This window comes from Glycine max, chromosome 13 (assembly GCF_000004515.6).
Source record: "Glycine max cultivar Williams 82 chromosome 13, Glycine_max_v4.0, whole genome shotgun sequence".
Taxonomy (NCBI): Eukaryota; Viridiplantae; Streptophyta; class Magnoliopsida; order Fabales; family Fabaceae; genus Glycine; species Glycine max.
This window is the reverse complement of record NC_038249.2, coordinates 27735157-27841321: the sequence shown is the minus strand read 5'-3', so window position 1 is coordinate 27841321 and position 106165 is coordinate 27735157. Positions and strand designations below refer to the sequence as shown.

The window sequence follows — 106165 nt, the reverse complement described above, 5'->3', positions numbered from 1 at the left end:
TAATTTTAACTTTCTTAAGCTAATATCCAAAATAACTTAAATTCCTATCTTTTTGGATCAAACAGAACATTAAAAGAGAAGAAATGAGATAATTATTATGTAATTTAAGTGAAGAAATCAAGTATGCATAATAATTATCATGTATCATGCAATAGACTTTTGGATATGTTCTGTAAAGCCTCCGAGCTTAGGGTGAATATCCAGAAATCTAAGTTCGTCACCTCGAAGAATATGGGTAAGAAAGTTGCCTAACTTTGCCAATATTCTTGGTTTTACTAATTCAACAAATATTAGCCAATATTTGGGTTTCCCTCTGTTGTTGTCTGGGTGGGTGAAGAAAGCTGATTTTACCTTTTTAATAGACCGGAGAAATTCAAGATTAGCAGGATGGAAAGCGAGACTTCTTAATAGGGCAAGTAGAGCCACTCTAGCCAAGTTTGCGTTGAACTTAATCCCGATTTACACTATGTAGAACATTTGGTTACCACAAGAGATTTGTGATTCTATTGACAAAGCAACCCATGGCTTCATGGGAAACCCTCATCTAATTGGGTGAACTGGCAAACTGTTAGACAATCTAAGAAGGATGGAGCTTTAGGGGTCCGAACAACAAGGGAGGCCAATGCATGTGGCCATGTTGGGAAAGCATACTTGGGCTTTGATGAGTGAGGCAGATCATTTGTGGGGGACCTTATTTTTGTTGATAGAGATTACTATAATGCATCGTATTCTTGGAACTCGATTATAAAAGCCTCCAAGGAACTTGTGGAGGGGTTTCGTTTCGTGTTGGCAAGGGGGACACGTCTATTTGGTTTGATGGATGGTCCGTGAATGGCCACTTGTGCAACAGAGTTGATTACGTGCACATTCAAGATGTCTGCATGACTCTTAGAGATATTCATGCGGAAGTGACATGGCACTGGAACATGATTGCTACTTCTATTTCCATGGATTTGAATAATGAGATATGCAGTATTTTCATTAATGATGCTTTGCCTGATACAATGATTTGGGACCCCTCTCAGAGTGGTACTTATTATGCCATCCATGGGAACCTAGATGTTGGCTCTCCAATTACCAGAACACATCAAACACTTCCTATGGGTAATCACAAAAGTCTACCTACTAATGCTTTTCGTCTTCATACACACATTTCTACTGATTCTCTTTGCTGCAGGTGTGGTTTGCATGAAGAAAATATCCTTCATCTCTTGAGAGATCCTCCACTTGGATGTGTCGCAACAACACACTGACATGGATTGCTCTCATTGGATGCGGCGTTTGGCAACATCCAAATTTAGGTGTGTTCTTCTCCATTGCTTGTTGGTACATTTGGAAAGATCAAAATGAGGAAATCTTTGATGGTTGGGTTCGCAACTCAACTTCAGTCGTTGTTTTGAAGGAGTTCCCAACCAACAAATCTTCCCCTACCATTAGACACGTTGGGTGGTTAGCTCCCCTTCATGGCTTCGTTAAAATCATTTGAGACTCTAATTCTATGTGGTTGCATGGTTTTTCGGGTTTCTGTGGTGTCTCCACTAGCACGCATGCATAACTACAGGGGATATTTCATGGCATTCAACTGGCTTGGAATCATGGTTACAAGAAAGTAGTGTGTGAATCAGACTCTCTTGCAGCTCTCCACATGATATTCAAAGGGGTTAATTCCTTCCATTCTTATGCACCAGTGCTGATCAAGATTCGATAGTTGATGAGTGCACCATGCCAATCATACTCTAAGGGAGGGCAATAGTGTGGCTGATCATTTGTTTGAAAGAAATAATATTCTTTCAATTGTTTAGAATTTAAATTTTATATCATTATTTTTGAAATAATTATTATAAAAATTAATAAATTTATAGTATAAAATAATTGAAATTATTTATTCCATTTTTTATTAGCCACTGCTTTTTTACGATAGTCCCTACTTTTCAAGACAGAAAACCAAAGAAAAACCGAAAGAAACATACAAACAACAAAGCCACGCAACCTACCTACAAGTGTCGCTCTACACAAGTCAGCAGCTATGCCTCTTCAAAGAAAGTACACTCTCACCAACACAAGATCACAAGATCCTTTTAACTCGTTTTCCACTTCACATATCGGATAGCTTTTTATTTTTATTTTTGTATCACACAGTTTTAAACCATTTCTTATATATAACTTTTAAAATAATTATTATAAAAGTAAATAAATAAATAAACTTATAGTACGTTTAATTACATGTTTCAAATATAGTGCACATTTACATTATTACATGCCTTTCTTGATTTTTTAAGTCAAATTTTGAATTTTCACATAAATTATAATATGTATTTGGACACACATGCATTATATAAATTAAAAAATAAAATCACATAAAATATATTGATGGATTATGATACTTGAAGATCACTCATCATTCTTCTTCTTTTTATTATTATTATTATATATTATATAAAAGATAATATTCTAATTAAAAAAATACTATATATTGTATAAATTAATATATTACCGCATAATATATATTTATTTTGTTACTATATTTACATATATATGCTATATAAATTAATTTATTCTCTATTTATTCTATTTGAATTTCTTTTTTTTCTTATATAATGAATCTAGAGTTTTTAATTAATTTGCCAATTATTTTTTTTAGAGAGAACGCTCTTATCTTATTTGATCGATCGTAATCCAACTCCTTGTCATAACATGAACTACACTAGAGTAATAAAATATGACAAATTAGAAGATAACATTATCATATCCTATTTGCCCCAACAAACAATGAATTATAACATGATAAAATAATTATCCTATCGTATAATTATTCTATGGTATCGCCTTTTTTGACCACCTAACAAGCTCTAAGTGTCAAATAAGTGTCACGCGTGTCCAAAAATAATTCTTGTATATTAATTTATATACATATAATATTGTATAACCTGAAGTGAATTTGTGTGTGCCAAGTAAACTTCTACGTCTAAGTGCATGTTTAACACATTGTTCCATGCACCTCGAGCAATTCACTAAAGGAAGCCTTTGGTGTCTTTTGGATTGAACAAACGTTGAGCATGTTAACAAATTTCAAAACATAGCTTAAATAAACACATCGATATATGATATATTTATAATTACATTCAACATGAAAACTATAAATTTCTTTTGTCATGTTCACCACTTGGGAAAGTGAAAAACTACCTAGAAAAATATAAAACGAAGAACACAACAAATCCACAAACACACACACATATAGCATGTTTGGTTCTACATCTTTGCCTTTTTGACACGCTTTATTTTGTAGCTTCTGTGCATTAGTCATATTTGACGTGATTTCATCACAAAATATATGTATTTAAAGCTAAATCAAACACACATGTAATATTGCTTTGGAATTGACATGAATCTATTATCATCTTATACTAAATCAAACATGCATGTAATTTTTTGCCCCGAGTAAAAATTTGATAAGTCATAATTTTTACATTTTTAAATAGAATTGGTGTGATTTTTAATTTCACAATGAGTTTTAAACATGTATTTATTTACCATACATAATAATTTTATAATTACACAAGACACAAGTTACACACATCATATAACGATTTACCCTTATATTTTAATCATAACAATACTCCTTATTCCAAGAAAATATAAACCCTAAAATTCTTTTTATAAAAAAATTCGTTTGTTTATCTTTTGTCATTTTATTTTTGACATAAATAAGTTTGCAGTTGTTGAAGTGAATAAAAAAGGGGAATAGAAACTGAGAAAAGAGACTAACGAGTTTACCTGCGATACAGATACGGTCCCATCCCTGTCTTTCCCTTTTCTTTTTCTCACATTTCATTTCTCTCTCTTCTCACTTTCTCTCTCTTTCGCACGCTTCAATCTCTCAGTTCGATCTCTCTTCTACGCGACAATCTCTTCAAATTCGCAACAACGCACAATGGTTCATAAGGGAAGCCCTAGCGCGTCGCTTTGTCACTCTGCGCCGTCTCCCCGATGATCATGGAGCTCTCGGATTCCACCGGCGGTGACCGAAACCTCAACGCGCCGCCGCCACTGCCGCCGCCGCACAACAACCACAACCAAGACGCGCGTTCCGGCCTCGGAATCGACCTAAACGAGATCCCGTCGCCTTCATCTTCGTTTCCAGAAACCCTACCGGGCTCCGTCACCGTCGACGTCGTCCGCTCATATCACGACAACCCGGCGCCGCCTCCGGGAGGTCCCGCCGCCCTCCCCCGCAGTGGCTCCTCTCCCTGCGCCGCATGCGCCAAGCCCTCCCCCGCCGCCGGCAGCCACCACCAACTCGTCGTGTGCGACGGCTGCGAGCGCGGCTTCCACCTCGCCTGCGCCGGAATTCGCGGCGGAGGCCGGCAGGCAGCGAGCCTCGACGAATGGGTCTGCGGCGAGTGCGTCGCCGCCGGAGTGAAGAGCAAGCGGTGGCCGTTGGGCGTTAAGCAGCTTCTCGATATCAATGCTCCGCCGCCGAGCGACGCCGAAGGCGACGGAGGCGACGATGAAGTGCAGGTTTCGAGGTACGGAAAACTTCACTTTCACATTCAAGCTCTCATTTTGTTATCTACCTTATGTATATGTATAACCTTGTGTTTTCAGTTTGCTGTGTTTTAGTGTGTAATGTGAAGTTAAACCCTTTAAGGAGGTTTTTCAGTGAGGATGTTGGGAATGAGTGGTATGGCTTGTTGGTTTGAAAGAATGAAGAGGTTTTAACTGTGGCGGGATCAATGTGGGTGCTTTAGTGTCTGCTTGTTGTGCTGAGAATGTGTTTTTCTTCTTTGGTTCATTTTGTGTTTTTATTAGGTTTTTGAATTTTGGAGAGTATGCTAGGTTAGTATGGTTTTTGATTTCTTTATGGAAATGGTGGGGCTTTTGTGAGAAGAGTGTAGTCAAGTTTTGAGAAACTGAGGTAGTTAGCTGGTTGGATATGGTAGCTGGAAGAATATATGTGAGTTTGAGGCCGAAAGTAGTTACTTCAAAAATCACTTTTTTCTTTGATTATCTAGTGGGATAAGGTGTTGTTGTTGTTGTCTTTGGTTATTCATGTATCCTAACGGATTCCTTTTTTGTAGTCGACCTCAGGTAACTCTTTTCTGTTTTTAGTTTTTTGTGAAAAGTAGTGATGTGCTTTATCTATAGTATCAAAGAAACAAACACCCACGTCGCGTGGGGAGAATACGCGGCCTAGGGGAGAATCGAACTGCTCATGTTGTCATCACGCGCGGCTTTGCGACTAGGGCCGGTGCTACTTGAGCCATATATAGTTTTTGTTATAATTGCATAGTTGTTGCTGCATTCAATTTTCCGTTCCAAAAATGATTTGATCCTATTTCAGGAACCTTGTCATTAAAACACAACCAAACAAATTTTCAAGCTCTCTCCCCTCTTGAAGACAGGAAATATCAATGCTGTTAAAATTGCAATCTAGATCACAGGATTGCACGGTCTTATGATCTTGCTGCCCTGTCCCGTTCTGTACCATGGTGTTACAATCCTGCTGCCCTGTCCCGTTCTGAACCATGGCCAAAATTGCCAATAGATGAGATCATAGTGAAGTCATGAGATCGTGCAAGTTCTGCAAACCTGAAATTGGATATTTTTGTGGTTCTGGTTCACATGAACCTGGATTTTTAACCAATTTGTGTCCCCTAAATTGTGACTTTGCTTCCTGAAACAGACCTCATCTCTCATTCATTTCTGTTTATAGGTTTTTGAATTTTAGAAAATATGTTAGGTCAATATAGTTTTTTTAAATTTTTTTTGAAAATGCTAACTTTTATGAAGAGTTTAATGAAGTTTTGGGAAACATAGGTAGTTGGCTGGTAGGAGATGGTAAAATGATAGAATATGTAAGTGCGAGCAGTTACTTCCAAAATCACTTTTTTCTTTGATTATCTATGTATCCAAATGATTCCTTTTTCGTTGTCAACCTCCAGTAATTGTTTTTAGTTTTTGTAAGTAGCAATGCTCATTATTTTTATTATAAAAAAGAAGCTAGCAGCTTCATAGCACAGGGAAAGCTGGCCTAGAGGAGAATCGAACCCCTTACATTGTGATCAGAAAACATGCAAATGATGCAATGGCATTGCAATTTGGGCTGGTGCCAGTTGAGCTATAAGCTTGTTTGGCTTATATAGTTTTCAACTTTTTTGTTTTAATTGAATAGTTGCCACTGGATTTTCAACTTTCCATTTACAAAAGTAGTTTGATCCCATTTCAGGAACATTTTCATTAAAAGAATGCCAAACAATTTTTTAAGCCTCCTGCTTTATGAAGACAGGAAATACATTGCTGTACTGCACTTATATATATATATATTTATATATTTGCACCTTTGGTGTGATGTTTGTAGGACAAAATGGTACAAATTTAATCGGAAAGGAATTTCCTATGGTACTATTGTTCTTTTGTTAATCGGAAAAGACTTACTGTGAATACTAAATAGGAATTAAAGTAACATTTTGGGGACATTTAGTGGACTTTCAATTAAAGTTAGCATGGGTGACTCTGTAATGGAAATGGAATTATAATTCATAATTTTAATTTTAATTCCAATTCTACTATAGTTGAAATTGATTTAAAATAATAAATTCTGTAATAGTCAATTGTGCGCAATTGGGCCGCCATAGTGGTGTCGTGTCTCAGTGCAGTCCCGTGCCGCATCTGAGGCCCAAAGGAGAGTAGTTCAGTGTTGCAGTTGTTGTGTGAATTATAGCTGTTTTCGCGTGGAATTGCTGCCAGCTCAGCAGCTATTCTTTCCATGTACACACCCCCCCCTTTCTAGCCCCTCAAACGATGTCGTTTGGTGCTGATTAAGAGGGTCAATAAAATCCCCCTTTCGAAGGCTAAATAGCATACTGCTCTCACTTGTGTCATCTGACCTAGAGCTCATTATCCGTGGAACTCTGGCACACTGATCTGTGGTTTCTTCTCTGTTCACATCCTGTTCTATGTTCTATTTTAATTTTTTAGTATGTCTATGTCTTGTTTTCTTTTTCTTTCATTGTTGTGTTCGGATGGGTAACCTTATGTTGCTCTTTCTTGTTGTAATTCCTTTCTTTCTTCTTTTATATTCCTTTCCTGTTATTATATATGGCAGTGTTTAGGATGTTGGCTAAGAATTAGGGTTTGTGCAGCGTATTTTGTAATTCCATGGAGTTTTAATATGGAAGTATCATTTTCAGTTAGGGTTTCCAAACTTTAAAATTAGAATTAATCGGTCGGATTGCAATTCCAATTCCAATTCCAAATATAGACGATAAATAGGCATTTAGTGTTTTGCTAAATATGGGCAATTTTTTACTGAGGTTTGCTTTCACATGGAAAGTCTAAACACCTGTGCACATACAGTTTTCCCAAAACACTGCTAGTTCTTTACAGTACCCTAGGCTTCTATGGGATTCAAATTGTGAAGCAGTTTTCAGTAGTAGCCATTGTGGCCACAATAGCAGCATTAGCATGATATAGGCTTCACCTTAAACATTATTTAGGTTCCTATTGTTTACAAAGCTATAACAAGTATGTATGTCTAATGCTGTTGTCATGGAATTGTTTATATCCCGGCCATGGCCACTGTTGTTGAAGCGCAACATTTATTTTCTTCTAAGAAGGCAAGAAGCTATTTATGTAAATAGTGAATCATAAATACTATTTCGCTTGTAATGCTGTATCGCTGGTAGTTGATGTCCACATTAGCATATATGCATTGCCATCACATGTTTTTACTTGTATTACCCTACCTGTCTTTCTTGGTCAAATTAACAAATATTTTTTTGATTGAGGGCATGCAAAGTGGCTTCCCGTTATTCCTATTTCAAATTTCAAATTATATAAGCAAGGTGTTTAGAAATAAACTTCATATCATTCTCCTTTTTTCTGTTCCCACATAATAGATTATAAATCTGGTATAATTTTAGAATAACTTTATAAAGCACAACTGAACTCAGCATAAATGACATGTTATTAATAGGGTCTGTCATATGCTGATGTTTATTTAAACACTGAATTACTGATATGTTTTGGGTAGCTTGCCTGCTAATTGATGAATTTTGGTGTACTTTGTTGTAATCTTCATTTCCACTTATGTCTTGATCTATTCATGCTATAATTTATGCTTCCTGAATCCCCAGCTGTTTTAGGTAGTTACTTTTTATGTTTATTTTGGTCTTAGAAAGCACGCTCTGGGTGATAATTCTTTTGCTGCCAATCCATTTGGTGCCCTAGTGACGAATTCAAACTTCAACAATGGGAATGCTAATGGCTTCGAAAAGGCATCTGAAGTTGTGACACATGCTGTTAGAGTCGGTTTTGAGGATATATTGAACCATACTCAGTCAATTACTAGAAGCTTTGAGGAGGTACATATCAATTTCCCTCTTGTAATTCATAGTAGTATTAATAATATAGCTATTAAAATACCATTCGAGTCCAAATGAGATAATTTTGCAGGCTCTTAGAGATTTTGTATCTGAACGGCGTGGTGTACTAGAGGAAGGTTGGCGAGTGGAATTTAGACAATCAGTGAGCAACTCTGAACTGTATGCAGTTTACTGTGCACCAGATGGAAAGATATTTGATTCTGTGTATGAAGTGGCTTGTTATTTGGGGCTAACGTCTGGCTACAACTCTATTGAATCTGAACTAAGGAGTGAGAGGTCTCTCCCTTCTTTAGGTGGGCCTCCATCCAGAAAAAGAAAGTCAACAAGGACTACAGTAGCCAACGGTTCTATGGAAAATCGGGGAACCTCGACGAATAGTAATTGTAAGGATCCTCCTTGTGATGGTTTAAATGTGGAATGTGCTAGTGCTAGGGGAAATATCCCAAAACCCTCTGAAATTGGAAGAAAAGAGGATTGCCACTCCTGCTCTCAACAATCTGCTGTAAGTGCATCTAATTCATATAATCAAATTTCCTCGTTTTATTTGTGAAGCTGGTTTCATTCTATTATTTTTTTCCCATACTAATACAGAATTTAGGGATTATTATAGTGAACCTAAAATTAGCTATTTCAGCCTGATTTTTTGTGTTTTATATTTCAGGATGGACTTCCTCTACAGTTCAAGGACTTCTTTGTTCTTTCTTTGGGGAAAGTTGATGGGAGACCTTCATATTATGATGTTAATCTTATCTATCCTGTAGGTTATAAATCTTGTTGGCATGACAAGATCACTGGCTCTCTTTTTACATGTGAAGTTTTGGAAGGTGGTGATTCTGGACCTATATTTAGGATCCGAAGGTGTTCCTGTTCTGAATTTCCTGTTCCAGTTGGGTCAACCATACTCTCAATGTCAAAACTTTGTCAAGTTGTGAGTCAAACCAATGAAGGTGAGAGAAAAACTAATGCTAATATGGATTTAGATTATGATGAAGGTCTCCAAATGATGCTTTTAGACTCTTGTTTGCCAACGGAAAATGATATCCTAAGTTGCTTCCCAAGCTGCTCGATTGAGTCACGTGATATGTCAGATGTATTACACCCTATTACTAGTTCAGTTCAAGATAATGCTAGCAATTCATTAGCTGATAACTTGGGGTTTAATGGCCTTGGCGAAATTTTGGTGGAAGAGCGGTCGTCATTCTCTGCGTGGAGAGTTATTTCTCAAAAGCTAGTTAATGCTTGCAAGGATATCTTAAAACTGAAAGGAACTCTCAAGTTCTATTGTAACCATGTTGATAAGTGGGATTTAAGGAATGGAAAAAGTGATACATACTGTACTTCGTTGGATAAATTTTGTGGTTCTCTTGGTTCAGTTGGCATCCCAGATGTAATTTATTCAGACAATGATCTGGAAGGTATCTACGTGGCATTGGGAAAATGGTTGGAGCAGGATAGATTTGGATTAGATGTTGAATTTGTGCAAGAAGTATTGGAACAGCTTCCTAGTGTCCAAGACTCTTTGCAGTATGAACTTTTAAATAATAGAAATAATAGCTCGTCATTGCCAACAGTTGAAAATGGTTTCTTAGTGGTTGAATGGAGAGATGGATCAAAATATCAGGAAGAAGCAGTTCAAGCTTTATATGGAAGGTCCAAGAAGGTGACTGAAAAAAGTATTAAGGAAAGTTGTCATCCACCACTTGGGAAGCCATTATGCTCTAGGGCTCCTGGTGAGCTCATTGGTGACATTTTTCAGGTATTTATGTTATCTGCCAATGGTGGATCTGATATTTTTACGTTAACCTTTTACATTCGATGGCATTATTATTTATATGCTATGATATAGTCTTACATTTTTCTGCTTTTATCTTCCAGGCTTGGGAGCTTTTAAAGCGATTTCATGAAATTCTGGACCTGAAAGAACCATTGACATTAGATGAACTTGAGAAAGAACTCATTAACCCCTGGTTTGATGGATCAAATTTTCTTGAGAAATCTGAGAGGGACATGGATGAAAGTCAAGTTTTTATTTCCCTAGGAGCTGATGGTAATGGTAGACCATTATTATCCCCAAGATGTGAAGTTGATCCATCAGTTTCCATAGAAAGTTCTCATGCATTTATTCATGTGGAAACAGAAGCAATGAAAGAGACAGCTCAAGTTAAGCTTGCCTCTTTCACATATGCCAGATGCTTCGGTGTAGCTTTGACCAAGGCTCATAAATCGTTGCTAAGAGTTCTAATAGGTGAATTGCTGTCAAAGGTGGCTGCCCTGGTAGATCCAAATTCTGAACCTGGAGAATCACGAACAAGACGGGGAAGAAGGAAAGATATGGATAGTGCAGTTCCTGCTAAACGAACCAAGCTCAATATGCTTCCTATTAATGAATTGACTTGGCCAGAATTAGCTCGTAGGTATATGTTGGCTTTTTTGTCAATGGATGGTAACCTTGAGTCTGCAGAAATTACTGCTCGCGAGAGTGCTAAAGTATTTCGTTGCTTACGTGGTGATGGTGGTTTGCTGTGTGGTTCTCTTACTGGTGTGGCTGGGATGGAAGCAGATGCACAGGTGAGCATAGCTTCTTAATACAATTATCATTGAGTTTTATCATCACCTTGCCTAATGTGATTAGATACTCAATACTCATTTGCTTCACAATGCTAGTACATGGGACCTTGATAGGCCGTTCAAAAAAAAAACATGGGACCTTGATATAAATTTATTTGGCATTTAGGCTCAATTCTAAGATACAGGTTTTTATGGTTTCCAAACAAGAGATTAGATTGTAAGAAAGTCACTTTAGGTTTAATAATTTCTAGAAGGCTAAACGATAGGTGGGGTATTGCCAACCCAGGCAAGTCTTTTTCCTCTGAACTTGTTGATACTTTGGGATGGGGTCTAATGATCACTTTTGATTTTTATATGGATAACTAGGACATTTTCATTTATTTATACGGCTTATGGAAACAGGGCACAACTTGTGAGCAGAATTGAATTTGACAATTATTATTTATGGGCTAAGAACTTGAATTTCGATTCAACAGGTTATGAACTCAAACTTTAATTTGTTTAAACTAGTTGATTGAAAATTTATTGATTTAAAGGGAGGATGGACTAAGAAATGGCGATAACTGAGGAAAACAATGGGATTTTGAATAAGAACCAGGAAGAATTATGATGCTTACTGTGGAGAATGCCTATAGCATACTAAATTGCTAAGCAAATTAAGGACATTCATATATATATATATATTAAAGACTAAAACTCTTCTTTATCATTTTAGTGGACATACTTTAATTATAGGCTTGGATTCCCCATGATAATAGTTCTTTGAATCATGCTTAGTCTAAGTACTTCACATTAGACTTGCTGTTCCTTTGTGATTTAGCAAAAATGGTAGTTAAATGCTTGTCAGAATGTTGTACTGGCTAAGTTCTGCTTTTCTTTTTCCTATAATGTTGACAAGTTAGCCTAACCAAGCCTTTCTGGTTTAGTACTTGCTGTTCATTTGGATATGGCATAGTTTTATTCCTTTAGTCAGCTTTGTCATGACACGAGTGGAGTGCTTGTTTTATCTGGCAATTCAGTTTCCTTTTTAAAGTATTTTTTTGTATGGCATTCCATGTGTTTAGATTTTATATTTTGCTGCTGGTCAAACTTTTCTGGACTACAATTTAGGTTGTCAAACTGAAAGGAATGATAGAAGTATCAATGACAAGCTTTTTTGTTTGGCTCTCAGCTGCTTGCAGAGGCTACAAAGACAATTTTTGGTTCTTTAAGCAGAGAAAATGACATACTAACCATGGAAGAAGAAGAGTCTAATGCAAAGGGTGCTCCTGAAATTTTTTTGGCAAATGATGGTAATGTTCCTGAATGGGCACAGATGCTAGAACCTGTCAGAAAGCTACCAACAAATGTAGGCACCCGAATCAGAAAGTGTGTTTATGAGGCTCTGGAAAAGAATCCACCAGAATGGGCAAGGGAAATACTGGAGCATTCAATCAGTAAGGAAGTGTACAAGGGCAATGCTTCTGGACCAACAAAGGTGCTTCTCAGTGGCATTTCTCCTTTTGTGTGTGTGTGTGTGTGTGTGTGTTTTTAGGGGGTGCATGTGATATACATGGAAGTGGCCAAACCAAAACTAAGGTAGAACCACTATTTAGTTGCATTGATAAAACTGTTGACAGTTTCTTGACCATTAGATCAGATATCTGACCAAAAACCTTGTGATAGAATTCAGTGTATATCGTGGGGTTCATGTTACCTATTACAGAGAGTTTCTTCATCAATGTATAATAACTGAACTAATGGCTTCATATTATTCTCTATGTTACAATGTGGTAGTTCATCTGGTTAAAATAAAGTGTTCTTAATTTTTGTTGTTGTTAAGAAAACATGATCCTGAATTGAATATTATTCTTGTTTATAAACAGAAAGCAGTTCTTTCAGTGTTGGTTAAAGTTGGTGGTGAAGGATTGCAATCGAATCCCAATAAAAGCCAGAAAAAGAAAATTGTTATATCAATTTCTGACATTATCATGAAACAATGTCGCATTGTATTACGTCGTGCCGCTGCTGCAGATGATTCAAAGGTTTTTTGCAATTTGTTGGGAAGAAAATTAATAAATTCTTCAGATAATGATGATGAGGGGCTTCTTGGATCTCCAGCCATGGTAGCCCGTCCTCTTGACTTCCGCACTATTGACCTAAGATTAGCTACTGGAGCTTATGGTGGATCTCATGAAGCTTTTCTGGAGGATGTCCGCGAGGTCTGTCTTCCAAAACTTCAAATTGCTTGACCAGTCTTCTATGTTGTTTTCTCTTTAGATTACTACTCCCTTTTAGGCTCACCTTTCTCTGCTTTTATGGTATTGTTTCTCTTTATAAAGATTATTGTGAATGCTTCTTTTATGCTTGCTTCTGAACTATTTTAGTCTTTGGCTCTAGAAACATCATGATTGGTTTCCTCATGTTCGACTTCACATACTGGTCTCTAATGTGTTTTCTATTAGATGCCAAGTCATTCTTATTTTTGACTTGTGGAGGGCACTAATTTGTAGATTTGATGTTACAGCTGTGGAACAATGTCCGTGTTGCTTTTGGGGATCAACCTGATTTAGTTGAGCTGGCTGAAAAACTGACCCAAAACTTTGAATCATTATATAATGAGGAGGTTGGTAGCTTGTTTGTGTCTACGTCAATACACATAATCTTGTGATTTCAGTAGTTAATTGAACTTTTAAAATTTCTTCCTTTGTTACAGGTTGTCACCTATGTCCAAAGATTTGTGGAATATGCTAAACTGGAATGCTTAAGTGCAGAAATGAGAAAGGAAGTTGGTGATTTTATTGAGTCAACAAATGAGATTCCGAAGGCCCCTTGGGATGAGGGAGTATGTAAAGTATGTGGCATTGATAGGGATGATGATAGTGTTCTACTATGTGATACTTGTGATGCTGAGTATCATACATATTGCTTGAATCCTCCACTTGCGAGGATCCCTGAGGGAAACTGGTACTGTCCTTCTTGTGTTGTTGGTAAACATGCAACTCAAAATGTTACAGAACGTACACAGGTTATTGGCAAACGGCAAAGTAAAAAATTCCAGGGAGAAGTCAATTCTCTTTACTTAGAATCTCTAGCTCATTTATCTGCTGCAATTGAAGAAAAAGAATACTGGGAGTACAGTGTGGGCGAGGTTTGTTTATGCACACCTACTTATGTTACCTTTTCATTTTCTTAACATAGCTAATCCATACAAGCCTTCTTGGTAGAATGGAATTATTGTCTTATTTTTTACACTTTATATTTGTTGTATCATTCTGGAAAATGTTTTTGTCAGTAATTGGATAATGCTGGTATGTGCTTCCCATTTGCTGTCATCTGAATGAATTTTAATGGGATTATATCCTGTATAAATGATATATTGTCCTGACACTTATAATTTTGCTAAATTTTCATTCGTTACTTGGTTTCCTTGGTATAGCCAATTTTCTAATTTTCTTGTATGTATAAAAGGTAACATCAAAATATTGCTTTTACTGATGCAAAGGCTCATTTTTTTGGTTTTGAGCATGATGTTACGATGCTGGAATTTACTACTATTATTACTAAGCATAAAATGCTCTGTATGGTGCATCTTGTGTTATGATTGATAACTTATTTCTGAAACTGTTTTCTGTGTTTGTATTTGCTTACATTTTTTTAAAATCATTGCAGAGAACTTTCCTTCTCAAGTTTTTATGCGATGAGTTGCTTAATTCTTCCCTGATACACCAGCACCTTGAGCAATGTGCAGAGTTGTCTGCAGAGTTACATCAGAAATTGCGTGCACACTCTGCAGAGTGGAAAAGTCTGAAAACTAGAGAGGATATTTTATCCACAAAAGCTGCCAAAATTGATACTTTCTCACTAAATACTGCTGGAGAAGTTGGTCTTAAGGAAGGGTTTGCTTCTTTGTTATCAAATACTGGTAAATGTCTGGTCCAGCCACATACTGCAGTTGACAATCCTAGTAATTTTGGGGTATTTGTTGATAGTCTGCCTTCAGAAGAGGTTACCAAAGATAAGTATAGGTTTGATAGTGTTGATAAAAGCATATCTGTGACAAATTCAGATTCTGATAGCCAAAATATGAATTCCATAGATGTAGAGGGGCAATTTAGAAATGTCTCTGGCGCTGTGGAGTCTCAATGTACAGACAAATCCCCCAAGTCTTTTCCATTGCCAAATCATATGCCTCAAGAAACAAATGGTGCTGGTGGAGCATCTCTTGTTCAGGGTAAAAACCAGAAATGTGAGGGAAAGGACATACCTACTCCTGTGTCTTACCAGCAAGGAATGCCTGTTGATGTTCCTCAGATTTCTGTGAATGAGTCCGAACCCTACCACCTTGAGCTCATTGCCATCAAACGTGATATTTCGCTATTGCAGGACTCCATAACTAGTGTAGCATCACAGCTGCTGAAGCTCTCTGTTCGCCGGGAATGTTTGGGTATTGATTCCATTGGTCGATTGTACTGGGCTTCGGCTTTGCCCGGAGGACGTTCACGTATAGTTGTTGATGCAAGTGCTGCTTTGCTGCATGGAAGAGGAATGACATTTAGCAGAGACTATGTGGAGAAGTTTTCTGTTCTGCAGCATTGTGCACTATCTGACAAGGATTCCTCTTTAATGTCTCAGCCTAGTAATCCTTTGGGCAATAGTTCTCCGTGGATTGCTTATGAAACTGATGTTGAAATTGAAGAGCTCTTAGGTTGGCTGGATGATAGTGACCCTAAAGAAAGAGAACTGAAAGATTCCATTATGCTGGGGCCAAAATCAAGATTCCAACAGTTTATTAATGCACAGACTGAAGATCGGGCCAAGGACCAAGGAAATGTTTCTATGCCAAGAAACAGAGAGAAAACAGTATCTAATTCTCTTGTTACCAAGGCAACTTCCTTGCTGGAAAAGAAATTTGGTCCCTTTGTTGAGTGGGATAATAGTGAAGTGTTAAAGAAGCAAAATAGAAAGACCAGAACAACTAATGATGAAAAGTTGTATAGGTGTGAGTGCCTAGAACCCATATTGCCTTCTAGGAAACACTGCACACATTGTCACAAAACTGTTGCGAGTGACATTGAATTTGATGGGCACAATGATGGCAAGTGTAATGCAGGTCTTCTGGCCATAGAGAAGAATAAGGATAAAAATGGATCTTCTAAAGGAAGAGGGAACTTAAAATGTGATACCTTACATGAAAAATTCAGAGCTGATGCGGAAACAGCTTTGACCTCGGTTAGTGGATCTTCTAAGCTTAGCTCAAGATTGATTAAATTTTCAAATGAAGAATCCACATGCCCATTTAATTTTGAAGATATATGTTCCAAGTTTGTGACAAATGATTCTAACAAGGAACTTGTCAGCGAAATAGGTCTTATTGGTTCAGATGGTATCCCATCCTTTGTTCCTTCTGTATCTCCTTTTGTTAGTGAATATACACTCTCAGCTCAAAAGGATGAAAGCATTGTTGGTGGTGTGTCCATAGTGTCAGAAAGCCGGGTTTCTCAGGGAAACACTGATGGAGCTGGCACATGCCTTGACCATAAATCTGGCATTTCTACTGGAAAATTGGCTGCAAATGAAAGCAATAAATCCAACAAATCATCCTTGAGAGAACAAAGAGATGGAAAATTCTCTTTTTGTAGTCCTGCTTCAGTTATGGGAGCCGATGGGTGCTGTGTGGTTCCTTCGCCTTCATTGAGACCACTAGTTGGAAAAGCTTCTCACATTTTGAGGCAGCTGAAGATAAATCTACTTGACATGGATGCTGCACTCCTGGCAATTGCTCTTAGACCATCAAAGGCTGTGCCAGACAGAAGACAGGCTTGGCGTACATTTGTAAAATCTGCAAAGACTATATATGAGGTTTGTCTTATTTCTGTGGGTCTAGCACATACAATTCTCCATTAACAGGCATTGGCAACTCCACATGTTTCTCATTCCTTTAGTTTCAGCACTGCAACTCACCTTATTGAGTAGTTTTTTGTTTTGATTCTCGTTAGGAAACAATTTGATGACTTTTTTATGCCACTTTGCCCTTAAACTCCAATATCAGTGAAAAACAGCAGTTTTATGTTTGCACATGAATTTTTTGACCAATAATTATACCATATTTGTAGTTCAAGCAGCTTAGTAATGAATGTGAACTTGTGTTTGTTAATTGATGTTCCTTCCATTTTTCAGATGATTCAGGCAACATTTACACTGGAGGATATGATTAAGACAGAGTACTTGAGGAATGACTGGTGGTACTGGTCATCATTCTCAGCAGCTGCCAAATCTTCTACTTTGCCTTCCCTTGCCCTTCGCATATACTCCCTTGATTTAGCCATTATATATGAGAAGATGCCCAATTCAAGCTTTACTGACAGCTCTGAACCTTCTGTCATAGCGGAACCAAAACCACTGATGAATGTGGACACAGAAAAATCCAAAGCAAGCCGGAAGTCAACCAGGAAAAGGAAGGAATCAGATAGTTGATCTCATACTTATACTCTTGGCTCAGAAAATCTGATAGCTGATTGGTTTTATGTGGTGTGATGTGATCATCCACTGGTATGATTGGGCCATGGGGCAGCCACAGCTGGTGTCTCTTGCATGCTTGTACATATAGGTAAAACTGACCTGCTAACTCAGATGCTGGTTTTTGGCTAAGCAGAATTTGTAGGATTATCTGCTTTCAGTGGGGGGCTCCAGTATGAGGGAAATTGTGAGGATGCGTCCAATTTTGAAATGATTTCTGCTGCAGCTGTCCAGTTGGCTGCTCCATAGCAGAGAAGTACATTTTTCATTTTTCTAGCAGAGTCTGATCCATAAATGTATACAAATGGAATTATTGTAAAGAAGGAATAGGAAAAAAGTAGTAAAAAAAGGAAAGGATGGGAAAGAAGTAAGAAAATGTTAAGTCGAGCAGTTGTAGGCAATATTTCATTCTTTATACTTTTTCTCTGACCCCAGAAAAGTCCTGCACACGCATGCCCTTGATTTTGTTCTTGGGCATCTGCAGATGTGTTAGAATGCAGGGGAATTATTGGAATCAAAGCTTTTTTCCATCTGCTTTGTGCTGCTTGCGTAGTGCGTGTTCTGTTTGATTTGTTTATTTGCATAATTCCCATAATTCTCTAGTCATGTTTGTGGGGGGTTTAACTTAGACACTAATAGCTAGCCCCCTCCTCAGTTTTAGCATCTCAATGAGGATTAAGTTACTGTAAGTAAGGGTGGTTCCATCGTTATAGCACTGCCACGAGGCCTGTCTTATTGTATCTTAATGTAGTTTCTGATTTGTGACATTAGTTCATGTGCATTGCACGTGTCGAGTTAGCCCTTGCATAAGTGTTTGCTGCGTCCATTATACTAAAGTGTAAATGCAGATTAGGTAACTTACTAGGGTGTGTTTGGGAGGTAGGTTGAATGATATCTGTAAGCTTTCTCATTGCTTGCTTGATGATGATCTTTAGGTCCGAATATCTCTGTTATTGGTGTTAGATTATATCTGTTATGCAACAGAAATATCTGACATAGTATGATCGTTGGAATGCTTGTTAATAATGAGATTTTTGTGTAATTAACTAGCATGGCTTATATTGAGTTTCTTGCAATTTTGTGCTGGAATCTTCCGACAAATTCTTAGTGAGAATTTAAGTTTATCCATATATCTTATAGTTGATATTGCAATGTCTCTGGTTTCAACCGATAGATTTGACTCTAGCAAATAGTATTGGATGAGTCTTATTTTTTTTTGAAGAAAAAGCATAACTCTACTTTTTTGTCTGCGCTTTTAACAAGTTATAAACAATGTTGATGTATATTATAGTAAATATTTCACATTGGACTACCGTGATTAGGGTGTGAAAAATAATATTAGCTGAAAAGCACTATTCGAAATGGATTAAAAGAAGACAATGGGATTGGGGAGTTACCTCCGATTTTATTTTGGTTTAGCTGTCATAAATGGTTTTTCCAAAATTGGATTCAGTAGGAAAAAAAGAGAACTCATCAAATTTTGTAAAGTACTAATTAGCCATGTTTTAATACTCGAACAAGAAATATACTTACTGTAATTCTGACAGTACAACCATTAACCAACACAAATGACCAAATTATTAGACTTTATTTATTAAACCTTGGCTTAAGGACACTCCAACTGCTAGGGGTCCAAGCCAGCCAAATCGGGCTTTCACTTTTTCCTCCTCTCGCCCACATGATACATCTAATTAAACAATATTATTACCTTTTCTTAATTAAGCATCTAAATTTCAAAAGCACTGCTGCATTATCATTTACCCAACATAATACATATTAGTCCACCAACCCAATGCCTCTCCTTCCTCATGGTTTTGATTCTCAGTTTCAGATGCCACAAACACATCCAAGTAACTCCTCCCATCATCACTCCCATCCTCCTGTTCAGACTGAACCCTTTCGACCGGGCCCATGCATCCACCATAGTTGTCAGCTGGAAAGTATGAATCAACACTGTCAACAACCACCTGTGGACTACCCTCATCCACCACCGCACTTCCAACACTCCCACTACTCAGGTGGTCCTCCACTCTTGTGCTGAAAATCGGAGCCATATCTTCATCTACTGGAAGTGGATCGACTTTCTTGTCACATAATGTTTCCTCAGGCACCTCTTTAGCTTGAACTTGAAGCTTCTCATTTAAGGATACCACCTGCGGAATAGTCAACATGTCATATAAGATATTCAATCAAAAAGTCCACTTGTTAATTAGTTTCTGGCCTATCTTGCATACTCCTTTTTTCTTTTTTAAAAGTTCAGTCTCTTTCTCAAAAGGAAGTCTTAAAGCATATTTTGAGAAATCTACAAAGGTATATTCGCATAGCTACTTTGAAAGTGACCTCTTTGCAAACGAGGTGGGGTTCAGAACAGATGCTACTCCTGGTAGTTTGTGATTATTATAATGTCGAATCTCATGTGTAGGACCCTTTCAGGATAGCTACCAATCATCTTCCAAGCGTCGTGTCGACTTGTTTCCCTATGCTATGCTATGATGGAGTTCTGATTGTGAAGGCACTAATTCTAATCCTATACACCCCCAACTGTTGACAGACAATTTATATTCTATTCTATTTTATTCACCCATTACACACATCTATGCATAACTCTATCCGTAGTATCACTAGAAATATTAATAACACATTCTTTCAAATACTTTTTTTTATTATTATTATCGGTTAAAATTTATTAAAAATTATAATTTTTTTAGGTTCCATTCTGTATATAATGAGTTTCTTATTTTGTAATTATTTTTAATATAACTAATAATAAAATATGTGTTAAAAATAATCTATTTAAGATTATGTTGCTAACACTCTTTTATGTCATTCACCGATACTCAAATTGCATATATGAGTAGCCAAATCTACATAGAGAAATCTTAAAATTACCGTTGCATAGATGCAATACAATGATTTAACTTTTTCAACGGTACACATGTTTAAATGTACCTCAGATTTGAGTTTCTCATTCTCCTTCATAATTGAATCGTAGGATGAAAGTAGGGTGTCGTATGAAGACTTGAGAACATCATAATCCCTTTCAAGTTGCTTGGTCTTCCATCGAGCCCTGCGGTTCTGAAACCACACAGCCACCTGCCTGGGCTGCAATCCCAGCTTCTTAGCCAACTGGGTCTTCCTCTCAGGCTCCAATTTGTTCTCTTCCTCGAAGTTCTTCTCCAACAGATGGACCTAACCATCAACCACATAAAGAGTGTCACAGCACATGGAAATGTTGATGGCAAGCTATCACACACTTTTCTCATATCTTAATCTTTGGATGCAACAATATATATTAATCTAAAAAACAAAGTAAAGTAAAAGCATTATACAATATATAGTAATCCGTAAATTAATAACAACACCAAGTATTCAAATCAAGCAAAGTTGTCTTGATTTACTACTAATAGTAAGAAATGGTTTCAGATTCAATCTCTTCATAGCTACAAAATAGGTTTTCTCTTTAAAGCCAACCACCTTTTTTCTTTCCACATATTATATTAAGTTTAAAAGCCAAAGTCAAAGCAATTCATTCAAATTTCAAGCTATTCATGGCAACAACTTCTTATATTCAAATTGGTGATGAGTCTGACAACAACAACAAATAGCAATTCATTCAAATTTGAAGCTACTGGCCAACCTGTTCGGAACTGAGGCGGTGCTTCTTCTTCTCCGGCGACTGCTTGTCATAATACTCCTCATCATACAGTTCGTCCGGTGAGGTGAAGAAAGGTCGCCTCTTTGAGGCTTCCTCCATGCTCATCATCGATCTCCCTGCTTTCATTTCAATCCCAAAAACAAAACCCCATCAATTTACACTCTTTTGTGTATCAAGACCACCATCCATGCCAAAACATAATAATACATACAAAAATTTAATAAAACAAGAAATTTTTAATTCTTTATCTGTCACAACCCAAATCTGATACACCATCAAGTTGCTTCCTTTATCAAAAACCCAAATCGAATCATGCCTTTTATTTCGTTTGCTTTATTGTTCCAAACTTCCCAGCTGCCAAACAGATTTCATTTTTAGAAGCACAAAACTCAGATGCAGTGTTTTTTTTTTTACTGTTCTCTAATCAGAATTAGAATTTTACCTTTTATAATACGCGGAATAATGGTTTATGTTAATGGTCAACATAAATTAATATCAGGAGAACAACACCAAAAGCACTTTAAGAAACCAAACCATAAGAACAACAAATACTCCACACCATATTTAATTTCAAATTTTCAATCCAAAAAAAGGGTAAGTAAGAGAAAACTTGATAACATCAAATCAAGATAAAGAGCAAGAGAATGACCTCGAAAAGCAAGTTCAGTGTTGCCGAGGAAGAGCATGTTGTTCCCGCGAGAAGCAGAGGCATCAAAGAAAATCCGTCCAGACTCCATGGCACTCCGGTCAATCACCGCTGCCAGAGACACTTTCCGGCGAGAGAAAGAGACACCTTAGTACTTAAAAGGTGTCTTTGCTCTTGTATGTGTGTGTTTGTTCTGTGTGTTTTACTCTGTTTTTCGAAACTAGTGTTGAGAATTTCAGAAGGGTTGTTGTTATGAAGTGTTTTGTTTGTGTGTGAATTAGTAACTATTAGAAGATCATAAGCTTATGACGGAAGAAGCTTGTGGTCCAAAGCAACCTCGCCGGAGTCTCCAACGGGCATATGCAAGATCCCATCATACACCGCCAGATCCTACCCACTACCAAAGTTTATACTTTGAGGCCCTCAGTTTCGGGACGAAGGAGGAGCACCGCCGCGACCACCTTCGTCGGAATCTCCGGAGCAAGATTTTCCGGCGAGCTTTTGTTGTGTGTGTGTGTCGTCAACGAACACTCTGTGTGTCTTTGTGAGTGTTTTCTGCGACTAAAATTGTACGAACGATGGTCACTGCCTTTTATAGAACTTTCTTGGTAGTTAATTGACTTAAATGTCCTTTTATAATATATTACTACTATTTTGGTCCTGCTACGAGCATGAACTGGATATTAACCTCGTTCGCAGTATTGTGGTGGAGATTGAACATGAGATTTTCAAATAAATAGATCGTTCTCATAACTTGTTGTGAGCACATGATATCTAACCATTAAGTTAACTCGTTAGGTTGAATGGCTAATATATACACATGTAAAAGTAAAAAGTCTTCTATTATATTTTCTTATAACAAATCATTGTAAATGATAAGTGTGTTATAAAATGAAACCGGGGTTAATTCCATTTAATAACTAAATCACATAATCAGTTTGTTTTGCTGATGTTGGCTGAGTTACTAATCCACTATCATGAATATAGATCCTTAAATCGGTAGTTGATATTCAATTCTTAGAAATCATGTAATGAACATTGTCACAAGTAACAAGTAAATATGGTAATGTATGAGAAATACTGAATGTAATATACAACTGATTTCTGAGCTGCATTATAAGGTGACGAAGAATCACTTAACACTATTTTTTTTAAGTCGAAAATGATATACATGTTCAAAGAATATAACTATTTAATAAATAATTGTGTTATACTTTGTTGGTTTCCAATACCGTATGTCTTTTTAAGAAGAATTACAGTTCAATTTCGCAATGAAGACTGAAGTTCAACTTTACGTATGTGATCTATTTTCCCAACTTGAATGCCATCTTTATCGCTCCATGTGGAAATCATGGTTCTAGACAAATTTAACAGGCCATCTTTGGATGATAGATCATAGGCAATGTTTAAGATCCCAATAGCATCATCATCACTTGGAAGCTGAAAAAGGCATAATACAAGTAACTTGCTTTTGTCATGTCACAAAAGTTTTCATGAACAGAAACATGTCATTACACTTCTTTGTTGTCTTTAAGAATTTCTATCTTGGTGAATTACTTTGTTTCTTTAAATATCATTATGACATCATATGCCATTATCTTTATTTCTCTCTTGCTTTTTAACTTTTCATATATACTAGTACATATTTTAAAAATATATCCGAAAACCAAAACCAAGACAACAATATCTTGGGAGTTTAAATCAATAAAAATCATTTTTTTAAGACTTTTAAAGTATAATTAAAAAATTAATAAAATTATTATACATTTAATTAATTTATGATTTAATGATAATATAAAATATTTTATAATGTATAAATTAGTTATTTATATATCAATATTGATCCGACCGAAATTAAACTTAAATTCTAATTTTAAGTCTTATGTATGAAAAATATAATAAATGATTGAAACTTGGAAGTATAGACTAATATTAAAAGTAATTAAGTCAGGATCTCGATATAAATTAATTATTCATACCTATAATACGGTGAAATAAATATAGTCAAATCTTCCCAAATATACTTTAAGAAAACATTTCCCTTTTTAAACAAGAAAACTCTTCTCTCCCTTTATGTATTTGGTTTTCATTGGTTATGTGGATGTCTATAAAAACATAGTTTCTCAATTTTAGCCGTACTAAGAAATGCATCTCTCATACACTCAGATAAAAACACATGCTACTTCTAGTTTTCTACATTTATAAAATTGCAATATGTGTGGCTTGGTTTAGCAAGTCGAATCAAAATAGTTGGCCACATGCTTCTGTTTGTTGTTAAAATTCCGAAATTCCCCTCTGCTCTCAACAGAGCCAACATCTCCAACGCATCATAAACAGTGTCTACAATTAAACTATACATGGAAGATCCGAGTAGAAACTTAAAAGGCAAGTGGTTGCAATTTGAATCCACATGGTGGGGCTTCTTCAAGATGTCAAAATAGATGGCCATTTTGAGAGAGAGAGAATGACCAAAGCTTATGTATATATTAATGTCTTGCACAGGTAGATTTAACTACTGTTGTACTCCTTAGATGATGCAGTCACATAAATTTGCTGGGGAACCTTTCGAAAACACCACCCTAATCCATTGAACCCATCAACCTCTGACTTCTTATTAATTTAGTAATCCGGTTAACTGAAAATAAGAAGAAAAATAATTTCTAGAAAGTTAATATATTATGAGTTTGTTATCGTAAACATACTTATTTTTTTTAATATTAATACATTAACAATCTGTAATTAAAAATTGTCTTAAAATATATTATTATATAGCTTGACAACATACTTATTAAGTATGGGTATGTTAGTAAATATTTGAGGGATTTGTTAACATACACTTTATATATATATATATATATATATATATATATATATATATATATATATATATATATATATATTATAAATATATCATGTGTGAATAAATGAAAAGGAAAGAATGGCTAGCTAGATAGAATTCCATGCATGATAGCAACTTAACTAAAAAATGGGCATGTCCATTTGGATAAGGTGGCATCACACATCCTTATTATGTACAAGGCAAGCATAACAGATGGGGTGTATGCGACGTATGCACTCAAAGTGTCGTTATTACAAAAGATCCATATAGTAACGCAGACACAAAAATCATTAACTTTATTCTATTTGACATATTGTGGCTAAGAGAAATTAAACTATATTAAAATTGGTCTGTGCATGGTTTTAAACTACAATATATATTTATATTATCCGCATTAACAATTTTATGGTTATATTATAAATTTAGTTTCTATATTTGATTTTCTTTTTCTATTTTAGTTTTTATATAAAAATATATATTTTAAGATTTACATGAATTTTTTTACTGATCAATTCCCATTGTGTATTAAAGCTACAATAGTGTTAGATTTTTTTTCCATATAGGAAAAAAAAACTGACATGTTAAGTGTAGGGATTAAAATATAATTTTTTTATGCAAAAACAAAAAAGAAGGGTAATTTTTTTTTATAGAGACTAAAACAAAAAAAAATATTATTAACTATAGGAACCAATTAAATCTTATATTGTTATAATTTTGGTAAACGGTAGAACAAGTGCATAAACATTTTTCATGTAAAGACTAAAATGGGAGTTTTTTTTTTTTAGTATAAAAGACTAAAATGAAAAATGGTGTTAGGTGCAGGGATCAAATTTTTAATTGTGCGATAGATTTTTTTTGTTCGATAGAATATAATGTATATAATAACAAGACAAGTCTAATGACTAATATCTATTTTCTTCCATTAATATGATTTTTTTTTTGTAGAATATATACATTTTTCGTTTGTGATATAATGCTTACATGGAAAATAAAGTGGAAAGAAACACTACCAAAAACCTTCAAATTCAAACCAAAAAACTTGTCAAATGTTGGAGTTGCCTTAGTTAATACTAGTATAAGTTTTATCTAACAAAAATTAAACTATTAGCACAAGCATTAATAATACAATGCATTATCATAAAATTAGATGTACTCATACTACTAAAAAAACATAATTTTAACATTGGTTATTAAAGACTTTTAACGTCGATTATTAAACGATATTATCAATAACATTAATTTTTCAAAATCGATGTTATTATAAAAATATAACATCGATTATTTAAATAACCAATGTTATGTTATATAATAAGAATTATAAAAAAAAGTTATACATTAACAACACTTTGCAATTTACACTAGACTGTTAAAAAAAATAAATGTCTCACCAACAAAATTGACATAAAATGGACAACTTAGAATCTCTTTTTTCACTCTGAAAATTATAATGGATGTCTACTGCATCAGGTACTAGGAAAAAATCACAGTCCAAATTGACAACACTCTACAATTTACACATATTTCTAAAAAAAAATGTCTCACCAACAAAATTGATATAAAATTGATAACTCAGAATCTCTTTTTCACGTTATAAATTATAATGGACGTATAATGTATCAGTTACTATGGAAAAATCACAGTCCAAATTGACAACACTCTGCAATTTGCACACATCTTTAAAAAAAATGTCTCACCAACAAAACTAACATAAAATGGACAACTTAGAATCTTTTTTTCATTCAAAAAATTATAATGGGCGTCTGCTGCATCAGGTACAAGGGAAACATCAACATTGGATTCTAGAGAAGCCTTTAACAGGAGCACAATTCTAACCTCCTTATGATATTCCAATACATATCAATGGGGCAAAATGCTTATACAACTATAAATAACACCTTTCAGCTAACCAACGATCAATTGGTGGATGAAATATACTACCGACAATCATTCATAGATGCAGGTCAATAATATTTTTTTCAATCTCTACAATTGAAAAATGATGATGATGTTTACACAATGTTAATGTGCAATGAACAATACTCGTGTGTTGGCCCTATAAAATTATTATGTACCATCAATAGAACACCAGATGGTATACTCAACCTGCTTCAATCCACTATTACTCTTACTCATGATGTATATTACAACGAAAAGTGGAACATACCATGCCAAGGTGAGTTTTTAGATTACTCCTTCACTGGAACAAATCCAATAAGATTTGACATTCCTTCATGATGTAGCATGGACAAACTCAAGGATATAATCAAGCAAGTTGCACCTCTAGGGGGTTCCCCCTTATAAAATTTATGAATCACAGATGGTTAGACGATTGTTTTTTCAACAACTAGGCCATGTGAGGTATTCAAAAAAAATTAATCGAATATGAAATAATAGAGTTGAAAAAAGACGAAGACATGCTAAAGGTGTTAGTAGAATTCAAATACGATTCTGCCCAATAGAAATTTAGTATTTTTAATAAACCAGTAACCAAAATGGAACAAGACATGTCTCTTACACAACATTTTTCAAACTATCATTAGTTTCGTCATATTTGCGTTACAATTGTATTTTTCAGTATGTTTCGTTATTCTCGTTTATCATCTCAGTCATCGTACTGTTTAATTTTATATCTATTATATAACAAAGATGTATCAATTATTTGTTCAGAATGTTTTTTAATTTATTTTAATACTACTAACTAATTTTCTCATTTTTTAGTTAACGAACACAACAAAACAAAATCGTCAACGACACATAAATTTAGTTAAAAAAATACTTATGTCGTAACTAAAAAATTATATTATAATTTTCTCCAATTTTATTAATTTCCTTTATCTATATATATTTCTTAAAAAAATATTTAAAAAAAAAACAAAAACCATGTTTGGGGGACTCAAATTCTCAACACCAAATTGCAATTTTTTTTAAGATCATAGTGTAAATTCGGGTCTCTCAACTTGAATTTATATTGTGAATAATAGGGGAGTGATATATTTTGGTAATTTTTTTTTATATGAGGAAAAAATTTTCGACGTTCAAATTCTGGCAATAGTGACACACTGTGCACGCGTATTTCCCATATTATTCTAATCTAATCGCACTATTTCTCAACATTACTTCTATATCCCAGGTAAAAATTTTAAATAATCTTTTTATATTGACTACAGTAATTAAGAAGGTTTGATTTTTTTAATATACTAATATGAAACATTTATCAATTTTATTAGAAAATTTGACCGATTATTTTTTATAATTATTTTTTCTTCTATAAAATTTGAATTTAAGATCTTACTTATAAAAAAAAAGTCTAATAATACTCTAATCAATGATAGATGAGTCAATTGTTTAATTATAAGAGTCTTTATTATTAGGTACTCTTATTATGTCTATTATATATATATTTTTTAGAATATTACTAACTTAGATAAATTCTCAGCTCGACTAAGATTTGAGTGTGAGGGCTGGGTTGGGCTCAGTTATTTTACAATTAATTAAAACAAATGAAAAAAGACGATTTGGTGTAAACAGTTCTGTAGAATATGACTTCTTTTAGTTTTCTAAATTGTTAAATTATAAATACGATTTAATTTGATTATATATATACGTTAAAAATATCATTAATACGTCTACATTAATTCAAACAAGACAGGAAAATGAAAAAAAAAGACTTTATCTAAAATGTCATTTGTATAAAGTTAGTAGTTATCTAATCTAATTCATTTCCAATATATTAGAGGCCAGCAACATAACGGGAAAGCACATGGTGATGGGACTCAACTCAAGCTTTCTTTTTGTAGTGGGATTAAAAAGACACGAAAGAGAAAAAAAATATACAAAACATTTCTATGGAAAACATGGTTGTATAGTAGTCGTGCGTTTTTTTAAATTGTAGAATTTTGTCATAATAATACTACTAATGACTATTAATATCATCAACTAAGAAAAGTTTCACACATAAAAAGTTATCATGAAACTTTTATAAATAAAATGAGAAAACATTTTTTCATTATTAATGTAATTAAGCATAAAATATTTGAGTCAACTAATATGAAAGCTATGCAATTTTATAAAATAGCTAACAAACAACCTTGCGCCCAATATAATAAGTCCGAGGATGACGCATTTTTTTAAAAAATAGATACGAGTTTTTCTTTAGCATTTAAAAAGATTATGTTAATAAAATACTTAATTTTACATTATACATTAAGCAAGCGGGTTTGACGTATTCTATACAAAATTACGACGTCAAAATTATCTTACACATGCATGCCCATTTGGTGAAGTTTAATTTTCTCAGAAAAAATAAAGGCCACAAATCCATTATACGATAAATGATGTCTCTGTCTTCCTTAACAGTGACTATACTTTTTATAGCAAAAGTAAGGATTGTGTAAGACTACACCATTAAATTAATAAGGCTTCATGAACCTGTTATATTAGTGGCCTGAGAGTGTGTCAACCTATGGATTAAAACATAAGGTTATATTGTATTCATATACAGATGATAATTTATTTAGTTAAAGAATTTATATTTGATTTTTTTTATATGTAAAATTCTTTTGTTGGACTAACAACAATCATACATCACAATTGAGATTAGTCTTTGATACTATAAGTGAGATGATAATTGTGCACTCTAATCCAAGGAAAAAAAAAATAGTGGTGTGACATATATTAATTTTGAAGGTTCCTATGTTAGGAAATAGCAGCATGCGCAAGAAGTAATTATGGAAGATATGGCATAATTAAATAAATTTAACCAGATTACTTTGTAATTTCGTTTTAGATGTTCATTTGCTAATTGGAGTTATGATGTTGCGCCCACTGGCAAAAACTTACTAGTGCAAGACAAAGCACATGACTAGATACTACCATAACTATATAAAAAAAGAAATAAAATTGTGTGGCGTTGTAAATATATAGTTTGGCTCAAGAATATTTGATCAATTTTGAATAAAAAATTTCCAGGTGTTGGCCAGTTGTCCATCCATTGGTTCTTTTATACGGGAATTTCTATCTTGACCCAATTGAAAAAAAGCCAAATAAAATTAAATGAAATAAACAAAGTCCACTCGTCCTATATATTAAGATATAATGGGTTATTTGCTTTATCCTTAGACAACAAAACTCGCGAGAATCTTTCTTGGAGAGATGGTATAACCAAGTTACTCGAATTTCAACAATATATTTTACCATATTCTCATATTCTAAGCATCTTATGAATGGAATCAAGGGAACACCTCATCACTTACTTTCTTACGCTTCATGCCATTTAGCTCCCACCTGCCTGAAACATGTGACGATTAATGTATAAGTTCAAAGAATATTTTTGTTGATCTGCAAACAAGATGGACCCAAGACCACGAGATGTGGGGTAAAACATTAGATGAAAGATCATAAATATTATATTTTAGTCTTTGAGGTTATAAGTATGCCCATGTTTAATTTAGATATAATATTTTCTACAGTTAAAATTAAAACAGAATCAGATAGTACATATTGGGGCTATATGTATATTTTAAAAAATCAATTGAGGAAGGCACAACTAAGTTAATTAAATTCGATCTCATAGGTTGACAGTTAACCTCAAATGTGAAGCGATGACACAAGCATTAATATTTAGGTTAAAAGTCTACTTTTCTTAAGCATTTAAATATACTTGTACGTATAGAATTAATTTATTAAGTTTTCTCAAATTAAAAATGGGGCAATCGTTACCTACCCTAGTCCCTGCTTATCAACCAATTAAAACCCAGGATATTAACCTATCAACAGTTAAATTTCAATGTATGTAGTGCCTGCTTATGTTCAATATATATATGAAACGGAGTTATACGTGGTGTAACGACAAATCACATTCTCGAAAACCAAAACGTTTTGTTGTAGTTGGAACAATTTAGCATATGTTTGGGTTAAGGTTAAAGAAACATGCTTTCCTATAAGGATAAGAATAGTATTTGTATCTTTTGAGAATGGAGGTTTAATTACTAGATCTTTTAATTTATTTTGTAAGTATAATTTGATTATTTTATTTTTAAAAGGTTTAATTTGATCTCTTAATTTATTTATTAATTGACACAAGATAATTTTGATTTGATAAGTGACTTTGAGTTCGAGTTCTACATATACAATTATATTAAATATTTAAAAATAAATTTTATTATTAATGCAGGTCATACATAACTTGAATAAAACTGTTTCTAATAAAAAATACACATAATTTTTATAAAAAAATATATTAAAATCAATATAATAAATAAATAGCCAGGCCATAAAAAAGAAGCATAATATTTCTCAAGCATACTCTAGCACTACGCAAAAAAAGGTAAAATAACTAAATGCTAGTGCCAATGAATATTTCTTGGAAGAATAAATCCTAGGGCGAAAGTTTCTGTCCGATAGTATTGAAAGTTCAATCACTCACAACTCATTTTCATTAAGGACACTTGGCTTATCAATAGGCTTTGCCCCTCCTCTGGTTATTCTAGACTCTATCCATACATACTTTTCATGTTAGAGCCATTGAGCATTGAGGTTTGGTCCTTCAATTTTAAAGATTCCACGATCTCTAGTGCATGGCTTCCTATTTGATCTTGGATAACAATTTAAATTCCTTTTCATTCAAATCGACTTTCTTTTTCGTAGAAGGGGAATATTGTGTCAACAGAGTATGGAAGTTTGATCAAGATCTTTTCTATGGCTGGATATTCGTATTTCAGGGTGAACATGGAGCCGCATCATCATATTATTTAAATATATAAGTAATACTTTTACCTACATCTACAATCAAATTTCACACAATAATAACGATAAAAAGAAATTTCACACAATAGAGAGGTTTAGATAATTTATTCCTTCTTGTAATATACATTAGGCCAAAGCCATTTCAGGTTCTCAATGGATGGTTAAAAGGAAAGGGTTTTCAAGAGGAAGTGGTGAATTGTTGGAAGGTGACAAATATCCATGGTAGGGCAGCCTATGTCATGAAGGAAAAGTTGAAGAAATTAAAATCTTGCCTTTAAGTTATGGAATAAGGAAACCTATGGTAACCTTCAAAAATTAGCCAAGGAGATTCTTGTTAAAATCAATGATCTCGACTTGAAAGATGAAGAGGGAATTCTATCTTTGAGGGATTTAAGGGAGAAAGATTACTTCAAAGTGAGGTTTGGAAGCTATCTGCAAAATGAGAATCCTTGATGGCACAAAAATCAAGAAGCAAATGGATAAAGAAAGGGGATGGGAACACTAGATTTTTCTAATCGATTATTTATAGAAGAAGGAAGAGAAATAACATTAAAGGGTTGCATATTGGAGGTTCTTGGGTGGAGGACCTGAAAAGAGTAAAGGAAGAAATCAAATTGTTTTTTTGAGCAAAGATTCAAGGAAGATGCTTGGGTGAGACCCAAACTAGATGGTGTTTCCTTCAAGGAGCTAGGTGAGGAAGACAATGCTTTGTTGGTACCTAAATTAAAGGAAAAGGAAATAAAAGAAGCCATATGGAATTCTGATGGAGACAAGTGCCCAGGGTCCGATGGACTTAACTTCAACTTTATCAAGCATTTATGGAAGATACTTAAAGGGGACTTCATCAACCTCATGAATGAGTTTCACACAAATGGAGTTCTACTAAGAGGAGGTCATGCTTCTTTCATCACTCATATGCCTAAGAAGGACATCCCACTTGGCCTTGGTGGCTTACAACCTATGTCCCTTATTGGATGTATTTTGAAAGTCATTTCAAAAGTTCTATCCAATAGAGTGAGAAAAGTCTTACCTAAGGTTATAGATGTCAGACAATGTGCCTTCTTGAGTGAGAGATACATGTTTGATGGTGTCCTTATATCCAATGAGGTGGTAGAAGAAGTTAGGAGGTGTAGGAAGGAATGTGCAATCCTTAAGGTGGGCTTTAAGAAGGCGTATGACATTGTATCCTAGGAATTTCTGTTTTATATGATGAAGAGGCTAGGATTTTGTTGATAGTGGATTCAATGGATTAAAGGTTGCTTGGAATCAAAATGTGTGTCAATTCTAGTGAATGGAAGCCTAATGAAGAATTTGGTATGACTAAGGGATTGAGACAAGGTGATCCTATGACACCCTTCTCACTTCTCATGGTTGTTGAGGGCTTATCTGGACTCATGAGATAGGCTGTAGAGAAGAAGTTGTTCTCGGGGTTCAAGGTGTGGTGTGACAAGGTGGAGGTGGACATGCTACAGTTTGCTGATGATACCATTTTTTTTTTCAGAAGATAAGTCTACAAAATATCTTATGTATCAAAAGCATGCTGAGGGGTATTGAGTTGGCATCTAGTCTGAAAGTCAATTTCCACAAGAGTAGTTTAGCAGGGATTGGAATGAAGGAGAATGTGGTGGATAGGTATGATGCATTGTTGAATTGCAAAATAATGAGCATTCCATTTATTTATCTGGGAATCCAGTGGGAGCCAATCCGAGAAGGAAAGCAACATGGGCATCGATGTTACAAAGGATGCAAAAGAAATTGAGCTTGTGGAAGTACAAAAATGTCTTGAGGTGAGTGAGTTTGTCTTATTAATTTGGTTCTATCGGCTCTTTCCGTTGTTCTATCACTCTTTCTTGAAGTTGCCCAAGTGTGTGCTCAAGAAAATGGTAAGGTTGCAGAATGATTTTTTGCGGGGAGGGGATTTGGAAAGGAAAAAGATATTGTGGGTTAAATGGGACAAAGTGTGCTTGCCTAAGAGTATGGGGGGCTAGGGGTTAAAAACTTAGATTATTTTAATAAAGCCCTAGTAGCCAAGTGGAGGTGGAAGTGGCTTGTTAACCCGAGTGAACTATGGTCTAGAGTGTTGTGGGGGGGGGGGGAGGATGAGGTAAGAGGTAGGTGGGAGGGGTCAAAACAATCATGGTTATAGAGAGATCTGGTTTTAGGGGATAGGGAGGGGACAATGTGGTTGAACAATACCTTGGGGTGGAAGGTAGGAGAGGCAAATGATATTAGCTTATGGAAGGACGACTTGTTGGGTGAATTTATTCTTGCGGATAAATTCCCAAGAGTCTTCACCAACTCCGAACATTAATAATGTGTTATAAGAGAGATGGGGTGTTGGGAAGAGGGAGTTTGGAGGTGGGACTTTAATTGGAGAAGGATATGGTTTGCTTGGGAAGAGGAAGTAGTGAAGGAGTTTTTGGGGCTAATGTCAGAGGCAAGGGTTAAACAACACGAATTATGCTAGAGTCTGGAAAGGGTGCCAATTTGGACACAATTCTATGAACAATGCTTACCTATGTATCTTGCAGAACCATACAGTGTTGGAGGAGGATGACGAAGCAACTAGAATATGGCACATTCCGGTACCATCAAATGTGTAGCTGTTTGTCTGGCGGCTACTACTGGATAAACTCCCAACCAAAGCAAACCTTAACAGATGCAATATTCTTGCATCAGAGGAGGAGTTAAAATGTCTTTTATGCAAAGAACAAACTAAGATTGCATCACACTTATTCTTCTGCTGTAAGTTTTCAGGAGAGATATGGAATAGATGTTACAGGTGGCTGGACTTAGTGATGGCTCAACACAACAATCCAAAGCAACACTTTCAGCAACACTACGCGGGGTCATTCTCAAAAGCTGTCTCCAACAAAGCAATGTCAATATGGTGCACAATCACATGGCGGATTTGGCAACATAGGAACAAAATGGTTTTTACCAAAGAGGAGCTGGACCTGGAAAAGCTATGGAACATTATTATTACAAGGTCGTGGGTGTGGCTATCATCTAAGGTGCAAGATTTTGGTTACTCCTGGTAATCTTGGTTTAATAGACCATGAGAATGCTTGCATGGAGTGGGTTAAATGAGGGAGAATTATGATGGGGGATGTTTGGTTCTGTATCGACATGGTCTGCAGCCAATAAGGTCATCCAAGTGTGGCCATTAGTGGATAGATGACCATTAAAACGATGCATGGTAGTCAGGGTGGGAAGTAATGAATGCGCATGGATTGGTGAATTGGTGGGGTTTGGGCAGGAAAAAATGTAGCAGTGGGAGTTATTAGGGTCGGGAAAAGGAGTATTAACTGCAATATTTGTGTGGTTGGTGGCTAGACCAGAGGTGGGGATTGGTAGCAAGAAAATGAGGTATCTGAAGGAGATTCATGTATTACACATGATTTTTGGTAAGAGAGAGTTATGCTATAATCATGTTCATTCTAGACATTAGTAAATTGTAACCTTCCTATTGGGTTAGTGGAGGAAACTATTACTCACTGTTAATAGATGAAATGAAAGGGGAGTAGTCGGTAAAAAAAAGGCTATGCTATGCTACTTTACAATAAATACTATACAAGTAAAAGACCAAATCAAAATATCCCACGTTCTCTCTTTCTATTTTTTAATTCCTTCAACCCTAAGCTGAGGGTCTAAATACAATGGTATTGGATATTAGAGCTTTATGATGTATAATATCTTTGTCCTAGTTTTTCTCTCTCTTTCTTTTAGCTTTAGAAAAAAGTTGAATGGAGGATGAGGAGGAATTGCTGAAACTTAAAAAAAAATCAAGGGTATGATGTTGAAGAGGAGTGAGAAATGAAAAAGCAAATAACGGAAGCAAAGAGGGGAAGAGTGGCACCTAGGAAGGAACAATGCTTTAGGATATGTTTTTTATGAAGTGTGGGCAACTGTTATTCAATGTATGGTTGATAAATTGTGATCATGATGAAAAAATTATAGTGCTGCACCTTTGTGTGCTTTTATCTAGGGAATGCGACGCATGCAGGATACGCAATTGTCACATAGAAATATATATTATTAATATTCCAATTTCAATGTGCTACTAACTCTTCCCATCACCACTCACTCTATGGTTGAGAGGACCAACCACTTTGTAACTTAGTGCAGTTTGTGGTAACAAATGATCACACGATAAACATTAGAAGTAATTTAGTGTAACTGAATATTGTTGCTGGTAGCTGGAAAGTAATAGGCATAGAGGAGAATTTTATTACTCAAAAGCCAATTTCCTTTTATCACAAAATTAAAACAAAAGGGTTTTGTTCCTTTCTTTATTTGCGCCTAAAGTGGGACACTATCCTTATTGTTGCAATTAAGATTATATGAACAGGAGCGAAGCATGGTTTAGGACCGTTGACAAAACTATCAGAAAAAGTGAATATTTTATTTATAATATAAATTATCAATTTTCATATTATTCTTTTTATTTATAAAATAATTTATCAAAATTTTATAATCAAGACCACTTTTTATTTTTTTAATTAAATTAACAATAAATTCATATATATATATATATATATATATATATATATATATATATATATATATATATAATCATGGATAGCATGAATAATGAAGTCGCGTAATATTTCACGATTTCATCAATTCAGCAAGTATCTCGTCCTTTAAATGAACTTTAAACTTTAAATAAAAAAGCATTTAAAGTAAACTATATTAAAAATATATATAACATGTTTTAAATAATAAAACATTAAAATAAAATAATAACATATAAAATAAAATCATAAAAACTATTAATAAGTAAGTCAACTTAATATTATTTATTATATATTTAAATATATTTTTTAATCTTTTTATTTAAAATAAAAATAAAATCATAAACAATTATAAATTAAAAAAAAACAGGTTCAAAGTCGTAAACCTTTAAAAAATTAAAAAAAAAAGAGATTTTATGAATTTAAAATTGTAAAATAAAAAAAATTGTAAATTTACTAAAGTCATAAATAATTTTACGACTTCAATTAAAAAAAATAAAAAATTTACAACTTTAAAGTTGTAAAAAAATATTTGAAGTGAAGTTCTAAATAATTTTAGAACTTTAGTTAAAAAGAATAAAAAGTCGTAATAGGTATTACGACTTCAAAGTTAGAAGTTATAACACTAATCTTTTGATAAAATTTACCATTTACTTTTAATTCTAAAAATAAATCAATAGTGTCAATACCAAAATGTTAAGTAAATCTTAAAAATCTTTTTCGCACCTGTTAAGGTTTTTTTTTTTTTGTTGTTGAATCACATGTTGAGCTTCTATACTTTAATCACTTATTTCGTTAAATTTTTATACTAATAGTAAATTTATTAATTATCAATGAGTAAATGAAGGTGGCTCTAAGGTGGTTTATCTTATCACATCCTTGAATATGGAGAGCAGCGTCCCATAGCCATGATGAAGAGCCAAAAGTTTTTCTTTTTCGAAAAAAGTTTGTAGCTTTGATGAAACAAATCACTTAATATGCCCCACTCCCAAAATAAAAACAAATGAATCTTTAGAACAGGAAAAAGAAAAACAAGTACATATTATCTTATCTATGATTATGACATACTAGTTTACTAGTTGAAAAAAGAAAATTGTTTGGATATTTATTCATAATATTATTTTATTTTCCGTCAAATTTATCAAATTATAGTTAATTTTTTTATTTTTAATTTTAACATCATACCATTTTATTTTATTTTTGCAACAATTGTGCTGCAGAGTTGTCAAATCATTGTTATTTTTTTGGGGCTGGGGGACAGTACTCTCAGATAGAACTCGTTCCATTCATGTTTAGACATAATTGCTTCTCGCACCCCATTTTTTTTCTACCTGTATCTTCAAATGTTTGAAAATTTCAATATTACTCTACTTTCATTTTAGAATAGTTATTCCAAAAGTGTATAGATATTCCAAAATAGCTATTTCAGAATATGATTTTCATGTTCTAAAACAGATATTTTGGAATAAATTTTTACAAAAAGAACCTTCTTAATTATGTAACAATTAAATTAGAATTGGTGTCTATGCATTAGATGGGGAACTTACAAGCTCCATTCCAAAAATTGATTGAGTAAGAAACATATGTGTAGTTAAGTTTCTACTTTGATTCTGGTCCTATTCCAATACCAGTTAGGACATCAGATTTAATATTCTCCAATTCTGACTAGTAGGGCAACCTATTGCTTAGGTAAATTCCTAGCATTGCCCCTACACAGTTCAAGGCCACATGTTAATTGTAAATTTGTAATTCTGAATACCAAAAGCTAACACATGTATAAATATAAGCAAACACTGATAATTACGTAATTGAAATTATATAAGCAATCACAAAATAGCAATTATCATTGTTAATTTTGGACATACAACTTTGCACTTGTAAAAAGTTGACTTGACTATTACATTTGACTTGCTACACTAAGGTACATTTCTCTATGCCTGTCAGACCCAATCACAACTATATTATTTTAGAAAATGCTACTCATAATGAACAAATCAAATGAACCATTTCTTACTAGTCATAGGAATTGTTAGATGAGATGTTTTGAAGGAATAGGAAAAATGATGATATTTACTAATTGACTTGTTGTCAACACCCAATACTAATCAATTATCTAAAAGAATGAGGGGTAGAAACACTGCCTTTGTATGTAGACAATGCCAGGATAATGTAGCCATTGTCGATGCTTTGATCTTGGCAAGCAAACCAAAAATCACCCTAATAGCAGTAAAGCTCTCACTTCCTAGTTGTTTAGATGAACAATCAAGTAGATAGTGATCTGGCATGTCAATTGAAGCCTAGAACATTGATCCAGCTATTCCCAACTTCCTTGACCAACCCTTTTGTCCTCATGATGCTTCTCAGTTCATCAACCCAATCCCACCTGTCAGTGGCTGCATAAAAATTCGATACAAGCACAATATTGCTAGCTTTATAGGGCTCCAACTGTAAGACATGCTTTGCAGCCAGTTCACCTCTTTCGACATCCTGATTAAGGCTGCAAGCATTCAACAATGCTACCCATACTCCTGTAGTAGGCCCAGTACCCTGCTCAACCATAGTGTGATATGTAGACCTTACCTCTTCTATATTACCCGCTCGACCTAAAATATCTATGTAGAAAACATAGTGCTCCGAATCTGGTTGAAGACCATACTTCTCCCTCAACAATTTGAAACAATTTTTCCCTTCCTCCATCAGTCCAGAGTGACCACAGGCTAATAAAACAGACAAAAAAGTCACAGAATTTGGTAACACCTTACTTCCATCCTCCTTAATCTCCTGAAACATCTCAACAGCTTCACCTCCTTGCCCATTTCTTCCATACACATCAATCATACAAGTCCAAGAAATCACATCCTTCTCAGAAATTCCATCAAACACCGACAAAGCATGCGAAATCCTCCCACATTTTGCATACATATTATAACATATTTGATTTTCAATTTCTCATAGGCTTTCATACTACTGCACTTCACACGGTGACACTTCAGTTAACATTATTGTTGGTCAAAACTCTATGTAGATAGTCCTTTTTGAGATCTTGAAAACTAGTTGTGTCTACTTCTAGGATTAATGATTGACTCCACAAATCAACACAAGACTTTTCAACGTCTATTGTTCTCATTCACACGCTTTCGGGGAAACTTTCCAAAAAATCACTCATCCCATAACTACTTCAAGCAAAACATACTTAACTACGAAGTTCTTAAGTCATGGATTATCGAAAAATAAATACATTTTGTTTGTATAGATAGTACCAATTAATTCCTTTGAGTCATCCTCAATTATATAATCTCATACATGCAATTCGATCGAAGTGTTACACATATTCAATAAGGCATTGCACAACCGAGTCTCAAAAAGTAAAACCCCAACGAACCACAACACAATGAATTTGCTTCCCTGCCCACAAATCCAAATTCTCATAGCAACCCACCAGAGCACTCGTGAGTGCAACAACATTGGGCCTCACCAAGCCCATAACTCTAACAGCCTCATCATAACTCCTATTCCTAACACACCGAAAAACCATTGAGTTATACATCATATCATTCTTCCAACCCTTCAAACTATAAAACACTTTCAAAGCATCATCAATACACCCAACACTAGAGTAAAAATCAACAAGAGTAGTGCTAAAAAACAACCAAGTCATGCCCCATACGCACCACCAAACCATGAACCTGCCTCCCAAGCTCCAAGGCCTTCAAAGAAGCACCAGACTTCAACGCGGAACAGGAAGTGAACTCACTAAGCTCCACATTCTCCCTCCCCATTTCTCTTAGAACCCCCTACAGCCTCAGCATGACGACCACACCTTGAAAAACATGAAACCAGGGCAATCCAAGCAACATCTCTGTGAAGCATTTCATGAAACACCTTTGTTGCTTCATCCAAAGACCCACATTTTGAGAACATATCCAGCAGCGCGGTTTTTGCCACGGTTCCTGAATCAACGCCGGTTTTTTAGCATTTGGGCGTGAACTTGCGTCCCGAGTTCAGAGATATGCAAGAGAGAAGAAGCGCACAAGTCGGAGGTGAAGGTGCAGGCGTCGACGGCTAAATGCGCGCGCGACGGAGAGAGTGGAAGAGGGTCAATGCGGAGACAGGGTCACCTCGGCGAACGTACGAGGAGATGAGAGAGTTCGTTTGGGAAATGTTGAAGGGAAGTGAATGTGAGAGGGTGAAGAGCTCGCCGTCGTGAAAGTGTGGTTGAGAACATCAATGATGTAGGGAACATGGTTGAGGTTCGGTGTCTTGCTCGTTTTCTGTTTCAGCTTCGCTGTTACTAAATTTAAAAAAAGTTTAGGAACTAAAAATTTAGTTAATCAAATTAGGAAACCGAATTACGTCTAAACAAACCTTGAGAAGATGCAAGTGTTGTTCGAGTTGAAGAGGCATATGTGAAAGCATGAAGGGCTTTTTCCACATTAAATAAGGCTACCTGACCCAATTTTTCCTCAATCAGAGAAACAATAGCAATCTCGCAATATTTCCAACTTCCTCACCAATCAAAGATCTGATTTCAGGAAGGATACAAAATTCTGCCACCTTGAACCTAAGAATTCAACTCTACTATATACTTTTAACATAAGACCTTCAATATCTCAATCAAATATAACAGCCTCAACTGAAAGTTGACACATTATCCTCCATTACCAAACTTCAAAATCTCATATAAACAGATGTCAAACCATGTCTATATATTAAAAGTATTGGAAAATATTGGAACTCTATTACCAATGAGAAATCTTCAACTATATTATGGTTACAGAAATAGCCTGAGAATAAACAAAATTGAAAAGGGACAAATAGATTTTTCTTACGGTACTTCCTCCTTCATACTCACTCCAAGGAGGCTTCCCTGTGAACATTTCAATGATGGTACAACCCAATTAAACTCCATATATCAATAGCAAAAGCAAGATCACGGCTGTTATCCGTTTGCATCACAACCTACAGAAGCTGTATGAGAATTTAAGTCATTAAGTGTTAGTAAGGAATGTACGAGACGTTACAGGGTAATGTAGAGTAAGAATATACATCTGAAGCCATGGACTTCCCCTCAAAGAAAGATTAGCTTCAAACCCAGTTAGCTGTGCAATGAAATTGAGAAAGAATGCATGAAGCACGTGATTATTATGCAAGATAGTTATTCAGAAACAACTGAATATGCTTTAAGGGTTGATAAAATTGCTGATCTCAATCAAGAGAAAGGATTGAAAGCAAAGTTTTAGCTTTTTAACTTAAGGCCTGTGTTTCTAATGCCAATTTCTTGGGAATTTTTTAGCAATAAATGGATAGTCATATTAACAAGTAGAAATACAAAGATTTAATTGAATAAGGGAACCAATCTCTGCATGACAATTGACAAAAGGACTGAGAGTAGAAAATATAAATCAAAGAGAGGGGGATACTTGGAACTCACATGCTTAGCCATCCCAAAATCAGTTAGCTTAACAACTCCAGAGTCAACAAGCAAGTTAGCCCCTTTGATGTCACGATATGCATACAAGAAAAAAATAATAAATAAACATGTGACCAAAAGGTCCAAATATAAAATGAATTAAAAATACTAGAAAACAATCATTTTTCTAACAAAAACAAAGTAGTTACATATGTATCATTCTAAACGCTAGGGTTTTGAGTTCAAGTTAGTGTGAAACACTTCAAGCTTGTGAATGAACCTATGAATTGTTTTTTTGCTATGTAAAATGTAAATAAGCCAACCCTGAGAGAATATGGCGAGTGAAATTCCGAATGACAGATTCTGTTGCGGCACCACAATGATTACGGACATAGTTATTAATTGAGGCGGGGTGAACATATTCCAGATAAATACAAAACCGGTCCTCAACCTGCAAACAAATAGCCCAAAGATGTTAGAACTTAGAAGGTTTTAAGGCTGTTACAGAATAATGATGATCAAATTACTCACTGTGAGTATGACTCTTTGAGAGCTTTGTGGAAAGAAATTAAATGAATATAAAGCTATTACATTAAAAAAATGGTCTCGAACAAGGAAGAATTCTCTTGAATAGCATGAAATGTAAAAGAAAATAGTACAGACAACTGTTCTTGTCACGAAATTTTTTTAGTATGATTGCTGCGTGGATGAACAATTACAAGAATTTGGTACATTGTTTGATTCCTGCATAATAAGCATTTAATATAATATAGACTATGAAAATGTGGGAGACCATCTAAAATTCAATGAATTTCGAGCCTATTACTAGTTTAGTGGCATTTGAAGACGCTACAAGCCATAGAATCATTCTCATAGCTCAAACATGGACTTTCGAAATTAAAACCACAAATTCACAATGGTTCTGTGTAGGTGCCATAATTATCCTCCCTGTAATCGTTCACAATCAACAGAGCAGATACCCTTTTGAAAAAGGAAGCAAATTTAGCTTACCAATAGAGCAACTAACTACAGACACTTCAATGGTAATTTGAGGAACAAAAAACCACAGGTAGCCGGAATCTGGAATCTGAACTGCAAACTGCACAGTTCTCTTCGATGTCATCTCTGGTGCTATGCGAGCTAATACTCGATGTAGTGTATGGGGTCAAGCACAAGTTCTCCTACACATTGTATGTTATGAAGTGAGCTATATCCACTGGGTTCATTATCAGTTTTTGTAGGTATATATTGGGAAATCTTACGTATAAATAAATTATTTTCCAGTGGAAAAGGTACAACATGCCACCTCCTCTTTTAGTAACAACTCAAGTATTAATTCAGTAGCACGATGATATTTATGATATAAGAAAATTGTGTTAGAGATTTCCAGATTTCATGTAATTATAATTGCCACGTGCAAATAAAATAAAATTAGGAATATTGGAGAAAATCCAATAGTGTAACGATGGTAGGTAGTTATCGTGCATGAAAAGAAACCAAGGTCTGAAATTGAAGGTCCTCGTGCATTTCTAGTAGTTCTGACTAATGCTCTCTGCATTTTTGCCTTTATGCCTTTTCCTCTTTAAACCTTGATCACATGGTAGCCATGTTCATTGTCATTATTTTATATCTTTATGTTCATGAATAAAAATGTGTTAATAACGTAAAAATAAAATGAAAATATACTATCATTCAATCAGAGAGTAACAATGTATAAAAATTTCTCTAAAAAAACAATGTATGAAAATTAAACTATATTTAGAATTGTTGTTACCGCTGAATGCTGATGTATTTCGGCTATGGATTTTTTCTGATCACTTCACCAAAGAGCCAATATATCATTTCCTATATAATGGTGTCAATTCTCACTTTTTAGGATCTAACTATAATCATGTAGATTTTGGTAGACTGAATATTAGATCCATCCCTGCCAAGATGAAAACTGAAATTAGTGGTGAAGGAGGGAGTTGGAAGAAGAGTTCAACTTGGAGAGAAATATGTGCCCAAGTCACAATTTCAAGCCAACATGTGTTCTTTCATTTTGACTGCCACCGTAAAGATAGGAGAAACAATGACTTCATTAAACTTGTACGGCGTGTTACCGAATTCTGTCTGAAAGTAAAGAGCAGAATTCTACACCCAATTTTTGGACTGCATGAATAAAAACAAAAAGAGAGAAAGAAAAATTAAGAAATAGTGATAGATGTAAGAAATAAAGTGATAAGAAATAAAGAAAAAAGTTGAATGAAAGAAAAGATAATGTATATTATATTTTTTATAAGTAAATGATAGTTGACAATAAATATATGTAAATATTTAGATTTATTAATTATAAATAAAGTGAAAATTTTCTGAAAGAGAATGGTAAGAAAATAATTTAAAAGTTTAATGATTATACAAGTAAAATAATTATTCCTTTGGAAAGATTCTAGAAATTTGAAATGGTACAGTGCAAAATTTCATAAATCATTGATATGATATTTAAAATATTTATTGTAAAATCATCAAATTTATTATAAATGATAATTGCATGTAATCTTTTTCTCTCTCTTTAATTCTATATCAAATCCAAAATTGGGAGAAGAAAATAAGATATATATTGAACATCTTGGTTTTTTCGTATATATAATCAATGCTATTTCATTTCACCCATTTTATAATCAAGCCAAACACAATAACCTCAAGAATTAAAAAGTTAGAAGATTAAACATGCAAGCGGTCTTTTTAAATTTTCCACGCAACGGTTTTGGCCTAACAACTCTAGCTAAAAGTAGGAAATTAAATCTCTCTTTTAAATAAAGTGGAGAAAACCTTTCATAGTTAAATCTTTTTCGCATTGACAACTAGTTAACGATTAAACTTTGTTATTGTTGTTTAAATAACCTCGACTTGATTTCAATAGATATAAGTCAATTCACAACACATTAAATTTATAGAAAAAAATCTGAATTTTATCACCGTAAAATACTCTTAAAGAAATTTAAGTCCTACACAAAAAATTTGTCTTGTGACTCATTGTTGTATTTTATATCCTAACCCTTTGAACAACATAATGAACTATACCTTCTGTTCTATTAAGAAACGTATACACATTGAGATAGGTTCCAAGTTGAATTTTGCTTGCATCGGTCACATGACCAGGTATGAAACCAAATAATGAATGAACTGAAATCCAAAGAGAGTACTGTTTACTATTAATTTCAAACAATGAAAGAGAACCCTTTTCATGTCGCATATCTGGTTCATATATATGTATAGACTTATGGAGCCCAAGTTAGGTGGCAGAACTAATTTGTTGAGTAGGCTGCTTCTATGTACCTTGATAATAATTGACAAATTGTAAACCAAACTTATTAATAATTTTTGTTCTGTGCATCACCCTATCTGTCAAGAACTCCTAATCGATCGAAACAATAGATTCACGCCTCCACTTTACACCCACGATATAATGTACCCTTCTAGAATCTAGACACATGCATGGCCCATTTACTTCACGTTACATCTCTTCTACACCTTAAGTTCTTGTTAATATTATTATATGGATTATAGCGAACGGAAAACTAACACATTGCTTCCTGAATCTCCCTCTACAATCAATGAAAGCAACTACCAAAACAAAGAGAGTCAAAATCCAGGATAATTGCAACTCCCACACCACATAGCCTACAGTTTATGGCACTTGATTGATCAAACACTTTCGAAAACATTAATTAAGTGTCTTCTTGATTTGGAAAATAGCTATTTGTTTCTCTAACTTTTTGGTGCATTACTATTTGTACAATGTCTTTTATTGGGTTCTCTTGTGCTCAATTTAAGTATTTCTTTCTTTCTATATATATATACATGTATAAAAGGCTGAACCAGTCAATTTGATGGTATACTCCAGATAGAATTAAACTTGTCACTTGTCAGAAAGGGAGCATTTGAAAGGTGAGAAATTTTTGGATTTTTAGGAATCATTAGTTGAAAAATTTAAGTTTTTATGTTTGATATGTGTTTAAAAAAAAATTGGAAAAGGATCTCTTGGTAATATTTTTTAATCAGTTCTTCACAAAAAATTTTACACGGAAGAGGTGAAAATCTTACTTTTCTAAGTTTAGTTTTTATTTTATTACACTAAGGACATCATGTTATTTTTTTATTAAACTATATATAATGTAGTAAATGATTAAAATAATTGATAAAAATATGCACAACTTTTTGATTCTTAGGAAATTTATCTAAAGTGATCAACTAAACAAATTTTTTATTCGTTTCCAAGAAACATGGTTTCCCAAATTAATAATTCCTCGGCATGAAAAAATTTATCCCATACCAAGCACCCCCTAAAGAGAGTAAGATTAGTTAATAAGAAGAAAATTAAGTGTTAATATTTCAATACATTGATATTTTTTTATATATATGTTAGAACAAAACTTGAAGAGCTTGAAGCCTCTAGTTTAGTTTTTATTTGATAATTTTACAATGCCTAACATGTTTTGATAAATGGGATATTTGTATTGAATATTTTAGACTAGGCATGTGTGTTAATGGATTGACAACTACACTAATTTATCCCAAGTAATAAAGTTAAAACGAAAGTCTGAATGTCAAATTCACAAAGATTTTATTTGTATTTAGATAGATAAATATTTTATTAATAAAAAAGTTTAAAATTTTGGCTTGAAAGGTCATAAGAAAAACAATAATTTAAATGGGCATAAAATTAAATAAAACAAGAAAAGAAATTGAACAAGAATTTAAATTCATTAATTAAAGACAGAAAAATTAAGGAATTCAATAATATTATTGAAGTAAATTCAAAAGATGAGAATGTTGAGAACTTAGCCTACTAGAGCTACTATTTGATGTAATGTTAATTATTTTTCTCTATTTATAATTATTCAAATTTACACATGCATCTATTAGTATACTCTAACTTTGGTCTACCGCATCCCTGTGTAGAGCTAAAATAATAAATTGGATTAAGAATAGAGACTTATAACAAGTTAAACAAATATCAATCTATCCTTAGTAATGACTTTATTTAGATACCATTTTCAGTTATATTAGAAAATAACATTTCTAATGTTACCCCTAAAACTTACCATACAAATAGGTCATCAAGCCACAAACAATAATAAAAATCACCCGTCCAAGCTTCAACTTAATAAGCTCTTATCCCAATCATCTGTAGCAGCATCCAAAGCTATATGATTTATAAAACCATTGCTTCTCCTATGCTGGCATTGCATCGCACTTTAGTAAGAATGGCCACGTTCTTTGCAGTAATCAGAGGCTCGGAGACTAACTTCTGCTCCATTAATTTTACTTCACTTTCATTGGTGAACTTTCTCTAAGGTAAGTGCTAGCTAGATTTCATGGCTCTGATGTTTATAAATCCTTCTTCATTCACCTAACTCTTACACACACTGATTTACTTACGCACTTCAATTCGAAGGCAATTTGTATGATCATCCACATCCTCTTTCAAAGATTGCGTACAACACTGAAATATAGCAGAGATCAACCAAAGACTAAAGAAAAGCTATGCTGATCAATTCAGTCAGTTGGTTTTACCTCCCCTCTCATTTTCATGTCTGTTTACAATTTGAATTGCAAGTATTTTCCTATTAATTTATGTGTTAATTAAGGAGACAAAGCTTGGATTGCTAAACAAGCGAAAGAGTAGCTAGTTATTCAATCAATGTGTTTTTGGATGAGTATTTACAAACTTATTTTTGATAATTTTAATTTTATAAAACTAATTTTGGTTTAAAATATTACATTAATTTAAAGTGAAGGTGATTTACGTTAGTAATCTTTTATATAAAAATATATATAACCTAGGATAAAATTCTTGACCTAACACAAATTATATATATATATATATATATATATATATATATATATATATATATATATTACTTTTAGTTAACGGTGTTGTTAATTAGGAGCAAATATAATTTTATTTCCTCATAATCATATATTCATATGTATTGTTTTGTCCTCATGCGTGATTCTGAAGACCAAAAAAAAAGACCTCCACTGTTTTTCCAAGCATATGCCTCTTGAAAATGATGAGTACGAGAGTAACTATCTCTAAAAGGGAAAGGAATCCATGCATATGAAGAGTAGAAGTCTCAAGGGAATGTCTTCGTCCATATAAAATTCTTTTTTCTCCACATGTACTGATGTACATGCCTTAACTAACAAATAATATGCCTAAAGATATTAAACCAATACAGAGAGACAATATGTTGTGAATAGTCCGCAAACTAAGCCTATTGCAAAATACTAAATTCGTGTTTAGATAAAAAAAAAAATTGTAAGCATTTATATGGATAAATTAATCTTCATATTCCTAAACTATTTGACAGATTTTGATTAAGTTCTTAACATTTTTTTCAATTGGATTCCTGTACTTATATTTATTTATTAATTAGATCCCAACAAATAACAAATACAAGTTTAGAGACTGGATTAAAAAAAATAACTCAACGATCTATTTAACAATTTACTAAATTTTAAATTAGGTCCCTCAACTTTTATTTTTTTAATTGGATTCCTAAGCTTTTATTTTCTTCAATTGGATCCTCTCATATAATTGTTGTCATGAAAAATTAATTACAAACAACTAATTAGAGTGCATATAGTGGATTGGTGCCTCTAGAGACTAATGTAAGTATAAATGAGTCAATTGCAAATAATTTTTGTAGAGTTTCAACCTCTATAGATTGATTCAACTCATATATTCTTTCATAAGCCTCTCATAATTGTTTGGCTTAAGAGAAGGTTGAAACTAAAAAAAAAAATCAGAATTAACTCAATTGTATTTATAACACATTCTAGAAGCACCAATCCACTTTTTACATATCTAATTAGGGTGTTTGCAGTTACTTTTTTTATAACGCCAATTAGACAAAAAGACTTAATTGAAAAAAAATAAAAGTTCAAGGACGCAATTAAAAGAATTCATGAATCTAATTAAGAATTTCATAAAAATATGGAGACTCGTGGATGAATTCAACCTAAAAATTATCAGTGATCTAATTGAAAGTTGTCAAGTCCTAGGGAAAGAAGTATTCTCACCTCCACAACTTTGTAGGTTCTAAACTCAATATTCTCAACCTGTAAAGACTTGAAATTTTTTAATTAAATCTTTGAACTATTTTTTATTTTTAAATAATTCTTAACTTTTTTTTCAATTAGATCCTTAAACTTGTATTTGATATTTAATTAGGTCTTAGCAAGGAACTAATTAAAAATAACGGGACCTAATTAGAAAATAAATACAAGTTCATAGACTCAAATAAAAGAAAAATATAATTAAAAAACTTGATTAAAATTATTAAATAATATAAAGACTTACAAATTAATTTAACCTATTTATAACTACCGGTTGAAATAGGCCTGATTAGGTTAAATTTTGGTAGGCCTAAGTATGCTCGTAATTAATACTTAATAACATATGGCCAGAGGCTGGTCTATTCATATGCTGTAAACATCTTTTAAAGGCAACATAACCTATTTAAAAGCTTGACATAACTTACAAGTATGTTTGAAGGCTTATATTGAGATAATTTAATACCAAAAAAATAGATATGAAAGTATGTATATTAGATTTTATAAGAATTTAATTTAATTTATTTTTATGATATAAACATATTTTTAAGTTTTATGATAACTTACTTAAAAATGTATTTTGCAATGACACCTTTAAATAAGACATAAATTTATCTTTCAATAAACTTATAAGCTTAACTTTTTATGTGAGTTAATATGTTTAACATTTTTAAAAAATAAATATATAATTTTAATATATTTTAACAAATTTAATATAATAATATAATGATATAATAATAATAATAATACTAGTCACAAATATTTATTTATTTCCATTTAATAAGTTAGTCTATTAAGCAAAAAGTTTTTTTGAATGGACTAAAACATATAATTTTTAACTAATTATATAGGTTTTAATAAAAAAATTTACCTTATTTGTTTACTAAAAAAGTCTGGCATGCCTTGTGTGTCTGAAGGGTTAGGTTATGGGTCTTTGTCGAATGGTTTGACATATTTTTCTTATAAGATGATAAAAAAAAGTAAAATGAATTAAATTTTTTTATAAGTTAAAATCAACTTAACTTATGTATTTTAACTTTTAGAGAAATTAGATGAAAGAATTTTGTATATAAAATTTATGTCCATAAGTTGATTTTAAATGAGACGAAATTCAATGTATTTTTATAAATATTTGTGAAGAAATTTACCAAAACAAGGCATTGATTGTTTTTATTAAAAAAAGTAAGAATCTATAAAAAGTAATTTATGTTTTAGAAATTTTATAGAAAGTAGAATTTATTTTTTATAAAAGAAAAACTTTTATTTTCAAAGATATTTATAATACTGTTTTTTTTTTTCAGAAACTACTAGAACAGTGTCTCAAAAATTAAGTATTTAAATATTTGATATTTTTCAGCTTAAAAAATACAATAAAAAAATAAGAGTGATTTTTTTTGTCAAGAAAAAAGTTAACTTTTTATGAAAAGAAAAAAGTTTAAATACGTGGGCTCTAAAACGAGAGTCACATGACTATTCCATCTTCATTTAATGTATGAAATAATTTAAGGGTCCACTTTTCTACTTTGAGTCATTTAACACTTTGGAATAATTTGCAGTATGTGTTCGTTTTAGAGGCATAATTACAGTATCCAAAATTTGCATTTCACAAATGAAGTACTTATAGTTATTGGCTTTCAATTACATGTTATATATTTAACATGAAAGATATTAGTTGTTCATTGTTTTAGTTGGGACTCTGAACCTTAAATATTTTGTTTGGTAAAAAAATCCTTAAATAGTGTCGGTGTTTAACTCATTTTAATTGTTTTCTTATTCTTTATAAATTTATTTTAAAGAAATAATTATAACCCGAGAATTAATTAGCGACATTTCAAATTTATATCCAAACTCGTCGACATCAATCTCAGTCTCAGTAAATATATCTGAATTCTTTGTGGTACTTTGGTTTTTTCTTTTAATAGGGTACGTAATGATAGCTGTGTATATATCACATGTGATAAAAATGATTTGAATAAAGTTCATTTATAATTTTACTATAATCAACTACTTCATTAATATATATATATATATATATATATATATATATTTGTCTAAATCACCATCACCGTGTATAAAATATGCGAGAGAACTTAACCAAATAGGCACTATCATTATCGTTACGTGACGCACCTCAACATCCCTTGACCTACCATGGCCACTTCCTGCCTACCGTCAAGCACATTGCTAGTCACAAATTCATATTTTGCTTTCTCTTTATAAGTAAAGTTCAATTAGAATCTACTCATTAGAAAATATAAGCATGTAAAAGTAACAATATATCATAATGTTGTTGTGTCTTTGTATCTAAATTGATGAATTTGTTCTCTTTATTTTTTTTAAAAAAAATTATAATTATAGTCTCCTTATTTTAAAATAAAAACATTTAGTTATTATATTTAAAAAATTATCTATTTTAGCCAAATTTTTTGGCTTATATTTTTTCTTTTATTTTGGTCAATTAAACCTTAAACTTAGCATATTCATATAAGGTATCATAAAAATTATTTAATTAATTACAATGTAAGAAGTAAAATAAATAAACATAGAAAAAAAATTAAAGATTGGACCCAAAATGCAAATTTTTAAAAATATGAGACTAAAATTACATATTTCTTAAAATATAAGGATCAAATGTCTCTATTTTAAAGTAGGAGGATTAAAATTATGGATATAAAAATAAGATAATAAAATAATAAAATATCTTTAAATGTTTATGTATAAAAATGCATACCATTAAATTCTTCAATATTATTATATATCATAAATAATCTTAACTTCTCTTTATTTTTAATTTTATTTCTAATTAATTATATCTACAGATTTTTTAAAAATGCAGTGAGAGAACTTGCGTCCTATTATTATTTAAAAAAATATATATTTTATATTCAATATTATAAAAGTTATAAATTATATATGGATATTTATACATTAATTAGAGTACATTCAAAATATTATGTTTTATGTAACCAAAAAAATATTCTGTTTAAAAAATAATGTATCATAAATATTCTTAAATTCTCTTTACTTTTTTTTATTTTTTTCATTTAATTAATTATATTTTAATCTATTTTTTAATGTAGCTAAATTTAAAAGAAAACATTCAATGCATTATGAATATTCATTATTGAGTTAAAACATATGTAAAGTTCAGGAGTGTTATAAACATATTTTTAACACAATTTTTATCATTAGTTAAAATTTATCAAAAATTAAAAAAACACGAATGAAACTCATATAGTAAGATTTATGAATTTTCCATGTATAATAATATGTTTCATCAAAGGAAAAAAAAATAAAAATGTGTTAAAAATATGTTGTTAGTGTTTCTATGATGTTATTAGTGTAAAACATTTTTATACATATATCCAACCTATCACAACATCGTATTAATTCAAAAAATTGATATAATAAAATGATCAATTGTCATTGAATGTGCATTAAAAAAATTATATTAACAATACATATAAATTAAATTCTTCATTACTCTATTGGTTTCATTTTAGTAAAAAAAATTATTCAAAATTAATTGTCATTTTACAAAATCATTGAAGTATTAATTTTTTTATAGAGTACACTTAGTGGAGTAGCAAATGAGAAAATAAAATTTAATTAATAAAAGAAATAAAAGATATACAGGAAATCACATAATATATTTTATAAAATTTAAAATATTAATTGTATTTATTAATACTTGTGTTAAAGCTGAATCAGAAGGAATATTGTATATCATAAATACTCTTAACTTGTCTTTATTTTTTCATTAATTATATCTTTAATATTTTTTTAAAATGTAACTAATTAAATTTAAAATCTTACTAACCGGTATACTTCAATGCATTGGATAACATTTTCATCATTCCTGATTAGGATGCACTGAGTTCAATTCATGACTATAATGAAAGCTGAAGACCTTTGACAAGAAAATAGATTTGACCAGAAGAGAACAATATTCATTCTATTTTTTTAATTAATAATAACACCATTTTCCCAAAATTATAAAAAGAAACGCCTAGTATATAAATGTAGCTGTCTCTGGTCCTGCTTCCAACCTCATGCATTCTGTTCTTCTCTCTCTTTCTCTACCTTTCTGTGAATTTCTGTTGCATTAATTTTCTCTACAGAAAGAGAAAAAAAAAGAGCTTCCACAATGGTGAGCGCTGCAATTGCTCGTAACGTCGTCGGCGTAATAGGTTCTCTCTCTGTCTCTCTGAATCGAAACATGAATTTTGTGTGGCTAGCTTTCACCAAAATCTGAGTAGTAAATGATTTTGCAAAGAAAATTCTAGCCTTGCGTTCTAATTTTTTCTTTGTTTGTTAATCATAATGAAAAACAACTTTTAATCGGTTTAGCATTGTAATGACTAAGGTTACTGTGTTCTGAGCGTGTTTATTCTTTCTCTGTGCAGGCAATATCATCTCCTTTGGCTTGTTCTTTTCACCTGCGTAAACACACATTCTTTCTCTTTGCTCTGTTTTTTTTTTCCCTTTCTTTTTCCAAATTTGTTATATGTGCATGATATATTCATTGCTGTTTTTTTCAGAGTAAATAGTTTATGCTTGACTTTTAAGATGACATACTTAGAAGTTCATTCCAAATACGATTTGTAATTGGTTAATAACACAACTTTCTTGCTAACATCATACATAAATTAAACTCTTCTTTTCACTGATCGTGAGATTAATTAAAAATAAATTTAATAATTATACAACTATTAGTATTAATATTTTTATACTATTAATCAATTAAAAATTATTGTTAATATAATTTTTAAGATACTTATTATAAAAATTAACAAAACTATTACTATTGTAATTAAATGATAATGTATATTGTTTTATATCATTAATGTATAGCCTATATTCTCACTATAAAGAATTTATTAGTTATGTATTATTAGTGTAAATAAATTTTACTTTATTTACTAATTAAAAATATTAGTTAGTATGATTTAAATGTAGTTATCTTCTAATTTTAAGAATTTAACGATAATGCACTGATAAAAAAGTTAACATGACTTTTAAAATTATTATCGTAAAAATTAATAAATTTTCACCATATAAAATTGATTTATACTATCTTCATGCCTAACTTATTTTCTCTAAGTTTAATATAGGAATTTACTGTTCTGTCCTGTTCAAAATATATGTCATTTATGATTAAGAAATTTATTAATAGTTTAAAGTATTTTTTTATTATAAAATAGTAGCATAACAGTATTTGACTAATTTATTACTGTTGAAGATGACTAAAAAAAACCTGTTGAAGAGAAATAACGTTTGCAATTTCTATCAATTTTTAAATAGGTAACTTATTTTTTTCTTCATTTTTAAACTTACAAATAATCAATAAAATACAAAAATACACATATCTGGCGACAAACTTTTACCATTATTTCTCATCCTAAATAATAGAACTCATCTCCTGTAGTGCACATAAATATAAATATAATGTTTTCTTATTATTTTAAAATAGAGTTTAATATCTACACAATACAATCATTCAATCACAAATTATCTTTTGAATTATTTTAAAATAATTATTTTAAATTAAAGTCAACCAACTTGTCATATATTACCATTGGATGACTTCATAAAACTTTTTACTATGCATAATCTTTCTTTTTCTTTAAAATAGTAATAAATAAAATAAAAACAATTATTTTATATAAAAATGAAACACATTATTAATTAAATGAATTGCAGTCCAACTTTCTATGGAATCGTAAAGAAGAAGACGGTGGAGGAGTTCAAGCCAGATCCTTACATAGCAACGGTGTTGAATTGTGCGTTTTGGGTATTCTATGGAATGCCTTTTGTGCACCCAAACAGCATTTTAGTTGTCACTATCAACAGCGTTGGGCTTGCGTTCGAGTTTGTCTATCTTACCATATATTATGTCTATGCTACCAGCAAAGGACGGGTGAGTATGTTTTCTCTTTAATTTGTTATGTCATTCATTTCATTTCTGCATTTATATATGGTCCCCCACTTCATGAATACCTGATTCTTCCTCTTGCTAGCTAGAATGGCCTACACAGCTCTCCTTTTTGACTCTTGAGCAGTCATGAATCCTTTTGAAGTATCAACCTCACATGTTTTTCAGATATTTAGTTCTCTAGATTGGAAAATGTTATGGTAATTAATGCAATTGTTAATACGAAAACAACTTGTTCTTGTCATATTTACACATAATACTCAACTTGTTCCTCGTAATTGTACTTTTATAGAAATGCATGTATATTTTCAGATTACTGCATTGACACAATTCATTTAACTCACACTCATATAACCATAAATATTCTATGAAATGGTGGTTTCCAATTATATATATTTATAATATATTAATAAGAAAATACTAGATTTTTATACTAATATTTAATAATTCTCCTACTCCCCTAAAATAAAAAAGAACACTAAAATAACGATATCACTATCTATTAGCTGATAGTGTAGTAAAAATAATTATTAGCTGATACAATTTGTTTTTTGTCGAATCTTTAGTTGATCGATTTTTGTATTTGACTAAAAAAATAATAATAATCATATCACTAACTAATTTCCTGTAACTCATTGCTTGTTTAATAATTGTCTGTAAGTCCTAGATTTTTATTGATTAGAAAGCTAGCTAACACAATTACCACAATGGATACATTTATGAAATCAATTCTATATTAAGTTTTAAGAGATGCAATACGCAATCGATTTGATTAATGAATTTCAAATGTTTTGCGTTAGTTAATTCAATTACCTTTTAAATTGAATGTTTTCATTCCTGCTCTGCCACTCACTACTGTCTCTTCCCGAAATTCAGAAAAAGCTACTGATTTTTCTTCTCATCGAGGCTGTTTTCTTTGCTGCCGTTGTTCTTATAACAATGCTGGCACTGCATGGCACTCGCCAAAGGTCGTTAGTGGTTGGTGTTCTATCTGATATCTTCAATGTTATGATGTATGTCTCCCCTCTAACAATTATGGTAAGTCTTCCATTTAATTTTATTTCTACCATAACTTTCATTATAGAGCCATACATTTGTCAAGACTAGTCACCATATAAAATTTTTCACATCACTTATATCTGTCTTTGTATGCATGATGAACAGGCAAAGGTTATAAAAACTAAGAGCGTAAAATACATGCCATTCTGGCTCTCTCTGGCTAACTTCCTTAATGGTGTGAGTTGGACAACATATGCTCTCATCCACCCATTTGACCTTTATGTCCTGGTACTTAGAACCTTCACTTAATTTTCACCTTGTTGTTCTCTGCATTGTTATATTCTTGTTAATCATTGTTGTTGTTCCAAAACAAAACGTAGATACAGTTAGATAAATGCTTTTGGTTTTGTTATCCTATCAAAATTAAAATTTTATCTCGATAATCTATGTTGACTTTTAATGTAAAACTTTATTATGTGAGTTATCAAGGTGAAATTAGAACAACACAAATAGTAGAATGGTCAAAGTGAGCTGCTCAAACTAGATGGAACCAAATTTTCATATGACTACTAATCGGGACCGATCTAAGGATAAAACAATTAAAATCTGGCTTTAAGCCTATCAACAAAAAGTTTATTTCTATTAGTTTTTTAAAGAAAAAATCTATACATGTTGATTAAAAGGTCTCACATATCACACTTTTAATTACCATAAAAAATCTATCAATTTTAGTCTTAGATCTTACTTTTTATTGGATCATCCTCTACGATTAATTTACTTGCCAGTCTGGCCCATCAGTATGGGCCAAATAGGCCTGATAGTTTTTGAGCTTGCATTTTACCAACCCATTGGACTTGGGCAAATTAACTCATTCTTTTAAGACATCAAATTATGGGCCGAGCTTTTTTTTATAATAGCTCTAACTAAAAGCACCTAAAGAACCAAATCTAAGTTTTGTCATTCTCAAACCCTTTGTTACCTTTGTATATTCTTGCAGATCAGCAATGGTATCGGAGCAATCTCTGGGCTTATTCAGCTTATATTATATGCTTGCTATTGCTCTTGCAAGAGTGAAAATGATGAGGGTGGCGATCAAGACTTGAAACCATCTGGGGTTCAGCTCTCTAACTTAAATGGAAGAGCTGCAGTCTGATGACACATGCATCAACATCCATTAATCCTTTCTTTTTCTTTTACTCCTTCTTGACCTTATATTTCTATCTGTCCTTTAAATTTTAATGTCAAATATGACATTTATATATAGATATAGATATGCATATGATGCATACTTATAGTTAAGCACTAGTTTGAATTTTCATTTTCAACTTTTGGAATTGTAGACTGGAATATGTTCATATTTGCTCCAACCATGATTCCCAACTAAGAGTGAGATCTTTACCAAAGCAACCTGTTTTACTCGCTGCTTGCATTTTAGAAGCTTCATTTTCTTTTTATCAACAAACAACATTTTAGAAGCTTCATAATAAGTTAACAGGTTGACCTATTCCCACCCTAAGTATGTTCTATGGGTGCATCTTATAAAACATCATTTGTTTTGTGATACTTGATGAGCTTGACAAGAGAATAGCTTAAGAATTGTTACATATGATTTTATTTGTTTGTGATCCTTTGACGAGGACGAGGTGATTGGGCGATAGATCAAATAGAGTAGGCACTACTAGAAAAATGACAAACAACGACAGTTTTAAGGTACATTCAAAGACGATTTTGAACCTTCTTTGAAGCCAACATTGTCGAAAGTCTTGACTTTCGATGACGATTCCATTAAAAACTGTCTTAAAAAAAGGTATCATTCTAAGACGATTCTAAAATAAAAATTGTATTAGAAGACTATCTTTCTAAGATGATTTTTAGCTTAGAACCATTTTAGAGTGATTTATTTTCTAAGATGGTTTATTTTTTAATATCATAGTGTATTTAATATGAAATAAAAAGAACAAAGAGTTGGGACCTACTTTCTTGCTACTACATGATTATTTATTTGCACAAACATTCTTTTACCAATGAATTTAAAATCTGCCTTAGTATGGTAAGTAGATTTTGAATCAGCATAACTGCATGCATTAGATTTTTTTTTTTATTAATGACAAAGAAGAACATGATTTAAATTTAACTAAGTTTTCATCTTGTCTTTTTATCTAATATATATATATATATATATATATATATATATATATATATATATGAAAAAATAGTCAAGATCTACTTGGGGGATATTGGGTAATTTCCCCCACAAACTTTAAAATTTTCTTAATATTACGTATATGTGTAATTATAAATTTCCCTTATATCACTGCTTAAGTGTAGCATATGAAACAAACAAAGGCTTCAAATTAATAAATTACCAAAGTATTTATATAATGGATAGATTACACAAAGAATTAAATAGGATGGCAAGATTATTAAATTTAAAAGTATGCCCATCAAGCAATCAAACATATTTATGAACATGCATGGTTGATAACTGCACAATTTGAGTTTAATTGATAATCAATTTTGACTAAGAATGAATAAAATTCTTCTATTTTATTGTTGTTTTTAATAGAATAATGAAGATTTTAATATCATTTTAATTCTTGACCAGCAGGAGTCAAAAAAAGGCAAATTACAAGTACTTTGAAAGAAAATTGATGTAAAAACTTGAAGAAAAAGCGTTGAAGAAAAATTAAAGATTGAGACAGCTCGCTTAGCGCACAAGACAGGTCCAGCGCGTCTTCTAGCTTAGCGGTCAACTCCAGCATACCATGAAAAAGGCCCACAAAGAAGTTCAAAGGCGCGCTTACCGTGAATCCCGCGCTAATCACATTATCACCGCCATGCTGGCTAAGCCTAGCCATTGCCACATTCAACGCATGATCACACTGCCATACCAACTAAGCCCAGAAAGGCGTGCTTAGCGCAAGATCGCGTGAATTTTAAGCTACCTTAGACTTATAAAAGGAATAGGGAGCAAAGGAGAAAAGCACAATGAGACTTAGAGCTCTCTATTGAATACACCAAAACCTGAGCTTCTCAAATAAGGAAAACCCTCCATCTCTAGCCATTTTCCCCTTCTCTTCCATTATCCATCCCTCTTCTTTTTTCATCCAGATCAACATCTAAAGTGTAAAACCTCTCATGGCAATAAGAGGCTAAGCCCCCATTGTTGGGAACCTAGCAGCCAATACCCTTGTAATGTAATCTTTCCTTATTATCTATTGAATGCAATGCCAATTTTTATTGTTTCTTTTATGCGCTTTATTTTCATTGCTATGGTTTGGTAATCCATGCATCTGTTTAGGGATTAGGCATTGGGAAGTGTTTAAATTCTAAAGAACGGGGAAAGGAAATATAACAAATCATTGCTAAGGATAGAGTGGTATTATTTAGCCTATGCATACATCTCTAAACTTCATGCAATTTACTGTTTCATCTCTGCAAAGAGATTTGGGAGATAGAATTAATAAATTAGGCTTTTCAACATGAGGAATCAGGGTTGAGTATCTTAGTAGATGTGGGTGAAAATTAGAATAGTATTAAATAGACAAACACATTAACATTGCATCAAGGGTAGTTAGGCATGCTAGGCCCCAACATATTTAAATTTTGAAGTCATCTTTGCAATCTTTTCTTGTCTTTTACTTTTTATTTCTTCCTTCTTTATCTCTTGCTTACAAGTTGGGTATACCATCAACTCAAGTACAAACAAAATTCTTGTGGATTCGACACTCGGACTTTCAAGTAAACTTTACTACTTGAGATAATTTGATATACTAGCCAATGAGTTAACAATGGTACCAAATGTAACTAATACCTTACAAGCAGGAAAGCATTATTTTAAATAGTCAATGATGCCAAAAAAGAAAAAAAGTACCTCCATGACATGGTAATGACCAGTAATGAGTGGTAATGGCTACTAAATGCATTCTTGATGGTAGAATGCCTATATATAGCACATGTATTTGGTCCCTAAGCTCATCCCTTCCAATTCATCTGATACACCATCTAGAGAGAGAGTGAGAGCTTGGAACTTAATTATAGTATTGATTTTGGAATCTGTATATTTTGTGGTAACTGTATTGAATATTGTCCAACAAATTGTTTATCAATGACCGAAGAATATGAACTTTCAACTTATGATCACCACGAAAGATTATGTTAGGAGTTGGTGGAATTCAATGCAGAGATATTTCTGCATATGGGTCGGGTTTGACCCGCTAGAAGTTGAAGATGATGAATAGTGTTTTGCTAAAGAAAAACAAAAAATCTTACGTTTTACGTTAACTAGGTGTTGAACCCATGACTATGGGGATGTTATAATATGTGCAAGCCACTAAATTTTTTTTGATATGTTGTTTTTCATATCTTATATCCTTATTTTGCTTACCTTTACAATTTATGGAATTTTGATTTATTTTATACATGAATATATTTTGGAAAATTTTATTCTATGCATGTATATATGAAATCAAATGCATAATATTATGTTTCAATCATAAAATTATATGAGAATCTTATTCATAATTATATTATATTTTGATCTTGAAATACATAATATGATTTATTCTCATACAACTAAGTTTTATGTCTAAGTGATCTTTATAATTTTGATTAATTATGGATTAGCCACAACATCTATATTTTGATTAAAATTATATTTTAAGTTGTTTAAAGATCATATAAGGAATTAGACATAATATTGTGAATAATTGTACTTATATAATGAATTTTATCCCACAGGAATTTTTATTATATTTGTATAATTAATTGGGATAAAATGACATATTATTTTTCATGGTTTACCCACAGACATCATGAGATATGTATAATTTGTCGATTTTATCATAAAGTAAATATTTGCGATAGAAATTAAATTATTTTTATGTTGTACACGTAAAACATGAATTTGAGTATGTAATTTGATTATTCTATCACAAGGTTTAATTGTTTCTTATTGAATTAAAAATTTAGCCCATAGACAATTTTTATGTCACAAGATTCAATTTTCTGGTATGTTTACATTGGTAAAAGATATAATTAAGATTAGTATGCCTCAAATTTGACATAAGCCTTTGAATTTTGCAGCTTCTCAAATGTTAGTTTTTTTTTTTATATTCAATGTGATGTTCTCAAACTCAAAGGAGATAACTATAAGATATGGAAGGAGAGAATTTTTCTGCAATTGGGGTAGATGGTCATAGACTATGCTATAAGGAAAGACGAACCACCTGCAATCACTGATGAAAGTAGCCCAGCTGATGTTGCGCTATATGAGCGGTGAAAGCGATCCAACCGGCTCAACGTGATGTTCATTAAGACTAAAATATCGACTGGGATATGTGGTTCTGTTGACCAGCATGAAAAGGTCTAAGACTTGCTTAAGGCCATTGATGATCAGTTCATCACTTCAGATAAGACTTTAGCAAACACCCTGATCATGAAGTTCTCCTTTCTTCGGCTCACTAGTGTGAAAGGTGTGTGTGAGTACATAATGAAAATACGAGATATTTCAGCTCAACTTAAGAAACTGGAGGTTGATATGTTTGAGTCATTCCTCATGCACTTCATTTTAAACACCCTTCTGCATGAATATGGACCGTTTAAGATTTCCTACAACACACATAAGGACAAATGGTCTATCAATGAATTAATGACCATGTGTGTTCAGGAAGAAGAAAGGCTTGTAAAGGAGATGGGTGAGAGTGCATTGCTGACAACTGCTTATGGGAAGAACAAAGTAACTAAGTCTCAAGCTAATCAAAAAGGGAATGATAAAATACCACCTCAAGCTAATATTAAGAAGGTGGCAAAGTGTTTCTTTTGCAAGAAGAATGGACACAAGAAGAAAAATTGCCCTGGATTTCAGAAATGGCTTGAGAAGAAAGTTAAATCAATCTTATTAGTATGTTATGAATCTAATATGATTAGTGTTAATATTAACACCTGGTGGATTCATTCTGGATCTATAATTCATATTGCAAATTCTTTACAGGATAGGCAAAACCTAAGGAAACCAGTGGGAAGTGAGCAAAGCATTTTATCAGGCAATAAGCTTGGCTCACCTGTGGAGGCCATTGAAACTTGCATTTTAACTTTAAGTAGTGACTTTATTTTAAAATTAGAAAGGACCTTTTATGTACCAAGTTTTTCTCGAAACTTGATTTCTGTTTCTAGACTTGTACCTTTTGGATATTCCTTTAATTTTAAAGACATGTCATTTAAGTTATTTTATAATTCTGAATGTTTTGGGAATGACATTTTGTCTGATGGTCTTTATCTTCTTGGTTTACAAAATTATGCCACTTATAGTTCAATGCATGTTCAAACTGGTATTAAAAGGTGTAATATTAATGAGAATTCCTCTATGTTATGGCATCGAAGATTAAGACATATCTTCATTGAGAGGATTAAAAGGTTAGTGAAATATGAGGTACACAATACTCTAGATTTTGTTGACTTTAAGTCTTATATGGACTACATTAAGGGTAAGAAGACCAACATGTCTAAGAAATGTTCTAACAGGAGTTTAAACATATTAGAAATAATTAATATTGATATTTGTTGTCAAGATATGGATGCACATGGTCAGAAATATTTTATCATCTTTATAGATGATTATTCACAATATATGAATGTTTATTTGCTTTATAATAAAAATGAAGCATTGGATGCCTTCAAAGTCTTTAAGGCTCAGGTATATCACTTACCAACATGTTAATTCTAGAATTGAGGTAGAATACCTTAAATAAGGCCTTAGTTTGGATTATGTGATTGAAAGAAATCTTGCAAAAGTTAATGGATACCAAAGAGTTGATTATTCTATAATATACTTGTGGTCGAAAAAAAATCTTGTAAAATTCAATGGTCAATTTTGCAAAAGAAGTCCTGTGATTTTTTATTTTTTTTATCAAACTTATGGATTTATCAAAATGAATATATGATTATATAATAAGTTTTTCAACTTATTTTAATGAAATTTACAAAGAAGTTTAACGAAAATATTTTTTTTAATTAATAATCAAAGTTGTATAGAATATATTATAAGCTTGTAGAACTTGTAAGAACCCCCCCCCCCCCTCCCAAATTTATCCTAAAATACTGAACAATACTGAACTTGGCCATCAAAATTAACTTTTAAATCAAAATTAGGGCTTGCTAACTAGAGTGTGTAGAAAATATCATGGTTTTTTTAAAGATTTTTTAATATTCAACCCAAACTGAAACCAGCTCAGTCATAAATCTAAATCATTTTGGCTTAAGTCATTAAATGATTTTTTTTTACCATTTTTAAAATTAACATTTTTAATATTTTAATTTATATATTTTTACTAGAAAAAATATTGTTTTTTCTTATTTATTTCCCAAATTTTAGTAGATATTTACAAATAATGGTAAAATATGTCTCATACTTGTTAATATATTTTTTGGGCTATGTTAGGTCAAATATTTTTAGGTCATATATGATTTTTTTTAATTCACAAGTCATTTTAAAAGTAAAGTAAAAATATGTTAATTTTAACTTAAAGCTCATTTTAAATTAAATTCTCTATTTTATTCTGACACAATAATTAGTTTATGACGAGAATGAGAAACAAAATAATAAGATATTTTGGATCACTATGACATTGATATTAAGTATTTATTAGTTTATTAACAATTAAGTTTTATCAAGAAATTTGACTATAGTCGATTTAATAAGATCTTTTATTTCAATCATATTTTTCATCCACAATGTTTAAGATTAAGATATACACTTATTTTCTTAAAAAAAAAATCATTTCAATGAACTTTTTTCTTAAAATTATTTTTTTATTTTCTTTATTAAAAAATAAGGCTCTTAATTTTTCAAAGAGTTCTTCTTCTTCTTTTTCTATTTCAAACAGTTCTTTAAATGTTTACCTAACTTTTCAAGAAAATTAAAGAAAAGTTGAGACAAATACCGAACTTCTTAAAAAATAATTTATGTAAAATAAAAATAAAAATGTGTCCTTGCATGGACCCAATGCTATGTTATCTTATCCAAAGAAGCATCATGATGAATGGATGATGGATTTCCCTCGATGGTAACCCCAGTTTGCAACCATAACTTACAAAACACAAACCTCAAAAGTTTGCCCAAAACCTTATCTGACTTAACTTCCACACTGTCTGTCTCTTTCTCTCCATCTTTGTGTCACATGAAATTTGTTCTCTGAATTTTTATTTTTTTGACATCATTTCAATGGCAGCCATCATCCCCTGCCACTACTGTGCTTCCCTCAGTCCTAGATGGTTCAATTCCAACAACACACATTCTAGGCGTTTATCCTACCCACTTCGAGGACTCCGAGGTTTGAATGCTCGTTGCTCTTACCAACCACCCCATCATTCTGAATCTCCGAACAACCATGTAAGTCTCTTAGATATTTGATTTTTTTTTTTTTAACTTTAGATGCTCTTTGTTTCACATGAATGATGATTATGCTCATCTGGGATTGGAGATGTGGTGCCCCATTAGCAATTTTTTTATTTAACATTCTTCAGAATGAATTCAATTTGGAATTGCATTTTATTATTCTTTTGTTCATTTCATGTTTGAATACAATCAATTTGTTAAAAAAAATTAAATGAGAATAATAGAACTGAATTTCACAAGGGAAAAAGAGTGTAAGTTCTATACATCACTGTGGAAGATAAGCCTCAAATAAGGCATCGAGAGTGCGCTAATGGTAAGGGGTTTGAGTATTTTGAAAGGTTTAAACTTCTCTGGTGCTAATATATCTCAGAGAGTGGATGTTTGGGATTTGCATTTATCCCAAATTCACTAAGTTACTTGAGTCAAGTGTTTCAGCCTAGAGTTTAAAGCATTGTAAGCAAAATAATAGGCGTGCCAACAGCTGTACTACTAATGACTCACCGTGCTAGTGTGCTTAAAGCTTCAATTTACAGTTGTGCCTGTCAATGTTGAATAGTTAGGAATCATATGCTATGCTAAGTTTCTAAGTTGTTATCTGTATGTACTTCTATTTTTCTGTTCTTTTCAATTTAAACAAATAACAGTTTATGTACTTTATTTGTTTTCTCTTGACCTTGTGTTCTTATGTTTACAATGTGACTTTAGATTGCTGCACCAAAGCTTATTGAGTTATATTTTGGTGCAGAATGGGAGGTCATTTTCCTTGAAGCAGTGTGCAATATCTATTGCACTGGCGGTTGGGTTAATAACAGGAGTTCCTACATTGGAGGGTCCCACCATTGCCCAAGCAGCTAATCCTGCATTGTCTGATCTGTCTGTTTTGATTTCTGGACCTCCAATTAAGGATCCTGGGGCATTGTTGAGATATGCTCTTCCTATTGACAATAAGGCCATTAGAGAAGTGCAAAAACCACTTGAAGATATCACAGAGAGTCTCAAGATTGCTGGAGTCAAGGCACTTGACTCTGTGGAAAGAGTAAGACATAAGATTAAAGATTCTTGTCTATGCGGCTTGTGCATGGGATTTTATGTTTCATTTCCCTTAGGGATAAAAATTGATTTACTTTACATGGAATGTAGAATGTGAGGCAGGCGTCTCGAGCTCTGAAGCAAGGGAAGACTTTAATTGTATCTGGTTTAGCTGAATCAAAGAAAGAACATGGAGTTGAACTGCTTAACAAGCTGGAAGCTGGTATAGATGAGCTTGAACTGATAGTACAGGATAGGAATCGAGATGCAGTTGCACCAAAACAGAAAGAGCTTCTTCAATATGTTGGAGGGTAAGTATCTCAATTACTAAATCACTTGCATAAACCACACAAAGACCTAATCCTTCCATACATGTGCTCAATAAGAAATAGGATGCTTTTTCATCTTCCTTGGAGGAAATGAAAGACGGATTTGTGGGTTCCTTAAGTGTTTTCACTTTTCAATGTGTCATGTATTTCTCTATAAGTGTCTGTTTTATATGCCGGTCATTGAGAATCTGAGACTCTGGCTATAATTAGGAATTAAAAAGAATGCGTAGGTGTGCTATGACAATATACAGCACTTCATGTTCCTTAATCTGACAATAGGAACTGCCAGAAATAAGGGCTAGTTGCTTCAGTGATACAAGTAGGCTTCAGCTTAAATCTATGGGGCAAAGCAATTTAACCTTGACCATACATCAATGTAGTCAGAGCACTGCACTATTGGTACAACCAGTAGATCACCACTTGTCCAGGTTAGTTTAACCAAACAGTGCCTCAAATTCAAATGTCTGACTAATTGTGCTGCAAGGGGTCATGTTTAGTTAGTCAGGTAGTCATTGAAAAGCATTCATTTGGACAACCTGATATTGCACTATGAAGCATGAACTCCGACACCGCAGCACTGCTAAATTCTAAAATGTAAGACACAGGGACATGGCATATATATATATATATATATATATATATATATATATAAGCATCAAAAAATTATATTAAGTAGCACCATTATCATTCAAAAGAAAATTTCACAAGACAAAAACTTAAAAAATAATCTAAAAATAAACTTGCTAATATATTTAATAAAGAGTCTCACCTAAAAAAGTATCAAGATAAATCATCATAATTGAAAAGATAAATAAAAAATTGTTAATCCTAATCGATCTAAGTTCTTCCTCTTCCTTCTTGATCATCATCATTGAAAAATACAATTTCTAATTCTGGTTCATCAAGGGATAAATTAGCAACTTCAAGAATTTCATTCTTATCAAGTGATCCAAACTCATCTTCTGCAATTTTCCACATTTTAGTTTCTTCTTGATGATATTGTGGGGAATTTTTTGAAAGAAGACGAAGATTACTATAAACAAATACTAGATCCTCTGCCCGATGAGATGTCATCTTGTTTCTTTTTATTGAATGAATGAAAGAGTAAGTACTCCAGTTTCTTTCACAACATGATGATTGATAACGATTGTCAAATCGTTCAAAAACAAATAAAATTAGGAAATTCTGTAGCACAAGATTAACTTAGGTCGAATTCAGAAATATGATTCAATATGATTCCTACATTCATTCACTTATAAATAGAAAGGGAGAGTTTTATCGAATAGTTTGTGAGCGGTTATAAAAGAATACAAAAATACAGGAACAGAGTTGAAGAAACAACACTGAACAAGAATAGAACACATTTCAAGTTTAAAAGCATCAATCCAATTCACTAAACCAATGTAAATAAAATTATCATAGTTACTACGAATGATGTTTGGTGTGAAAGTTCACTCAAATGCATTATAGAAAGTTTAATCGAATCAAATCTCTAAATTGTTTGAAATCGCAAATTAGAATGGACAATCATCCAAACAGTCTGTGATTAATTTTCAAATTAGGAAATGAATCCATAACCTAATCCATTTTCAACCTTAAACATAATCACAATCATGAAAAACAAAAATAGGATTGAAGAGAAAGAAGAACATTCTTCATAAACCTCATTATTTTTTTTGTGTTCTTGGCTGCACATATATTTTTTAATGCAAGATTTAAGGTGTGCACAACACAAGGAGTCCAATAGATGGAAGGAAACTCAGCCTCTATGATCAAACCTGCTGCCTTACCTACATGTGCATCATCAGTTACAATTTGTACTACATTCAAGTGACCAACCTCCATAATTACATCCCTCTTTTGTTCAGCTATGAAATCCCTATCTTTTGCCTCATCAGAACAATCTAATCCCTATCTTTTGCCTCATCAGAACAATCTAACGCCTTTAAAAACATTGGTCCATTCTCTATCACAACCGTGAAATTGATAAGAAGTCTTCTCTGAGGATCACTCCACCCATCACTTACAATGCTTACACATTTTTCTTTCCATGTATTTTTTATTGGTTGTAATAGGTTCTCTACATGTCTTCTTTCATTTGCAAGTAAGTTTCTCAACTTATTGTAACCTGGAGGTTGATACCCAGATATACAATTATCGTTGGCAGCAAAAGAGAACGTCTTCCTATAGTGAAGATTCCTTGCTAAATGAAATGGTAGTCCTGAAGAATAAAACATTCTGACAATTTCATAATCAAGGGTCTCTCTAGCTTGCATATTAAAAGAACCTTCAAGAGTCTTTCTCTTTTTTGGATTAACATTGGTTGTCTCTTGGTTAGACACCGGAGGTAAAGAGACAAATTTTTTCTTTGACCTCTCTATTCTTAATCTCTATTCTTAGCGTAGCCTCATTATCCATCTTTGTAAGTTTCCCAAGCCTTGAAGGAGTTATCTTCTAACAACTTCTAATTCCTTTTCCTATAATTTTTGAAAAGTATACTCTTACTCTAGTGTAAGACCCATTAAAAACGGTCACAAAAATTGCATCTAACTTCAAAATTTCCACTACCTCCACTTAGACTTTTAATCTTTGAAACATATTATTTAACTTGATTAGAAGTACTCATCTCTACAATTAATCAATATAATAAAAATAAAAAATAAGAACACAATGACCAATTTTTTAAAAAAAAACTATGAATGGTTAACTATTATATTTAAAAACTATTATCAAAATAGGATATAAAATTAAAAATCAGAAAATATTAAATGTATTAGTAGGTAAGAAAGTAAAGAAAAAAATATTAAACTAAAAATTCTTATGAGCCTACGAAAGATGAAGAAAAAATTATAAAAATTGGAAAGTAAAGAAAAGGTTTCAAAGGTGCAAATCTTACAAAGTTACAATGCATCCAGTCAGAACCAAAACAGTACGTCAGAGGTCAACAACCACAAATGCAACAAACAGCGAGTCAGAGTAAACGCTACGAAGGTCATAAGCTAAACAAACAGTGGCAACAACAAACTCAAACCAGTAATGAATAGACTTGAACGAGGGAACTAGTGAAGACGTACGTGAATGAAGGAGTGACACGACTGACATGAAGAGGAAATGTTGTTATTCTAATTTGATTTAATCTAAATTCTAATTTGTTATTATAATTTAAAATATAATGTTTTATCTTTAAGATTAAAAACAAAAAAAGGAAGCATAAATGACGTGAAGAGAAAGTGTGAAGAGGAAATAATAAAATGTCTAATCTATTATTATAATTTAAAATATAATCTTTTATCTTTTAAGATTTAAAAAAATATGATTTTGAAAAAAAAAAAAATAACAAAAGCTGTGTCATGTCTCTTGGCTTCCCGTGTTCAGAATTGTGTCGAAGGTTACAATAAAAAAAAGCTGGACACAGCGAATGCGTGTCCGGCACGTGTCCGTGTCGTCGGGCGTGTCAGAAACGGGACACCGTTGTTTGGGGCCGTGTTGGTGCTTCACAGATATTGCATAAGAGATTTGCAACCAGTAGATCCCTCTAGACTGATTTGGTTGTAAAACCTGCCATGTTTGGTCTGATTTGACTGAGCTGAATCCAAACTCAGTTCAGTTAATGAACAGACTTTCCTCGGCCTCTGGTAAACTGGTTCTATCAGATGTTGGCAAACACTGATCCTCCTTCTAACAATAGAAAATTGAGGAGGACTTAGAAAATTAATCTTCTTGAGAAAGACTTTTCTCATATAGAACCTTTCATTGACTGCAGCTGAGATGTTCCTGGGGCATTGCATTTCTGCAGTGTTGAAGAAGACATGGTTGATGGCTTCCCATTTGAAGTACCTGAGGAATACCAAAATATGCCTTTATTGAAGGGGAGAGCAGCAGTGGATATGAAGGTCAAGGTTAAAGACAATCCAAACCTGGATGAATGTGTTTTCCACATCGTTCTTGATGGTTATAATGCCCCTGTAACTGCTGGAAATTTTGTTGATTTGGTAGAAAGGCACTTCTATGATGGCATGGAAATCCAAAGAGGTAATAAATCTGGTCTTTATAGGACATGCATTTTTGCTTTTGATTTCCCTTTTAGCTATAGCTGGTTTGGTAAATAATGTTTAGAGTTTAGACCTTCTCTAGCAATTTTTTTTAACATAGATACTAGGTATGCTAGTTTCACTCATTGCACTTAGCCAAAAATGCAGGAAATGACAGGGAAGGATCAAGGATGTATACATTTATATTATTAACCTTTAATGAGGATGAGTTAACAGTATTTTATCTTATTCAATGGAAGCTGAACGATCCTTTACCATTATTGACATCTGTAGTTTTTTATGTGGATATCCAAAATGGGCTTCTCTGTACTGCTTTCCTCTTTAGTAACACTTTCACCAAGATAGTTTTAAATTTTATTTTTTGAATTTTTTATATTTTGTGCAGCGGATGGGTTTGTTGTCCAAACTGGTGATCCTGAAGGACCTGCTGAGGGTTTTATTGATCCAAGTACAGAGAAAATCAGGACAATACCATTAGAAATTACGGTGAATGGAGAAAAGGCACCTGTTTATGGATCAACTTTAGAGGTAATCTTCATCTGCTTATTACTCTTGGGGCATGTTATATATTTGCACATTTGCATTTGTATAATGTGTTAGCAAGTCGATGCTGGAGTGAGCTAAGCTTGTGTGAGTCAGAAAATTGTAACAAAGAAGCGACATTTGAATTAAGAAAAAAGAATGTATGAACTTTATGCATTAACAGGAAAATGCATTACAAAAGAAAATACAAGTACAGAAAAAAGAGACAGCTAAGATACCATCCTTAACAAATGCAACATAATAAGGCTATGCAACTGGAAAAGAAAATATCAATACAATGAGTGAGTCTTGGAAATATGAGCATTTGATTGAAAAAATATATCATGAAGAGCACATTGCCCTAAAGCCTCTCTCCCCATAGTCCTTTCAAAGACCAAGAAACTGGTCGATAGAAACTGTCTCAAGCCAAGAGGACACACCTAGTGTCACAAAAAATTCCAAACAACCTATTCCAAATGTAATTGGCTGCTGTACAATGTAAGAATAGCTTAGCATCTATTTCGGAGCATGAATCACACGTGCTGCACATATCATTAGAGAAATATTTATAGGGGTCCATGAATCTACAGCGTATTATTGTTCTTTCTTTATTTCTTTTTGGTACTACCATTCATATTGATGACTAAAGCTAAGTTATAGGACTTCCAAGTTCCAAATGGTATATCAAGGAGGAGTTTATGATCCACTATTTGTTGAGTTTAGGCTGGCATAGAGCCTTGACTTTATCAAGGGTGAAAGAGAAAGATAAAAAAAAAAAGTGATGGTGTATGGTTTATCTAATTACTTAATGTGAAGAAAAACAGAAAACATAAATATTGATGACTAAAGCTAAGTTATAGGACTTCCAAGTTCCAAATGGTATATCAAGGAGGAGTTTATGATCCACTATTTGTTGAGTTTAGGCTGGCATAGAGCCTTGACTTTATCAAGGGTGAAAGAGAAAGATAAAAAAAAAAAAAAAAAGAAGTGATGGTGTATGGTTTATCTAATTACTTAATGTGAGGAAAAACAGAAAACATAAATAAGAAGAGTTTTTTCCTAGAACTGATGTGGGGAAATCAAGTGACATTCTTGTCTGTTCAAAGTAAGTTCAGTTTTATGCAATCCTTTTCACACCTATTGAGGCCTGTACCGCAAACCTCATTTTATGTTCAGAAGAAACTAATGTTCTTTTACTAGTATTAGTTTCTGGCATGAAGTTTCACTTTGATGTATTTTATGTTTTCAAACCTGTTCCTCTTATCTTCTCAAGGTGGAAAAACTTTCTCATTTGTTGGCAATAATCTGTTGGACAGGAGCTTGGTCTATACAAGGCTCAAACAAAGCTTCCCTTTAATGCTTTCGGTACAATGGCAATGGCAAGAGATGTGAGGAGAATCTATTCTTTGACATTGCTGTTCTTTAAGCATGCTAATCTTTTTTTTCTTGCTTCTATTTACTCCTTTTATGTTGTTTGAATAGGAATTTGAGGACAACTCTGCCTCCAGCCAGATATTTTGGCTATTGAAAGAAAGTGAGCTAACTCCCAGTAATGCCAATATATTGGATGGTCGATATGCAGTCTTTGGCTATGTAACAGAAAATGAGGATTACTTGGCAGACCTCAAAGTTGGTGATGTCATAGAATCCATTAAAGTAGTTTCTGGGCTGGATAATTTGGTAAATCCAACCTACAAAATTGCTGGCTAGTTCTGTGTTTTTGCTATCAAATACCGCATGAGTGTTTATTGGCACTTGCTTCAAGGCTATTCAGGAATGCTGGCTATTACATTGTAAAGTTCACTCCCCCTAGTTTGTTTCCATTGCTATTGGAAAAGCCATTATTCATTTTACTAGAACCTAGCATTCAGTTAAACAGCTTGAGATTTTATTCTGTATTAAGACTATTCACCACCCCGGCTTGTAACTTTCATTCTACCAATTCATGAATAAAATTATGATTGTTCAGTGAGGAAATTGTAGGTCATACTCATACAGTTTCTGACATTCATGTACTGGAGTTATTCTTATCTGAAGAGAGAATTATTTTAATTTTGCCTTAGAGCACAAACTCCAACATTAAAGGAACAACACTCAAGTTAGCACAAGACCAAAAGCCTTGTGACGGTTATTTTAGCTAGTAATGTGACACAAATATACATATATAGAAATTCACATAATTCTTTGGGCACTAGCATATGCAATTCAATGGTTTTCCGGAATGGTTCTTTGTCCGAGTTTTTATGTAGTATTTTCTTTCTCTAATCACCTCTGAAATATTAATAAACCATTTTTTCTATGCAAAAAAAAAAGTGAAAAATATTCTTCCACACTTTTAATGGGAAATTGCCTGAAGGATTGAAGATAACATCGTGGGATTACATTATTGTACTTATACCTAAAACAAATAAACGATCCAGCAGTTAAAAAAGGGCTTTGATTATCTCAGAAATTTATAAGGGAATTTGTGTGAAGTTATTTTAGTTTCAGCATTGCTAATTGGAGGGGTAAAGACACAGAGACCATCACTCTTTTATGTTTAATGGAATTCCAGAGGGGTGTAATTACACTAGTTTATGATAAAATAGCTGCAGTTGAGCATATAAGATTAAGAATCATTAAAAAGTTGCTCAACCAAAGAGTAAATTTGCTTACATAACTAAATGGTAAAATGGTAAAAGTTGGAAAAGTTTAGGTGACCTTTTAATAGCCCGCGTCTAAATTTTTATATACGATAATAAAGATTCAGCTCTCATCTTTAACTGGTATTTATATGCATGCATATTAAAGATTCTCTTTCACAATTTCTAACAAGAAAAAAATATCTAAAGAGAACAAAGCATCTTTCTTTGGTGGTGGATATTGCATCATCCAAATATTCCGAGTTTCACACCATGTGAGCATGTGAAAGTCATTGATTTCCCTATAGTATACCAATCTTATAGCATGTCTGCAATTACCTTCCTCGTCTCCAACATCATATGTGGCTGAGGAAGTTTGGTGGAGATTCTCTCTGCTTATATTTATGTAATTATGTCATTTTCCACACCTGTGGTTGTGAGCTTCGACCAGGGAAAGAATCTTTGACCAGAAGTTGCTTCCAAAAGTTGAAGTCAACCATATATGCAGCTGAAGCACGGCCTAGTGTGATGCAGAACTGATTCAAAAATGGTTCCATGATCTAATTCTGTTTATGTAGCTGGTATCTTATCATATGAAGTTTCTTCTGAAGTTGTAACCCAAAAGAAGGTATAGGGAACTTCTCTAATCTAAAGTTATCTTTATTTGCAAGTTAATAAAGTAAAATGGAAGATATCATTTACAGATCAGAAACAGTCGGAGAACACCAAAGAATCTCTAACAGAAGATCGTTTATACATAGCAGAGTTAAAAGCAAAGTGGCCCCTAATAATGAACCTTTTAGATGACAAAAGTGATGGATAATTTGAAGCAGAGATTTGATTTGAGAACATGGCTTGTTTTGGATGATGTTTGGAATGAACATTGGGCCAACTGGTTAATTTCATAGAAGAAACCTTTTCAATCTGAGCTTTGATGGTTAGTATTTGCAAACATCTGGAACTTTTTTTTTGTTTTTTTGAAATGGTCAAAACTGTTGATACATCTTGACATTATGAAGGGAATTTGATATTCTCACAAAGATTTTCACATTTAAAATATCATGCAAGATTGAACCATTTAACAATTAATTACATGGGTTAGCATTAATCTTTTTGTTTCTAGTGATGTTATGAACTCTTGTCCTTAATAGGTTCCTTTCAACATAATTCCATTGGTTCAAAAGGACATAATTAACCACAAAATCATATATTATGAGGATATACAGCAACATAGTCTCAAAATGTTACTTGTCTTGTTCTGATCCTTTATAGTGTGTTTGATAGAGAAGAAATAAAGTGAAAATGAAGAAAAAAAATTAAAAAATTAGTGAGTCTCATACTTCTATCACACTACTTTAGTTCAAATATTTATTCTCAATTCCATTCCACTCTACCAACCACACCATTAAAGTTTTTGACCGTAGAAATAAACTTGATAACAAGTAGATAACTTCAATATACTTGTCATCAAGTTTACTATTTTAAGTGTCAAATGTATAAACAAAAGCTTTCCTCAATCTACAACATATAACATCATTTAATGGCCAAATTGTATATTTATTCCACATATTATAGGTCATGTCTTTCTGCACACGAGCAAATCTTCCCAAAACTGATCACTTGTAGGCTTCATAGGACATCAAATGACCCATCAGGACTTTGATATTAGTGTCCGAACAATCCATGCTACTACTGTCAAGTGTACAACTTACATAGAAATATCATAAAAATGGGTGCAATGAGGAGAGAGCACAATTAGCTTTACAAAAAATTATAGCCCAACAAAGTATCAAGTAATTGCAGAGCTCTTCATTAACTCTTGCTTTCACACTTTTTGTGTATGCATTTCATCCTGGAGTCTTCCTTCCCTATTCCTTCAATCAAATAAAATACAAACTGATTTCCAGAACCTGTATATCATCCCTCCATAATCAATTTCCTTGACAGTGAAAAATCTTTCAAGGTCCTCGATAACTGCGAAAACATAAACAACCCTGAGGCTGATCATGAGGGATCATACCTCCACCCTTTGAAGTGTCAATAGCTTCCAACATGGTCACCACTTCATCCATCTCTGGCCTCTTGTCAGGATTCGCATCCCAGCATCTTTTCATCACATTGGCCAGAGCGCTAGGACAACATCGCGGAATCTCTGGCCTCAAATTCTGCAGTTCCATAAAGAATCTAGTTACAATAAAAAGCAACGAGTAGAGATGTATAAACAGTAGATACCATTTGCAAATAAACTAACAATTGTACAGGTTGATGTTTCCCAATAAATAGTTAGTTTATCCTCGCAAAGCCACTTAATACATTTTACATACCTGTCGTACGACAGCTGATGTCACTTCTGAGAAGCTAAGGTCAGGATATGGCATGTCACAGCAGTATATCTCCCATAAGCATATTCCGAAACTGTACACATCACACTTTCTATTGTATGGATTGCCATTTAGAACCTGCCCAATTTCACCAGGTAAGTTTCATTTACCAATATTAGTGAGTAGTGACATGCTGAAGTTCTAGATCTCAGTAATTGTAAATGGGACTGAGGTAAAGATTTCTTCCAGTAATTATGTACCAAAACCAACATGGATATATACATAATTGTTGGGTGAACTATAAAACAAAAGGAATTCCTGATAAAAGTAAGGACAATGATGGAACAATTCAATGTCCTTATCTTTCCAACATGGTTAATATTTTAATCAAGATTTCTTCCTGTTTAAGACCAAAATATTCATCCCAATTCTTTCACAATTAGTTAGACAATAGAGCCGGTCACAAGTAACAAGTCCTAGCCCAGCAGTTTCAAAATTTTATGAGGCAAGGACCAGACATTAAGGGCGTTTGAAACAAACCCCAAACGAACAATGCACAGGAGAGAGAATTTTTCAAAGGAATTGAAGCATATACCTCAGGAGCCATGTAACCAAGGGTTCCAGTTTCACCTGTCATGTCATGAGGATTGGAGGCCTCAATACGAGCTACTCCAAAATCAGCTATTTTCAAGGTTCGTGTCTTGTCCAGAAGCATATTTTCTGTTTTAACATCTCTGTGGACAATCTTCTTTGTGTGAAGATAGCTCAACCTATAAAGTAAATAATAAAAAGTACTCAGGCTTAGAAAGAAAGATTACTACTTAAACTTATATGAGACAGATTAGGCATAAAGATTGGACCCTCTTGCAAGGTCAAGAGCCAGTTGAACAACCACTTTAAAAGCCAGCTTCCTTCTTCGATTTTTAATGAGATAAGACTTCAGCGCACCCCCAGGACAATATTCAACAACAACACAACAAACGTTACTCGGCATGCCTATATGACCATTTTCCGTTTGTATCTGTAGCTCTGATGTTCCCATTGTTGCCCCAATAAACTGCAAAACGGATTTGACAGTAAGAGTGAATAAGAAAATTCTCACATAAATGATTGAAAACTATGATGCAAATTTAATGTATTACTTATGGGGGATCCTTAAGACCGGACCATACTCCTGATTTGCACACTTGCAAAGGTATTTCCCCCCAGTGTGACTCTTAATGTGGCTCACACCCACCCAACTGCCACTCAATCCTCTTCTCATCCCCAAAAATAACAGAGAAAACAGCACAATAGAAAATAAACTTTAACAAAAATTCATTTGACATAAATGAGACCAGAATCAAGCCATCACAATCATACTATGGAAAGAAAACAATCTGAGGTTCGGGCAATATTTCCACCTGGAATGCATTCCAAAATTTGCCTAAAGGAATGCATTAAATCTCACAATCTTCTTTGTCATTTATCTTTCCCCTTTCCTTATTTTTGTTTATTTACTTTCCATTCTTATATGATTTGATTAATAGTGGAAAATGATAGCACGTTAGAAACCTGTTGTAGTAAGCTATCAGATTGTTCCACAACACAAGAAAAAGGAGAAACATGGAATGATCATACACATACCCCAATGCCAGAAGCTCATTGCTTCACGAAGGTACGGGGGAGGGTAATTGTATGAAGCCTTCCCCTTCGCAAAGAGGTTGTTTTCGGATTCGAGCCCATGACCAACTGGTCACCAAGGCGCAACTTTACCATTGCACCAGGGCTTGCCCTCAAAGGAAAAACATGGATAACACAAAGAAACTAATGAAGGCCCAAATATTACCTTGGTTACATTAGGATGTTCAAGCTTGTGCCAAACAGCAACTTCCTGTGTAAAAGCCGCTCTCAAAGAAGCTATTTCAGCATCTGACCGATGGCCTTCTTCCCCCCAGTCAAGGAGCTTAACTGAGAAAAACAAAATCAAAGATTAATTACATGTTATGAAAGCAAAAGGAGAGCATGGCATTCACAAGTAACTTTAAACTGTTCATTCATTAAATTTCAGTATAAAGCTGCAGGGTTAACAAGTTTAGCATCCAGGAATTGTTAAGGTAATAAAGGTCTGCATATAACATCATGAAAATCATAACACCTAAAAAAGGAACTCTCAAGAGAAGAGTTCCTGTGGCTAATTCCCAGTAGAATATTTGATGAGTGAGAAATGTATGTGGCAACATAAACCACTCATTACCAGCCAACAATTTCATTTATTATTATTTTTTTAATTCTTATACCCATCCCATGGTAGTAAAATCAGGGGCACAACAGTAATAACCAAGAACACATGAAAGTTCAAAAAAGAAAAGAACATTAAAGTTCATGCACATAACTGTCAAGTCAACTGGATCTTGTGAATTCTAGAGAAAACAAAAAAGGAACTAAAAAGAAAAGAAGCAAGGGTACTCAATCTTGTGAATCACGGATTCTGCAAATCTTGATTTACAAAGTTCCAATGCATGGCAGTTGCGGCTAACCAAACAACATCAACTTAGATGCCTTCTCAAAGAACTCAGGGAAACAAGGACTCATGTCCAAGCAGAAATTGTTGCTTGATTGTAAAGGTACAAGCACAACGAAATCACATGCAGAAACAGGCAAAACAAAACTTAAGCAGTGGATCTGCTGACCAAATAAGACATCATTTATATCCAACTCTTTAGCTATGAAATGAAACCTTGGCATTCACATAAAAGAAGGCCGAACAACCCATCAACCTACAGTTTTGGAAGCATGTGCACATTATGCAACATTCTAAGTTGAAAGGACCAACTACATGAACTTCTCCAAGTAAACAAATCTTCCCCCCTTGCACATGTATGTGGTGTCAAACAAACAGGTGTAATAAATGGAGGGAAAAACAAACTATGCATGTTTTTTTTTGTTTTCTTGAAACAAATAGTTGCATATATGAGAACAAACAGACACACATCAAATGAAAACTCAACTTTTCAACTGTGAGAGCAAAGCAAGAGAGTGTAGTGTAGTGGAGTATACCTGCAACATCTTGGCCATCGTAAATTCCACGATGGACAGTGCCAAAAGTGCCACGAGCAATGACAGTCTTGATGACAAGCTTGGAGGGGTCAATCTCCCATTCTTGTCTGCTTCTTGTGGACCTTCCTTCAACCTCTTCTTCCTCCTTCTCCTTGTTCTTCTCCATAGTCCATGCTCTACTCAGATGCCTCTGAAGCTGCTCATCCAAGCTCTTCAGATCTATCTGATCCGCTCTCACATACCCCCCACTCTCACTCTTCTTCATCTCTCTCTCTCTCACCTCTTCTCTTCAAAACACAAAAAATTCACCACACCCCACTATGGACTTTGAAAGCTCAAGTCACTTGGAATCATCAAAAGATGCTAACTTTTGTAGCAAGTTCTGGTTTTGAGCAAATTTTCCTTGGTGGGTCTCTTGTGTCTCTCTTCTTCTACTACTACTATGTTTTTGCTGCCACTGCAGGTGCTGCTGCTGCTGCTTGTGGTGATGTTGAGGTCATAAATATAATACTCTCTCTCTCTCAATCATCCATGTGGGCACATGGATTTTGCCTGAACACGACGTGTGTTTTCTGACCCACTTTAGTCTCCTTCTAATTAACAAGCCCTTCAACTTCTAATTTATTGAAACCAAAGATCTCTCTTTCTGTGTGTGTCTGTGACTCTGCCTTGTTTAGTTGTTTGTTTGTTTGGTGTGTTTTTGTTTTTTGTCTTTTTCTTTTTCTATAATTTTCATTCATGGCATTCACGGTTATTGTACTACCTTTACATCTCGCCATCCCTTTCAAACAAGTTGTTTGGCTTCATCAATGGATGATCATGAAAACGGTTAAGGGGAGTCACTTGTCACAAAGGCAAATGTGTGTAACTTGTAATAACCATCATTGATTTTTGGTATATTTGATATATGTTGATCCATAATCAGAGACAAATATTTTAAAATATTATAATTTATTTAAAATATTAATTTTTTTTCATTATATACATAGATCTTGAAATTAAACTTTTTAATCACATAATTAGAAAGAATATAGCTATCTCCCTACTATATCATGTCATTATAGTTGTAATCATGATCGATGAATTGGACAAATAGCCTCATTCAGATGATTTCTACACTTCATAGAATCACAGTTTTTTTTTATTATTTGGTGAAGTTCAAAGAGGCATTAATTAACACTCTGACCATCATATACTGACAGAATAAAGTTGTTTTTTTTTTCTTCCTATTTGTGGTTGTGACAGGTCGAATCAACATATAATAATGCAATAAAACATTAAGATATATAGTAGCAGCAAACTTTCAGGGAAACCAATGGATTAGGTTAATGATAAAGAGATGAAGATCATTTAATTATTAAAAAATCTTTAAGGACTAGATTGAAAACTTGAAGTGATTTCTCTCCTTACATTTCATATTGTTTGATGGAACCCTAAAGATAAGTGAAAAGGAACTATACTATGTTTCATAATTTAAACAAAGTAATTTAATTTAGGAAAATGATTCATTGACATATCATATTAGTAGATGGTAAAAGAAAAAGGTAATTATCATAAATAATGTGATATGATAAAAGAAAAAGAGATAAAGAAAAATAATAAGTACTGCTATCAATAAAATATTGACATTTTACAATGTTAAGTGTTCGTATATTATTGTTTTTCAATTTATTATAGGATTGAATGGTAAAACTCCAATTTGTCAACAGGCTACTTGATATACTCAAAGTTACGTGAAAAATAACATGTTTAAACTGAAAATGATGGGAGCCAAAATAGTCAAACAAAAACAAATAATACTTTCCATAAGTAAAAATAAGTAATGTATTGTGAAATGGAAATTATTATACTAAAGATAATACAAGTTACGTCAGACAAAACCATCACAAATTTCTTGCAATTTTTAGACGAGTGACTGCGAATGAATTATGTTACTAACTTCCTTTTTACAGAAGCTTCATATGTTAAAGAAAAAGTGATTCAATTTCTTTGCTTCATTGTACATGTGTGTGTGCATGCATCCCATTTAAAATAAATGATAAATTATTTTTTGGGATAAATTTATTTTGAAGATAAAATAAAGAGTTTAATTTTTATGAATTACAAGTGTAAAATATTTACTTTGTCAACCAATAAAAAATATGATAAATATAATTTTAAGTAGTTATTATTAAAGTTAATAAATTTAATATACACGATAATTTATAATTAAATAATAATATAACAATTATTTATACTAACAGTAAATATACTATTTATCCTAAAATAAATATGTAGAATAATTATTGAGGCAAGACTAACAAGTATATCATCAAAGAGAAAATAAACAATGAAATTTTATTTAAAAAAATAGTAATAATTCAAAAGGAGAAAACAAAGAGTAAAATATAACTTCATTGGTCCTATTATAATTGTCCTCTTAGGTTGTTGTACATATATAAAAAAAACTAAAAAATGAATGAAAATTAATAGTAGTGTTACAAAATTATCCTTGATCATTAATTCATTTTTAATTTTTTCCAGCTTAATCATTAATATTATAAGGGATATAACTAACAAAATAATTAATGTTATATTAAAAATTAAAATAATAATTATATTGAAATAATTTTTTTTTCTTTATTATGAGAGAAAGAGAACATAGTAGTTCATTTGGCAAAAGCTCATTATCTGGTCAGTGTAAAAACTGAAAAGTCTTCGGAGACATCAATGCATGCATCCAGGTGACAAGAAGCAAATTTGTTTATTTGCTTCTTCTTGTACTCATCATTGAAATGGATTCTCACAATTCGTTTTCCCTGGTCTATTTTCTTACCGTCCTTTACCATCAATGCCAATTTGACCCCGAGTGGCTTAGTACAATACCAACTGTCTCTCTAGTATTGGCTTGTTTAAGACTTCTTCTAGTAAAGGGAAAAGATTTCCTTTTGCTGAAAGAGAATTTCAATGACAAGCTTGAACATGTCATCTGGGGAAGGTTGCATTTGAATTTTGAAGTACTACTTTGTTCTAAATAAAGCATGAGAAATTAAAAACAAAAAAAACAAAAATACGAGGGCAAAAAAAAAAAAGCAAACTGAGAGTTTTGGCCACCAAATGTGATATTCTGTTACCCCATACTGCTTGTTTGAAAAAGAGGAAAGTTAAAAAATAAAAATGATTCCTTCTTATAAAATAGCATAGATCAAGCAAGGTGTCAATTTAAGAATCAAACTAATTTTTATAGGCCATGATCACCTACACAACCTAGGATCATCACGATTATTTGATTGAAAACTGAAATATCAAACATAGATGGATGAACCAAAACCAAGGATTTCTTTTGATTTGGTTTCCCTTTAAGGTGCTCAGAAATTTTCAATGATCACGATGTTTTAGTCGGTGTTAACGCTTTGGAATCATGAGTATAAAAAAGTAACATATCATAATTTAGAATACAGCCTGGACTTTATTTATCTTCACCAATAAATAAAAATAGACAATAATCTTATTCATTTCTATGATATATATTCCAAATTAGGAAGAAAAGAAAACGATTCTTTGGTTGCTGTCAAATGGCAATAGTTATTCCCATTCAAATGTTAACTTTGGCATAATTTCAAACAGTTAAATAAATTAACCCTATAAAATTGTTTGTCACATATATTGAACACCTTGAGAAGATAAGAGGAACAGGTTTGAATTAGAAGGGTAAGTAACACTGCTGTCCCTATGTTGATATGCTTAATGCTTACCCGTGAAAGCCTACTTTGGACTTTAATGTGACCAAAAAAGATGTCTCTCAAGTCTCAAAATACTCATGAATCACGAGGCCAAGTTTCAACTGAATCGCAAAATGCTTGAGATTTTTATTAAGAGCTATCACTTGTAAGTGGTACCGCCCGTGATCTTAGAGACCATCCAAAGCAAAAAAAACTAAGACGGCCCTTACCAATACACATAATGGGCCCAAAAAAAGTGGTAGAAAAAGCTAAACAAATTAAAGATTAAAGTTTATATTAATAGTTCATATCATTGAAAACGGAAAAATTCACCAAATATCATCATGATGTAGGCATGAAATATGTTAAGATTTTAAGATAAGCACCGTGGCCTATGACTTAAGTGGATTCAACACCACAAATTTTTCTTGGTCACGAGACGCATATGCTGTTGGATATTCTGCCATAAGGAGTCAACTTGGCAATCCAACATTATTTCCTTGCCTTGGGGGTCAAATCCCACTCTGAGTTTTATCCAATAAGTTTATGTTGTATATTGAAATCAAGTTAATTAATTAGCTGGCTTTTTTTTTTCCAACTAGACACAATTATGTTGTAATTAACGTAATGAATGCTTAGTAGTTAGTAGTATAGAAGGGTACACTGGAGATGCATTCTCATCCATGAAACTGGTACAATTTGAACAAGATATTTGGTAAACATTTGCAAGTTGAAACTGCCAACTAGCAGTGACAAAAAATGATTGCTCTCACTGCTAATTACAGCTAAATGAAGCTGTTACACTTAACATTGCTATACATGTAATTGATTCTTTGATATCGTAACTCAAATACAACCTTTAGCGAGTAGCATTGGTTTCTGTTGACTTATACTACATTTCAACTGTGGAAAATGTAAGTATACCAAAAAAGGGTGGGACAAAGAAGGAAAAGAAGGGTGTTGAATGAGCCTTATATAAATGAATTGTATCGACGCTTCTTCTGTGGTGTTGAATGTGCCTGTGTTTTGATCCCATAAGTTTTCAACTGAAAATTTTCAAAAGCCTCTGAAATTGCCTCCACCTATAGGATTGCACAAAGCAAAAGTGAATCCAACCTGAATGTGTAACGCAATGAAGTTCAAACTTGCATAGGATTCAATAATCAATTCAACTAACCAGTTCTGGCTTTTTGGCATACACCTTAACTATCATATCTTGGTAAGATGTAGGTAGTAAGTGGCTTACACGGTCATCAGGTATTGTAAATTTCTCATCACTTTCATAATCCTGAATACATGATTGAACCAGTAAATGTAATACAGCTAGCAGCATAGTTTAATTCCAAAACACCAATCATAAGGTGCCCAGCACACTTTAATTCCCATAATTTTCAACAAATGCAGCAAAGTATCCCAAAATAAGTAATAAAACACGGTTTCAATTAGAAATAATTAGCTTGGAAACCATCAAACTGCACGAGCTGAGAGGGTTTACTAGTCCAAAAAGAAAGCATAATCCATAAATAAAATATAGACACCAGCAAAACCAATTAAAATAGAAGATTATTGATGAAATATCTTGATAAAAGATACTTAGGAAGGTTCATCAATGTACCTTGAAAAAGTGGATGCTGCCACAGAAATATGCACCAGAAGATAGAAAAATAATACATTAGGATATGATATTAGGAAGTTAAAACAAACAGAAGGTCTATATTCAGCATGCGTGATTATTCTTTGCTGAATACCTTTCCAGAGGATTATGCTTTCCACGAGTCAAATCAATTTTGACATTACAAACAGCTACATCCTCCTCCTTCAGTGTAACTCCACCACTCTTCTGTCAAATGATTTTACATATAAAACAAAATGGAATTCCTCATTGAAGAGCAAGAATCAAGAGTATACATGCAAATGAGAAGGTTTAACAAGATTGAAGACCTGAGAACAAACAATATCTTGAGCAGTGACCTTCTTATAATTGTCCAGCATATCCTTTGGTACGGGATACTCATTACAAAACTGCAAAACAAAAGAGAAACTTCCTGAACTTCAGCAAGACTAGACAATTATATTTGAATAGAGACAAAAATGTTAATCACACAAGCATTTTAGGGTAATGTAAATTTAAATACAGCCACACAATAGTTTGTGTGGAAATCGTGGCGAACAGCTTGAGAAAATATCACTAAATAATAGGTAGTTGCAGCATACAACCAATAATCACAGAAAATCAACAGGTTAAAAACATGCCTGATACAGATTCCTCCTTCGAATGCGCAGGATCAACTCCCTGGCCTCCTTTAGTTCTTGATTTGGAGTTGTCTCAATAGTTTTAATTATTGTGTCATCCAGCTGCATTTTTAAGTAAATTATGTTTTTCATGACTCAAATGAACATTGTAAAAATGCTTTTAATAAAAGTTTATTTGAAAGAAGCCCTCTCATAACCTTCCAGTACTCAGAAGGATCATGTATATTAGACGAAATCCCCAAATAACTATTAGCGTGAACAAGTGCATCAACCACCATAAGCTCTATTGCCTGGAAACATCAAGATGGGATTAGAAACTGTAAAAGCCAAGAAGGGTAAGTTTATGGATATCAGATACATGGGAAAAGGAAATAAAAGAAAGGACAGGGATCTACCTAAATGAACAAATAAAATAACCCTCCTAATAAAATAACTACTTCATACCTTCACTTTTGGATGTGTATAAACTGTTCTATAAAGATCAGCACGAGTGGCAAACATTTTGTGGATGGTAAGGTCTAGCAAATTGCACAGCCGAAAGCAAGGGACAATTAGAAACACTATTGAATTAGAAAAACAGAAAGGTATTATGAAAAAAATGTTTGAGATATGACACTAACAGTCCTTAGCACGATAACAAATCTCGTCATCCAAAACCCGCATTGTCTCCAATAACCTGTTGTAGGTAAATAACAATTTAAGATGCTAGGAGTGATATATAACCTTTATTTAAGTTTACTTTCTAGCTAATAAAAATTATCAAACCACTGATAAGAAACAAGTTATTTTAAAGAAATTCGTGAAACCTTTGAAATTCAAAGTTGCATCCTAGACCACAAGCTCGACAGTCACGAAGAAGATAATCAAACCTGTAAATCAATAGTTTCCACAAAATGTTACAATATAGCATAAGTCAAATGCTCAGATACCCAAAGAATACAAGAAACAGAGTATATACAAAATAATTATAAACGAGATTTGACTGTCAAATTTTACCATACTTACTTGTCAACATCAATTCCATTTCGGCCATTTGCAACAATATCATACAAGAAACTTTTCTCACTTGAGCTCTAAACCGACAAATAGGGAAAAAAATAAAAGAAGAAAGAGGAGACATTGGTAACAAATATCTTTGGTAAGAATAAACAAAATCATCCATCAAAACTAATAATAAATACACCATGAGAATAGAAAATATAAAATAGAATAAATTAATAACATTACCATTGAAGGAGCATATTCAGAGCTTGCCAGTATCATCTCCTGCCAACATTAACCACCCATTAGGATGAAGATGCAAACCTCTTTCTACTTTCCATTTATCTGAGAGATGCAGTATGCTTCTTATGCAGAATAAGTGAACAACTATATCTCTATGTGAACATAAACCCGCTTAATTGCTCCTTGAACTTAGTTAGGATATCCTCACACAGGAAAAGAAGATGGGAAAATGGAAGCTAGACAACCTTCTAAACCTGTTTTGAAGATGCCCAGGGCAAACCTTGAACACACATTTCCTACTGAAGACTACCATTGAACAAAAGAACTACTATTTGCTATATGCACATTTATTGCTTATTATGTTTCAAAGAAGTTCAGCACTTCTAAGCTAGAAACAAAGTTGTTTCCACATCAACTAAGCACCTAATCTATTATGCTGACAACTTTGTCAATTAATTTATCTAAGACTTCATGAAGATAATGATCAAGAAGTGATGCTCAGAATCAGAAGACACTTAATCTAATGCAGGAAAAAGATAATGGTAAATAGTAGCTTTACCTTGACTCTTCTTATCATTTGGGGGTAAACATCAATATGGTGTTCATCAACAATATAATCAACCATATCGACTGACATTTGTTCATGTGACCTACAACATACAAAATATGACATATTAAATTAATTATGATGAGAATATAAATTTAAGACATCAGATAAAACTTAAATATCTTATTGAGGATTTTACAAATGCAAACAGAATAACAACTTTTCTCTAAACATTATGAGGGAAAAGATACAGAGAAAAATGAAATAAATTAGATCATTAAATGCAAGAATACATAAAAAAGATAAAAATAAGATTACCAATCAGAACCACTAATAACTTGGGGAAGAAACTCGCGTTCAAACAAGTGACTGAACGGGCCATGTCCCACATCATGCAGAAGTCCTATAGAAATGATGGCATCCATGGCAAAGATTAGATATATATATATATATATATATATATATATATATATAGGATTAAAATCATCAGAAGTTCTAAGAAACATAAGAGACCTGCAAGTTTCACTGTTTGAATATCAAATCTATCAATACCAAGCTCCAAGCCCTGCAAGATCACAAGCATAAGTTAGCATCCTGTCAAGAAGACTTTTACCTTTAGAAGGGTAAAATATTTAATAAAATTTTATACTTGATAAGTTTTAAGCTTTTCCACACATTGACTGGCAAGCCAATACACGCCAAGAGAATGCTCAAATCTGGAATGCACAGCACCTGGATAAACCATGTTTGTAAAACCTGAAACATAAAACAAATTGATTTATTGGAGAGATCATACATACTGAATATTCGAAAGGGGATATCAAGTCATGTTTGCATCAATGACATAACAGTGTTTGAAGCAGTTTTGAATATCACCTTTTACACCAACAGTCTTCCTCATACAGATTACATGAAAATAACAGAAACTACTTTGTAACCAAAAAAATAAACTTAGTATCTTCCGAGAGACCTAGCGGATATTTCACATGATCCTTGTCATATTCCAATGCATCACAGAGGAGAATTTTTTATTGATATTGATAGATTTATTAGTGCCAGTAGTTAGCAGGGAATCAAACAGTGGACCTCCTTGTGTTAGTTATGTCATAGCATAAATGCATAAAAAATTATTTTAAAAGTTTCCATAAAACTCAACATGTGTTTTCCTCTTAGTAACAATAGTGAAAATTAAGAAATATCTTCTCTTCTTTCATGGCACTACCAATGTACTATAAAATAGCATATAATAATTATAAACAATACACACACACACACATACACTAACAATTTCACATCATGAAGCAAAATTTGTGGAACAATAATCTTGTCGAAAAGCAAAAACAGTTTCACTCTTACCAAATTGTGAAGCTATACTCTTGAACATAGTGTCATTTCAATATCAAAACTAAAATATAATGCAAGTATGGATGAACTTCCAAAACTCTAAAACCTGTTTTACTATACACATGAATGGTACTCATGTCCTGCAAGTAAAACTCATTAAAAGTACACAAGACTTTTCATGACACACATGAAAAATGAGTAATGATGACCAATAAAAGCATCTTCTTTTGGTATATTTAAAATTGAACTTATGACAAGATGTCAAGATCTTGACATACTTTGTAGAATATATTTGAAACCCCAAAGCAGCAAAATCAACTTTCCCAAAAAATTCTTCAGCTGACAGAAAACATTCAAAATACTCTTGCCAAAAAGAGAAGCCTAAATACCTAGCATTTAAAACAAAATAACATAAATACTACAACAGTCCAACCTAGTAATTGATAGTTTATTTACTCCATTTTATGTATTAACCTGATTCCAATCACTTCAAAACAAACAGTCATGCCAGGGAAATGTTCAAAAAATGTTCCACTAGTGGTTTTAAAAAATGGTCCACATCTGAAATTTTGGCCTCAACCTCAAGGTCTTTTGACTCACCACAACCGCAATTGCAGCCACATGAACCACATTTGCAGCCACATGAACCACATTTGCCTATAATGTCCCGTAGTGTCAAGGATGGCAACAAAACTGCACCTGCAACTACAATTGAAAATCTCGGTCCACTCTCTAACTTAAGTTCCTTCATAAGGTACACAAATTCCAAGCAGTACCTCCACCATTACAAAAACAATTCAATCATCTAAAAGCAAACAAATTATTTTAAAGTTCATACGGAAAATAAAACTTCAAAATGCCACAAAACATAACCTAGAACAAGTAATTATACAATGCAAGAGTATTTAATTTCAAAGTAGTTTCTAAACCACTTTATCTTATTAATTGGATTCAAGAAACGTGGATTAACTCACCTAGTTGTTTCAACTCGCGAAGCCTGCAATATAAACAAAAAAAAAAGACAAAACCACACAATTAACAAATAACCAAACGGAACAAAAGAAAAACAAAAAGTTTCAAACGTGCCTCTGAAACTGCTCAGTGTCAATGAACTTCAAACTAAGCTGCAAAACCGAACAATTACAAAAATAATAATAATAATAAAGAATCAGCATATTCACTTTCTTTGTAGCTAAAAGAGAGTAAAATTCGAAAAAAAAAATGAAAAAATTGAATGATTGATGAAAATTACGGAATCGAGATAAATATTGCCATGGACGTTGTCGTGAACGTGCTTGCAGAACCTGGGATCTTGGGCTGAAGCGACGTCGTAGGATGGTGACAACGAAACGTTGCCGTTGCAGTATGCACCCATATCTTTCTTTCTCTGCTATCAACAATACACATACACGCTTCAGGTTCTTCTCAACTCTCAACTCTACCAGAAGAATTCAAAAATTTAAAATAAAAAATGTAAATACCAAATTCGTCAAAGATGATGGGGTGATAAATTGTTGCTGATGAAAAATATAAATTTGATATATGAATACGTAAAAAAATGTTTTTGTCATTAAAAAAAATTATTTTGACAATAAACTATATTATTTAAAAATTAATTTCACATTAAATTATAAAATTTATAAATTAATTTTTTATTAAATTATTTATAAAATTACTTTATTATTAAATGATTTATAAAACTAATTTATCATATTTTTTTATATCTTTATTAACTAAATTTGAATTTTATTTTTAGAAATAAATCTATCAGTACATCACACTTTCTTATACAAATTTGATTATTTAGGAAAAAAACATTAAAAAAATAATATTTTAATAAATAAGTAAATAATATATTTAGGGGCATTTATGTTTGAATCACAAATTATCTGTATGAAAATTGCGTAAAAAAATTTATATGAAAATTTTATTACTAACATTTATAATAATTATTTTAAAAATTATTTCAAAAATAATTTTTTTTAATAGTTAATAACGTAATTTTCACATTCATAATGCATCTCAATTAAACTCAATAAAAATTACTGTAATTTTTTTTCTCCTAATGCTTAGGAATGGATTTAATTTTTATACATGATCAACCAATAAGGTAGATATATTATTAGAAACGTTAATAAAGTTAACATAAATATTATTGTATATATTTTTTTTATTATTATGTTATTGGTACATAATAGGTAGATAGTGCATAGACTTTTTTTAATGAATTTTATATTGGATGCATTAATAAATAATTAAGTTTGGGTAAATTTTTACACAGTGGAAAAGTGACGAAGGAAAGTATTAGCAATTAGTAAGATTTTAGAGTAATTCTTTTGAAAAATATAGTCGAGTTGACTAATGAGCTAATTGTTTCTGAACTCGTTAAGTTATTCCAAGTCAATGTGAATATGCTATGCTTGCAGGTTAAGTCAACTTTTTCTGAAACTCCCAATAGAAGAAGGAAGACCACTAACTAGGATTTGCTGAAACTATACTACTTTAATAATTGGAATCATTTTTGCCGTGTGCGTTTTTACTGTTTACATATATAACAACACTTGCTTGTTACACAATTTTTATTTTTATTAAAATTTAACACATCTATAACGAACATTATTATTCTTGAAATCACGTTTTTCATGAGTTCAATATTTTATTTTGCAGCAAAAACTAGTCAATAGTAAACCATCCGATTTCTCTTTCATTTTTTAACTGATTAAATTTTCTATTAATTACTCATTTATTGCTTAGTATAAATAGAATTAAAAGTGTCATTAAAAATAATAATAATAATAATTGATTTGGTGAGATAAAAATTTAAAAGTTTATTTCCTTTCTCTTTTCTTCTAATTTAAATTTCAAAATTTTGTTTCCTTCCTAGCGTAGGCTAACACTACAAGTATGAGAAAGAAGCGATAGCATATAATTGAGGTCTAGTAATTGGGACATACCAGAATGTGCTTTTTAGCTTTTCCACTACTTGCTCATTCAGCTACAATGCACAATTTTGGCACCTCCTCTATTTTTATCTATGCAAAAAACTTGTGAAGCATTGTGTTCTCCTCTATTTATAGGGTAGGAAATTGAATGGGCTCAGTATTGGGTTGCTTGTCTTCAAAACTTCTCAAATGACAATTGCTTATTGACAGTGATGGGTTGCTTGCACGTATAGGGTTAGGTGCCGTGCCAGCAACTCTGGTCTAATCATTTAAAAATGAGCAGACAGTATTGCCTTTTCCATTTTTTTTTGTATGATCTTATTGTATAATTATTTTCTTAATAATGTGAATTTGGGTCATTGACCCACTACAGTTTTTGAAAATTTGTTTTTTTTGCTTTTACTTCCTACACTCCCAAAAGACTCGAATGGACACAACTACTCATGTTTTTTCAAAATAGATATACACTTCCAGAATAGTTATTCTAGAATAGGGTTTTTTTATGTTCCTATTTCAAAATAGTTATTCCATAATACATATACACTTCCAGAATAGTCATTCTGTAATAAAATAAAAAATCATATTCCTGTTCCCTTGTGTTTTGATCTGGTTGTCACCGCCGCAATGGATTTAAAGGGGTTGTGGTGGTGGTGCAGTGGTGCTGCTGCAATGGGGAAAGGGGTTGTCACTGCTGAAATGGGGTGCGCATTAGAGTAACAAGAAGGGTATTATTGTCCTCAGCAGGAAGCAAAAACAGGTAGTGCAGGAAGCAATTTCCTTTTTTTTGTATTGGACTCAGCTGGCCTATTTTGGATTTTTTTTGCCTTCTTTTTGTTGGATACCCGTATATATTGACAAAAACCACGGATAACATACAGGTGTGGCGCAAGCTCATGACGAATTTTTATACTGTGTCTACAGGCTCCCATTGCCATCCCTAATAATGTCATTAAATCTTTTGATATTTTTGTACCAATTTTTAAAAATATTTATACTAACTATATTTAATTAATAGCTCTATCATTCATACAAATCAATAGTACCTCATTTTGATATGACAGTTTCTCGGTACTTTCAAAATCATTTTAAACTAGGTTCTTTTTCAAATTATTTACAAGTATTTAGGATGTGTTTGTGAATATGAATCAAAGATCAACTTGTCAGTGCTCTAGAATGAAAAATCTGTATGCATGGAAGATTATCTGTTATTGATAATGGTGAGTCATAATTTTAAGTGGAAAAGTGTGCTTGCAGGAGAACAAGCAAGGTGACCCAACTTTACTGGAAAAGATATGGCACAACTTTCAGTAGCATAAACTACAAACATTAAATGTTTCATAAACAGACAAAAATAATGTAGGATTTCCTAGAATATATGCTCATCCATTTTTTTTCTGAAGACCTCACACGGAGGAGACATTAAAATAAGTAAAACAAAAAAATCCGGATACATAGTTACACACCTCAAGAAGGTTTGCAATACCTCAAAAAGCACAAAAAAAAATGACGGACGAATACACATCCTTACAAAAATTAAATATTTTTTATCTAATTTTTTCTTCCCTTATTTCTTCTGTTTGAAACTACAACCCATCCATCATCTGCTTCACCTGAAACCTTTGGTAGAGGCTCATTAACTGGCCTGTTCACTGAATTCATGTTTGAATCGGATGTTGAAATATCCAGATTCATTTTTGAAGAATTATCATCCACAATCATTTTTTCATCATCATCACCATCTTCATCTGTATCGTCTTCATTTGCAATCTAAGACAAAATGTCTAACATTATTACTAGATTCAAATTCAAGTGGAAGATCATCCAATTGTTACTTGGGTCATGTGTAAAAAAGGGAAAATGCATATACAACTAAATATGCTCAGTAAACATGTCCCAAATTGACAATTGATAAATACCATCATGTTAGGAGATCAACAGAAAAGTTAATCACATTTCGAGGGTGGGGGTGGGGCTATCATGTTTAAAAAAAAAAACCATAACTTTCGTCCAATTTATCTACATCACTACTCACATGATGCGCCATAATTTTTGCCTTATTTTGAACATAGAGAAATGTAATGACTCTGGATTTATTTGTATTTTGTGAATATATTCCATAATTCCAACTTCTATGCCATGCAACAAGGAATGAAACAGAAATACTAGAAGTACCCAAATTAATGCAAAAATTATAGGTTGTGTTTTAAGTAACAGTAGCAAGTTTTAAAGGCTTAAAATTGACAGGTAGGTTGATAGTCAAGAAGAGAGGCAATAGATGACATTTTGCATTGAGGTGCACAATAGTTACTCCATATAACACAACCTTGTCATAGTAACTTAAGTATCATAAAGGTGTAAAGGCCATATAATACTATAAACATTACATCACTCCACAAGATCTTGTTGCAGATAGTTATAGAATAGGAGATACCAAAATCATGGGTCACATCAAATAATAACTTAATGTTCATCCCTTTTAAAATACCCCATTATATGAAATTGAAAAACCTAAGGGAGCCTTTACTTGCACTTTTTTCATTTCCTATACAAATCTTTGAAAACAGAAAAAAAAAAGTGCAAGTAAATGACCTCTAAATTTGATATAGATATTATGAATCTAATCTGATTATATAAAACAGTAAAGTTCCATTCTGAGCATACCGCGGATATAATTTACCTGTGTTACATGAGGAAGAGTAGCTTGCTCAAGATTGGCTTTCCTGAGATCTTCAAAAGAACTAAAATTACCTTCTAAGAATTCTTCATGCATAACCATTAGTTTTTCAGCTACCTACATAATCATGAACAAGGATATGAAAAAAATAAGAACAAGTGAACATTGCAAAGGATACATATATAAAAAACAAGTCACTAACAATGCAATATAGTAACTCAAACCTTTTTACTCATGTATACACTAATGCAACAATTTGAGGCCAACAAATTCAAAATAAAATTTATACCTCCTCGACGCTGCCATCCTCGACCTCTACATTGAGAGAAAGCATACCTTGATCCAGTATGTCTTCTAAGTCATCAATATAAAGTGGCTCTGGGCAGCAACAATCAAAAGAATAAAAAAAATAAAAACAGTGGAGAAACATAAACGAAAGTGACTTGTTGTGTTAATTGATATACCTTTTGATTGAGTGAACCAGTTAAGAATGCCACTGGCAAGTTGATCGGCTTTAAGGCGGGACTCACGGCCACCCCATTCGTTCTCGACGGCCGATCGAAGAGCAGACCAGCGAGATAAAACTAAACAAATCCCTTCATTGAAAACCCCTACAGACTGTCCATGTAGCCGTCGTGAACCCTCCATCGCTTTGTCTATCTCTGCTTCAATGTGTCACCAGAACACAATAAAACCCTTTTATTTCCAAAGGAACCTGCATCAAGCATGCCCTATTGGTGAAGCCATACTTATACGAAAAACCCACATATATATGAAAGTAGTAGTGTGTGTATCTGCACATTGCACAGTACTATTTTTTGCAGATAAAATTAAAAGTGTTCGATACAGAAAAATCATTTAAAGAGAAATAACGTCTAAAGAATGTATATATATATATATGTGTGTGTGTGTGTGTCTTCTTCATCAAGTTGTTTAATTTAAAAATTAACCAAAAAACTAGAGAATCATTGTAACAGCAAATGCGAGCAGACAGTAGAGCTGTCACGGGCCAAATCATTTAACAGCAAAAGAGAAAATAGGCCTTACCCTTAAGTCGCTGACGACGCACGTTGAGGAAGAACGGGTTGAAATTAGGGGTTCGAACATGCGATTGATTAGGGATTAGGGATTTAGGATTTAAGATTCCGGATTCGAGAGAACTGAGAAGAAGCAGCGTCTTGGTTTGGGCCTGGAGTGTATGTGTTGCAATTGTTTTATGCACACCATAATTTTTATATTCCCACATCACCCTTTTCCACCACGGGCTTACCCCTTTGATTCTGTCAGCAACAAGGTCATTGAAGTGAAGCTCATCGGTGCAGACCCACTAGCATAATACAGAATTGGAGATCCAGAATGATACATTGCAAAATCGTTCATTCGTAATATATATGTATTTTGAAGTGCCTATTTCATAATATATTATGGAACATATATTCTCAAATAGAGTTCCAATATACATGTAATATTCAGGATCAATGCATCCATAATATACATGTATTTTGGAAATGTATTCTGGCATGTTCCTTAATATACCAATATATATTACGGAATAAGCATTCTAAATTACATTTCTAGAAGAATACTTGTATGTTATGGACCGACAATTCTAGGAAACACCAGACACCAAAAGCATTGCACATAATCCCTTACCTTTAACTATGAAGTCGCATCAACAATGACAATTGTGGTGCCTACACAAGAGGTTGCAGGGTGGCTATCGTCGTGGAGCAACGAATGGCGGAGGTGCTATGAGTTGCTATTATGAACAAGGAGCAGCACAAGAGGAAGAGATTGGGGTGCGGCATAAGAGGAACGAAGACAGATTATGGGGTGTTCGAGTAAGACTAATGAAAGGGCATATTAGTCCATTCAGGGTCATTATTATTTCCTATGGGTTGCACCAAGCAAACAATGTAGTGCATAAAGCAATTGCCTAAGACTACACTACCCTTGTGCCCCTTTTGTTTTAAAGGCTATGCTACATTTTTATTTTATTTTATTAGTCTGTGAGCCAGGTCAGTTTAGGCCAATTTTATTTTTATCACTAATAATGTGTCTACCATCTTTCTGTCTTAATTAAAATGTTTTAAAGATTAAACTGGAGTTGTGACATGAGATAATTAATCATGATTATATGCCGGGCAGTTCACGATGTAATTTGGTGTTATTTTAGTTTAAAAACAATCCAAATCAAATAAAAAAATTAAGTGCGACACTATTTGATTCAATTTAAATTAATTATAAAATTTGAACCAAATTAAATTAATCTTTACAATTTTGTATGATTTTCACAGTTTTAAAATTCTGCTAATAAATATTAAAAAATAAAAAAGTTTGTTATTAATTAAACAAAATTGAATAATAACCCGTTGAATGATATAAATGGATAAAAGTTTAAACAATAGAAAGTGTGTGTAGGTGTGCCTCAAACAAAATGCTGTCGTGTGTATAATATAGCTATTGTGCATAAAAAAATAGAGACACTCAGAGTACTTAAATGGTTTGGTTTGATTATTTTTTTAATCTTAAACTGCGAATGAAGTATATCAGGCGGTTTGAAAAAATAAAAAAACAAAAACAATTTTGGTTTTGAGGCATTTGTGGTTTTTGGTCCGGTTTGATTTGATTGTGAATACCCCTAATTATATGACAATCTATCATGATGAAGTGAGAAGAAGCAAGCAGCAAGTGGATAACATATATAAAGGAGAGGCCAAGAACCACAAACTCAACCACCTTCACTCGCAAAACATGGTGGTTTTAAAGTCCACTTCACCACTCTCATCTCTCACTTCCCACTTCTTTAACCTTTCTTCCTCCTCCTCCTCCTCCTCCAAATTCACCTCCCCACACTCTCTCCGCCGCCGCCACTTCCACCATGTCCACTCCACTTCAAGAGTTGCGCAATTCACTATCAGAGCCTACATGGAGAACCCCAACACATTAGGCAGTTTCGCCAACAGGGTCATTGGTGCACTCCCCGTGGTGGGACTCATTGCCAGGATCCTGAGTGATGAAGGTGGCGTTGGAGATGACCTCGTGGATTTTGCTGAGTTCAGAAGGCGCGTTGGAAAGAAGTGCTCCGAAACTGATTCCACTGCCTTTTATGAGTTCCAAGACCGACGAGGAAAGGTGAGTAAATCATTCATTCTTTTGCCTAACACCCTTTAATCAAATTTATGAGCTTCATTGCATGGTCATGTCAAAATTCTATCTTTGTAATCTAAAATTGATTAAGGTTGGGAAATTAATTAAGAGTTTGAGTTTTATGTACAGTAAATTCTCAATCAATCAGTAACTCATTACTTAATAGTAGTAATAACAAATAAACAAAACCCGAGTTTAAAATAGTGTAAACAGTTTTTACATTATTAATCAATCAGAAATCATCCTAGGAATAACTTTTAAGGCTGTTATTGTAAAAGTCAATAAAATTACCATATATGGCATCTACTATTTACTCAAACTTATATGCAGTTTTAGATGTTTTGAGTGTTGTTTACCGATCAGAATTCAAGTTTCACCTTGGTGACCTATGAAGATGTTTAATGCAAACCTTTATTATGTCGATTGTAGAGCAGAAACTTCAATTTCGTTTAGAGAATAACACCAAAATTACTTAAACAACTGTGTTTATTTTTTTTCTCTAATTAATTAATCTTGGGTTTGGTGGCTAAACTTAACAAGGTTGATTTCATGCTCAAAAAACTCAATCTCCACGAGTTTAAAACTGATGGAGATTGGTGATGAAATGTTTAATTCCTACCCCATAATCGAATTTGAATGTTAATGATGTTGATTTATGTGTGTTTTTGTCTTTTGTTATTATTCATATTGTTTTGTGGCAACAATTGGTTTTGGTTTTGTTGTGCTAATGGGGAATGGGTGTTTGACTTGGTGTTGGTGTGTTGTGGATAGGCAGGGGATCCTCTCTATGTTCTGTTATGCTGTTGGCTAGCAGCCATTGGTGCAGGTCTTCTCAAAACCGAGGATATTCTGGAAGGGGTGGCTCGGCTCCGGATCTCCAATGACATTGAATTTGAGGAGCAGAGTTTCATGGCTTTGATGAATGAGTCAAAGGAGGTTGGTTGCTCTCTATCTCTATCTATCACTTAGACTAATTTTGAGTTTATCCATCTTTGAAGGCTATTCAGTTTTATTATTATGTTGCATTTGAAGGGGAACTCTTGTCAGTTTGCATTAAGTGACTGATTCATTCTAAAATATGTTGTCTAAAATCTAAACTCTATAAACATCAAACACTATTGTTCATGTACTTATTGACTTTAAGGAAATTACTTTAAATAATTAGTTATTCAAATGTTTCTGTAAGGCTTATCTATCATTGTTCTCTTGTTTGGGGAATCATTAACGTGTGTTACATTACCAAAGATAATGTTTTCTCTTGCCTAAATCAAATCATCCGTTCTCTGATAAAGACAATTTTCTATTACATGTTAGGAATCCTCTACTAGTGAAAGTATTAACTGGGTAGTAAGAAAGAGATTGAGAGAGTGTTTGGATAGAAGAACAGAAGGAATGTTCCTCTTGTTCATCAATCTGCAGAAATACAAAGGTAAAACAGAGAAGCCCTCTTCTCTCTCACAAGGACACTTGTTTAACAAACAAGCTCAATGCTGAATCTAACTACCTTCTCGAGGATCTATTTATCCTTCTTCTAACTAACTTCCCTAACCGAATTAACTGCCTCTAACAGTATTAACTGATCTAACAGAATTGTGTTAGATCCTTACTGAGTTTTGTTCCTCCTCCTATACACTAATAAAGGATTCCTAACATAACAGCTTACTACAATGTCAAAAAACTTTGCTAATACCCTCATGTGTCATTCTCCTGGATAAATTTTCATTCATTTTGTGTTGTGAGAAGTGCTATTTGTTATCAAGTGAATAGAATAGGAAAAACAATTCCAAGATATATGAATGATATTCTTGCAGTGTGTCACTAATGCTCCACCTTGTATGCTTGGTGCTTTGCTTATACTGAAACTAAATCTATATGCCACTACCCTAACAACTCAAAAAATTATATTCAACACTGTAGAGACGGGCAAGGCAAAACGCTGATCCTCCTGCTGTCCCAATGGAGATTCGAGCTGGGAAGGCTCTTGATGCTATCTATGTGTGTTGCTTTGGAAAGGACTCCATAGAGGAAGAAGACAAGAGACTGTTGACTGCAATGCTTGGCGCTGTTTTCGCATCAGTTCAACGCGAAGAGATCCGGCGCCTTGTCAAAGACAAGGCAGAGAAAGTAGCAGCAGGAGTTGATGATGAATATGTTTCAGAACTCAAGCCTCTATCAAAAGAAGCTGTGGAACTACAAATGAAAGACCTTCAGTTCCTTCAACAAAATAGTGAGACTTAACTAGGTGAAGCCTGTGATTTCCACTACACAGTGATGCATTGAATGAAATTATATTTTGTGAACTAAGCCGATTTAGCCTTTGGGGGCTACTCAAAGAAAAAAGACAGTCATCATAGATCACACTATTATTTTTCAGATACATGTTGAAATGTGGGGTCATGACTTTTCTGAAAATGCAGAAATTTCATGTAACTTATGTTAGCATTATAAATGGACAAGTAATGCATGTCTCCAATGCCATTTTATTATTTAAACTCTTGAAGTGATCTAGTTCTTTCCTTCACCTTCACTGTTGAAATGAATAGCCCAATTGTTTCACCCCAGGGAAAAAGAGCCTTATTGTATCAATGTATTGTGCTAAGTATGCAGCTCTTTCACCTCTAAACAAGTTAAAATGGAATATTAACAAACATCAATCTGAATCGTTCGCTGATCAGATAAAGTTTAGACATGAACCAACTATCCCAAAGTTTAAGCTAGCTATTGAATGAATCATGAACGCACATGAATGATTTTAATATCTAATAAAATTTAGGTGTTACTTTGAAGTAGCTTATAACTTAGTTAAAGGAGTTTATAAACTCATCAAAAACCTTACCAAACACAAGAGTTGTCTTATAATGATCTGATTATATACATCCAATTTGACCCCCTTACTTCTACTTTATTTTTTATCTTGTTTTTTTAAGCTCTCCTCCCCCTTTTATTATTACCTCATATGGATACAAATTAAATAAATTCGTTAGATTTAATTATTATTTTATAGAAATATTGAAATTTGGGTGTCCATGATTGCAGTTGTTAATGCTCCACCATATTAATAGGGTGGGCACACAACGAAATTTTATCCAACGGGATGGGTGAGGAGGCATGCTAACTATGTCTGCCTCACTCAATTGTGATCCCTAATAATGTCTTTAAATCATTTAATACTTTTGTATCAATTTTTAAAATATTTTTATTAAGTACTAATATTTAATTAATAGCTCTATCGTTAATACTATTTAATACTGTAATATTTAATTTTGATATATGTTAGTTTCTCGGTTCTTTCAAAATAATCACTTTAAACTAGTTTTTTTTTTCAAATTATTAACAAGTATTTTGTGCAAAAAATAAAGGAAGTAAAAGAGAGAGAACCTAATTAATATGAAAAACTAATAAATAGATAAGTGATAATAACACTTTTACAAAATTAATCTTACTTTCATTAAAATTGAATTTTTCTTTAACTTTTTTCACGCTCTCTTATGTTTTATAAAATAAATATTTTATTCTTGTAGTTCTTTAATGAATGTTTTAAATACACTGGTTAGCAATATCCTTCAAACAATTATATAATCTTGGACTACCATCTTAGTTATGGTCCCAACCAGTCTGACACATGACAGCAAATTTGCTAGCTTGCAATTAACAGAATAGTTGACGACTCGAAGGAGTTAATAAAAATTTAGAAAGAGTAAATTCTCTTGTTTTAAGGGATAGTTCAAACATGTTTTTTTAGAGGAACAGTTCAAACATGTTTTAAAAAGAGCAATTGCACTAGTAGAAAAGAGGCATTTTGTGACTCTCTTTAATTTGTTAGTGATGCTAATAAGTGTTCTAAGAGTATTGATTAAAAAATCTAAAAGAGAAAATTTATAATAAGAAAAACATAGGGGAATGCAAAAACAAAATGATAGAAAGTACAACTTTAGGCATTTCAATAAAAAAAAAATTATATTATTAGTTCTTTAACCAGCATTTTAAGGATACTAGTTAAGATTTTGTTTAAAGAAAATAATAGTAGTAAGTGCCCGATGATTTGTAAGATCTAACTGTTGGTATAAGTTGTTTGAAAAGAATAGTTAGAAGATAAAAAAAAGATTTACGACGACAATAAATAAAATGGGATAAAAATGTGTACATCAAAACTTCATACACCTTAAGAATAACTACTCCATATTACATTACAAATTAATAGATAAATTATAATAAAGATAGAGATATTATAATCCAAACGTGTTTTCTTGTTAATACCAAAAAAGAAAACATGTTTTGTTGTTGAAAAAAAAGGTATTCCTTCCAGAATTATAAATAAGTAAAAAAATTTATTTCAGTTAATTAAGAAAGTTGGTTAATAATGTTTAATTGAACCAATCTTAATAAATAAATAAGTTATTTTTCCAAACTGCCATTCATTGGATTATGATATTAAAAAAGTTAAAGTAATTAGAATTAAAACTCTTAGTAAATGAAGGATATATTAGAAATAACTCATTAAATAAAATAAAATACATGGAGATTCGTTTATATTTAAATTCAGGGTAAAATATTTTTTTCTTATGGATTATGTATTTGGTTGCGGATTCTAAAAATTTAAAAACCTTTATCGATTTAGGATTTAGAAATTTGAAAATTATCTGCCTACCATTAACATTTAGGATTCCAAATAAAAATTGGTGAAAACTGGTTTGAATTAAATTTTTAATTCAACTAAATAAATTATATTATATTAAATTTAATAGTGCTTTTTTAATCTTAAAAAATATATAATATGACCATTTCATATTATTTAAATTTTTTACTTTTTTATTTATAATTTTATGATAGTTCCTTATTATAAAAAATTAAAAATATTTATTCAATTACTAAAAATATTATAAAGTCATGAACAATGTTTTCAAAATTAGTTCATAAGTTTCACAACTTATAGTGTAATATCAATATCACAACACTTACTCTTTTTTTCTTTTACCAAACATTTGCTCTTTTAAAAACTTGTTATTCTTTTTAAATTTTTATTAACTCCGTTAAGTGGTCAACAATTCCGTTAATCAGAAGCATGCAAATTTGTAGCGTGTCAAACCACGATTGTTGAGCTGATGTGATAATCGGTGCATGCAATAATTTCTCGTAAGGTTGGGAGCTTCCTCAACTATAAAACCCTTCCCTGGTTCTATGTTTCGATCATGCATATATCTTTTACATTATAGTACTGTTAAAGCAACTAAAAAATGGCTCACGGAGGAGGCAATGTTGCAATAACGATACTTTTTGCAATAATGTTGGCGTATTCCTCCGAGATGCTTCATGCAGATGTACCACCGGTAACCTATGTGGTTGGGAAAGCATGGTTCATGCGGGGAAAACAAAATATGTTAACATGGAACCTTTACTGTGTCTGATTGCCCTAACGATAAGGTCTTTTCCCCTGGTGACGTACTTGGTTAGTATCATCATAGTTTAGCTTTTTCACTATAGAGATACAACACATATTTCGAACTCCATAACTATTTAATTGACAATAAAAAATGATAAAAGATCATGAATTTGTACTACTACAAAAAGATCCTGTAACGACGATTTTAAAGCACTTTTAAAGATGATTATGAACCGTCTTTTTAAACTAACATCCTTGAAAATTAAGACTTGAAAATTAAAACTTTCGATGATGGTTCCATAAAAAATTTTCTTAAAAATGGTACATGATTTTTAGCTAAGAAACTAAGAACTATTTTAGACGGATATGCTAAGAAACGTTTTATTTTAAAAAAAAATAAAAAATAAATACTTTACAAATACAAAAAAGGCAAGCGAACAAATTAGATTATAATTTATCTCAATTATAAATTACTAGTTTTAAAGAGTTCTTAGAAAGTAAAATCACTTGAAATATAGGTACCATAAAACATCAAATCCAATCTATGATACTCATCATGCATGAGCTACGCCTACTATGATATAACATTTATATAGGGAAACAAGAAATGATATTCAACATGTCGTTTTAATTTGTCTATATCTTGAAGAAAATTTCATCAAAAATCTCCAAAGCCAGCCTTGAATTCCAACCTGAGTATCCTCTCAAGATGATGTCCGCCTATGTTACCATATATATTTAAAGTGAAGGTTAATCATGTAAGTATTTTGGTAGAAGAGTAACTAAGAGATTTATGACAGTGGAAGAGGAAAAAGAACAAGTCATCTAGAAATCAATTTGAGGCTTTAATACCCTTTGTAATTTTTTTTTCAAATTTATCAATTGGGAGTTTTTGAATAATTACCCATTTTGAGATAAGTTATAACAATTATGATTTATGTGTTAGAAGTCGTATCATTTATTATAATTTTTTTTATTTTAATTTTTAAGTGAAATCCTAACCTTTTTTACAATTGTAATTATTTTTTTTATAATTTATGATTTTAAAGTCATAAAGTTTTTTTTTTTTACATTTACGATTTTGAAGTTGTAAATGTCTTTTATCTTTATTTTTTTATAAAATTGTAAATTTATTTTTTTAAGATAAAATTTTTAAAAATTGTAAATAATTTTTTGATTTAATTATTTAATAAATGAATTTTTTTATTTTTTAGTTTTATTTAATATTTTGTATATATTTTTTATGTGATTTTATTTAATATTTTATATAGTTTTTGAATATTGTTTTATTTAATATTTTTTTTTACTAATATTAAGGAATTTTATTTGTTTTGTAAATGAAAAAAAATAATATAAAATACTTAAATTTTAAAAGACTAAAGAGAAACATAAAAAAAGATAATATAATACATTGATATAAGTTGATTAAAATTTGAATGAAAATATTAAAATGTTTTGTTACTAATATTAACTTATAATTTATTAAATAATATTAATTTTATTGTATAAATGAATTTAATATTAACAATAGATAATAATTTAATAATAAAAGTTGTTGTTAAAATAAAAATAACATAATATATTAATATAAAATGGAAATACAAATTAAAAAGAAATATAATACATTAATTTAGTAAGGACTAATATTATTTTTACTTTTTTATGTTTCTGTTTAAGTTGTATTGTTTATTTTATATTAATGTATTATATTGTTTTTCATTATTTGATTTAAGTATTTTTTTCATTTACAAAATAAATCAAATTCCCTAACATTAGTAAAAAAAAATATAAATATAAAATATAAAATATTAAATAAAACTAAAAAAGTAAAAAAAATTATTTATTAATTAATTAATTAATTTTTTTTGCAATTTTTTAAAGAAAATTAACTTTAAAAAATACTTACAATTTTTTAAAAAAAAATTAACGTAAAAAGTATAAAAAAACATTTATGATTTCAAATTCATGAATATAAAAAAAAACAATTACTATGCCATAAATATAAAAAAAAACTTATGAAATCATAAATTAAAAAAAAAAACTAAAGGCGTAACAAAGTTTACAACTTTAGTTAAAAAAAAAAGTAACAATGGATGTTGGGACTTTCGAAAGTCTTAACACCTATTACAATCCTAAAATGAATAATAATTACAAAAACCACCACAATTAATAAATTCGGAGAAAAATTACACCCAGTATTAAAGCCATCAATTTGAACTTTTTCCATAGAATATGTTGTCTCTCTGTCTTAGTAAAAAAATGCGGTCTCTTTTTTAATTTCTTTTTTCATTTGTTTTTATATTTTATTAACGCTTCTTATATTTCATTTTTTGTTCAATTTTGGTTTTCTTCCTCACTTTTTATCTTTCTTTATTTATTAACATCATTTTACTCTTAATTTTTTAATTTAATATTTTTTAAAAATTAAATTAATACAAAATGGGTAAAATAATTAAATAACATAACATAAAAAACAAGACAAAATTAAGTGTAGAACTTCGGCCGTTAAAGTACGATTCTAACACCACGTTAGTGTGTGGTATCACATCCTCTCTAACATGCCATGGTGGCAAAATATGTTACAAAATTGATGATATACTAACAAAAAGACCCAATTTACGCGTTAAAAAAACACAGGGATTAGACTTGTCCAATTAAAATTTGAAGACCAAAATTACAAGATTAAAAATAAAGAACAAAAGTAGATAATTAAGTCAAAAACAAATAAGGAGTATATGAATACTTGTCATTTATTAATAAACATACATTAATTGACACACCTGTGTTCACACCCATTTCTACATTCTTGAGTTTAATATGGCAAACAAAAAGGTAGATATAATATGCAAAAGAAAGGTGTGCAAATGCTTAGCAAAACACATAGGTATGTTATTAACGAACTACAAGACTGACTATACATATCATGCAGTAGCATTGACTGCTATTCTCATCCCATGCAGCTGGCAGTGACCAGGAAAACCGCAGATGAAGTAGTTTAGACCCTTGGCAAGCTGGATGTGATCATCTCCTGAAAAGAACAATCTTGAGTTGAATGTAGGAATGCATGTATTGTATCCAAACTCGTCCACTTGTATCACGTTGTGAGCGAAAGGACTATATTTGAATTCTGCACGTACAAAACAATAATAATGAATAAAAAGGAGGCATGTCTAAGAAAATAATTAAGTCCGTGTAAGAAAATATATGTGATTAAAGACTAAATTAATCTAGTGTAAGTGTGTCTATAATCAATAAACGAAACTACCTACATCAATAAAGTCTTCATTTTTTTGTCAACACTTATTAACGAACGAATTAATCTCTCGAACCGTGGTAAATTAATTAAGGTTTGAATTTCCAACAAAATATATATATGTTTGGAAAAACAGAATAACAAAACTAGGATGATACTAACCGAGTATATCACCAGCCTTAAAACTCTTTCCATTAGGCCAGTTATTGACATTATACGCCCAACCAGTTGCATCACCAACCACATAGGTGGCTGCATGAACCATCTCAGAGTAAAGCACTAACATACATAACAATAGCATTGTTGCAGCACTGCTTCTTCCCTGAGCCATTTTTTTTACCATCGATAGTATCACAAAACACCAATTCAGAGTATTGTGATTCAAACAAAGAGTCAAGGAAGGGTTTTATATACGATTCAGGAATGTTCCAGACCCCGGTCATTGAATAATTAATTAAAAGCACAATTAATTCATTTTTAAATTCATATCTACACTGATTTTTTTATTATTTTAAAATCGGTTGAATACATGTAATCATCATTATATAGTTACAAAATATATTATATATCATTAAATTGTATAATATATTTAATTATATATCATTCAATTAGTATATATTAAACTTTTAATTAAATATTATAATATATTATATTAATTATATATCATCTAAGTATATAATTTAGTTACAAAATATATTATGTTATAACTACTATTTATTAAACATGTTTCATATATGTTATTATCCACAATGCAAGAAAATTAGTGTTCGATTCTTTGTACACACTTTTCTTAGGTTAATAGTAATCACGTATGGTGAGTAGGATTGAAAGAGTGTCCATAATGCATAGTTGTTTTGTTGAGTTGCTTAAATGATATTACATATAATTAAATATTGGTATAATATATTTTTTAAAAGATCAATGTTAATTGTTAATTTTTTTTTAGTTTTATTTAGTGGGAAATTCAAAATTAACCAAGATCCTCTCCCTCCCTTCCTTTTCTTCTTATCTTAACCATCAAACCAAATTTATAACTTCAAATTATATAATTTACTATACAAAATATATTATATATAGTTTGATTATAATTCTTATATATTAAACATGTGATTAAAGTATCCACAATGTGAGAAAACTAGTGCTTGATTTTTCCTCTGTGTAAAATTCTATTGGGTCAATGATAGTCACATACCACGAGCAGGATTAGACTTACCTGTCAATCCTAAACCATCGAATCAGAGACTAATCCGCTCATGGTGTGTAATTGTCATTGGTTTAATAGAATTTTACTCACAATAAGAATCAAATTTGATTCTCTGACTAAATAGGTTGTTTCTTCACATGTGAATGTAGAGAGACCTTGCAATACTAAGTCAATCTTATGAGTTTTAAATATAAGCAAATTTAAATATTTTGACTCATATTTTGTTGAACACGATACCATTCCAAACATATTTTTCAATTGATTGAGATTTTGTTTTCAATGACTTTTTTTCATTCTTAATATCAAGTTTCAATGGAGGAATTTTAGGGAATCAAGTTCATTTATAAATGTGATTAATAGAATTAAATTATATTAACTAATTTTCTTAATTAGTACAACAATTAGTTTATTTTGTTTCCTTCTCCCATTCCATTTATGTCATTTTCACAAAAATAAAAATAAAAATATTTTAAATTACTTGTCATTTTACAAAACCAATGAAATAGTAATATTAAAGATTTTTTTTTCATGGGATAGTGCAAGTGGTTATTAATGTGTAATAAATGAGAATAAAAATTCTAATTAATAAGAGAGATAAAAGATATATTAAGAAATTAAATAATATATTTTATGAAATTTAAAATATTAATTATATTTCTTAATACGCATGTTCCAAAACCTAAAATGTCATAAAAGAAATGAGGAATAAATGAGGGGGGAGTACAATTTTTATATCCTGTACAAACACAGCCAAAATACATTGTATAATGCTAGCTAGCTATATTCAAATATTTTTAATCAATGACTGAGATTTAATTTTATTCTATTATTTTCTTTTTTTTATCTTCCTTTTCTCAAATATCATGGTTCTTCTCCTTGTCCCTTT

The 106165-nt window shown here is 32.3% G+C and overlaps 9 protein-coding genes, 1 long non-coding RNA gene and 1 pseudogene across 17 annotated transcripts; 4 read left to right on the top strand and 7 right to left on the bottom strand.

Moving 5' to 3' along the window:
- Positions 1-3751: 3751 nt before the first annotated feature.
- LOC100820223 (methyl-CpG-binding domain-containing protein 9) lies at positions 3752-18496 on the top strand. The gene is made up of 11 exons (XM_006594225.4): positions 3752-4526; positions 8177-8363; positions 8455-8886; positions 9046-10140; positions 10260-10952; positions 12124-12429; positions 12818-13153; positions 13459-13557; positions 13648-14082; positions 14604-16793; positions 17112-18496. Exons 1-11 carry the CDS (start codon positions 3988-3990, stop codon positions 17406-17408), a joined length of 6609 nt encoding a protein of 2202 aa, XP_006594288.1. The 5' UTR covers positions 3752-3987; the 3' UTR covers positions 17409-18496.
- A 463-nt stretch (positions 18497-18959) lies between these two features.
- On the bottom strand, positions 18960-22362 carry LOC100797836 (homeobox-leucine zipper protein HAT5). Its single transcript, XM_003542650.4, has 4 exons — positions 21755-22362; positions 21088-21221; positions 20400-20639; positions 18960-19603 (listed from the first exon to the last, which is right to left on the bottom strand). Exons 1-4 carry the CDS (start codon positions 21840-21842, stop codon positions 19208-19210), a joined length of 858 nt encoding a protein of 285 aa, XP_003542698.1. The 5' UTR covers positions 21843-22362; the 3' UTR covers positions 18960-19207.
- Positions 22363-38113: 15751 nt separating this feature from the next.
- On the bottom strand, positions 38114-40075 carry LOC100819688 (pentatricopeptide repeat-containing protein At5g66500, mitochondrial-like; annotated as a pseudogene).
- Positions 40076-40156: 81 nt separating this feature from the next.
- On the bottom strand, positions 40157-41713 carry LOC106795492 (uncharacterized). The gene is made up of 3 exons (XR_001384155.2): positions 41585-41713; positions 41283-41344; positions 40157-40819 (listed from the first exon to the last, which is right to left on the bottom strand). It is a non-coding gene; the product is annotated as an uncharacterized lncRNA (long non-coding RNA).
- A 4731-nt stretch (positions 41714-46444) lies between these two features.
- SWEET33 (sugar efflux transporter SWEET33) lies at positions 46445-56706 on the top strand. Of its 2 annotated transcripts, XM_041007830.1 has the most exons (8): positions 46445-46601; positions 46702-46805; positions 52487-52555; positions 52772-52808; positions 54069-54285; positions 55177-55338; positions 55465-55587; positions 56297-56702. In XM_041007830.1, exons 3-8 carry the CDS (start codon positions 52513-52515, stop codon positions 56450-56452), a joined length of 738 nt encoding a protein of 245 aa, XP_040863764.1. In that variant the 5' UTR covers positions 46445-46601; positions 46702-46805; positions 52487-52512; the 3' UTR covers positions 56453-56702. The 2 variants fall into 2 exon arrangements, with proteins under 2 accessions (XP_040863764.1, NP_001357881.1); NM_001370952.1 differs by lacking the exons at positions 46445-46601; positions 46702-46805 and having other exon boundaries at positions 52395-52555; positions 56297-56706.
- A 6718-nt stretch (positions 56707-63424) lies between these two features.
- On the top strand, positions 63425-71687 carry CYP53 (peptidyl-prolyl cis-trans isomerase CYP53). Its single transcript, NM_001357214.1, has 7 exons — positions 63425-63688; positions 64440-64730; positions 64835-65034; positions 68849-69084; positions 69490-69632; positions 70943-71014; positions 71109-71687. The coding sequence occupies exons 1-7, from the start codon at positions 63521-63523 to the stop codon at positions 71334-71336; spliced, it is 1338 nt and encodes a 445-aa protein (NP_001344143.1). The 5' UTR covers positions 63425-63520; the 3' UTR covers positions 71337-71687.
- A 1903-nt stretch (positions 71688-73590) lies between these two features.
- On the bottom strand, positions 73591-78482 carry LOC100796762 (serine/threonine-protein kinase STY13). Its single transcript, XM_003542648.5, has 6 exons — positions 77608-78482; positions 76397-76518; positions 75429-75625; positions 75164-75338; positions 74572-74706; positions 73591-74412 (listed from the first exon to the last, which is right to left on the bottom strand). Exons 1-6 carry the CDS (start codon positions 77870-77872, stop codon positions 74206-74208), a joined length of 1101 nt encoding a protein of 366 aa, XP_003542696.1. The 5' UTR covers positions 77873-78482; the 3' UTR covers positions 73591-74205.
- Positions 78483-82124: 3642 nt separating this feature from the next.
- Positions 82125-89739, bottom strand: LOC100796230 (deoxynucleoside triphosphate triphosphohydrolase SAMHD1 homolog). Of its 7 annotated transcripts, none has more exons than XM_014765600.3 (21): positions 89631-89739; positions 87929-88066; positions 87763-87800; positions 87651-87673; positions 87277-87381; positions 85982-86088; positions 85846-85897; positions 85651-85735; positions 85345-85435; positions 84789-84827; positions 84567-84634; positions 84368-84430; positions 84182-84237; positions 84006-84079; positions 83759-83851; positions 83562-83663; positions 83250-83330; positions 83057-83148; positions 82924-82939; positions 82486-82596; positions 82125-82390 (listed from the first exon to the last, which is right to left on the bottom strand). In XM_014765600.3, exons 2-21 carry the CDS (start codon positions 88049-88051, stop codon positions 82280-82282), a joined length of 1530 nt encoding a protein of 509 aa, XP_014621086.1. In that variant the 5' UTR covers positions 88052-88066; positions 89631-89739; the 3' UTR covers positions 82125-82279. The 7 variants fall into 7 exon arrangements, with proteins under 7 accessions (XP_014621086.1, XP_006594280.1, XP_006594283.1 ...); XM_006594217.3 differs by having other exon boundaries at positions 87929-88114; positions 89631-89721; XM_006594220.3 differs by having other exon boundaries at positions 83057-83145; positions 87929-88114; positions 89631-89721.
- Positions 89740-90911: 1172 nt separating this feature from the next.
- Positions 90912-93401, bottom strand: LOC100795708 (pre-rRNA-processing protein TSR2 homolog). Its single transcript, NM_001255184.2, is given in 5 exon segments — positions 90912-91385; positions 92296-92409; positions 92582-92670; positions 92757-93007; positions 93340-93401. Coding segments are annotated over 4 exon segments (606 nt in total). The 5' UTR covers positions 92941-93007; positions 93340-93401; the 3' UTR covers positions 90912-91166.
- Positions 93402-94774: 1373 nt separating this feature from the next.
- On the top strand, positions 94775-97934 carry LOC100795176 (photosystem I assembly factor PSA3, chloroplastic). Its single transcript, XM_041008172.1, has 3 exons — positions 94775-95427; positions 96214-96378; positions 97360-97934. Exons 1-3 carry the CDS (start codon positions 94942-94944, stop codon positions 97678-97680), a joined length of 972 nt encoding a protein of 323 aa, XP_040864106.1. The 5' UTR covers positions 94775-94941; the 3' UTR covers positions 97681-97934.
- A 5809-nt stretch (positions 97935-103743) lies between these two features.
- On the bottom strand, positions 103744-104406 carry LOC100818617 (basic blue protein). The gene is made up of 2 exons (XM_003541459.5): positions 104238-104406; positions 103744-103949 (listed from the first exon to the last, which is right to left on the bottom strand). The coding sequence occupies exons 1-2, from the start codon at positions 104404-104406 to the stop codon at positions 103744-103746; spliced, it is 375 nt and encodes a 124-aa protein (XP_003541507.3).
- Positions 104407-106165: the final 1759 nt, after the last annotated feature.

Coding starts and splice junctions, on each gene's coding strand:
- LOC100820223 (XM_006594225.4), top strand. CDS start 3,988: ATGATCATGGAGCTCTCGGATTCCACCGGCGGTGACCGAAACCTCAAC. Junction 13,558..13,647: donor AATCATTATATAATGAGGAG/GTTGGTAGCTTG, acceptor CCTTTGTTACAG/GTTGTCACCTATGTCCAAAG. Junction 14,083..14,603: donor GGGAGTACAGTGTGGGCGAG/GTTTGTTTATGC, acceptor AAATCATTGCAG/AGAACTTTCCTTCTCAAGTT.
- LOC100797836 (XM_003542650.4), bottom strand. CDS start 21,842: ATGGAGTCTGGACGGATTTTCTTTGATGCCTCTGCTTCTCGCGGGAAC. Junction 21,222..21,754: donor CACTGAACTTGCTTTTCGAG/GTCATTCTCTTG, acceptor AAATGAAAGCAG/GGAGATCGATGATGAGCATG. Junction 19,604..20,399: donor ATGAGAAACTCAAATCTGAG/GTACATTTAAAC, acceptor ACTATTCCGCAG/GTGGTATCCTTAAATGAGAA.
- SWEET33 (NM_001370952.1), top strand. CDS start 52,513: ATGGTGAGCGCTGCAATTGCTCGTAACGTCGTCGGCGTAATAG. Junction 52,556..52,771: donor TAACGTCGTCGGCGTAATAG/GTTCTCTCTCTG, acceptor TTCTCTGTGCAG/GCAATATCATCTCCTTTGGC. Junction 52,809..54,068: donor GGCTTGTTCTTTTCACCTGC/GTAAACACACAT, acceptor AATGAATTGCAG/TCCAACTTTCTATGGAATCG.
- CYP53 (NM_001357214.1), top strand. CDS start 63,521: ATGGCAGCCATCATCCCCTGCCACTACTGTGCTTCCCTCAGTCCTAGA. Junction 69,085..69,489: donor TGGCATGGAAATCCAAAGAG/GTAATAAATCTG, acceptor TATTTTGTGCAG/CGGATGGGTTTGTTGTCCAA. Junction 69,633..70,942: donor TTTATGGATCAACTTTAGAG/GTAATCTTCATC, acceptor TCTGTTGGACAG/GAGCTTGGTCTATACAAGGC.
- LOC100796762 (XM_003542648.5), bottom strand. CDS start 77,872: ATGAAGAAGAGTGAGAGTGGGGGGTATGTGAGAGCGGATCAGATAGAT. Junction 75,626..76,396: donor AACATCCTAATGTAACCAAG/GTAATATTTGGG, acceptor TCCGTTTTGCAG/TTTATTGGGGCAACAATGGG. Junction 74,707..75,163: donor TTGGTTACATGGCTCCTGAG/GTATATGCTTCA, acceptor GAAATTGGGCAG/GTTCTAAATGGCAATCCATA.
- LOC100796230 (XM_014765600.3), bottom strand. CDS start 88,051: ATGGGTGCATACTGCAACGGCAACGTTTCGTTGTCACCATCCTACGAC. Junction 85,736..85,845: donor TCAAACAGTGAAACTTGCAG/GTCTCTTATGTT, acceptor TCATTTCTATAG/GACTTCTGCATGATGTGGGA. Junction 83,331..83,561: donor GAAGGAGGAATCTGTATCAG/GCATGTTTTTAA, acceptor TTTGTTTTGCAG/TTTTGTAATGAGTATCCCGT.
- LOC100795176 (XM_041008172.1), top strand. CDS start 94,942: ATGACAATCTATCATGATGAAGTGAGAAGAAGCAAGCAGCAAGTGGAT. Junction 95,428..96,213: donor TCCAAGACCGACGAGGAAAG/GTGAGTAAATCA, acceptor TGTTGTGGATAG/GCAGGGGATCCTCTCTATGT. Junction 96,379..97,359: donor TGATGAATGAGTCAAAGGAG/GTTGGTTGCTCT, acceptor TCAACACTGTAG/AGACGGGCAAGGCAAAACGC.
- LOC100818617 (XM_003541459.5), bottom strand. CDS start 104,406: ATGGCTCAGGGAAGAAGCAGTGCTGCAACAATGCTATTGTTATGTATG. Junction 103,950..104,237: donor TAAGGCTGGTGATATACTCG/GTTAGTATCATC, acceptor TTGTACGTGCAG/AATTCAAATATAGTCCTTTC.